The sequence below is a fragment of the Haliotis cracherodii genome, unplaced genomic scaffold, assembly GCF_022045235.1.
Source record: "Haliotis cracherodii isolate W230 unplaced genomic scaffold, xgHalCrac1.p SCAF_13, whole genome shotgun sequence".
NCBI classification, from domain to species: Eukaryota; Metazoa; Mollusca; class Gastropoda; order Lepetellida; family Haliotidae; genus Haliotis; species Haliotis cracherodii.
In genome coordinates, this window is record NW_027266268.1 from 9,916,934 (window position 1) to 10,021,964 (window position 105,031).

The following is a 105,031-nucleotide window of genomic DNA, read 5'->3' on the forward strand; positions in this document are numbered from 1 at the left end:
TCCCATACACTCTCTAGCCATATACACATCACTGTATATCCCAGACACTCTCTAGCCATTTACACATCACTGTATATCCCAGACACTCTCTAGCCATATACACATCACTGTATATCCCATACACTCTCTAGCCATATACACATCACTGTATATCCCAGACACTCTCTAGCCATATACACATCACTGTATATCCCAGACACTCTCTAGCCATATACACATCACTGTATATCCCAGACACTCTCTAGCCATATACACATCACTGTATATCCCATACACTCTCTAGCCATATACACATCACTGTATATCCCATACACTCTCTAGCCATATACACATCACTGTATATCCCATACACTCTCTAGCCATATACACATCACTGTATATCCCAGACACTCTCTAGCCATATACACATCACTGTATATACCAGACACTCTCTAGCCATTTACACCTTCCATTACGACCACAGACTTCCAGCCATAAAGACCTTCCTGTGTATGCCATACACTCTCTATCCATATACACATCACTGTATATCCCAGACACTCTCTAGCCATTTACACCTTCCATTACGACCACAGACTTCCAGCCATAAAGACCTTCCTGTGTATGCCATACACTCTCTATCCATATACACATCACTGTATATCCCAGACACTCTCTAGCCATTTACACCTTCCATTACGACCACAGACTTCCAGCCATAAAGACCTTCCTGTGTATGCCATACACTCTCTATCCATATACACATCACTGTATATCCCAGACACTCTCTAGCCATATACACCTTACCGCACAACCATAGACTTCTGGCCATAAATACCTTACCGTGTATGCCATACACTCTCTAGCCATATACCCCTCACTGCATAATCCATAGTACATACATTGTCTTTTATGCATACATCACAAAACAGTGATAAAGATTCCATAAAATAGTTTATTTGTAACAATTCTCCGTATGCTTTAAATGGATCACATGGATATATCTTGCTACTACCATCAAATGTGGAGATAAGACCTGGAAATAAATATGACATATACAAACCAATAATCCAGATATGTTGAGAATGTTCTTGGTCCATTGTGGTTCCTTATTAGTGAGACTAATTTACCAAATATCACATCATTACACACATGTACACTTCTATCAATTATGTACAAATCACATTGTCTACATACTTCCTTGCACACAGATATGAAATTGATACAGCTAACATTTCTAAGCTACAGTCCACTCAGATACACATGACATGTTGGCATGGTAACATATATTTGCACGGCAACATGACATATAAGCATGGTCGCACATTAACCCTGGGATGAGAGCCTTCTGTCTGCCACAGGCCACCCAGCTCGGGGGTGAGGAGGCAAGACTGCTGGACTCTAGGGAGACAGTGTAACGGATCAAGCTTGGAATGGAGGGGGGCAAGGGTCCAGCTATCGAGAGTGGGTAAAGGTACAGGGTCCAGCTATCGAGAGTGGGTAAAGGTACAGGGGTCCAACTAGGGGTGGGGGGTGGGGTGGAGGCAAGGGTCCAGCTAGGGAGTGTGGGTAATGGTCCAGCTAGGGAGGATGGGTAAGGGTCCAGCTAGGGTGGGTGGGTAAGGGTCCAACTAGGGAGTGTGGGTAAGGGTCCAGCTAGGGAGGGTGGGTAAGGGTCCGGGGGTAGTGTGGGTAAGGAGTACAGGAGGGCGAGCTGTGAGGTAACACAGGCTTAACTTACACAAACATACAAACTAGAGGAGAATGCTCCCCTTCATATACATGGTAACATATATTTGCACGGCAACATGACATATAAGCATGGTAACACATTAACCCTGGGATCAGAGCCTTCTGTCTGCCACAGGCCACCCAGCTCAGGGGTGAGGAGGCAAGACTGCTGGACTCGAGGGAGACAGTGTAATGGATCAAGCTTGGAATGGAGGGGGGCAAGGCTCCAGCTATCGAGAGTGGGTAAAGGTACAGGGTCCAGCTATGGAGAGTGGGTAAAGGTACAGGGGTCCAACTAGGGGTGGGGGGTGGGGTGGGTTATAGTCCAGCTAGGGAGGGTGGGTAATGGTCCAGCTAGGTAGGGTGGGTAAGGGTCCAGCTAGGGAGGGTGGGTAATGGTCCAGCTAGGGAGGGTGGTAATGGTCCAGCTAGGGCAAGGGTCCAGCTAGGGAGGGTGGGTAAGGGTCCGGGGGTAGTGTGGGTAAGGAGTTCAGGAGGGCGAGCTGTGAGGTAACACAGGCTTAACTTACACACACATACAAACTAGAGGAGAATGCTCCCCTTCATATACAAACTGGCTGATAATCAGACATCTACAAAAAAAGTGAGGGAGGATTTTACCCTGTCAAGAACTTTTGTTCACGTGAGCTAACACAAATTTAAATATCTATAAGTTAAATATTGAATTATAATTGGGACCATACTTCCATTGATGTCTGTGGACAAACAGCGAAATGTTATTCCAGACCTTGTTAGCGAGCATAACTTCCGTCCGATGCTGTTGGGCAGGTCTACATAAGAGTTACAGCAAGATCACTCTACGCCCATAATTTGTCAATCCAAATATATTTTTCTGATGATTTTCCGAGAAACGGAACATCCGAATTAGGAGATTTCCTTGCAAAAAACATACGGGTTCTAATCAGATCTCTGTAAATAACACAAAAAGTGTAAGAAAACATTTTGATTTCAGAAAGAACATATCTAGACAAGGTGGACTAGTACCCTTAGAACCCTACTGGCAGTACCCTGATAATTCCAGAATCTGACTTCCAACACAGAATCACAATAGGCTGATTAGATTAATCAAGATTAGAATGCTTCATCAACTGTATTCCTGTGATGCACCAAGACAGGTGCCTGCTTGTCATAAGGACATGTGGAGACACAGAAACTGACTGTTCGAGAGACAAAGTCCCAGTCTGCAGCAAACATGAACGATATGATTCAAGGTACCGGTACTATACATCTTCCTGATGCAAGAGACTTAACTGACTGTAAAAGTCCAGTTTCCACCCTTGCTGAACTAGGCTGGGATTAAGGAGCTATATTTGGGCTGGACTAACGAGTCTATGCATAGTCCAATTAAAATCGCATAAAGAAATCAATATCCAGTTCGTAAACAACATGGATTACAACATGCATGTTTTAGTTGACTGCAGGATTTGTAATGCATGTGTCCTATCAACTTGTCATCAAGATATATTTTCCAAATCTCTTCCTGTTTTAAATCAAGGTGCTCACGTGACTTAATGCACTTTGTGGGGTAAGACCCGTTTGATTACAATATAAATCTTAATCATCGATCAGATCTTGTTGACTAGGAGCCACCATTTTGTATGAAGCAAACGCAAGTGATTTGAGTGGTGAAAGGGACTTAATTCCTAATAGCCACCATTGGTGCTATGATCAAGCCCAGGAATTCCAGTCTTGTTCGGCGCTGTACCCCACAATTTAACCATATCAATAATGACCTGCATCCCCAAGGTAAAACTTTAATAAAATGCACAAAAGCACTGTTCCTCACCTGGAAAATTCACACTGAGCTGAAAAGATCTACATAATGTAATGTTCAACAAGCAAATGTCCTACCAAATGGCTATATACTGCACATGGTGTACTCTACATGGAGTAAGAGGACAGCATGCTTATATAAAATTCTCAAAACTTGAACAATAATATTTACAAAAGTATTTTCCGAGATCATTAACAATGGCAAAGATTGTGTTCAGATGATCAAACCCAAAAGAAACTTGAAACCTGCGTTACATTCAATGTCTACATTTTGATTACAGTGACATAACTCATGTATATACCGGGAACTGAACAAAAAGTCAGGGATCATGAATAGTTTTGGGGATATTTATTTGTATTGAAGACTGATCAAAATTATCCCCCAAAATATTCATGATCCCTTACTTTTTATATTAGTTTATATCTATCAGCCTCTCATTCAACATCCGGTTTGTTGTTGATGATCGCGAGCCTCTCACTGAACAGTGAAGGAAGCAATTCCACTTCAGATCAATGATACAAATAATAGCAATCATGTGTAAATGAGGATTTGCTTCTAGAGTGGAGTTTGTCATGAAAAACATCATATATAAGTCCAGCAGAATAAAGCTGTAGCATAAAATACAGTATAAACATGCAATGGCATGTAGTGGAAAGCACATGTATTGTACTTAATCTTCCAATCAAGAAAGTTTCAGTTAAATGAATTCTAAAATCAGTTATCCATCTGAGTTTTATGAAGTTTGACAAGTTGCTGCAGATACTACTTGATGGTAGTGGTGACTCTGGGTTGACGTGACTCTAACGATGTTTGATTGAAGGCATCCAGCATTTGCTGTCTGACATCCTCGGTCAGCCCCGCCACGTCGTCCTCCGACCTGCCCGCTGTCCTCACGGGGGGAAGACATGTGATGATGAATTTACCTGGGACACACAATAACAATGACATGTCATACGCTACAACATTTCAGCTGTAAACAAGCATGAAATACTCATATCCCCCGCAAATATGACATGTCCACCAGGCACCAGTTCACCACTAGACCAATATATGCGCCACGTTTGGTGAAGAAATGTCATACGGTTTTCAAGATCTGCTCCATTTTCAGTCTAAGTCAAAGTCGTTGCCATGGAATCTTGAAAATATTTTTTTTTTAAATCCCAAACCATCAAAAGGCATCAGTTCACCACTAGACCTATCTATGTGCCAAATTTGGTAAAGATATCTCTTACGTTTTTTGTGTTCTGATCCATATAGTGCCCCTGACAAACAAGTGATTGATATCACGATCAGCAACATTGGGGTACTATTACACGCAATCAACGAAGTCAATGAACTGGCCACCTGATCCATATAGTGCCACCAACAAGCATAGGGACTTCATTTATCAAGGTTGTTATATAAACATTCTATCATGAAGAGTACCCGAGACCCATTTGATTTGACATCTACTTACATTTGATTTGACAAAAAACAAAAAGGTAAGGCCATTTAATTTGACGGAGACTTCATTTGATTTGAAGGAGCTTAGCACAAAGGTCAGGTCATTTATGTTGATAAATACTTAAATATATAGTCATCATTTGATTTGACAGAGACTTGTAAACATAACGGTCAGGTCATTGAATTAGTGGCTAAATACATAGAGGTCGTTTCATTTGATATAACGGCTACTTACATAATGGTCAGGTCATGATTTAGTGGCTACTTACATAAAGGGAGTTTTATTTGATTTGAGAGCTACTTACATAAAGGTCAGTTTATTTTAATGTACCCCAAAAAATCCCCTGTGGTACACACGAGTTACAGCAGGTGCAAATCCTCTAGCATCTATAACAAGCATGACATTGAGAACACTCCTTGCGACGACTCAAGTCGAGGTTTGAGCAAACATTTACAGAGGTTCAAATTAGGCTCAAGATCAAGTTATATGATTAGAAACTGAAAATATCAAAGCAGATTACGTGTCAAATCTCTTGTCATGTTTGCCTCCTAGTCTCTACTTACCTGTGTCAAATCTCTTGTCACGTTTGCTGTAGAAGTCCGAGTAGGAGGAGAAGACAACAGGTACAACTGGAACCTACAACACAAGGAGAGTGTTAAACACAAACACTGATAAAACACAAGCAGAGTGTACAACACAGAGTGTACAATACAAGCAGGGTACAACACAGAGTGTACAATACAAGCAGGGTTCAACACAGAGTGTACAATACAAGCAGGGTACAACACAGAGTGTACAATACAAGCAGGGTACAACACAGAGTTAACAATACAAGCAGGGTACAACACAGAGTATACAATACAAGCAGGGTACAACACAGAGAGTACAATACAAGCAGGGTACAACACAGAGTGTACAATACAAGCAGGGTACAACACAGAGTTAACAATACAAGCAGGGTACAACACAGAGAGTACAATACAAGCAGGGTACAACACAGAGTGTACAATACAAGCAGGGTACAACACAGAGTTAACAATACAAGCTGGGTACAACACAGAGTGTACAATACAAGCAGGGTACAACACAGAGTGTACAATACAAGCAGGGTACAACACAGAGTGTACAATACAAGCAGGGTACAACACAGAGTGTACAATACAAGCAGGGTACAACACAGTGTACAATACAAGCAGGGTACAACACAGAGTGTACAATACAAGCAGGGTACAACACAGAGTGTACAATACAAGCAGGGTACAACACAGAGTGTACAATACAAGCAGGGTACAAAAGAGTGTACAATACAAGCAGGGTACAAGACAGAGTGTACAATACAAGCAGGGTACAACACAGAGTGTACAATACAAGCAGGGTACAACACAGAGTGTACAATACAAGCAGGGTACAAGACAGAGTGTACAATACAAGCTGGGTACAACACAGAGTGTACAATACAAGCAGGGTACAACACAGAGTGTACAATACAAGCAGGGTACAACACAGAGTGTACAATACAAGCAGGGTACAACACAGAGTGTACAATACAAGCAGGGTACAACACAGAGTGTACAATACAAGCAGGGTACAAGACAGAGCGAACAATACAAGCAGGGTACAACACAGAGTGTACAATACAAGCAGGGTACAACACAGAGTGTACAATACAAGCAGGGTACAACACAGAGTGTACAATACAAGCTGGGTACAACACAGAGTGTACAATACAAGCAGGGTACAACACAGAGTGTACAATACAAGCAGGGTACAACACAGAGTGTACAATACAAGCAGGGTACAACACAGAGTGTACAATACAAGCAGGGTACAACACAGAGTGTACAATACAAGCAGGGTACAATAGAGTGTACAATACAAGCAGGGTACAAAATAGTGTACAATACAAGCAGGGTACAAGACAGAGTGTACAATACAAGCAGGGTACAATAGAGTTACAATACAAGCAGAGTACAATAGAGTGTACAATACAAGCAGGGTACAACACAGAGTGTACAATACAAGCAGGGTACAACACAGTGTGTACAATACAAGCAGAGTACAAAAGAGTGTACAATACAAGCAGGGTACAACACAGAGTGTACAATACAAGCAGGGTACAACACAGTGTGTACAATACAAGCAGAGTACAAAAGAGTGTACAATACAAGCAGGGTACAACACAGAGTGTACAATACAAGCAGGGTACAACACAGAGTGTACAATACAAGCAGGGTACAACACAGAGTGTACAATACAAGCAGGGTACAAGACAGAGCGAACAATACAAGCAGGGTACAAGACAGAGTGTGCAATACAAGCAGCGTGTACATCACCGAGTGTACATTACAAGTGTGTGTACGTGTGTGAATACCCCTCTCAGACACAGTATACAAACTTCAGCAGAAGTATTATGTCTACAGAGGAGACAGATTCTCACCTGGGCCTGCACAGCGAGGTAGAAGGCGCCTTTCTTGAACGGTAAAATGGAGCCTGAATGGTTGCGGGTACCCTCAGGAAAAATGAACACTTTCACCTTTAAGAAGCAGAATAAACCTTTAGTTCATAGTTAGAAACAATGGTTAATCTCATGTACTGAGAGAAGAGATATAAGTCTATGATTATACATCATCAGGGTCTCGTTACCAGTGAGTAAGTGAGTGAGTATGGTTTTGCCCCGCTTTTAGCAATATTCCAGCGGTATCATGGTGGGGGACATCAGAAATGGGCTTCACACATTGTACCCATGTCGGGAATCGAACCCGGGTCTTCGGGGTGATAAGCGAACGCTTTAACCACTAGGCTACCTGACCGCCCCATCTTGTTACCAGAGTCTTCACCAGCGTCTTTGTTTCCAGACAGAGTCTGTGTCACCAGAGTCTATGTCATTAGAGTCTACATCACCAGCATCACCAGAGACTAGACCTACAGTCTACATTACCAGTCATTAGAGTCCTAATTAGAGATTAGCACACCAGAGTCTTAGCTCTACATAAAGAGTCTACCAGAGTCTATGTGACCAGAGACAATGTCAGCAGGGTCTATGTCACCGGTGATTATGTCAAAAGTATCTACTCCACCATAATCTATGTCACTTTTTTTTATGTGGTTTTTGTCACACATACTTTCATGCATCAGTCAGAGTGCCGGACATAGTGGTCCCATCAGTTTTCATATTTACATTGTTTTTATTGATGAAGTCTGCAGTATCTTTGATTGTGCTGACAGCCCGGTCATGGTTGAGACGATCAATGAAAACTGTTCCACACAGCCATGCTGCCAGTCCAAATGGCCCAGTGTACATCAGCTCCTTCTTAGCCAAGCTGGTACAACGCGACGGCCATATCTCCATCATACCTGCAACACAGTCAGCTTACAGCTGTGGCGCAAGTCAAAATACTTCCTCCATTCAGCATATGTTCAGTTACAGGGAGGGATTCAAGTCATCATATTTCCTCCATACATCCACCTCCATGGGTAATATAAGTAGACATAGAGTCATATACCCTTGGAATACAAGGACATATGGGGAGTTATACAATATTATACAAGGAATAACACAAAGGCTTACAATTACATGGGGTAAAGCAAGGACACACAGTGAGTAATAGTGAGTGTTTTTGTTGATTAATGCCGCACACAGCAATATTCCAGCTATACGACCAGATGACAGCAGTCTGTAAATAATCAAGTGTGGACCAGACAAGCCACCGATTGGCACCATGAGCATTTATCGACACAATTGTGAAAAAATTACATGCACCAACCAAGTAAGCATGTCTAACCACCTGAACCCATTAGTTGCTTCTTACAACAAGCATAGTCATCTTTTACGATAAGCATAGTTGCTGAAGACCTATCCTACCCCGGATCTTCACGGGTTACAGGAGTTATATATAGGGTAATACAAAATACAAGGACATACAGGGAGTTATACAGGGGTAATACAAGGACACACAGGGAGTTATACACGGGTAATACAAGGACATACAGGGAGTTATACACGAGTAATACAAGGACATACAGGGATTTATACAGGGGTGATACAAGGACATACAGGGAGTTATACACGGGTAATACAAGGACATACAGGGAGCTATACACGGGTAATACAAGGACATACAGGGAGTTATACAGGGGTAATACAAGGACATACAGGGAGTTATACACGGGTAATACAAGGACATACAGGGAGCTATACACGACTAATACAAGGACATACAGGGAGTTATACACGGGTAATACAAGGACATACAGGGAGCTATACACGGGTAATACAAGGACATACAGGGAGTTATACAGGGGTAATACAAGGACATACAGGGAGTTATACACGGGTAATACAAGGACATACAGGGAGCTATACACGACTAATACAAGGACACACAGGGAGTTATACACGGGTAATACAAGGACATACAGGGAGCTATACACGAGTAATACAAGGACATACAGGGAGTTATACACGGGTAATACAAGGACATACAGGGAGTTATACAGGGGTAATACAAGGACATACAGGGAGTTATACAGGGGTAATACAAGGACACACAGGGAGTTATACAGGGGTAATACAAGGACATACAGGGAGTTATACACGGGTAATACAAGGACATACAGGGAGCTATACACGAGTAATACAAGGACATACAGGGAGCTATACACGGGTTATACAAGAACATATCTAACAGTAATAGATGACTCACCGAAGAAGTCAAGAGAGCTCTGATGGTTGGACACCAGGATGAAAGGTTTATCTGACTCGAGGTTTTCTTTTCCTCGGAGTTCGATCTCAATTCCAAACAACTTTCGGATGTTCTTGATAGCAGACCTGACATACCTATCAAACACACAAATCACATATCTTTATCACTGTTTATAATGTACAATAAAACACATCTGTGTTTTCATCGACATGGGACAATCTCATTAATATCACCCAGATCTTTCTCTTGACATCTCCCTAGCCAGGGCAGGTGGTACGATTTATATTGCAGGGTACACACACACCCTTCACCTTCGAACCCCTTCATTGTATATTGCAGTGTATACACACAATTACACACACGCACTACCGTTATATATATTTCTAGGTACACACACAAATCATATATGTATGTAGGTCAGGGTTAGGGCAACCTAACATCCCCAAAACAGGAAAAACATTGAAGCAGGCGTTACGGGTGGAAATATTTCCTCGGTCTATTCCTGCCCGGACTAAATTCCCAGCTGAACTGATCATCGTTAATACAACCACGCCCTCAGGTGCGCTAACGGTGTCCTCGGCGATAAGCTAATGTAGGAAGACTTGTCGAGTGTTGCAAAAATTGCTATAGAGTAGGTCTCCATATCCATGAAAGGAAAACAAGGAAATTTTGAGTGAAGTCGTCGCACACAAAACACCTCATTTTGTCATCGTCTGCTGCGTTCAGATGTAAACATTCATTGGCTTACCTATAATTCGTGACATCCTTCGCTCGTGGAAGACTCAGGAAAATCACAATGAATGCCAAAACATTCACAATGACATAGTAGAAGAAGAACTTGGCATAATACTTGAACGTGCTGTTCAGCTCGTACAGAATGGGTAGTATCAACAAGAATCCGATGACAACCCACTGCAATACGTCCAGCGCCATTTCCTCCAGTTTTCACGCGTGACAAAGGTTATTGCCGTAAAGTGGTCTGATGTAACGTAAAGCAAAACGATGGTGTCGCAAACGCTTACAGGCACCTTATTGGTCAAACCAATGTGATTTTTAATGTAATCCTTATGTTAAAAGACATTAAAATAATACTTTTGTTATTTACTCTTCTGTAGGTCTGCGGACAGTCCCACAATATATATATCCGCTCTTGGGTCAAGCATATAGATCTAGTGTTGCGAAGTCAGATAATAGAAATTATGCGATTTGAGAATTTTCGGCTTCAGCCTTGGGAGGCTGATCTCTATTGAAAAAAAGGTCGCCGAATGACCAACCTCGCTCTCCAAAGCGTTTAATTGTCCGTTTGCTTCTAGCCTGGATGCACAAACTACGACAATTAAAGGGCGATCTGGCCCTGGACTTTGATTCAAAAATCCCCTATACTTTATTTGTCTGCTGGTTCCTATGTTATTATATATACCAATTTAACAGTCAGTGACGGATTACCCTGATTACACATACAGGCTCCTCCATGTACAATGTCAAGAACAGGACACACAGGAATATTGCTGACTGAAGGCCCCCGTAATATAGCAGGAATATTGCTGACCGCAGGCCTCCGCGATATAGCTGGAATATATGCTGACTGCAAGTCACCGCGATGCAGCTGGACTATGTGTATATATGTTAATGGCATATTGCTGACTGCGGCGTAAAACAACGAACTGGTCCTGCGTTTTTCAAATAAAAAGAAATAAATTTTCTTTTGGTTTATTTTTGGCAGCTGATATTATTTTTCATTTCCATCTATAAGTCTGCACTCCCTGTTTCGAGGCACGCCCCGTGGCGGGATGACATACTTCTCATGACACACTTCTCGTCAGGGGAGCTAGATACATTTGGTATTTCATAGCAGTGTAATCCTGTGCATTTTGTTCACTTTCTGCAGGGAAATAAGACACGTAATTATGTTCTTTGTATTCTATGAAAAAAATACGTATACACATGTTTACACTGAAAACGTAAACAAAGAATGATGTCGAATCCCCCTCATGGTAGCCCCTGAAATAGATATATCGAACTGATAGGTAGGTCTTGCCAACAACCCCCATGATAATTATGATATGCTCAACGCTCGTGTTGTGTGACTGCACTAACTTTGTCTGAAGAACCTCGATTATTTGGCTAAATCTAGAGATTTTACGTGCGTTTCAAAATAGTGATGTGCGGATGTTCGCTGTGCAACCACAACACAATCTCACCCTTCCCGTGTCCATCTCTCCCTTTACATTTCGTTCTTCTCCTGTCCATGTCGATATGTCCATTCGTATGTCGACCTCTCCCTTCCCATGTCGACCTCTCTATTCCTTTGTTGATCTCTCTCGTCTCTTATCTATATCCCTCCCTTGTCCATCTCTCCCTTCTCATGTCAATATCCCCCTTCATGTGTCGACCTCTCCCTTCCTATGTCGACCTCTCCCTTCCTATGTCGACCTCTACCTTCCCATGTCGACCTCTCCCTTCCCATGTCGACCTCTCCCTTCCCATGTCGACCTCTCCCTTCCCATGTCGACCTCTCCCTTCCCATGTCGACCTCTCTCTTCCTATGTCGACCTCTCCCTTTCCACGTCGACCTCTCCCTTCCTATGTCGACCTCTCCCTTCCCATGTCGACCTCTCTATTCCTTTGTTGATCTCTCTCGTCTCTTATCTATATCCCTCCCTTTTCCATCTCTCCCTTCTCATGTCAATATCCCCCTTCATGTGTCGACCTCTCCCTTCCTATGTCAAACTCTATCTTCCTATGTCGAACTCTCCCTTCCTATGTCGACCTCTCCCTTCCCATGTCGACCTCTCCCTTCCCATGTCGACCTCTCCCTTCCCATGTCGACCTCTCCCTTCCTATGTCGACCTCTCCCTTCCCATGTCGACCTCTCCCTTCCCATGTCGACCTCTCCCTTTCCACGTCGACCTCTCCCTTCCTATGTCGACCTCTCCCTTTCCATGTAGACCTCTCCCTTTCCATGTAGACCTCTCCCTTCTCATGTCGACCTCTCCCTTCCTATGTCGACCTCTCCCTTCCCATGTAGACCTCTCCCTTCCTATGTCGACCTCTCCCTTTCCACGTCGACCTCTCCCTTCCCATGTAGACCTCTCCCTTCCTATGTCGACCTCTCCCTTCCCATGTCGACCTCTCTATTCCTTTGTTGATCTCTCTCGTCTCTTATCTATATCCCTCCCTTGTCCATCTCTCCCTTCTCATGTCAATATCCCCCTTCATGTGTCGACCTCTCCCTTCCTATGTCAAACTCTATCTTCCTATGTCGACCTCTCCCTTCCTATGTCGACCTCTCCCTTCCCATGTCGACCTCTCCCTTCCCATGTAGACCTCTCCCTTCCTATGTCGACCTCTCCCTTCCCACGTCGACCTCTCCCTTCCCATGTCGACCTCTCCCTTTCCACGTCGACCTCTCCCTTCCTATGTCGACCTCTCCCTTCCCATGTAGACCTCTCCCTTCCTATGTCGACCTCTCCCTTTCCACGTCGACCTCTCCCTTCCCATGTCGACCTCTCCCTTCCCATGTCGACCTCTCTATTCCTTTGTTGATCTCTCTCTTTTCTTATCTATATCCCTTCCCTTGTCGATCTTTCTTTCAAATGTCGACTCTCTCCTCCCCTTGTCAATCTCTCCTTTCCCATGTCGACCTCTCACTTCCCATGTCGATCTCGACTCTCTCATGTCAGTCTATCCCTTCCTTTATCTGTTTCTCGATTTAGTGATGTCGGTGATTCTTTTATGATATTTTAAAATCGAATTTGTGATGTCTTAAAATAATGGTGATGTTTGTTTGCTTGTTTGTTGTTTAACGCCACACTCAGCAATATTACAGCTATATGACGGCGGTCTGTAAATAATCGAGTCTGGACCAGACAATCCGGTGATTGACATTATGGGCATCGATCCACGCAAATGGGATACGATGACATGCATCAACCAAGTCAGCAGGCCTAACCAACCGATCCCGTTAGTCGCCTCTTACGGCAAGCATGGGTTACTGAAGACCTATTCTAACCCGGATCTTCACGGGTGAAAATAATGGTGATTTTAAGATGTCAATAATCAGAATGTGTGACATCATTAATTCATATTTCACTTATCTCCCTTGATTGGAGTGTTTTATGAGATGAGGAGATTAGGAGTGTTATACATTTGCCAAATGTCATGTTAGCTTATCAGATGACAAAATGTCTATCATTACTTAAGAAGCACAAAGAAATACACCCATCAACTTATATGCGTGACTTGACAGATAATAATATTGTTGCCTAGATGCTAATATATTGTGGTTGCACCAAGATGTTAAGAAATCAAAACACGGGTTTCAAATGATCAATAATTCTTTTACAGATATCAATGAATCAAGTTATTGATGTCAGAAAATACGTGATACGCGTGCAGCACGTGCGCTGTCGTGTAGAAGTGTCAGTCACGTGGAAAAAATGCTGCAGATGCACGGTAACGGTGTCAGTACATGGACGGCGGGAGTTACCGTCTTGGTCGGGAAATGTCTGATTCTACAGGGGAATATCGTCAACACCAGGGAGGGGTGAGTTGTATGTTATTGTCTGGTTCTATAGGGGGATATCGTCAACACCAGGGAAGGGTGAGTTGTATGTTATTGCCTGGTTCTACAAGGGGATATCGTCAACACCAGGGAAGGGTGAGTTGTATGTTATTGTCTGGTTCTACAGGGGGATATCGTCAACACCAGGGAGGAGTGAGTTGTATGTTATTGTCTGGTTCTACAGGGGGATATCGTCAACACCAGGGAGGGGTGAGTTGTATTTTATTGTCTGGTTCTACAAGGGGATATCGTCAACACCAGGGAAGGGTGAGTTGTATTTTATTGTCTGCTTCTACAAGGGGATATCGTCAACACCAGGGAAGGGTGAGTTGTATTTTATTGTCTGGTTCTACAGGGGGATATCGTCAACACCAGGGAGGGGTGAGTTGTATGTTATTGTCTGGTTCTACAGGGGGCTATCGTCAACTCCAGGGAGGGGTGAGTGTTATTTTATTGTCTGCTTCTACAAGGGGATATCGTCAACACCAGGGAGGGGTGAGTTTTATGTTATTGTCTAGTTCTAAAGGGGAATACCGTCAACACCAGGGAGGGGTGAGTTGTATGTTATTGTCTGGTTCTCAAGGGGGCTATCGTCAACACCAGGGAAGGGTGAGTTGTATGTTATTGCCTGGTTCTACAAGGGGATATCGTCAACACCAGGGAAGGGTGAGTTGTATTTTATTGTCTGGTTCTACAGGGGGATATTGTCAACTCCAGGGAAGGGTGAGTTGTATGTTATTGTCTGGTTCTACAGGGGGATATCGTCAACACCAGGGAAGGGTGAGTTGTATGTTATTGCCTGGTTCTACAAGGGGATATCGTCAACACCAGGGAAGGGTGAGTTGTATTTTATTGTCTGGTTCTACAAGGGGATATCGTCAACTCCAGGGAGGGGTGAGTTGTATGTTATTGTCTGATTCTACAGGGGGGTATTGTCAACACCATGGAGGGTGAGTTGTATGTTATTGTCTGATTCAACAGGGGGATATTGTCAACACCAGGGAAAGGTTCGTTGTATGTTATTGTCTGGTCCTATCCGGGGATATTGTCAACACCCGGGAAAGGTTCGTTGTATGTTATTGTCTGGTCCTATCCGGGGATATTGTCAACACCCGGGAAAGGTTCGTTGTATGTTATTGTCTGGTCCTATCCGGGGATATTGTCAACACCCGGGAAAGGTTCGTTGTATGTTATTGTCTGGTTCTACAGGGGGATATCGTCAACTCCAGGGAGGGGTGAGTAATATGTTATTGTCTGGTTCTACAGAGGGATATTGTCAACACCGGGGAAGCGTACGTTGTATTGCATTGCCTGGTTCTACAGGGTGATATGTTACATCTGTTCACAACCTCGTGTACATTTAATCTATTGACAAGGAAATGATCTCCAGATGTCGAGAGGTTGACCAATGCCACTATTTGTTCAAAGTGTTAAACTATTGACCAGGACATAATCTCCAGGACTATTGACCAGGGCCCTGTTCCACAAAGCGATCTTAGTGCTACGTTGATCGTAAGCCTATGGTAAAGTATGGGAGTTAAGACCAACTTAGCACTAAGGTCGCTTTGTGGAACAGGGCCCAGAGCGTAATGTCCTGATATCGGGTGTTCTACCGAGGTCATCCTTTGCATCAAGACTTCATGTTGATTCCCTGACCAGTACACGTAGACGTACACTAGGACAACGAGGACAACGACCACCGTGGCGTGTTGTCAACATACGGCTGTGTCGCTGTCCCATCAGCGGGCATGATTAAGGAAAGTGTTTCCATCAACCAAGCGCATAATTAGTGGGATAATCCGTCTGCATAATTAGTGGGGGAGCAATCTGGCACACCCCGACCTACGATATAGGCGTATTGTCATATTCCAAGCAGTATGTACTTGTTTACTCACTTCTCATCGCGGGTATGTACTAGTATTCATTTTGTCCACTCCGAAATTCGCTTCTATTCAAGGGTTTGTGTTTGCCTACTCCCCTCTTCCCTTCTGAGCATCATAGTTAGCATGAGCAAAGAGTCACGATTTCTAACATGATACCAGGAAAAACATCGCTCGTCATTTTATTTGATGTTTTTTTTTGTTTTTGTTTTTTTTGTGTGTGTGAGTGTGTGTGTGTGTGTGTGTGTGTGGGGGGGGGGGGGGGGGGTGCCTATGTCGGGCAACTCGGTGTTGTAGTAAGTATTTTTACACATTTTCATATTTTACATTTATTTGAATGCCATTTATGAGTTTAACTGCTGTGAGTGAGTGTATATGGTTTTACGCCGCTTTTAGCAATATTCCTGCAATATCAAGCAAAAGGCTTCACACATGATTGTATCCATGTCGGGAATCGAACCCTTGCCTTCGGCGAGACGAGCGAACACTTTGACCATAAGGCTACCCCGCCGCCCCTTAACCGCTTTGGACCGGCGACAACTCCTGGAGATGCTTGTTGATATTCGAATTAAGGTAATGCGTAGTCCTTTATTCACACGATGTACAGAGTTGCGTCCCTTTGGCACGCCAGAAACCTATGATTGTGGTATCGAATCCCGGTTTGCCCCGATTATGTTTCTAGGTTTGTCAGCACCATACCCGTGCTGGTGGGTTTCACCGAAGTGGTAAACGTCTGCGACCTTAATCTCTTCGGGCTTTCCCCCCACATTAAGCTGACACGTTAAAAGCGGCATTAAACCTAACACACTCACTCACTCCTTTATTCACAAAGCACTCATGGTAATAAAGCAAACGGCTACGAGAGCGTTCCTGATCAAGGCCCAGGAAGGCAAGTTGTTTCATGTATGGCGAGTAGTACAAAGTAGTAGTAGGCGAGTAATGCACAGGGTGGCTAGTAATGCATTGAACAGGAGGCCGAGTAATGCACAAGAGCAGGAATAATGCACACGAGGCCGACTGATGCATACGATGGTGAGTAATGCATAAGAAGGCTATCAATGCACAAGGGACCGAGTAATGCACAAGAGGGCGATTAATGCACAAGAGGACTAGTAATGCACAAGAGGACGAGTAATGCACAAGATAACGAGTAATGCACAAGAGGGTGAGTAATGCACAAAAAGACGATTAATGCATAAGAAGGCGATTAATGCAGAAGAGGACGAGTAATGCACATTGGGACGAGCAATACACAAGCTAGTGAGTAATGCACAGGAAGTCGAGTAATGCACCAGAGGCCGTTAGATGCACAAGAGGACGAGTAATGCACAAGAGCAGGAATAATGCACTAGAGGCCGATTAATGCACAAGAGGACGAGTAATGCACAAGAGGGTGAGTAATGCACAAGAGGGTGAGTAATAATGCTCTATGAGGTGAGTAATGCTCTATATGGAGAGTAATGCTCTGGCGGTGCACGGGAAACTATGTATTACAGTCAGGGTTTAACAAGTGTCAAATGTCCAAGACTGAATCAACACTACATTTTAGACAAGGCTACTGCTATTAGCACCACCTCCTGGTTCAACACTGTAGCACGCACCTGTCGCACGTGCAGACTGTTAAGTGTCTCCTATTTGTGCAGGCTATGTCAGGTTACAGGTTATCATATACACATAATGCAGCAGGAAAGTTGAGCTTAGACGGACCCTCTGCCCGTACACGTGAGTGTAATATTAGTTGCACATGGTATAATGAGTTCATAAAACGCTTCTACAGTAGTGTACATGTTTAAATGTACTCAAACGTCACCATTTTAGTTACCCATGGTGTAATGTACTCCTATAATAGCTATGGTATTAGGACCGCCTCCGTGGCCTAGTGGTAGAGCATCTGCACGGAGGGCGGACGATCCTGTGATCGATCCCAAGCTCGATGGTCAGCTCGGAGTCAGTATGCTGTGTCTGAATGGGGTATTCATGTTTAACTGCAGCATGGTATCTCAGTGGTCTAGCACTATAAAATCGGCATTAACCCGGACTAGTACAAGCAGCCACACACACGCACGCACGCACGCACGCACGCACACGTGTATGCACATCGCTATATGAGTGCAATAATCTTGAACGCGACGTTTAACCCCATTTCACGTCACCTATGGTATTAGTTGCACATGGTGCAATGTACTCATAGAAACGCTATCACAGTAGTTGCACATGGTGTAATGTACTCATATAAACGCTATCATAGTTGTTGCACATGGTGTAATGTACTCATAGAAACGCTATCACAGTAGTTGCACATGGTTTAATGTACTCATATAAACGCTATCATAGTAGTTGCACATGGTGTAATGTACTCATATAAACGCTATCATAGTAGTTGCACATGGTGTAATGTACTCATATAAACGCTCACATAGTAGTTGCACATGGTGTATTGTACTCATATAAACGCTATCATAGTAGTTGCACATGGTGTAATGTACTCATATAAACGCTCACATAGTAGTTGCACATGGTTTAATTTACTCATATAAACGCTATCATAGTAGTTGCACATGGTTTAATGTACTCATATAAACGCCCACATAGTAGCTGCACATGGTGTAATGTATTGCTTCAAAAGCAATCATGTGTCATGTAGGTGTATATAGATAGAGATAAATAAACCTGATTGTGAACACAGATATATCACTTGGTGATTCTATATGGCAGTGTGCCTCTGTAGCTGAGAATCACTTGTTTGCTTTCAGAAATACAACATCTTCAACATGCTGTCCCGAAAGGACCGCGGCATCATTGTTGGTTCATGCGCAGTTGTGATGATGACCCTCTTCCTGCTGCGTTCACCTGTGGTAAGTGAGGACATCGTAATGGAGGATAATTGGTGACCCTCTTCCTGCTGCGTTCACCTGTGGTAAGTGAGGACATCGTAATGGAGGATAATTGGTGACCCTCTTCCTGCTGCGTTCACCTTTGGTAAGTGAGGACATCGTAATGGAGGATAATTGGTGACCCTCTTCCTGCTGCGTTCACCTTTGGTAAGTGAGGACATCGTAATGGAGGATAATTGGTGACCCTCTTCCTGCTGCGTTCACCTGTGGTAAGTGAGGACATCGTAATGGAGGATAATTGGTGACCCTCTTCCTGCTGCGTTCACCTTTGGTAAGTGAGGACATCGTAATGGAGGATAATTGGTGACCCTCTTCCTGCTGCGTTCACCTTTGGTAAGTGAGGACATCGTATTGGAGGATAATTGGTGACCCTCTTCCTGCTGCGTTCACCTGTGGTAAGTGAGGACATCGTAATGGAGGATAATTGGTGACCCTCTTCCTGCTGCGTTCACCTGTGGTAAGTGAGGACATCGTAATGGAGGATAATTGGTGACCCTCTTCCTGCTGCGTTCACCTGTGGTAAGTGATGACATCGTATTGAAGGATAATTGACAGCAACCGCATCAACATATAACTGATGTCAAGATTTTTCAACCGAACTCATGCACTCAACACAACATGCGAAAAAGAAAGTAGAAACGGTTTGCGTGTTATTTACTGTTTCCGAACCGACCACTAAAATTCTGATATTCGGATTTTCGGTGGGGTGAGGAATTGTGTATGAAGACTGAATAATTTTTGAAATAACACTATGAGCTTAAATATGTTTTTTCAATTATTTAATAAATTTTGTAGCTCATAGCACCTTTATTTTTGATAATATAAAATGTCCGGTCCCTAAAAGAACATATCATTCATACCAAGGAAGTAGCAAGTTGATACGTTACAGGAAGACAACAAGAATTCCCTCTTACAAAACGCCTTCATCCCAAATCTGGTTTGGTTTCCATGCTGAAAGGTCATTTGTTGTAAAGGCTGCGAGTGTACACCATCTCAAACTGGTATTCCAGCCTCCATCACTTTGTGTGGTGTCAACGGGTTTTTTTACCATTAAAATGCTGGGGAACTTCTATATGTTTTTTAGATAAGAAACCCGAAAGGTTTGATTGTCCAAACACCTGTCTCCAGCCCTGACCAACTCAGCGAGGATACAGAGTCACACAAACGGAGCATGCCATTGATTGATAAATCGCCACTCGCCCAGCTCCGCCATCTTGGTTCGGTAAGATTTATAGTGCCAAAACCCGTGACATGATTTTGGTGTTTATTTTCAGTGAAAGGAACTCTCTGGCAATATAGAAACTGATGTTGGACAACTCATCACTCTCGCAAACGTATTATCCTCCTCACATTTTGAAAGGGTTAATCCTTTATTTTCCAGCCGTGAAGATCCGGGTAGAGAATTTGTCTGCTTGAATCCATGCTTGCAGTAAAAGGCGACTGTGATTGTCGAAAAGGCGACTAACGGGATCGGGCGATCAGGCTTGCTGACTTGGTTGATGCATGCCATCTTATCACAATTGCGTCGAACGATGTTCATTATGTCAACTAATTATTTACAGACCGCTGCCATATAGCTTGAATATTGCCGAGTGCGGCGATACACGACAAACAAACACACAGAATACTTACATTTCAGGGATTGTTTCGTATTGTTTTCACACTTGATAAAGTAAACGGACTCCTATTGCATTCTATGTAGATATTTTTATCAGAAACATCAGAAAATAATTTAACATATATATTCTTGAAGCCACATGCAAATGTTCAAGATGGCCGCCGTGATTCACTGAAGTTCTTATGCATACATTTCCATTATAAATCATAAACAAATGTCAGCATTAATGTTTCGGTCATTTTCAAAACATTTTTTTAAAAACGTCACACTAATTGCTTCAATTATCACCTAGTATCTGGTGTATGGTTTTTTTTTTATTATGGTGGAAACACTGATAGACACAGTTAATAACAAACATTAATGAACAGATTTATTCACGAAAACACAATTCAACACCCTGAACAATATACCCTATCACTGCACTTCTTGCAGTCATGCCATATGTTAGGTTAGCGCTCCATCCAGATGTCATGTCACGTGTTAGGTAAGAAGTTCATCCAGGTGTCACATCTCGTGTAAGGCGAGGCATTTCCAGGCGTGACAAGTTGGTCGTATTGTGTGGGCTTCGTGCAGCTTCGTTGTGTTTCGGCAGGTGGATCTTCCTTCCAAGGACGTGCTTGAGAAGCTGAACAGTTCCACGTTGTTCAAGATCTACCACAGGTAACCCGCTTCATACTCTCCACACACTCCACACACTGAACAGTTCCACGTTGTTCAAGATCTACCACAGGTAACCCGCTGCTTACTCTCCACACACTCCACACACTGAACAGTTCCACGTTGTTCAAGATCTACCACAGGTAACCCGCTTCATACTCTCCACACACTCCACACACTGAACAGTTCCACGTTGTTCAAGATCTACCACAGGTAACCCGCTTCATACTCTCCACACACTCCACACACTCCACACACTCCACACACTGAACAGTTCCACGTTGTTCAAGATCTACCACAGGTAACCCGCTGCTTACTCTCCACACACTCCACACACTGAACAGTTCCACGTTGTTCAAGATCTACCACAGGTAACCCGCTTCATACTCTCCACACACTCTACACACTCCACACACTGGACAGTTCAACGTTGTTCAAGATCTACCACAGGTAACCCGCTGCTTACTCTCCACACACTCCACACACTGGACAGTTCCACGTTGTTCAAGATCTACCACAGGTAACCCGCTACTTACTCTCCACACACTCCACACACTGGACAGTTCCACGTTGTTCAAGATCTACCACAGGTAACCCGCTTCATACTCTCCACACACTCTACACACTCCACACACTGGACAGTTCAACGTTGTTCAAGATCTACCACAGGTAACCCGCTGCTTACTCTCCACACACTCCACACACTGGACAGTTCCACGTTGTTCAAGATCTACCACAGGTAACCCGCTACTTACTCTCCACACACTCCACACACTGGACAGTTCCACGTTGTTCAAGATCTACCACAGGTAACCCGCTTCATACTCTCCACACACTCCACACACTGAACAGTTCCACGTTGTTCAAGATCTACCACAGGTAACCCGCTGCTTACTCTCCACACACTCCACACACTGGACAGTTCCACGTTGTTCAAGATCTACCACAGGTAACCCGCTACTTACTCTCCACACACTCCACACACTGGACAGTTCCACGTTGTTCAAGATCTACCACAGGTAACCCGCTTCATACTCTCCACACACTCCACACACTGAACAGTTCCACGTTGTTCAAGATCTACCACAGGTAACCCGCTTCATACTCTCCACACACTCCACACACTGGACAGTTCCACGTTGTTCAAGATCTACCACAGGTAACCCGCTTCATACTCTCCACACACTCCACACACTGGACAGTTCCACGTTGTTCAAGATCTACCACAGGTAACCCGCTTCATATTCTCCACACACTCCACACACTGAACAGTTCCACGTTGTTCAAGATCTACCACAGGTAACCCGCTTCATACTCTCCACACACTCCACACACTGGACAGTTCCACGTTGTTCAAGATCTACCACAGGTAACCCGCTTCATACTCTCCACACACTCCACACACTGGACAGTTCCACGTTGTTCAAGATCTACCACAGGTAACCCGCTTCATACTCTCCACACACTCCACACACTGAACAGTTCCACGTTGTTCAAGATCTACCACAGGTAACCCGCTTCATACTCTCCACACTCTCCACACACTCCATATGTCACCGAGTCGTGCACGTGATGTTATGCTCTTCTTTTAAGTTGCCTTGTCCCTTTGCCGTGTCATACCAAAATACGTTGAAATATGGCACTTGTCACCCTGTCTTGCGTTCGGCATTAAGGGCATAAATCAAAGACACGTCGGCTCGAAGTCAGTATATATCTTGTCAAAAGATTTTTCACTGGAATATGTTCTGTGTTTCAGTTACCTTGACAACATCAACTACTTATGTCGCCGGAGATTGCGGATGGGGAAGGTCGGTGATGGAGGCTGGGAATTGTGTGACGATGAAGACTTTCGGCCAATCACACCGTGCCTTGTATATTCGTTTGGGTCAGTGAAATAGTTATTGCTTAGCTCAACTGGGGTTTAGGTCCAAATGAGTTGATGTGATCATATGTGTAATTGTGTATCTAAACCTATGTAAAGCTAGTGAACGTATTCTCCTCCGACACCTCATGAAACCTCTCTTGACATCACGGTTTAAACCTGTCCTGTTCTGACATCTGACAGAACCTCTGCTTTCTGACACCACAGAGGGGCGGTCGGGTAGCCTAGTGGTTAAAGCTTTCGCTCGTCACGCCGAAGACCCGGGTTCGATTCCAGATATGGGTACAATGTGTGAAACCCTATTCTTGTGTCCCCCGCCTTGATATTGCTGGAATATTAACATAAAACCATACTCACTCACTCACTCACTCACTCACTCACTCACTGACACCACAGATAAAACATGTCCTCTCACACGACGGATAAAACCCACCCCTCGCCGATATCACAGATGGTCGTCGTGGTTACCGTATACAATATTGATACATATTGAATGTTCCTCCAGGCACACTGAATACATACAAAACGTTCCTCCATCTTGAATGTGTAAAATATGTCTCTCCATACGCCGTAAAAGTTTATATATTGTTTATCCATACACCCTGAATGTATACACGCCATCCATCCATACACCCTGAATGTATACACCACGTCTATCCATACACCCTGAATGTATACACCACGTCCATCCATACACCCTGAATGTATAGACCACGTCCATCAATACACCCTGAATGAATACACCACGCCCATCCATACACCCTGAATGTATACACCACGTCCATCCATACAACCTGAATGTATACACAACGTCCATCCATACACCCTGAATGTATACACCACGTCCATCCATACACCCTGAATGTATACACCACGTCCATCCATACACCCTGAATGTATACACAACGTCCATCCATACAACCTGAATGTATACACCACGCCCATCCATACACCCTGAATGTATACACCACGTCCATCCATACAACCTGAATGTATATACAACGTCCATCAATACACCCTGAATGTATACACCACGTCTATCCATACACCCTGAATGAATACACCACGCCCATCCATACACCCTGAATGTATACACCACGTCCATCCATACACCCCGAATGTATACACCACGTCCATCCATACACCCTGAATGTATACACAACGTCCCTCCATACATCCTGAATGTATACACCACGTCCATCCATAAACCCTGAATGTATACACCACCTCCCTCCATACACCCTGAAAATACACAACGTTCATCCATACATCCTGAATGTATACACAACGTCCACCCATACACCCTGAATGTATACACCACGCCCCTCCATACACCCTGAATATATACACAACGTCCCTCCATACATCCTGAATGTATACACAACGTTCATCCATACACCCTGAATGTATACACAGCGTCCCTCCATACACCCTGAATGTATACACAACGATCTTGCATGTGCCCTGAACGTGCACACATCATCCCTCTATACAGTTCACTACTATGGTTTTAAGATGTATTATATTGTATCTGCAGCATCAACCACGACTTCTCATTTGATGACGACGTCGCGAAGAACTACCGGTGCCAGGTCTTGTGCTTTGACCCGAGGTAAAGTCAACAGATAGCTGTTTCAAACGTTTTGTAGACAACAATGTACATAATCTGCTTGCACTTTCGACAGTGTTCAGACGGAGATGCATATCATATATAACTACGAAGGTAAGGCGAATTGTCCGTGGCCTCACATAGAAACCCGTTCGAAGCAAATTGTTTACACGTTAATTTTCAATATAATCAACCTCTGACACCAATACACAATGCGCTGATCATCGCACCACCCGCCACCGCCACCGCCACACCCGCGACCGCCCCACCCGCCACCGCCGCCGCCCCACCCGCCACCGCACCAACCGCCGCCGCCCCACCCGCCAACGCCCCACCCGCCACCGCACCACCCGCCGCCGCACCACCCGCCGCCGCCCCATCCGCCACCGCACCATCCGCCGCCGCCGCTGCACCACCCGCCGCCGCCCCACCCGCCACCGCACCACCGCCATCGCACCACCCGCCACCCCCCCACCCGCCGCCGCACCACCCGCCACCGCACCACCCACCGCCGCACCACCCGCCGCCGCCCCATCAGCATAAAAAGAAACCACCGTCATTTGTGATCTTGTTAAAATTCTTTTACAAAACATGCCAAAAATTCAATTAACTTAAATCCCATCACCGTGTCTGTTTCGGGATTAATTCATCTGTTTAAGGACACACATGTTGAAACCTCATATTACACAAACCACTATCTAGGAGGCAACGAACTCTTCGATTTCCCCTCGTATTCAGACAGCCGTGGAAGACAATGTGAAAGAAGGGTAGGCAGATGTTTCATTTTTATTATTGCTCTTTTAAAATGATGCTATCTGACTATCACGAGGTGTAGGAGATAAAAGAGAGAGATAGGTTTTACTTTTATTTTTTAACTTTATTGAAATGATGCTATCAGACTGGCTAATCGCGTATAGTAAAGTGAGGACCCAAACTTCACACGTGGCGGTTGGAGGGCGTGAGATAGAGCTATACGCAACGAGATACCCTGGAAAACATTTATAAAAAGGGGATGTTACGCGATTCCTCTGATTTTGCAGTATGAAAGTGAAGAGCCACAAGAGGTCGCCACGGGTTCATTTCTATAAGCTGGGCATTGCTGGCAGCGACAAGGTGGTAATGAAGAAAGGCTGGGAACTACGATCACTGTCGTCATTCAAGCGGCAGTTTAAACATACGGAGGTAAGCCTCATCACTTCCATCACTACACGCAACGTGCAGAAGTAAGCCTTCTCCCTTCCATCAGTACACTCATGTATATAGAAGTCAGCCTTCTCCCTTCCATCACTGCACTCAACATACAGAAGCAAGCCTTCTCCCTTCCATCACTGCACTCAACATACAGAAGCAAGCCTTCTCCCTTCCATCAGAACACTCATGTATAGAGAAGCAATCCTTCTCCCTTCCATCACTACACTCAACATACAGAAGTAAGCCTTCTCCCTTCCATCACTACTCTCAACATACAGAAGTAAGAATTCTCCCTTCCATCACATCACTCAACATACAGAAGTAAGCCTGCTCCCTTCCATCACTACACTCAACATACAGAAGTAAGAATTCTCCCTTCCATCACATCACTCAACATACAGAAGTCATCCTTCTCCCTTCCATCACTACACTCAACATACAGAAGTAAGTCTTCTCCCTTCCATCACTACACTCAACATACAGAAGTAAGCCTTCTCCTTCCATCACTACACTCAACATACAGAAGTAAGCCTTCTCCCTTCCATCACTACACTCAACATGCAGAAGTAAGCCTTCTTCCTTCCATCACTACACTCAACATACAGAAGTAAGCCTTCTCCCTTCCAACACATCACTCAACATACAGAAGTAAGCCTTCTCCTTTCCATCACTACACTCAACATACAGAAGTAAGCCTTCTCCCTTCCAACACATCACTCAACATACAGAAGTAAGCCTTCTTCCTTCCATCACATCACTCAACATACAGAAGTAAGCCTTCTCCCTTCCATCACATCACTCAACATACAGAAGTAAGCCTTCTCCCTTCCATCACTACACTCAACATACAGAAGTAAGCCTTCTCCCTTCCATTACTACACTCAATATCACAACGAATGTGCCAGGCAATTTCTTTTTTCCAACAGTCTGAAGCATAGTGATTATTTTAAGATTTTTCTGGAACAATGTATGTTTTTCGATAAAATCACAGTCTATCAAATGGTCGGTCCCTAAGTTAACCGTGTTTCGCTGTGTTTCACTGTTTTACTTTTCAGCGTGTTTCACTGTTTAACTCTGTTTCACTGTGTTTTCACTGACGAGTGTGTTTTCACTATGTGTTTGTGTCACAGCGCATCATCGACGTGTTGAAGATGGACGTTGAGGGTGCGGAGTGGAGTGCCCTGCCGCAGATGGTGTCGTCGGGGCAGCTGAGCCGGGTGCGACAGCTGCTTGTGGAATTCCACGGGGCATTCAAGGCCCGAGCCGCGTCCGTACCTGCCCTTAAGCTGCTGGTGGACCTGCACGCAATAGGCTTCCGCAAGTTCTATGTCCACAAGAACCGCGTTTGTCGTGTCAAGTCTCCAGATTTTCCCGTCTTGAGAACCTCGTGCTATGAGGTTCACTATGTGAATATCAATCTACTGGAATAAATGTGTTTGTACTGTTTTTAAACATTAAATTGTTGGGGTGAGCGCCACTGTGCTGTTAATATTAAGGCATTGGAGTGAGTCCCACAACATCCCCACTACACCAAAACTGCAGCACGGTTACAGCACAAGAACGCATACTTTACAGCTACGTCACAGTAAGAGTGAGTGAGTGAGTGAGTTTGGTTTTACGCCACGTTTAGCAATATTCCAGCAATATCACGGCGGGGGACACCAGAAATGGGCTTCACACATTGTACCCATGTCGGGAATCGAACCCGGGTCTTCGGCGTGACGAGCGAACGCTTTAACCACTAGGCTACCCGACCGCCCCGTCACAGTAAGACAATAACTACATGACAGGTACACTATAACTGCATTGTACATGACAGGTACGTCACGTCTACATCATAACTTGTACATGACAGGTACGTCATAACTACATTGTACATCCCAGGTACGTCATAACTACGTCATAACTGCATTTTACATCCCAGGTACGTCATAACTACGTCATGACTGCATTTTACATCCCAGGTACGTCACATCTACATCATAACTTGTACATGACAGGTACGTCATAACTACATTGTACATCCCAGGTACGTCACTTTTCGTCATAACTACATTGTACATCCCAGGTACGTCACAACTACGTCATAACTGCATTGTACATCACAGCGATGACAGGGAGAATCTAGGACGCCAACCAACACGGGTGTGGCGATGACAGGGAGAATCTAGAACACCAACCAACACGGATGTGGCGATGACAGGGAGAATCTAGGAGGCCGACCAACACGGGTTCAGTGATGACAGGGAGAACCTCTGACGCCAACCAAAACGGGTGTGGCGATGACAGGGAGAATCTAGAACGCCAACCAACACGGATGTGGCGATGACAAGGAGAATCTAGAACGCCAACCAACACGGATGTGGCGATGACAGGGAGAATCTAGAACGCCAACCAACACGGGTGTGGCGATGACAGGGAGAATCTAGAACGCCAGCCAACACGGGTTCAGTGATGACGGAGAATCTAGGATGCCAACCAACACGTTGCAATGATGACAGGGAGAAACTTGGACGCCAACCAACATGGATGTGGCGCTGACAGGGGGAATCTAGGACGCCAACCAACACGGGTGTGGCGATGACAGGGAGAATCTAGGACGCCGACCAACACGGGTGTGGTGATGACAGGGAGAAACTTGGACGCCAACCAACACGGATGTGGCGATGACAGGGAGAATCTAGAACGCCAACCAACACGGGTGTGGCGATGACAGGGGGAATCTAGGACGCCAACCAACACGGGTGTGGTGATGACAGGGATAATCTAGGACGCCAACCAACACGGGTGTGTCGATGACAGGGAGAATCTAGGACTGCAGCTAACACGGGTTCAGTGGTGACATCGATACTCGAACCAACGCGTGTGCTTTGATGCCGAATCTGGAACGCCCACCAACACGGATGTTGCTATGAGAGAGAATCTAGGACTCAAGCTAACACGGGTGTGGCTATGAAAGAGAATCTAGGACTCAAGCCAACACGGGTGTGGCTATGAGAGAGAATCTAAGCTAACACGGGTGCAGCGAGAATCTCGTCTCTACCCTTGAACCCGTGCATCCTGCCAGCGTTGGGACGCGGGTCTCTTTCACAATGCACCCTTAATCGTTAAAGTATTAACATTTTTCAAAGCATTAAGTGAGTGAGTGGGGTTTAACGCCCCCTTTAACAGTATTCCAGTTATATCAAGGCGTGTCAGCTTAATGTGGGAGGAAAGCCCGAAGTGATGCAGGTCTCGAACGTTTACCACTTCGGTGAAAACCACGAGCATGGGTATGGTGCAGACAAGCCTAGAAACATAATCGGGGCGAATCGGGATTCGAACCCACAATCATAGGTTTCTGGCGTGCCCAAGGGACGCACCTCTGCAGAGCGTCCAAGCATGAAACTAGTTATTCTCAACAGGAATTTTCCGTTCATAAATTCTTGATGAACAGTTAAAAATCAATATTCGGAGAATGTTGTATCCTTTAAAAATTTAAAACAATACATGTATACTCAACAACAAAAGTTCCTGTGACACCAATATTTTAGTGTACTTTTCAAACAAAGTTTGGTTTTCAATATTGTAGTACATGTATGGAATCAAGTCACAAAAACTACAACAGAAAAGCATGCATTCCATGCAAAAGATGACTTTTATGCAAGCCCCATGTATTGAATGGGTATTAAAACGTGCGTTAACGGGATTCCATATGCATTGTTTAGTATCGTGCTGACAACAACCACTGAGAAAAACAACAAAATTACGCAATTTTTCAACATTACGAAATGCCACGCCTGTCCGAAAATGAGCGTCTGCGAGCCATTGGTATGCTTGAAGCAGGATCGAGTCAACGTGATGTTGCAAGACAATTTAACGTCCACAGAAACACCATTTGGTGTTTATAGCAACGTTGGCAACAGACGAATGCAGTCAGAGACCATCCTCGGCCACGCGTGACCAATAATGACAAGACAACTGGATTCGAACAACACACCTACGAAATCGATTCCAGCCAGCAACAGTGACTGCAAGAAGCATCCCTGGCCTTCGACGAATATCTTCACCAACTGTACGTCGTCGCCTCAGATGCGCAGGGATTGTCGCCAGAAGACCCAGACGTCTCATTTTGACAGGAAACTACCGTCAAGCACGTCTACAGTGGTGCAGACAGCGTCTACGCTGGACGGCCATGCAGTCGACGGATTCGAGTGTACCGACGTCGAGGTAAACGTTACGTCAATCATTGTCATGGAAGAAGATCAGTTCGGGGTCGGCAGCGTTATGGTATGAGGCGGAATTACAGGAAGACAGAGGACCCGTTTAATGCGGGTAGAGGGAAATCTCAATGGACAATGCTACCGCGACGAGATCATCGGCCCTGTTGTTCTACCGTTTTTACGCCGTCATGGCCCAGGCATTATCTTTCAACATAACAACGCCCGGCCTCATATTGCTCGACTTGTTCAGGCATCCCTTCAACAAAACAACGTGAATGTCATCCCCTGGTCTGCTCGCTCCCCTGATCTCTCACCAATCGAGTACATGTGGGATGAGATAGATCGGCGCCTTCGACGTCAACTACCTGTTCCACAGACACTCCAGGAACTTCGAAACATGCTCCAGCAGATATGGACAGATATCCCACAGGACTTTGTGCGACGCCTGGTCCATTCCATGAGACGAAGATGCGTTGCGTGCATCGCAACCAGAGGTGGGCACACACGCTATTGATTTGTAAATTGGCATTTTGGCATGTTCATGGTTTTTTTATGAAATCACGCATTTTCTGAAGTCAGTATGGCAAATTAAACCATTTGAACACTTACAGGAGTTTCATGGTTTAGCAGGCGTACTGGAATCAAGGTTTTTGGAGTGCAATTTTAACGCGTTTTCATTGTTTCCCACTCCTCAGCTACAAGTTTAAATGCTTCCTAATTTTTAATTAAAGGGTCTTCATATTGCATACATCCAAAACCTAACCTAACCTATCGGTAGATATTTGGTTACGGCCACATTGACGTCAAGTTCTAATCGAATATTTCTCATATATTTTACTTTAGAATTCGTACCTTCAAAGGTCCTTAATAGAACACATTGAAATAGGGCATAATGTCTCCATATTATATGTGAGATGTAGTTCCTTCTTGCTTTGAATCCAAAAGATAAATCGTGTAACGGGCATATTGTGTTTCGTCAAGTCATATCGCTCCAGCTTAAAGATTCCAAAAGAAGACTCTCAGCGGAGGATCTAAGACATAATCACGCAAAATCTCTATTATTATTAACGTAAAAAGTATATTTTTTGTTTTCGAATGAGGAAGTAAAAACGATTGTATGAAGTACATGTGTACTTATCACTTGGTAACTTGGTAAGCTAGAGCCATTGGAACCGAAGATCGATACTGGCATCTATCTATATGCTACATTATTCATGGAAGGATTACTCTGGGAGATATTGCATTTGTCATGGTGCCATGATCTTGAGGTATTAGAATTTCAAGGACGATATTGTAACTGATAGACATTCATCGAATTCATCGACATAAAATATTCATTTGGCAGGATGACGAATTTTCAGATATCTGAATTGATGGAAATCAGTGAGCCTAAGGAATATAAGCCACATGTTAACTCAGACAACGAGTTCGTCATCAGAGGATCATACACATATGGTCTCATGCTCTCGGGGATAACTGGTTCAACATCAAGGTTAGTCTTGTAAAATATGATTGTGTACGTTGTTTATTGTTTGCAGTCTTTTTAATCTTGTGTGTGTGTATATATACTCTTCAAAAAAGAAACTTGACATAGATGTAAAACCACTTTTTGCCAAATATCTAAAATAATTACATTAAATGAGAACCAAATAAGTCAAACAGAAAGATGATGTGTCTATAATTCGCGAAAACACATGCAAAGCACATAAACGTAGCGTTTGGGGATCAATTTTACAGCTTCATCCAAACGCAACCGCCTGTAAAAAACGTGCAGCAGAGGATCCTGCATTTAGGCATGCAAGCCCCCTGCTGAATGGGTATAAAAATCCACATCAACAGCTGTTCATACAGTCCTTATAACGGCAGTAGAGGCGGTGGCAGAATGTCAAGACTGAATGCAGCTCAACGGAACAACGCCACTGGGAGATTACAAGCTGGAGCAACTCAGCAAGAAGTGGCCAGGCACTTTGGCGTATCCAGACAGACAATCTCCGCACTGTGGACCCGATACAACAACACCAAAAGAGTTGACGACAAGTTGACGAGTTGACCAATGTCAGGAAGACCAAGGGTGACAACCCAAGCATAAATCGATACATCCGGCTGCGACAACTCCGAGACCGCACTACCACAGCCACGTCTACAACCACACAGATCCCTGGGGTACGCAGAATATCAGATCAAACGGTACGCAACAGACTGAGGGAGGCTGGACTTTTGCACGAAGACCTGTTCGACGTCATGTATTGACCCCATGTCATCTGGCGGACCGTCTGCTTTGGTGCCAACAGAGGGTTAGATGGGCACGTGCAAGGTGGAGAAATGTACTGTTTACTGACGAGTCCTGTTTCCTACTCAAACGTGCTGATGGGCGCGCACGTGTCTACAGACGTCGGGGTGAACGTTACGCCCCCAACTGTGTGCAGCAGGTTGTCCCATTTGGCGGCGGGAGTGTCATGGTATGGGCCAGAATTAATCACGGTGGTAGGACGCCTCTCGTGCATGTGGCAGGTGCATTGACAGGTGTGCGTTACAGAGACTTGATCCTACAGCCTTACGTTCTTCCTCAGGTCAACGTTCATGGCGGATAGTTCCAGCAGGACAACGCTCGACCGCATATTGCACGTGTTTGTCAGGACTTCTTACACCACAACAACATCCAGAAATTACCTTGGCCAGCCACCAGATTTGTTCCCGATTGAGCATCTATGGGACGAGTTGGATTGACGCGTTCGCAGAAGGAATCAACACTTCCGGCGCTTCTTGATGCATTCAGCATGAATGGCAGCACATCCAACAGCGTGTTATTGACAACTTGATTGCATCTATGGGTCGTCGGTGTCAAGCGGTGATTGATGCACGTGGTGGGCACAACCGATACTGACATTTTCTGTACCCCTGTGACATTAACTGTATCGTGCACGTGTGTTTTGAACATTGTGGACATTGTGGACTCTGTGTGTGTGTGTTTGTGTTTGTGTTTGTGTGTGTGTGTTTGTTTACCACAGTTGTGATATATTTATTTCTTAATGTATATGTTTACTGCATGTGTGATAAGTTTATGTTTAAATGTATATGTTTCTGCATGTGTAATAAGTTTATGTATATACGCGAAGGCTAACCCAAGAATCGACATTTGTGAAAACTAAAACTAAATTGTGAAACCACTTAATCACCACTCAAAAATTATACTCTGCAAAAAAAAACCGCAAAAGAGATTTTTATATATACTCACACGCAAAAGAAACGCAAGTCGAGTACGAGTATACATGTTATTAATTTTCAACAGTAAAGACAAGGAATATTAACAGGGCAATTTTGACAAAAAAATAGACTGAAGACAGTTTAATGGATTAAAAGGCAGATGACATGATTCTTTTTTTCAAATGTTTAGGGCTTACACAGTTTCGGGTCGATACCCAAAATGTCAGTCAATACCTGATGTGACCACCATTAGTATTGGTCACTGCCACACATCTCCTGTAAATTGAGTGGATCAGACGATTTGTGAAGGCCCTATGGATCCTCCTGCACACATCCAGAGCAGCTGTGCGTAGTTCATCGGCAGTTGTAGGGACTGGGCGCACATTGTGCAGACGCCTTTGAACCTCATCCCACAAGTGTTCGATTTGGTTCAGATCAGGGCTGAGGGCTGGCCACGGTAGAACACGGATGTTGTGTTGTTGCAGAAAGGCCATGGTAGCTCTGGCAACATGGGGACGAGCGTTGTCCTGCTGGAAAATGTGTAGTTGATGTTGTGCAAAAAAAAATGGAACAACGTGGGGTCTGATTACTTGGTCGATATACCGCTGAGCAGTGACACCATTCAGAAAGCACATGGGTCCAAGTCTAGCATTAAGTCCAATCCCTGCCCATATCATGACGCTAGGTCCTCCCCATGGATCCCTTTCCACAACGTTTCTGTCAGCGAAACGATCACCTCGACGCCGCTAAATTCTGAACTTCCGTCTGCATGGGAGACACAAAGGCGACTTTCATCAGAGAAGATGACACACCTGCACTCGCCAATTGCGATGACCCTGTGCCCACTGAAGTCGAGCTTGTCGATCCCGTGGTTGAAGAACAGGATCACGTGCTGGTCAGCGACATCTGAGGTTGTTGGAACGGAGAATGTCCCGGCTAATGTGTCGATTATGTGTTCCTATGGTCTGTCGAGCACTTTCACTTGCAGTTAGGAACGGATGTCGCTGGTGTTGACGGATAATCTGCCGATCTTGTCGAGGTGTGGTGACCCTAGGACGACCGCTCCGAAGAAGGTCATCTGTGATCTGTGTAGCATTGTATCGATGCCGGAGACGGTAAATTGTGGTTATGTTAACGTTGAAATGGGCAACATCTTGGACAGACTCTCCAGCTTCCAAACGTCCGATAGCATGGTTTCTCTGAATTTGAGTTAGGCGTGGCATTGTTGACCAAGGAGTGGTAGGTCGAAGAATCGACCACAGTTTTATACCCACTGCAGTTGGTGACAGTTCGTGCATTTTTGATTTCGCGAGAAATGGTTGCATGATACCCACATATTCATTGAAATGGTGCGTTTTGGCGATTTGTTTTTTATGTTGCGTTTTTATTCGGGGCTTCCAAAATACAACCAAAAATATTGATAACACCATCAGGCTTTATTACACGCTAAAACTCATCAATTTATGGTTCGGTGTTTGTTACCTATTTGCTTAAACCACTTGCGTTTCTTTTGCGTGTGAGTATATATTCCAGATGCTATCTAATACATCAGGGGCAGGGGGGGCCCAGTCGTCTAAGGCGCCGCGATTCGCTGTGCAGAGTTGCGTCCCATGGGCACACCAGAAACCTATGATTGTGGGTTCGAATTCCGGTTCGCCCCGATTATGTTTCTAGGTTTGTCAGCACCATACCCGTGCTCATGGGTTTCACCGAAGTGGTAAACGTCTGAGACCTGCATCACTTCCGGCTTTCCTTCCACATTAAGCTGACACGCCTTGATATAACTGGAATACTGTTAAAAGCGGCGTTAAACCCAACTCACTCACTAAAAACATCGGGACTTATGTGTGTCTGGAGTATATTTTTAGAAGCAAAGCATGTTTGAAATCAAAAATTATTTCTGCGGGATTCTTTGACTGAAGTACTTGAAGTCATACGCGCATTCTGATTGGTTTGTTGTATTTTCGCACATAACATTCATCGATAGGGGAACGAGTTTTCTTGCAGGGTACGGAAAGGGGCGAGTGGTGACGAATGATTCCAAGGTTTTGGTATGAAGGAGTTTATGCAGTCTATCGGGTGGTTTTTTTTTTAACCCTGTTCTTTCCTTGGTTTCGCACGCATTTCTCCGCTGGTGCGACATTATGTTGAGACTTAATGTATGACCAAGTTTAAAGCAAAACGAACCACCATGGGCCATCCTACACATACCCTGTTTACAATACAAACAGCTGAACCGAGCACCAATGTCTACGCCAACTGGAGTGAATGGGCCTTTCTTTGATGATTGCTCCGTCAGTCGAAGCGCCTTTGCTGCTGGTGTGTTCGGTGGTATTCCTGGTCATAAAAAACAATGGTCCATGTGTCTTGAGCGCAGTATCTGCGTATGTCCTGTATGCATCAGGTTATCATCCAGCTTTGATCAACTCACTCAAAACTCCAAGATTAGAATAAGCCCTTGCTTCTATTGTGACACTGTGACAGTTGTTTTGTTTTCGTCAGGGTGTATTCCAGTATAATACCATAATTTATGTCTACTTTCTGTCTTTGTTTGTCAAGTGACTCAACCCACAAGAAAACTGTGAAATCACACTGTTGACCTTTCGATCCATGGGCGCCGCCCTCTTGTTAATCTAATAAGTCTGACCTAAACCCACAATTTCACGCTGTGAACTCGAACTCGTAGCGCTCGCCAGGTCACGTGGTTCCGAATTTTACATCTCCAACCTCTCAATTTCTTACTTTAAATTCCTTCTTCGATGCTCTAATTTCAAACGTGCCAATTCATTAGTACGTTCAGTGTATTCTGCCTCAATCGTTTCGATTTCACTGATGAGTTCTTTACCCGCGCCATTCGAGATACAGAGGGGCGGTCTGGTAGCCTAGTGGTTACAGCGTTCGCTCGTCACGCCGAAGACCCGGGTTCGATTCCCGACATGGGTACAATGTGTGAAGCCCATTTCTGGTGTCCCCCGCCGTGATTTCGCTGGAATATTGCTAAAAGCGGTGTAAAACCATACTCACTCACTTACTCGAGATACAGAGTTCACTCCAGCGTCTCATGGCATTCACCCCGCTAGAACATGACGGTATCTTCAGTTTTTCTCATGCGAACGATGACTCTATTATTTCTGCCATTCTATGGTCAGCCATAGACCTCTTTGGTCGAACATCTAGGCCTAAGGCAGGTTTAGACATACTTATATAGTCCACGGGACTTTCGAGTAGACAGGATTATGTTATGTTTGGGTTATGCATTTGCGTTTCGGTGATTCAATAATTGGGTTGGTTATTAAATTGGCAGTAAATGACGTGATGGTAAAGCTTCATGTTTTGTTTGTGTCTTTCATATATGTTTACCAATATCATTTATAACCTTTCTTGAGTATATTTAAGTTTATGTGTTTTTTCTTTTCTCCGCCAGATACGCCGCCATTTTAAGGGACAAAATGGCAAATACAATGGGTATCGTCATATGGGTGTGTTCATTGATGTTTCTGTCACGGACTGATGGATCATCAGAAGATATCACCATCTCAAAGGGGTTATTCGGATCTAAGATGTGCGCATTCTTCTGTCGTCACATCTCGGGGTGCTCGCAGTTCCTGTTTTCCGATTCGACCTGCCAGATATATTCCATATGTGTTTATACAGAAAACGAAACTATGTGCAGTTCGTCAAGGGTCCGGATAAAGGTAACAAATAATACGTATAATTGAGCAACAATTTGATTTCAGGGAAGTGGACTGGGTTTTTCTAAAAACATTATCAAGACCCAGTTTTACTTATGATTTGTTATTCCTCGCAAAGTAGGAAAAGGCAATAATGTGTCAAGAATACAGTACGTTATTTTTAAAAAAACCCACAAATTGAGCAAGTGCTTTTGCTTGAAATAATATTTGGGCTCCATGAACAAAGAAATACTGATCTCAAACCAAAATCACACACACACACACACACACACACACACACACACACACACACACACACACACACACACACACCATCCCTCTTAAAACCAAATGGTCTGTGACTATTGTTTTAGTACCATATGCAGTGGCACAGCGGCATATTAACGATTTGACTATTAGTTGCCCATATATTTATGAGTTCTTCATTATTAGTGGGGGCGGTAGGGTAGCCTAGTGGTTTAAGCTTTAGCTCGTCAAGCCGAAGACCCGGGTTCGATTCCCCACATTGGTACAATGAGTGAAGCCCATTTTCCGGTGTCCCCCTCTGTGACATTGCTGCAATATTGTGAAAAGCGGCATAAAACCACTCACTCACTCATTATTAGAGACGATAGTTGCAGCGTTGCCCTCTTTTTTGGTTCTTTTCTTTTCTTTCTTTTCAGGTGATGACGATGGCCCGCGACATCCAGTGTTGTCCGATGTGTTATAAAATCATCCACTCGAGAACACTGTATACCACATGCGTCGCAGGTAAGTACGGCTACCATACGTCCCATCACGTCAGTAATACGTCGGTATTTATGCAGACAATTCAGGCACACACACGTCAGTACATAGCAGACTGTAAAGAAGAACCTTCTGACTATTGATTCCATCTACTCCAGTCATTGCAATGTCCTCGTCCACGTGAATTGTCTGGTCCAGATTAGATTGTTTACAGGCCGCCGCCGTATGGCACGATGCTTACAGTGATCCAATAACATAGGCTAATCCTATAGGTCTACCTGCAGTTATCTTCCCGAGGCAAGAAAGCTAACTGACTATAAAAGTCCAGTTTCCATCCTTGCCGAACTAGGCTGGTATTATGGAATTACATTTTGCCTGGACTACCGAGATGCATAGTTCAATCAAAATCGCGCACCGAAATCGAAATCCGGTTCGTAAACTGTCGCACAGATTTCGGTCGATTGCAGGATTTGCAAAGCATGTACACCGCCATCTCGTTGTCAACATATATTTTCCAAATCTTTTCAATTTTGTAATCAAGATGCTCACATGATTTGATGTAAGATCCGTTTTATCATAATATAGATCTTGATTGTTGATCAGATCGTCTCGTCTTGGCGCCGCCATTTTGTTTGAAACAAATGCAAGTGACACGAGAGGTGGAATCTGATTGGTCCATAGGAGAGTTTTAGAAGGGACATAACTCGTAACAGCCACTGGTGGCGTTACAATCGAGCCTAGTTAGGCAAGGGTGGAAACTGGACTTTTAAAGTCAGTTAACTCTCTTGCCTCGGGAAGATGACCTGCAATATTCACCTTTGATCTTCGTCAGTAACGCTTGGTAATACATTTATTTAAAGTCTTATCAGCTATTGCAGCTGCACCGACTATATATGACGTTTTTAAAAGTGCAATTGGGAACAATTCACCCCACACCCTTCAAAAAATATGGTTTAGATCACTAACACATGATCCTATTAACTAATATTAGCTGGCCAATATTGTGAATTCTGACTATTGTCTTAACCTTTTCGAGAACATCTGGTGTCGACCCGTGAAGATCCGAGATAGAATAGGTCTACAGCAACCCATCCTTGCCGTAAAGGGCGACTATGCTTGTCGGAAGAGGCGACTAATGGGGTCGGGTGGTCAGGCTCGCTGACTAGGTTGATGAATGTCATCGTATCCCAATTGCGTGGATCAATGCTCATCATGTCCATCACTGGATTGTCTGGTCCAGACTCGATTACAGACCGCCGTCATATACCTGTAATATTGCTGAGTGCGGCGTTAAACAACAACACAAACAAAAATGGTGTCCTCACCGATTTGCAGGATTCCATTGATATGATTTTTACCCTTTGCCACGTCTAATGGAATCTGTTTCGGCGTTGACGTTTTATATTTAATTTTGTACCCGACAGCATTATCAGAGCATCAGTAACGCGTTTGTCTGCTTAGTATTACTTCAGGGGCTGTGATCAATGTGTTTCAATAGAGATAATAAGATTATCCAAACAAACCCAAAAACCAAATTAAATCATTACCATATAAAACCTAATATTTATTACTAATTTTTGTCACTGAAATTCCACAGTATGTTTCGTAGCAACGCAAAGATAAGTTTTCCAGTTTCCAGAGATCTTTCTTTCTTCAGCATCGACTGAGGGGCCCATGGGGCATGGGAGGGAACCACTTGGTACTACAGACAATGGACAAGATGAACGAGGCACATGTAAGTGTATAAAACATAGAAAGCTGGACTGACATGTTTGTTTTTGTTTGTTTTTGTTTGTTTGTTGCTTACCGCCGCACTCAGCAATATTCCAGCTATATGACGGCGGTCTGTAAATAATCGAATCTGAAACTGACAATCCAGTGATTGATATCATGCGCATCGATCCAGGCAATTGGGATACGATGACATGCATCAACCAAGTCAGCGAGTCTGATCACCCGATCCCGTTAGTCGCCTTTTACGACAAGCATGGGTGACTGACACGTGGTCATACTTCCATTGTGATGATGAGATGTTGAAAAATGACGTTACAGTTTGTGTTTAATCATGTTTATTTTTGTATAACTATACCAAAATGTAAAACTAAAATATTATTTCCTTTTTTTAATTATATCAATCCGTTTCATTCTCATTGGTTTGCCCGACATGGGTACAATGTGTGAAGCCCATTTCTTGTGTCCCCCGCCGTGATATTGCTGGAATATTGCTAAAAGCGTCGTAAACCAAACTCACTCACTCACTCATTGGTTTGCGCCCATCATATTTCTTGGCTTGTCAGCAACATACCTGAGCTCGTGTGTTTTTCGTAATGTTTCTATCTTTTATTGACCAGGGACCCTTGCTCCTTCACAAACACATGACCCTAAAGCACACGCCAACTTCATCCGTGCCTGCAGGAAGGGGGACCTTGCCCAGGTTAAACGCATCTTGTCTGAGAGTGCAGTGAACATCAACAATTTTAAATCCTGGGAAAAGCCACCAGTGATGCTAGCGGCAAGGTGGGGACAGAGAGAAGTTGTTGAGTTCCTTGTGCATAAAGGTGCTGATTTGTCACTAGTAGACAATTTGGGTAACAACATCCTTCACTGCGCCTGTATAGGGGGAAATGTAGAGATTGTGAAGTATCTTCTCTCACAGGCCATGTTAGACATCAACGGTGTGGGATTTCACGACAAAACGCCATTGGCGATTGCAGCACGCTATAAGCATATTGATGTGGTGGAGTTACTTGTGAAAGAAGGAGCTGATGTGACACGAGTGGACGATTTCGGTAACAACGTCCTCCACTGCGCCTGTATTGGGGGAGACGTGAAAACTGTGAAATATGTTCTGTCACATGGTCTAACAGACATTAATGCCAGGAACAAAATCGGGAAGACTGCAGCCGATCTAGCAAGAGACAAAGGCTATACAGAAGTGTGTGATCTTCTGGCTTCAAGAGGCGCTTTTTAAAGTGAAATGTGACCCTGAAGGAAGAACCATGTATCGTTAAGTGTTGTGTACAACACATGGCATAGTCTTTAAGTAATTCCACATAATTTTGTATTTAGAAGAGGCATAAAAAGTTTTGAGTAGCTTGAGTTATTTTGTCATTGAATACATGATAATTTGCTTGGCTAGGACAACCGTTTGGGTATACACTTATGGGTATGATACGAAATATAAATGTAGAGAGCAATGGCCCCATGTTTATATGTTAGATACTTACGCGATAAATCGCAAAGAACAATGAAGAACGATGCATGGTTTATTTCACGATTAAACATTGTTCTATCTTGAAGTCATTTCTGGAGATTCGAACATGCGCTCGCAATTTGATGACGTCGTAAACTGGACGAACAATCAACACTGTTTGCTTTACTGCTAGTAAGAATCTGGCAATTCCATTGGTTAATCTGTACCACGTGACGAAACAATACAGTACACTGACCTAAGCTGGGCCCCGTCTCTAATATCACAATATAGCTTGGCGCAAGTTGACGACACGCATAGGAAGCCGGGAACCAGCTTATACACTGACCTCGAATATTGACTCACATGATCAAAGTTGACCTGTCACGTGATGAATGTTTACTCGTCGGCTAGAAAACAAGATGGTGTCTTGTAAGAACAGTTTACGGTGGGCAGCTGAAACTTAGGGTGGTTTAAAGACTTCATAAACTTTAAAGTGACTTCGGGATAACAAAGCGAATGATCGGGTCCTTGTTTTCGCACGTTTACCTCGTCAAGACTAATTATTTGTATAAAAAACTAGATTCAGGATGCCCCCCAAAACAGTCAAATTATCCATGGGTGAGGCTTCATTGAAGCAGTCAACACATGGATGCTACTTATCCAGGCAAAATGCCAATTTAGACCCTGTTATATCACGCTTTACTGAAACATTCTAGATTTGTCCATATTCTTTGACTTTTATCAAACAATCACCACTTTATTTCTCGCTGTAAACTCGTGAAGATCCGGGGTAGAACATGGCAGTGTATGTTTTTAAATATGACAATGATAATAAAGTTATGTTCTTCTAAATCAACTAGAAACGATAATGTAATAATATTTGATAATGTTATTAAAAGCCTTGTTCAATGAAATGAAAATTATTGATTGAACATTAAAAGATTAGATTAGCAATACACAGCTCATCAATAAATAATTCTATTTTCTCAGCAATTTCAGTATGTTAAATATGCGGCCAAGGAAACACATAATTCGGAGTAAATGATTACATACATAAGCATGATTGACTCTTCAGTTGTGGGAATAAAACATTGATTGTTTTCACTACTTTAATCATTTCAAATGTGTTCTACATCTATGTCTTAGGCGATAAAGTAATTATTTACCGACATCTATGCGTTATAACGCCTTGTTTTGTTTCTACCTGAACCTAACACAATGTCCAAAATGTAAATGCGTGAACTAATACATCAATATCGGTGAATAATTAATTTGTCACCTTGCCACTTCAAAGAGCAATAGTTATGTTCTTTCAAACACGCAATAAACAGGTGCTTGTAATTGAGTCACATGACACATCACGTGATATTTAATACTACTTCAATGTAAAAGAGCACTTCGTCTAATATTTCTTTTGTAAGGACAGGATTTTCCTTAGATTTGGTAGATGTTTCAGTTTCGCTTTGGTATTAGAGATGTTATAGCAACACTCCTAATGGTAACCCTTAGCTAACTTTTCTTAGCGAGTTCAGAGTATTCTTAAGAAAATTCTGATTTTTTTATATTAATACGGCCCCTGTATCGGATGTGCTAATGATCAGCATGTTACCGATGCCTGAGTGATTGGTTGGTTGGTTGGTTTGGTTTGTTGTTTAACGCCGCACTCAGCAATATTACAGCTATATGACGTCGGTCTGTAAATAACAGACAATCCAGTGATTAATACCAAGAGCATCGATCCACGCAATTGGGATCGATGACATGCATCAACCAAGTCAGCGAGTCTGACCACCCGATCCCGTTAGTCGACTCTTACGATAAGCATAGTCGCCTTTTACAGCAAGAAAGGGTTGCTGAAGACCTACTCTACCCCGGATTTTCACGGGTCTATGCCTGAGTGATCCAAGGCCTTACTGTTCCAAAACTTTGACGTTTTCAAGATGCTGTAAGACCTGAACTTGGTTATACGTGAAGATTGGGCTAGAACTCATATGTATCATCACTCGTCAATAGAAGAGGAGAGAGCGCGTCTATCTATCTATCTATCTATCTATCTATCTATCTATCTATCTATCTATCTATCGATCTATCTATCTGTCTGTCTGTTTGTCTATCTATCTATCTATCTATCTATCTATCTATCTGTCCCAACTACATACGGACATTTATACAATGGTGTGTCATCGTTAAATAAACAATTCTTACTCTTATTTATTTTTATATATTATTTTGTCCTATTTCGAAAAGCATTGTTTCATGTTCTAATAAAGTGCTATAAACGTCACCCTGAACATTATTCTAGCTCCATGAAGGAGATCTGTGAATAATGCCTAAAATATGGGAGTTACGATAACCTTAGCTCTGCGATAGCTTTGTGGAACGGACACCTGGATTCTAAATGGTGGCCGTCGTATGGTAGTAAATTATTACATGTCAACTTTTGACGTGTTTGAAATATTATTCCGTTAAGGCCAATTGATTGGATAATGCTTAGGATCGCGTAGATGTCTGCCTATTCACACACAGTGATTTTCAAAAAGTTATAAACGGCAAGCATATGAAACGAAAATATCCGCTCGGATTGACTCCATCAAAACAAGGAAAGTTGGCGATGGATTTAATTTAAGCTTCAGGTATATCAAGGTCACATATCATTCAATAATGGTTAAAGAACCAATTCCCATCCGCGGATTTACCCACCTGAACAAGAAATAAATGAGACCAGTGCAACCGCCTCATTTGTTTCATAACTGAGTTTCCACAAGACGGTTTGACATAGGGATGACATCAACTTTCCAATTGTCAATTTTCCCTTTATGTCGAGCTATACTCCATCTGCCCAAGCCTTTGGGTATCTACATTTCACAACTTTTTAATGTACAATCGAACATGCTCTTTCTACAAAGATTTCAAAGGGCGTCATACGACTCTTGCTTTGATAAGGTCATAGTGAGTGAGTGAATGAGTGAGTGATTGAGTGAGTGAGTTGGGTTTAACGCCGCTTTTAACAATATTCCAAGTATATATGGTCAGCTTAATGTGGGAGGAAAGCCTGAAGTGATGCAGGTTAGGACGTTTACCACTTCGGTGAAACCCACGAGCACGGGTATGGTGCTGACAAACCTAGGAACATAATCGGGGCGAACCGGGATTCGAACCCACAATCATAGGTTTCTTGCGTGCCCAAGGGACGCAACTCTGCACAGCGAGTCGCAGCGCCTTAGATGTCCGATGGGAGTCTGTATTTTCACTTGTTCCATATGTTCCCGTGTGAACGGATGCCATTGTAGGGCAGGATACGCTAACCTTTGCGCGAACACCTGGTATCATTACTATTTCATAGTGATTCGTAAACTCATGCTTACAGTATAGTCGGATCGTACAATGGAGATGAAGTATAATTAAGGATAGGCTTTTGTCTCTCATTTATTGTGTCTGACATTGATCTTGATAGACATGCATGTTGGTAGTGATGGTTATCTCTAGACTGATTGGCTGACAGTCGTGTGAGTATCGGATGATTGCTTTCACCACCACAAGGGAGGAATGATCACTGGGTACCGAACTTAGAAGGGACGACTCGATTAATGAAAATGAAGATTTCATGGCTTTTTTCTTTAGCGTTGTTACTTTGGTGTGTAGTGTTTAGTTGTTGTGTGCAATTAGAAGGACTTTCGCCACGACATGGTATCCAGGGCAGAATTTCAACAGGATCTGTATACAAGATATTTTGCAAAACCACATTTGAACACTGTTCCCGGCTGTGTGTGTTCTCGTCGAGGTGTGCGTCCATCAACTGGATATCATCAGCTGGCGAATGTCAACTGAACTCCCAAGGTATCAATACCCATGCTTGGCAGGCGTCGCCCGGATCTGTGTACCTACCTTTGATTCTAATTCCACCACAGGTAAGATATGTGTGACTGATCCTGAAGAGGCCAATACTTTGTCCACATTAAGGGTTCAAAACAGGCATTTTACTGTTATTGGTTTGGTATTCGAGTAACTAGAAGAATGACTGTCCTGTTTAGATTGCACTGAATGTTTTTTTCATGAAACAAGAAATGATGTCATTAGTGGAAGGTATGTCATTGTGAGAGTTAATGTTTATGCCAGAGTGTAAAAGGATTAAGTGTATCATGACGTTAGCTAGCGACATGTGCATTACATAAATACAGGATTTAATTGTTGTCTGCATATGCAGAAGGTCGAAACACAGGTATATGTGTTAACGTTTTGATTTGGAGTTGTCTCTGTCCAATTACTTCGGAAGACCCTGTACCAGATTGTACGACATGAGGAATGTTTTTTTTTTTAATTTTCGAGTGATGAATCGCCTCTTCACATTGAGCAGTATATCATCAGCTTTTGTCGTCTACGATCCTCAACTGTTTAGGAACTGTTTAGTGAGTTCTGTTTAACGCCGCTTTTCACAGTATGCCAGTTATATCACGGCGTGTCAGCTTAATGTGGGATGAAAGCCGGAAGTGATGCAGGTCTTAGGCGTTTACCACTTCGGTGAAACCCACGAGCACGGGTATGGTGCTGACGAACTAGAAACATAATCGGGGCAAACCTGGATTCGACCCCACAATCATAGGTTTTTGGCGTGCCCAAGGGACGCAACTCTTCACAGCGAATTGCGGCTCCTCAGACGACTGGGCCTCCCGTCCGTGCCGGTTATCACCCGGTGAAGTCTTTACAGAAACGTTATGACAGGCACGCGATGCTATACCATACTATGACCTTTCCATTTGTTATTTGGCATTGGGGAGGGCTGGTGAAGAGCTTGCGATTTTATTACAAAAAATTACATTGTCTCCGAAAACCTTAAAAAAAGAAGACATTGCCCGCCATAAAAATTACAACCGTCGGTACCATAATACCAAGTAGGGTGGTATAACTTTGGTTGCTGGTGGTCTACCGTTTGTATGCTGGTTATGTAAAGCTGCACTCATCAGCATTCCACTTGTAAGAAGGTGGTCTGTAAAAGTCGAGTCTGGACCAGACAATCCAATCAGCATCCATGCAGTTGGGATACGATGACTTACAATCAGCCAGGTCACCGAGCCCGACCACCCGATACATTTAGTCCTCCTATGACAAGCATGGGTTGCTGGGGACCTACATACTTACCCGGGATCCCCATGGGTTGCTGATTATTAACAGCCGGATTTTAGTTCATAAGATTTAATGTATGGAGCAATTCATTCCAAAGCTGTGATATTTACCTTTTTGTATGACTCACTATACGTTATATAGGTTTATTCATGTATGGGAGGCAATAGGCCCATGTACATTTCAGTCATATAAACAACAAACAATTGAGACAATTTAAATTGCAAACAATACTTAGGGTATAATATTAGGTCTTTGTACGTAACAATAGAGCTTCCATCATGGCATATAGTCGTTTTGGCTATGTAAGAGATTGCTAAAGGTATTGACACATAGATTGTTATAAAATCTTACAGGAACATACTTTTGTCTTACTGATGCGTAAAACGGACAAACACAAAATGGACTTTGTCCTCAGTAGAACCATTGTTACATAGCCGACAAAAGCGTTATGAATAAACAATATCCTTTCTTCTGCGCATATTACTTCGTATAGGCAATTCACTTAATCTCAACAGGCACAGCATACGTCTATGGTCTCTTTTTCTGAAAGCTGTAACATAATATTCCATATCCAATAATATCTTAACGTGTGAATAATACCTTAATTTACAGGGGGCACGGGTGGCCCAGTCGTCTAAGGCGCCGCGATTCGCTATGCAGAGTTGCGTCCCTTGGGCACGCAAGAAACCTATGATTGTGGGTTCGAATCCCGGTTCACCCCGATTATGTTTCTAGGTTTGTCAGCACCATACCCGTGCTCGTGGGTTTCACCGAAGTGGTAAACGTCTGAGACCTGCATCACTTCGGGCTTTCCTCCCACATTAAGCTGACACGTCGCGATATAACTGGAATACTGTTAAAAGCGGCGTTAAACCCAACTCACTCACTCACTCACCTTAATTTACAAGACTCATAAATTTTCATCTGGATACCTGTTTGTTACAATCCAAACAACGCTGTCTAAACAACTGCAACAAACAATTAACATCACCAATATTCTGCTCGTGCCACACATAACCAAATGCATAAATGTCGAGTAAATATTTAACATGGGTGGCCAAGTAATTCTACCAAATTCATCCATATTATTAACAAATAACACTGTCGGGGATATCTTTCATCATTCATTCTTATAAGTTTACACTAGTATTTAACACACTTCATATGATAATCCACTTGCAAACCATATCTTCCATATTCAGCCAATACTAGTTTTGCTGTGCTTGATACTTATTTACCAACTCCTAAAACAAATTGACAAAAATTAGTATGAAAAGTTTCGACAATTTGACAAGCTTTGCAACCCCACATCTCCGCACCATAAATAAGAATGGGCATTATCTTCATATCAAACAATTTTACAAAATGTTAACTGGCAAAGTGAAACTAACTGCAATTTTTTAAATGGCCAACAGAGCCTTTTTGGCTTTAATCTTGAGGGTATCAATGCATTTTGAAAACAGAACACCCAGATAACTATAGTAAGTACTAACATTGATACACCTTGAAGTGCCACCTCTTCTGAAAACCCCAATTTTAGACATGTTAATTTAAAGTCCCTACATATTACAAAAATTGGATCAAATACCATTTTTGCTGACCTATTACAGTGTCATCGAATATAAACAAATCGTCTGCATATACTAATATGTCTATGAACTCCTCTCCAATATAAATCCCTCGCAAATCACTACTTTCTATCATAGACTAGATAAACATCGTGACAATAATGATTATCTTCTTTTATCGTTTTATTTCTTTTTGGAGTACACAATGGTTAACTTGCTCTCATCGCTGTTGGTTGAAATACTGCCGTTGCAATATACATAGTTATCTCACTCGCCTGATCTTCTGTAGGATGCACTCGATCCATACTTAATAATATATGGCAGGAAGATCCCCATACCTTGCATGACAAAAGCCTTCCTCGGAAAGGTTAGATAAGCAAATATAGCATTACGGTCTGAACTAGAATCAGCATGCCTCTCTTGGGCATACAGGAAGAATGGACACGTCAAGGTGATTCTGTTAGTGTTGCTTTATACGTATTAAGAAAGTCGCCTGCGGTCGCCTTCATACAACCGAACCATATATCTAGACCTAATCTTCCTGAGTAGAATACTATAATAAAACCCTGTGGGATTTCAGGGTACAATAGGTACCCAGTACCATGGTTGTAAGAGGTGACTTAATAGATTGCGTGGTCAGGCTTGGTGACTTCGCTAATTGATTGCCACTGAACATGGTGGATGTTTGAAAAAAAAACTTGTGTTGGGATTACAAACAAGCACTTTGACACTTTGTTGTGTTCAGTTATGTATTATTTCGTTAAACATTATTCAAAACGGTACGTATTTTTCTATAAACTCAAATACAAAAATCAAAAATTGTTGTGATGCTTCAGAGTGTGACGTAAAACAACAAATTAAATTCAAATAATATTTTCTTGTAGGTGCATCCTTGCGCCGCGCGGCCATGTGGACCTGATGAAATGTGTGTCCCCGTAACTGCCTCTGCAACACACTTATGTGTAATTATTCATCCACTCTCGGATAGGAGCACTGCAACACAAGGGACCACAACTACCGTTCCAACAACTGCGAAAAGTGATGCTCCATCAATCATGACGCTCAGCGATGCTGCATCTACAGTAACTACTGCAACGATAGTAACAATTGCTACATTTATAGACACCGCCAATGATGCTGCCCCTACAGTAACCAACACTGATGCTACATCTACACTAACAAACACTGATGCTACATCTACAGTAACAAACACTTATGTAACATCTACAGTAACCAACACTGATGTTACATCTACAGTAATCAACACTGATTCTACATCTACAGTAACCACCAATGATGCTACATCTACAGTAACAAACACTGATGCTACATCTACAGTAACAAACACTTATGTTACATCTACAGTAACCAACACTGATGTTACATCTACAGTAATCAACACTGATGCTACATCTACAGTAACCACCAATGATGCTTTATCTACAATAACCAGCAATGCTGCTGCTCCTACAGTAACCAACACTGATGCTACATCTATAGTAACCAACACTGATGCTACATTTACAGTAACCACCAATGATGCTACATCTACAGTCACCACTAATGATGCTACATCTACAGTAACCACCAATGATGTTGCTCCTACAGTAACCAACACTGATGCTACATCCAGAGTAACCAACACTGATGCTACATCTACAGTAACAAACACTGATGCTACATCTATAGTAACCAACACTGATGCTACATCTATAGTAACCAACACTGGTGATACATCTACAATAACCAACACTGATGCTACATCTATAGTAACCAACACTGATGCTACATCTATAGTAACCAACACTGATGCTACATCTATAGTAACCAACACTGATTCTACATCTACAGTAACTAACATTGATGCTACATCTAGAGTAACCAACACTGATGCTACATCTATAGTAACCAACACTGGTGATACATCTACAGTAACCACCAATGATGCTACATCTACAATAACCAGCAATGCTGCTGCTCCTACAGTAACCAGCACTGATGCTCTATCTACAGTAACCAACACTGATGCTACATCTACAGTAACCACCAATGCGACATCTATATTAACCAACACTGATGCTACATCTACAGTAACTAACACTGATGATACATCTACAGTAACAAACACTGATGCTACATCTATAGTAACCTACACTGATGCTACATCTACAGTAACCACCAATGCTACATCTATAGTAACCAACACTGATGCTACGTCTACAGTAACCACCAATGCTACATCTACAGTAATAAACACTGATGCTACATCTATAGTAACCAACACTGATGCTACATCTATAGTAACCAACACTGATGCTACATCTACAGTAACCAACACTGATGCTACATCTATAGTAACCACTTATGATGATGCTCCTTCAGTAACCAACAATGATGCTACATCTACAGTAACCACCAATGATGCTACATCTACAGTAACCAACACTGGTGATACATCTACAGTAACCAACACTGATGCTATATCTACAGTAACCAACACTGATGCTACATCTATAGTAACCAACACTGATGCTACATCTACAGTAACCAACTCTGGTGATACATCTACAGTAACCAACACTGATGCTACATCTATAGTAACCAACACTAAAGCTACATCTATAGTAACCAACACTGGTGATACATCTACAGTAACCAACACTGATGCTACATCTACTGTAACAAACACTGATGCTACATCTACAGTAACCAACACTGGTGATACATCTACAGTAACCAACTCTGGTGATACATCTACAGTAACCAACACTGGTGATACATCTACAGTAACCAACACTGATGCTACATCTACAGTAACCAACACTGATGCTACATCTATAGTAACCAACACTGGTGATACATCTACAGTAACCAACACTGATGCTACATCTATAGTAACCAACACTGGTGATACATCTACAGTAACCAACACTGATGCTACATCTATAGTAACCAACACTGGTGATACATCTACAATAACCACCAATGATGCTGCTCCTACAGTAACCAACACTGATGCTACATCTACAGTAACCAACACTGATGCTACATCTACAGTAACCAAATCTGATGCTCCATCTACAGTAACCAACACTGATGATACATCTACAGTAACCAACACTGATGCTACATCTACAGTAACCAACACTGATGCTACATCTACAGTAACCAACACTGATGCTACATCTACAGTAACCAAATCTGATGCTCCATCTACAGTAACCAACACTGATGCTACATCTAGAGTAACCAACACTGATGATACATCTACAGTAACCAACACTGATGCTACATCTAGAGTAACCAACACTGATGATACATCTACAGTAACCAACACTGATGCTACATCTTCAGTAACCAACACTGATGCTACATCTACAGTAACCAACACTGATGCTACATCTACAGTAACCAACACTGATGCTACATCTACAGTAACCAACACTGATGCTACATCTAGAGTAACCAACACTGGTGATACATCTACAGTAACCAACACTGATGCTACATCTACAGTAACCAACACTGATGCTACATCTACAGTAACCAACACTGATGATACATCTATAGTAACCAACACTGATGCTACATCTACAGTAACCAACACTGATGATACATCTACAGTAACCAACACTGATGCTACATCTACAGTAACCAAATCTGATGCTCCATCTACAGTAACCACCAATGATGCTACATCTAGAGTAACCAACACTGATGATACATCTACAGTAACCAACACTGATGCTACATCTTCAGTAACCAACACTGATGCTACATCTACAGTAACCAACACTGATGCTACATCTACAGTAACCAACACTGATGATACATCTACAGTAACCAACACTGATGCTACATCTAGAGTAACCAACACTGGTGATACATCTACAGTAACCAACACTGATGCTACATCTACAGTAACCAACACTGATGCTACATCTACAGTAACCAACACTGATGCTACATCTACAGTAACCAACACTGATGCTACATCTACAGTAACCAACACTGATGCTACATCTACAGTAACCAACACTGATGCTACATCTAGAGTAACCAACACTGATGATACATCTATAGTAACCAACAGTGATGCTACATCTACAGTAACCAACACTGATGCTACATCTACAGTAATCAACACTGATGCTACATCTATAGTAACCAACACTGATGCTACATCTACAGTAACCAACACTGATGCTACATCTACAGTAACCAACACTGATGATACATCTACAGTAACCAACACTGATGCTACATCTACAGTAACCAACACTGATGCTACATCTACAGTAACCAACACTGAAGCTACATCTACAGTAACCAAATCTGATGCTCCATCTACAGTAACCACCAATGATGCTACATCTAGAGTAACCAACACTGATGATACATCTACAGTAACCAACACTGATGCTACATCTTCAGTAACCAACACTGATGCTACATCTACAGTAACCAACACTGATGCTACATCTACAGTAACCAACACTGATGATACATCTACAGTAACCAACACTGATGCTACATCTAGAGTAACCAACAATGGTGATACATCTACAGTAACCAACACTGATGCTACATCTACAGTAACCAACACTGATGCTACATCTACAGTAACCAACACTGATGCTACATCTACAGTAACCAACACTGATGCTACATCTACAGTAACCAACACTGATGCTACATCTACAGTAACCAACACTGATGATACATCTACAGTAACCAACACTGATGATACATCTATAGTAACCAACACTGATGCTACATCTACAGTAACCAACACTGATGCTACATCTACAGTAATCAACACTGATGCTACATCTATAGTAACCAACACTGGTGATACATCTACAGTAACCAACACTGATGCTACATCTAGAGTAACCAACACTGATGCTACATCTACAGTAACCAACACTGATGCTACATCTACAGTAACCAACACTGATGCTACATCTACAGTAACCAACACTGATGATACATCTACAGTAACCAACACTGATGCTACATCTAGAGTAACCAACACTGATGCTACATCTACAGTAACCAACACTGATGCTACATCTACAGTAACCAACACTGATGCTACATCTACAGTAACCAACACTGATGCTACATATACAGTAACCAACACTGATGCTACATCTACAGTAACCGCCACTGATGCTGCATCTACAGTAACCAACACTGATGATACATCTACAGTAACCAACACTGGTGATACATCTACAGTAACCAACACTGATGCTACATCTAGAGTAACCAACACTGGTGATACTTCTACAGTAACCAACACTGATGCTACATCTACAGTAACCAACACTGATGCTACATCTACAGTAACCAAATCTGATGCTCCATCTACAGTAACCAACACTGGTGATACATCTACAGTAACCAACACTGATGATACATCTACAGTAACCAACACTGATGCTACATCTAGAGTAACCAACACTGATGATACATCTACAGTAACAAACACTGATGCTACATCTACAGTAACCAACACTGATGCTACATCTACAGTAACTAAATCTGATGCTCCATCTACAGTAACCAACACTGGTGATACATCTAGAGTAACCAACACTGATGCTACATCTACAGTAACCAACACTGATGCTACATCTACAGTAACCAACACTGGTGATACATCTACAGTAACCAACACTGGTGATACATCTACAGTAACCAAATCTGATGCTACATCTACAGTAACCAACACTGGTGATACATCTACAGTAACCAACACTGATGATACATCTAGAGTAACCAACACTGGTGATACATCTACAGTAACCAACACTGATGCTATATCTACAGTAACCAACACTGATGATACATCTACAGTAAGCAACACTGATGATACATCTAGAGTAACCAACACTGATGCTACATCTACAGTAACCAACACTGATGCTACATCTAGAGTAACCAACACTGATGATACATCTACAGTAACCAACACTGATGCTACATCTACAGTAACCAACACTGATGATACATCTACAGTAACCAACACTGATGCTACATCTACAGTAACCAAATCTGATGCTCCATCTACAGTAACCACCAATGATGCTACATCTACAATAACCACCAATGATGCTGCTCCTACAGTAACCAACACTGGCGATACATCTACAGTAACGACCAATGATGCTACATCTACAGTAACCACCAATGATGCTGCTTCTACAGTAACCAACATAGATGCTACATCTATAGTAACCAACACTGATGCTACATCTACAGTAACCAACACTGATGCTACATCTATAGTAACCAACACTGATGCTACATCTACAGTAACCACCAATGATGCTACATCTACAGTAACCACCAATGCTACATCTATAGTAGCCAACACTGATGCTATATCTACAGTAACCAACACTGGTGATACATCTACAGTAACGAACACTGATGCTACATCCATAGTAACCACCAATGATGCTACATCTACAGTAACCACCAATGCTACATCTATAGTAACTAACACTGATGCTACATCTATAGTAACCAACACTGATGCTACATCTACAGTAACAAACACTGATGCTACATCTATAGTAACCAACACTGGTGATACATCTACAGTAACCAACACTGATGCTACATCTATAGTAACCAACACTGATGCTACATCTATAGTAACCAACACTGGTGATACATCTATAGTAACCAACACTGATGATACATCTACAGTAACCAACACTGGTGATACATCTACACTTACCAACACTGATGCTACATCTACAGTTACCAACACTGATGCTACATCTACAGTAACCAACACTGATGCTACATCTACAGTAACCAACACTAGTGATACATCTACACTTACCAACACTGATGCTACATCTACAGTATCTAACATTGATGCTACATCCAGAGTAACCAACACTGATGCTACATGTACAGTAACAAACACTGATGCTACATCTATAGTAACCAACACTGATGCTACATCTATAGTAACCAACACTGGTGATACATCTACAGTAACCAACACTGATGTTACATCTACAGTAACAAACACTGATGCTACATCTACAGTAACCAACACTGGTGATACATCTACAGTAACCAACTCTGGTGATACATCTACAGTAACCAACACTGATGCTACATCTATAGTAACCAACACTGGTGATACATCTATAGTAACCAACACTGGTGATACATCTACAGTAACCAACACTGGTGATACATCTACAGTAACAAACACTGGTGATACATCTACACTTACCAACACTGATGCTACATCTACAGTTACCAACACTGATGCTACATCTACAGTAACCAACACTGATGCTACATCTATAGTAACCAACACTGATGCTACATCTACAGTAACCAACACTGGTGATACATCTAGAGTAACCAACACTGGTGATACATCTACAGTAACCAACACTGATGCTATATCTACAGTAACCAACACTGATGATACATCTACAGTAAGCAACACTGATGCTATATCTACAGTAACCAACACTGATGTTACATCTACAGTAACAAACACTGATGATACATCTTCAGTAACCAACACTGCTCCTGCATCTACAGTAACCAACACTGATGCTACATCTACAGTAACAACCAATGCTACATCTACAGTAACTAACACTGATGCTACATCTATAGTAACCAACACTGATGCTACATCTACAGTAACAAACACTGATGCTACATCTATAGTAACCAACACTGGTGATACATCTACAGTAACCAACACTGATGCTACATCTATAGTAACCAACACTGATGCTACATCTATAGTAACCAACACTGGTGATACATCTATAGTAACCAACACTGATGATACATCTACAGTAACCAACACTGGTGATACATCTACACTTACCAACACTGATGCTACATCTACAGTTACCAACACTGATGCTACATCTACAGTAACCAACACTGATGCTACATCTACAGTAACCAACACTAGTGATACATCTACACTTACCAACACTGATGCTACATCTACAGTATCTAACATTGATGCTACATCCAGAGTAACCAACACTGATGCTACATGTACAGTAACAAACACTGATGCTACATCTATAGTAACCAACACTGATGCTACATCTATAGTAACCAACACTGGTGATACATCTACAGTAACCAACACTGATGTTACATCTACAGTAACAAACACTGATGCTACATCTATAGTAACCAACACTGATGCTACATCTACAGTAACCAACACTGATGCTACATCTACAGTAACCAACACTGATCCTGCATCTACAGTAACCAACACTGATGCTACATCTACAGTAACCACCAATGCTACATCTACAGTAACAAACACTGATGCTACATCTACAGTAACCAACACTGGTGATACATCTACAGTAACCAACTCTGGTGATACATCTACAGTAACCAACACTGATGCTACATCTATAGTAACCAACACTGGTGATACATCTATAGTAACCAACACTGGTGATACATCTACAGTAACCAACACTGGTGATACATCTACAGTAACAAACACTGGTGATACATCTACACTTACCAACACTGATGCTACATCTACAGTTACCAACACTGATGCTACATCTACAGTAACCAACACTGATGCTACATCTATAGTAACCAACACTGATGCTACATCTACAGTAACCAACACTGGTGATACATCTACAGTAACCAACACTGGTGATACATCTACACTTACCAACACTGATGCTACATCTACAGTTACCAACACTGATGCTACATCTACAGTAACCAACACTGATGATACATCTACAGTAACCAACACTGGTGATACATCAACGGTAACCAACACTGATGCTACATCTACAGTTACCAACACTGATGCTACGTCTACAGTAACCAACACTGATGCTACATCTACAGTAACCAACACTGGTGATACATCAACGGTAACCAACACTGATGCTACATCTACAGTAACCAACACTGATGCTACATCTGCAGTAACCAACACTGATGCTACATCTACAGTAACCAACACTGATGCTACATCTTCAGTAACCACTTATGATGATGCTCCTTCAGTAACCAACAATGATGCTACATCTACAGTAACCACCAATGATACTACATCTACAGTAACCAACACTGGTGATACATCTACAGTAACCAACACTGGTGATACATCTACAGTAACCAACACTGATGCTACATCTATAGTAACCAACACTGATGCTACATCTACAGTAACCAACACTGGTGATACATCTACACTTACCAACACTGATGCGACATTTACAGTAACCAACACTGGTGATACATCTACAGTAACCAACACTGATGCTACATCTATCGTAACCAACACTGATGCTACATCTATCGTAACCAACACTGATGATACATCTATCGTAACAAACACTGATGCTACATCTATCGTAACCAACACTGATGCTACATCTACAGTAACCAACACTGATGCTACATCTATAGTAACCACCAATGATGCTGCTTCTACAGTAACCAACATAGATGCTACATCTACAGTAACCAACACTGATGCTACATGTACACTTACCAACACTGGTGATACATCTATCGTAACCAACACTGATGCTACATCTACAGTAACCAACACTGATGATACATCTATAGTAACCACCAATGATGCTGCTTCTACAGTAACCAACATAGATGCTACATCTACAGTAACCAACAGTGATGCTACATCTATTAACCAACACTGGTGATACATCTACAGTAACCAACACTGATGCTACATCTACAGTAACCACCAATGATGCTACATCTAGAGTAACCAAAACTGATCCTACACCTACAGTAACCAACACTGATGCTACATCTACAGTAACCGACACTGATGCTACATCTACAGTAACCAACACTGATGCTACATCTACAGTAACCGACACTGATGCTACATCTACAGTAACCAACGCTGATGCTACATCAATAGTAACCAACACTGGTGATACATCTACAGTAACCAACACTGATGCTACATCTACAGTTACCACCAATGATGCTACATCTACAGTAACCACCAATTATGCTGCACCTACAGTAACCAACACTGATGCTACATCTGCAGTAACCAACACTGATGATACATCTGCAGTAACCACCAATGATGATGCTCCTTTAGTAGCCAACACTGATGCTACATCTATAGTAACCAGCAATGGTGCTACATCTACAGTAACCAACAATGATGCTACATCTACAGTAACCACCAATGATGCTGCTCCTATAGTAACCAACACTGATCCTACATCTACAGTAACCAACACTGGTGATACATGTGCAGTAACCACCAATGATGATGCTCCTTTAGTAGCCAACACTGATGCTACATCTATAGTAACCAGCAATGGTGATACATCTATAGTAACCAGCAATGGTGATACATCTACAGTAACCAACACTGATGCTACACCTCCAGTGACCAACACTGATGCTACACCTCCAGTGACCAACCCTGATGGTACATCTACAGTAACCAACACTGGTGTTACATCTACAGTAACCACCAATGGTGCTACATCTACAGTAACCACCAGTGATGCTACATCTACAGTAACCACCAATGATGCTGCTCATACAGTGACCAACAATGATGCTACATCTGCAGTAACCACCAATGATGCTACATCTACAGTAACCACCAATGATGATGCTCCTACAGTAACCACCTATGTCGCTACATCTACAGTAACCACCAGTGATGCTACACCTCCAGTGACCAAAATTGATGCTACATCTGCAGTAACCAATGATGCTACAACCCCAGTAACCACTAATGTCTACATCTCCAGTGACCAACAATAATGCTGCATCTATAGTAATCACAAATGATGATGCTCCTACAGTAACCAACAATCACAATGATGTGACATTTACAGTAACAACCCTTGCTGCGAAGACCAAAGGTATTCACAAGTTGAAGATTTCCCTTCTGCCATGATGAAACATTTCATGATCAACTGTTCGAAATTGCTCTTGCTTCAGTGAGATGCATGTCTTTATGGTTCAGGGTTTATATTGGCGGACAAGTAACACGATGGCACAGAGAGATAAGTTAGCATTGCCCCCAGTTCAAAAGGTGGTCCGTGATGTCAGAGATGTTACTGCTTCGTGACCTAGATACTTTTACCTGTGACATGAGCAGACACTGGTGTTGAGACAAGTAAGGGCCAAGTACTGTCAGGGTCACGTGGTTGGCCTAGACTTGATAATCATATCATATTCGACGTAATAAGCGACCAGGGCGCTCTCTAAATTAGAAATAGGGGGCTCTTATTACAATATAATTTTGGTGAGACAAAAACAGAGTTGATAGATCGTAACTTTCGGGGTTTATACTGTCAGCTCGAGATAATACAAAAGAAAAGTCTGTGCGTATTATACACAACAGATATATGTTCCTGAATTTAATTGCCCATAATTAAGGTGCATATAAAACACGAATGCGTATTATACACGAATAAATTAGTTTTGTGTACAGTGATCAGTCGGAAGGGGTGCAAATTGGGATTGTTCACAAGCCAATATCTCAACAAATATCGCCGTGGGCGCTTATTTCGTCGAATACGTCGGTTCTTTATGTCGGAACTTGGCATTATGGAAAGACGGTAACTTAGAACCTGAAGGGTTATCATTCCGCCTAAACACAGGCCCAACATAACGTCCGAATTACATCAATGTCATCCAAGAATTTCCCGATTGAAAGGGTTGGCAGGCAGCTATGCATGGTGTTCACATCTTGATAAAGTCTTGGAAGCCACTGTGTTCAAACAGAAACAGTTGCTTTATGTCAAGAACATAGACAGCCTCCTGGTATGGCCCCAATCCATCCGACCCGTGAAGATCCGGGGTAGAATAGGTCTTCAAAACCCATGCGTGCCGTAAGAGGCGACTAACGGGATCGGGTGGTCAGGCTCGCTGACTTGGTTGATGCATATCATCGATCCCAAGTGCGTGGATCGATGCTCATGATATTAATCACTGGATTGTCTGGTCCAGGCTCGATTATTTACAGACCGCCGTGATATAGCCGGAATATTGCTGAGTGCGGCGTTAAACAACCAACCAACCAACCAACCAACCAACCAATCCATCCATGTGAGTTTCCTAAAAACCTTGCTACCGGTAGGACAAGGTATGCTCAACCTTTTCGAGAACACCTGGTGTCATCACTGATTTTCCATTCATATCATTTTCACAACTATTTAGCGCCCAATGGCATCTATTTCGGTGGAGGGGGCACGGGTGGCCCAGTCGTCTAAGGCGCCGCAATTCGCTGTGCAGAGTTGCGTCCCTTGGGCAAGCCAGAAACCTATGATTGTGGGTTCGAATCCCGGTTCGCCCCGATTATGTTTCTAGGTTTGTCAGCACCATACCCGTGCTCGTGGGTTTCACCGAAATGACTTCGGGCTTTCCTCCCACATTAAGCTGACACGCTGGGATATGACTTGAATAGTGTTAAAAGCGGCGTTAAACCCAACTCATTCACTCACTCACTATTTCGGTGGATTCTCGTGACTGTTTATTCTCGTGTTTCACAATGGAAAGAGAATTAAAATTTTTATCCTCAGCTCAGATGAGTGCATTCTCCATCTTCCCATATCTCACATTCATGTTGTTATAATGAAAAGGGAGTGACAGTTTGTCCCAAGTGTTTATCCATGTTCTCGTGTGTCTGAAAGACAAATGGTATTCCCAGTGGAAAACAACATCGATAAAGTTCCCATGTACACTTTGATGTGAGTTGTTGGTTCCTTGATGCTGAATTCTTCACTTTTTCTGATTGTTCTCATTATTCGAGACAAACAGAGTATCGATCGTAACGCCGATTTTGTCGGATGAGAAACTAACAGTCCTATAAGCTGTTTCATTCGTATTGTGTTTAGCACAAAGATCCCGCATTGTGTGGAGGGAGGGTTACCAAGCTTGAAACATATGGCTGCTGAATGTTGGTTTGTTGTTTAACGCCGTTCTCAGCAGTATTCCAGCTATATGACGGCGGTCTGTAAATAATAGTGTCTTGACCAGACAATCCAGTGATTGACATCATGAGAATCGATCCACGCAATTGGGATCGATGACATGCATGAACCAAGTCAGCGAGCCTGACCACCCGATCCCGTTAATCACCTTTTACGACAAGCATGGGTTGCTGAAGACCTATTCTATCCCGGATCTTCACGGGTCGGCTGCTGTTTTGGCTTCAATTAGCTCAACACGGAAACGTGGTGTCTCTTTGGGAAATATGTCTCTTCTGAAATTTGTTCAGAGAATAGACTTGCATCAAAGGACAAAGTGTATATATACCCCCAGTGAGCATGAAACCAAGGGTGATAATATTAGCATCTTCTTGAGGCAAGGGAGTTAACTGTCTGTAAAAGTCCAGTTTCTATACTAGGCTGGAATTTCTTGGCTCGATCGTAGCTCTACCAGCGGCTTTTACAAGTTATGTCCCTTCTATGTCCTTCCTATTGACCTATCAGATTCCACCTCTCATATCACTTGCATTTGCTTAAATAAAAATCACTGCGCCCTTGATAATCAAAATATATATCGTGATAAAACGAGTCTTACTACGCGAAATGCATTAAATCACGTGAGCACTTTGATTAAAAACATGAAAGGTTTGGAAAATATCTGTATACGCCGAGTTGGCGGTACACATGCTCTGCAAATCCACCAGTCGACCGAAATCTGCACGGCAGTTCACGAACCAGATGTCGATTTCGTCACGCGACGATTGGACTATGCATACTCTAGTTAGTCCAGCCAATATATAACTCCTTAATTCCAGCCTAGTTCAGCAAGGGTGAAAATGGGTGGTGGTGGTGGTGTTACATTTTACGGGCGGCGACGGCCAACTAAAGGCCTATTTGCACCCAGCGCATTGGCTTAAGAACAATCACAAGGTATAATATCTCAAAATAAAAAATAACGAGATCGTTCAGATAACATAAAGGAGACGCAAGCATAAGTAATATTCATTTGGATCTATTCTACCCCTGGATCTTCAGGGGTACGCCCCAGAACTGCGGGGCGGTCGGGTAGCCTAGTGATTAAAGCGTTCGCTCGTCACACCGAAAACCAGGGTTCGATTCCCGACATGGCTACAATGTGTGAAGCCCATTTCTGGTGTCCCCCGCCGTGATATTCCTGGAATATTGCTAAAAAGGGGCGTAAAACCATACTCACTCACCCAGTACTGCAATCATTGGATGACTCTTTTCATCAGTGTAAATGTGTGTGAAATTAGAATAAAATTCAGACAGAAAGTCTTGAGTTATTACTTTTATTATGTTTAGGTATGTGACAAGTTTTGCTACCACCCAAATGACTAGCCATAAAAGTATCGGGTGCCAAACTCATCACTGAAGTCGTGTTTCCAAAATCTCTGCAGAACCCAAAGCTGGTGAAAATCCTATTCATAGCTTTAGATTGAATTTGTTGAACAGTGCCACTGAATATAATTTTTGCACTTGACCGAGAATAACTACATGAATAAACACTGCAAAGTAGTCGGAGTATTGTGTTTTCGCATGTTCAGCCTTTGAAAACAGTTTAATTTAACATGTACGAAATTGCAGAGAATGGTTGGTTTGTTGTTTAACTCCGCACTCAGCAATATTCCAGCTATATGACGGCGGTCTGTAAATAATCAAGTCTGACCCAATTATGTTTCCAGGTTTGTCAGCACCATACCCGTGCTCGTAGGTTTCACCGAAGTGGTAAACATCTTAGTGAGTGAGTGAGTGAGTATTGTTTTACGCCGCTTTTAGCAATATTCCAGCAATATCACGGCGGGGGACACCAGAAATGGGCTTCACACATTGTACCCATGTCGGGAATCGAACCCGGGTCATCGGCGTGACGAGCGAACGCTTTAGGCTACCCGACCGCCCCGTAAACATCTTAGACCTGCATCACTTCGGGCTTTCCTCCCACATAAAGCTGACAAGCCGTGATATAACTGGAACAATGCTAAAAGCGGTGTTAAACCCAACTCACTCACACTCACTATAACTCTTTCTCGAATGTCCTTAATGTGATAGTTAAAATGTAAAACGTAATTGTTCCCTTGCTCCTACATTCTGTCGTGAATGTCCTTTAAATCTCAAAGTTAAAGCTGTAACTCGTTCTGTCTTCAACAGTATACAAGAACACAGGACTTCACCAAATGTTCCCGTGTTTTTCCTAGTGAACATATGGCTTGCCTTTGCATATGTTTGTGACGGCAGTGGGGCAGGATACGCTCACCTTTTCGCGAACAATTGGTATCATCACTATTCGATAGTGATCCATAAACACAGGCTTATGATATTGACGGTATCGTACAGTCGACTCTGCTTTATGCAGAGATTACTTTTGGATATGGAAAGGGTTTTGCAGCCTGGTCCCTTAATTGGGTATGCTGCGCTGGCGCAACACTGATTAATTTCACTATGTAATAAGAAAACAAACAAATGCCAAATAAATGGCTTTTCAGGTGAATAAAATCCAGAATCCAAATATCAGAACCAATGACAAACCCTATCATTAAATACCATAATTACGGTTCATAAGTGTTAGATTTTTTAAAGGTAATTTATAGGCCTAGTGGGCGTTCAATAATTCCGCTAATGGGAGAAAGCGGGGCTTAATCGGCGACATTTGCGTCAACAAATTTGCTCAAATAAAGATGCTAACGGTATTCCATTAACGTGGTTGTTTAATTCGATGTATTATATGTAAGATTTCGGGACAACAGTGAGCTGTCACGAAATATTAACGCATATATCACTGTTGAAAATGGGGTGTGTCGTGAAATGTAAACAATGACACACACTCACGACCACTTTCGAGTCTCGAAACAGCTTAAATAATGTTTTCCTTCACTAACAGTAACAATGGACGTTATTCTCGCGACGTATATATAGCAAGAGCATTCATGAAAATATTAAGAAAAAAACATAACCACCCGTTCTAGCGTTTTTCGTGTCCGCCATGTTTGTTTGTCTTATGGAGGCCGCCATTGCCTGGGTCAAGCTCCTCACAGCGATAGCCCGTTCGCGGAGAGTGTGTAACGAAGGTGTCACGCGCTGGGAAGGAGCTTGTGCCTGGGTCAGTGTAGCTCCAGCATACCCAGGAAACCAGTCTGCGGCATTGATTGCATGTACCCGCATATGCACAACTACCTGGCAGGCAGCCAAGCGTCATGTCGTATACAAAGCGCCACGTCACTGTCTATAGTTTCTCTTCATTATGCGTTGTACAGAAAGAGTGGGGCGGCCATAGCAGCACAGCAAACATTGGGTAGCATGGCTAGCGTAGACAGAGAGGTGACAGCTCCGTACTTCACGGGGAGGAATAAGGCACTGAAGCTCACTGAAGTGTTGGAGATACTGGACAACCCTGATGACACACGGGCAATAGTAACACCCCCAGCTCAACCCCATGGGGGAGACGGGTACTTGTACAGGGTGGGGGCAGACTCGGTGGAAGGTAGGTTAAATACTGCATGTCTTGAAGTTTAGACTTAAATGAAAATGCATATTTCTGACAATATTAATGTTCACCCACATATGTGTTAAACGTTATATTTTTTTAGAGTGTAAACCCCCAGGATGCCACATCGACATATAGATGGAGAAACCGGCACTGTTTGTTTGTTGTGTAATGGCGCCCACTAAATGATGGCCGTCTGTAAATAATCGAGTCTGGACCAGACAATCCAGTGATTGATATTGTTACCCAGGTCATATTCACTCAGAATGGCTGAAAACTGAAAACAACAAGAATTTGGGTCACGTTTGTTTTATATTTGATAAAACATGGCTGACAAAGATACGTCATGTTAATACATGTTTATACTTCAAGTTTTCAACTTGGTGTGGCGCAACGGATAAAATATCAACACTCATTAAATATACTAGGCATACAATAAGTATTATAATACCCAACTAGTTCTTGGTTACTTATATTTTCGATGTCAACATTAGATGACAAGACCCATCAACACAACTTGCAATGGAACTAATTGATAACATTAATATCAACTTTCAAGAAACCATAAAAGATAAATCCATGCATTCATGGTAACCATAACACCAGTGAGATGCTAAATTTCCATACTGTATTACAACATTGCATAAATATCAAATACTCTATAAAAGTGAACTAATTATATACTTGGCATATGTTATGTGTGAAAATAATACCTTAATGAATTATACTTCCAATAGTTTGTTATTACAAATGAAAACTAAGAAATTACAGATTATCTTATAAATGAGTATTGAGTCAAACTGCATTACATTGTGAAGTGTCGTAAAATCAGTGTGTAAACAAGACAACAAGAATTACCTCCCTTTAACTAAGACATGCTATGCTATGAAATGGGATGTGTTGTAACTTATTTTGGTTCAGCTCAATTATAATGTTTTAATGCAGAAAAATTATATTTACAATGATTATGCTATATGCTTGAAGTGTGTTCTTACAATATATACAACGAAGGTATGCCAAATGATGTACATGAAAATGTGGGAGGTCACGTGACCTCAAATATGAACGATCAGCGAGGTGTGGACAAATATAGCTTTTTATCCTAACTTTTGCTTGAAAACATTGCCTGAGGAGTGTGTGTACATGTTTGACAGCGATACACATCATATATATTTGTGTGAGTACTCAAACGACAAATGACCTTGACTGTCCTTCGCTACCATGTCTTCCGCGAACACTGACTGGGCGCAGCGTTATCATTAAGCAAGTAATTATCTAATTACAACATTATCTATACAGCCAAATATGGTTATTTCAAATCTACATGTTCTTATCTACATAAATACCTATGTTGTGGTCTTATCTTTACCGTTAATTATCATACATACCTGAAAACAACAAGAATTTGGGTCACGTTTGTTTTATATTTGATAAAACATGGCTGACAAAGATACGTCAGCCAATGACGTCAGCAAATGACGTAAGCGCTTTCAATTTGACAGTGCGCTAAGCGGCACAACTTCCAGAGGACTGACAGAGTGATTTCCCTTAGACCGTGGACGAGCCACTCAACATGTATCTACTTACACCCTTGAAAATATGGAATATATTACACAGGGGATGCAAAATTTAACTGAATGCACTTACAATGGGTGAAAGGTACTATAATACAACACCCTCCCCCCATAAAAAAATGACCCAAAATTCTTGAACAACAGACCAAACTGGGTACATAATATAGCTAATGAGAATACAACATCAAGTATTTACATCTGCTGTGAACTACTAATGTGATACATTAGTTATGAACATATGTGTTCACCTTCCAAGGTACTGCAGTACCTGACATCATTAAAGACTTAATCTGATGGATAACTGACATTGCCATGTGGCCAATAGGCAATACAAAACCCTCAGTATAGTATATAACTACAACATTGGTAGATGTGCCATACACACACACATAATGTTCATTGACTCATTCACAACATATTACGCAAACTTGCATTGCTAACTATATCTCTAAATTATGCACAAATATTACTAGCTAGCATCTGACTAATCATGATAATCTGCATGTGCCGACAACTCATTACTGTTTCTCGAGTTATTCACATGGAACACTGGATAGCTGATCTGTACCATATAGGGTACATCGCTGGTCTGTGAGAATTCTGTAGAAGAGAACTGAAGTTCTGATATGGGTTTGCTGGACAGAACCACATAAATCTTGTTGCCGGTGACATTGTTACGCGCACAGGTTGCAATCGGACATTTCTTGGTGCATATCTTGGATTGCCCATAGTGTCATATGTCAGAATATTTGGTGTTCTTCTGATGCGTCTACGTTGTCCAAGTCTTTCAACTTCCTCTTCATCATCTGCCAGTTCAGAGTCACTTACTGTTTCACTCGGCCTATCTAGTTGTACAGTCCCTTCAGACGCATTAACGTCTGACTGTGTTCCATGTTCAGTTTCTGATGTTGACAAGTTGTTTTCTTCTTCAGTTTCCCTTCCAGATGTAACTTGTTTGAATGCTCCTCCTTCTGTTCATCTGACTCACTGCCAACATGTGATGATTTATCATCATTATCTGATACAGAGGGTGTGCTGCAAACTGCTATGTTGTCTGGGCTAGAACTGTCACTGCTACCTTTTGACTGGTTGTCCAACATGGTTCTTTTCTGTAATAGTTTCCTAGGTTTAGGCGTTGGAGCTGTGACAGCTTCTTCAACCGGCAAACTGTCACACGGCAATAGTAGGTTCCTATGTAACACCCTATTTCGACCGATTCCATCTTCAGCTTCCAGTTCATATACAGGACTATCGTCCGATATTCTTCTGACTACAACATGGATCCTTGATTCCCAATATCCTCGTAATTTGCCTGGACCTCCACGTTCAGATAAGTTTCTGACAAGTACTCGGTCACCTGGTAGTAGAACAGAACTTCTCACTTTTCGATCATAGTTCCTTTTCCCTTTGATAGCAGATTTCTCTGCACTCTTGCTTGCCATCTCGTAAGCTTCCTTCATGCAGTATTTCCATTTTTCCACATACTTCCTTGGATCCCTACTTTCTTCATCTGGGTTCAGACCGAACATAAGGTCTATAGGCAATCTGGGTGATCTACCAAATAGAAGGTAGAACGGAGAGAAACCGGTGGACTGATGGCGTGTGCAGTTGTAAGCATGAACTACTTTGTTCACATGATCCTTCCAGTTGCTCTTCATTTCCTGTGGTAGTGTTCGAAGCATTCCCAACAGCGTTCTGTTTAGTCTCTCAACTTGACCATTTCCTTGTGGATGGTATGGAGATGTGCGTGAGCGAGCCATACTACAATACTTCTGAAGATGGTGGAATAGTTCATTCTCAAACTCCTTACCCTGGTCATGATGAAGTTTCTCCGGGAAGCCAAAGTGAAGTACGAAATCATTGAATATTTTCTCAGCTGCAGTTTTCCCAGACTTATTTCGTGTAGGAAATGCTTGCACAAACCTTGTGAAATGGTCAGATATCACCAATATGTACTCAAATCCACCAGAACTTCTTTCAAGATGTACAAAGTCAATCGATACCATTTGGAATGGTGCTGTTGTTCTGATAGGAGTAAGCGGAGCTCTTTGAGTGAAAGTCGGTGGTTTGTCCTTTATACAACTGCACTCTTTAGTCACATATCTTTCTATGTCACGCTGCATGAAGGGCCAGTAAAATCTCTCCCTGATTAGGTCAGTCACTCTATCGATACCCTGATGACCCATGTCATTGTGGAGTTCTTTCAACACCAATGACCTGTACACTTTTGGCAACACCATTTGAATTCTCTCTTGAAGACCAAACATTGAAGTTTTGCGACACAATATACCATTCTTGTCAAAGATGAGCTTATTGAGTTCTCTGAGTAAACAGTTCAATTCAGGGTTGGCCTTGTCATAGACAACATCCCGTCCTTCTCTCCTACTCCGTTTGCGGCGCAGTAGCTGTAAAGTTGGACTAATAGCATCATCATTCTTCTGGGCTTGTCGAATGTCTCTTGTTGTAAAGCACTGGAAGGGTTTTGAATCATCAGCTGATGAGTCAAGATCTGTTAAGTTGCTGTAACTGTCTGTGATTGCAGATATCCATGCTACCTCATTTGTTTCCCTAGCATTCACTACCTGAATAGACGTACCTATAACATCTGGGTTTACTTCTTCTGTGCATTGGGACATGTATTCATTGAAGTCTAATGGCATTCTACTTAGTCCATCAGCATCATTGTTCTGTTTCCCTGGCTTGTACTTTATAGAGAAGTTATAGTCTGCTAGCTCAGCTACCCATCGATGTCTGGTTCCATCCAGCTTGGCTGTTGTTAATACATACGTCAGAGGGTTGTTGTCGCTATAGACAACAAAGTTGGGTGAATAGTATAGGTAGTCCCTGAACTTTTCAGTTATTGCCCATTTTAAAGCTAAAAACTCCAACTTTCCAGAATGAGAATGATAATTTTTTTCTGCTGGGGATAGCGATCTTGAACCATAAGCAATAACACCCAACTGCCCATCTGCTCTTTGTTGATACAGGATAACACCCAAACCTTCTTGTGAAGCGTCAACATGGAGTATGTATTCTTTATCCCATTCAGGATAGCACATGATTCTGTCACTCAAGAGTTCATCAATGAGATCATTTATTGCATCTTGATGTCTCTTAGTCCATTCAATCTTGTAGTTGGATGACACTTGACCAGATCCTTTCTTAGATTTGTACTTGTTCTTTGCAGATTTTGCTGGTTTTGTTTCGGGTTTCCGTAACAGTTCAAATAAACACTGGGCTCGTCTGGCAAAGTTAGGAATGTACTTTCGGTAGTAGCCTATGAATCCAAGCAATTTACGGACATCACCAACAGTTGATGGGTTGTTCGTTTTCAGCTTCAGAACTGCTGCTTTATCCTCTGGGTCCATTCCTATTCCTTGTTCAGATACCATGTGACCTAAATATCGTATCTGCTTCCGAAAGAGGTTACATTTCCTAGCTTTGAGTTTCACACCATGCTCATGTAGGCGATGTAATACTGCCCTAACATCTTCTATGTGTTGAGAGAGATCCTTGCTGAAGCAGATTATGTCATCTAGATAAGGTATGCATATTTTATCTCTGAGTCCATGAAGGCACTGGTCCATGAATCGCTGAAATGCACCTGGCGCCCCACTGAGTCCAAACGGTATGCGTGTCCATTCATATAAACCCCAGGGACTGGTGAATGCTGTGTATGGTCGACACTCCTCTCGGATGAATCCTTGGTGATATGCTTTTCCTTGATCCAGGAGAGTAAACCATCTGTTTCCACCTAATCTGTTCAATGCATCTTGAACACGAATTATCGGGTATCTATCCGGGATACTTTTACGATTCAGAGCCCTGAAGTCCACACATAGTCTCAGCGACGAGTCCCTTTTCCGTACACACACAAGTGGGCTTGAATATGGTGATGACGATGGGGTCACCCACCCTTTGAGCAAAAGATCCTCCAGGTAAGTCTTAACTTCCTGATAAAGTTGCTGAGGAATAGACATGTAACTCTTCTGTACTGGTGTGTTATCAGTTAGGCGAATGTCCATTCGCAGTTCAGTAATAGTGCCAATGTCATCATCACTTCGACTAAATACATTTGATTCCTCATACAGCATTTGACGTACCTGCCCCTTCTCTTCTGCAGATAGATCTGTGTTGTCAAGATCCACTGGTGGATGCCAGAGAGTTCTCCATCTGTAACTGGTATCTGTGATGATGGAGGATCATCCGATGCACGTTCAGTTGCTTCCTGCAGTGGGGTCTCAAGGTTGTCTGGTGGTTTCAGTGGTGTCACTGACTGTATTTGTTGGATAGTTCCAAGAAGTGTTTTACTCTTAACTTGTATGTCCCGACTAGAATGGTTCATCAGAGTGACTGGAATGCTGGCCTTAGTGCCTCTCTTGATGTGGAGTAGTGATCCTGAAACTGTTAAATCTTCATGCAAAGAGTTATCATTACTTGGTTCAAACACAGCTGTAATCGGTTCTTTGAGGTTGGACTTGACTTGACATTTCACACGCATACAATGTCCTGCGCTAACTGTGATACCCTGCTTGCTGCTGAAAACTTCAAACAATATATCAGATTTCTCCTCTTTCAATAGATTTACAATGGCATTTAGTTTAGATTTAGCTACTGTCGGCAGACCAGACTGTATCACATGAACACTATCTGCATCAGTATCACTAAGATACTGTTCTATCACATTAGAACCAATGATTGGACAATCAAAATCTGTAAGATTTGTGACTAAAACTGGAACGTTCAGGGATTTGTTAGGGTCTCCCCTCAACAACTGAAATTGCACTTTTGTCCATCCCAGAAATGGTATATTTTCCCCATTGGCGGCTTTGACTGTCAGGTCTTCACCCAGAAGTTCATGAATGTCCCTGATTTCACTGTCTCTGAAGTTTTGGTCGAGAAATGACTGTGATACTATCGATACCTGCGCACCAGTGTCCCATAAGACCTCTGTTTTTATACCATTGAATAGGCAGAGTACCTTGCACTGTTTACCAACTAGCCTGACCAGTTCCTGCTTCTGAGTTGGTGTTAGTGAAGCTGTGTCACCCATATCTATCTTGTTAGCTTTGCTCTCAAGTCCACTTATGGCACTGCATACCCTCTTGTGGTGGTCCCAGTGGACAGCTTGACAGCTGTAGGAGCAGTAGGGAGTAGTATGGCATTTAGAACATCTCTGATATCTAGATCCTTCAAGGTTCTTTTCACACTGACAACAGCTAACATTCAGGGTCTTTTCCACACGAGTCAGAGGGCCCCTGACATCACTGACTCGCTCCCGTTTTCCGACCGACGATTTTGCCTTCGCTTCTTGCACCCAATCTGCAGATGTTCACTTGAACCACAGGCAAAACAATGATCACAATAGCTCCTGCCGGTACTTGTGCAACTGTCGCATAATCTCTTGGGTCTCCTTTGTGCCATTCTTGATTGAGCAGTATTGTTCATCTTTAATGCAGCCACTTCAGCTTGTAGTTCCTTAATCAGGCTTTGAGTTGCATCATCTTTCACCGGTGTACTTGGGTTTCCAGTTCTGTTTTCTGCTTGAATTCCTCTCACACTTGCTGATTTGGTTTTGCGATTTCGCTCGTTGAGGGAAGAAACTGCACTACTAACCAGAGTAACAATCTCTTCATCACTTGGGTCCCTACCAAATGAATTCTTCAGTTCCTGAGCCAATATAGGATCTCTGAGACCAGTCAGTATACTTCTTTGTGTGACCTGACGAACCAAGATCGGATCATATGTCACATCAGCGCCTTCTTCAAGTGAAGAGAAAAGAATCTTCTGGCCGAGATCAAGCATCCTCAGAACAAAGTCTAGGGCTTCTTCTTTCTGTGACTGTACCCCATTGCTTAGGTCTTGGTATAGCTCTGTAGCTCCTCGTTCTTGAAAGTATGATCGTAACAGTTTACGAAGTACAGGTATGGATAACTTGTCGTTTCCTTCCAGGTACCCACGGAACGGATCTGTAGTGCTAATTGCTCTGATAACTCCATCAATAATCTCTGTGTCAGAATAGCCCCGTTGTTTCCCAGAATCTATTTGCCTAACCAGATTAACAAAGCTGATTCCCAGTTTTCCGTTGATTTGTCCATGTACCTTGAATTCTTTCCTCCAAGAAGCTTGAGTTTGGGAACGATGAACTCCAGAATCAGTGTCTACAGGCATGCTGTCTTCCTTACAGAATGTCAGAAGTAGGCCTAACTTGGTAGCCCCTTTGTTCTCATCTGTCTTGCAATCAGTAATGTAGGACTCTATTGTTGTCAACAACTGTCCTTTATCTTCGGTAGACTTGACTGTTACTCCTAGTCGATCGAGGATCTCACCCAGTCGGGTTGGACTCAACCCATATATAATGGACTTGATTTCCCATTCCGCCATGTTGTTCAGTGCTGGGTAACGTAGAATCTTCTGATCCTGGCACGCTCGCCAAATGTTACCCAGGTCACATTCACTCAGAATGGCTGAAAACTGAAAACAACAAGAATTTGGGTCACGTTTGTTTTATATTTGATAAAACATGGCTGACAAAGATACGTCATGTTAATACATGTTTATACTTCAAGTTTTCAACTTGGTGTGGCGCAACGGATAAAATATCAACACTCATTAAATATACTAGGCATACAATAAAGTATTATAATACCCAACTAGTTCTTGGTTACTTATATTTTCGATGTCAACATTAGATGACAAGACCCATCAACACAACTTGCAATGGAACTAATTGATAACATTAATATCAACTTTCAAGAAACCATAAAAGATAAATCCATGCATTCATGGTAACCATAACACCAGTGAGATGCTAAATTTCCATACTGTATTACAACATTGCATAAATATCAAATACTCTATAAAAGTGAACTAATTATATACTTGGCATATGTTATGTGTGAAAATAATACCTTAATGAATTATACTTCCAATAGTTTGTTATTACAAATGAAAACTAAGAAATTACAGATTATCTTATAAATGAGTATTGAGTCAAACTGCATTACATTGTGAAGTGTCGTAAAATCAGTGTGTAAACAAGACAACAAGAATTACCTCCCTTTAACTAAGACATGCTATGCTATGAAATGGGATGTGTTGTAACTTATTTTGGTTCAGCTCAATTATAATGTTTTAATGCAGAAAAATTATATTTACAATGATTATGCTATATGCTTGAAGTGTGTTCTTACAAAATATACAACGAAGGTATGCCAAATGATGTACATGAAAATGTGGGAGGTCACGTGACCTAAAATATGAACGATCAGCGAGGTGTGGACAAATATAGCTTTTTATCCTAACTTTTGCTTGAAAACATTGCCTGAGGAGTGTGTGTACATGTTTGACAGCGATACACATCATATATATTTGTGTGAGTACTCAAACGACAAATGACCTTGACTGTCCTTCGCTACCATGTCTTCCGCGAACACTGACTGGGCGAAGCGTTATCGTTAAGCAAGTAATTATCTAATTACAACATTATCTATACAGCCAAATATGGTTATTTCAAATCTACATGTTCTTATCTACATAAATACCTATGTTGTGGTCTTATCTTTACCGTTAATTATCATACATAGCTGAAAACAACAAGAATTTGGGTCACGTTTGTTTTATATTTGATAAAACATGGCTGACAAAGATACGTCAGCCAATGATGTCAGCAAATGACGTAAGCGCTTTCAATTTGACAGTGCGCTAAGCGGCACAACTTCCAGAGGACTGACAGAGTGATTTCCCTTAGACCGTGGACGAGCCACTCAATATGTATCTACTTACACCCTTGAAAATACGGAATATATTACACAGGGGATGCAAAATTTAACTGAATGCACTTACAATGGGTGAAAGGTACTATAATACAACAATATCATGAGCATCGATCCATGCAATTGACATGCATTAACCAAGTCAGCGAGCCTGCCCACCCGATCCCGTTAATCACCTCTTACGACAAGGATAGTTGCTTATTACAGCAAGTATGGGTTGTTGAAGACCTATTCTACCCCGGATCTTCACGGGTTTTGATATATATGTCCTTCCTCTTCAACCCTCACTTTGAAATTAAATCAAATTCAAAATACATCACGCACACTAGATCTAGTAAACTTCAAAGCATTTTTACTGAAAGTGACCTCTGAAATTTAGGCACATTGCAAATCTCGCCATTTTTGACACATTACTAAATCACCATTCACAATGTGTTTAGAAATCTAAATATAAGATATTTACTCGAAGAATTGAATTTCAACAGTAGCATATTAGTGATCATGGTTATCTGTTTTTTATCAAATGACTAATCATAATTCTGAATCGTCACCGATGAGTCTAGAATTGTTTAGAATGTTTTGGAAAATATGCAAACACGAACACTGAAGTGTACGTTCTGCCATATTGGATAATGTTTACAAAATCATGTTTCTGCATGCCGGTTATCCCAGAGACGCCTATCACATGTATTTCAAAATTAACTGTGATACATACATCCCTGAATTCGAAAATGATAATTGTTGTACATACTTTGTAATTACTTTGAACAGTATTAACTTGGCATCCAGCCAGTTCTTTGATCTTATCTAGTTTGCATAATCAGCCTCGCCTTGATAATCCACAGATATGGCAGCAACCTTTTTGTGTAGGGTCATCATATTATTTATGAGAAGTAAGCAGTATGTCAGATACGCTCGTCAGATAGGTTTTGAAACAACTCGTAAGATAAATGGTATCTGTCAGACACTCGTGTAGTAATCTCTATTTATCATCTCCCACTGGAGATCAAGCGATATCTACATTGTAGATACAGAGGATATTCGATGTGTCGAGTGAAATATCATGTTTCTTTCATCGAGTGATGGGGGGAAAGGTGAGTGAAAATATCACCTTTTCACCCTGTCACGAGATGAGAGAAATATGACATTTCACGAGACACATGGAATATCCTATTTGTTATATATATACGGTATACTTATTGTGCAGTTGTCTACCCGAAAATTAAACTAGTTCATTACAAATGCAAAACCTTGAAATGAAAATTCTCCCTAACTGACACACAGGGGCAGTTCACCACCACTTAAAAAATGTAAACAAAAGTATCAAAAAATATTTAGGATGACGGTTGTTCTTTATGATACATTTCGATAGGATTATATACCAAAAACAAAAAAAACTTCAACAAAAAAAATTCTTGAATACTAGGAGAGATCGCTGCGAGAAGTGAAAGAATACACACTGGTCAAGTAACAAAAATGGCGCTTTGCGAAACGAAAAACCTCGATTGACGAGTTAAATGAGAGATTTACAGTTTATAATGAAGGATTTTCAAGTGAAGAATAAATGGCTAGATGCGTTATCAACTCCATAAATGAACCGCAAAAGAAACTTCACCATGGATAGATATATGAGAAACCTTATTTGTCCAAACACTGTAAACATACTTTGAGACATATCAAAAAGATGAAATTTGACAAAACTGATCATCAAGGTTGAAATTAAAGTGTCAAATGTACTTAAAGTGAAACACAACACTAGTCTCTGAGAAAATAGCATCACAAGTCAGTATCTCGTGTATCCGCCATGTGCATTGATTACTGCCATGTAACGTCGATACATGGAATGGATGAGGTGGTTGATGAAGGCCAAAGGCACTTGAGATCACACTCTGAGGAACGCCTGACGCAGTTCAGCTGCAGTTGTCAGCCTTTGAATCTCGTCTCGAGTGTAAACTTACTCACTAATAACTTTAAACGATCACTTACCTTAAACTATTGAATTTGGATTTAGATTTAGACGTGAACAGCGTGACATCCTGATAGTTGTTGGGAGACACTGAGATCCTTGTTGATCATTCTATTTTGATGGATGGACCTGTGTATATAATAATGTATTATGTTCATTGCAGCAGATCCGAGTAAACACTACTTTAACTAACGCGAACCGTAGGAACAAAAAAAATCACAAAAAATGTACATCTTGTGAGCATTGCGCTATGACATAGTTGTAACTGGTTGGTTTTTGCTCTACAGACTCATGGAAGAATGACAGCTACCACTTCAAGCATATCGGTTCCCAGGAACAACCCAACCCTGCACCCAAAGTTGTCAAGCAGTACTTCGTGGCTTATAAAAGTGATGGCAGCACCACCAAGTCTTTTAAACGACAGGCATACAACTTGCTCGGGGCAGACGTGAAATATATGTTAGTACACTACATAGGAAAACACACAGAAGCGTTATCGGATCCAAAATATGAGAAACGTTTGAATGCGGCCCTCCCCCATGGATCTGAGGTGGTGAACCCTGGCGTAAGAATAGCTGGTTCTGGAGATGAAGATGGTGGAGAAAGGGAGACAAGTGATATGGAATGTGGTCATGATCCTCCAAATAGCAACTCTCCTACTTCCCAGCCTTCCTCAGGTGAAGTTAGCTCGAAGAAAAGGAAACATGACCCTGATATTGCGAATATGTGTGTGAAAACTCCTAAATGTTCAGAAAGCGAACAAATAACAGAAAACAATTCCATGGACAACATAACCACCGAATGTGTTAGACATCAACATGATGAAAGACCGACCAATCTCAGATCATTCACCGAAAGTGTGCTGAACAAACGTACACATATCGTTATCGCAAGGTATGTGTTGAACCTGACACAATACTGGGAGAAAAACACCACGTATACTTCCGTTGACAGTCCCTGTTTATCATTAATCGCTGACATAAACAGTCAATGGAGAAATGACCTCGCAGAAGTCAGTGACAGGTTGAAGTGGTCACGACTTAGCCCGGACGTTCTCGGTGATGACCAGTGCCCGGAGACCTATCTCAGTCTGATATCAGCTGTCATAGTAGGTGCATATCACATGAAGACGGACATCACAGAGTTTGTTGACACCCTCTATGTCTATCCACCACATGTGATGAGTGACAACGCCGTGACAGATGATGACGATGGGACGGATCTTCAGATGTGCAAGGTGGGGCCCCACAACATCCAGAGGAATCATCTCCTCGATCAGACAGCATGGCTTGGCGATGAGGTAATTTTTTGGGTTTTTCTAGCTTTCTCATCTTTTGCTCTTCATGAATTATGTCATTCAATTCTGCCAAGTTTTATTCTAATATTTTACCAAAACTTGGACAAATCAAAAGTCTAAAATCGATCAGGACTATCTTCTTCTCGCTCGTGATTGGTAGGCCATTTCAAAAAATGATATTAGCAATAACATTATTAAAGATGAAAATCATATAATATTATGAGGTAATGAAAAAATGTTTGTTCCAATACATGTAGTTGAAATTGCTCTCAGGCCAAGTAACATATTAAATCGCTCAGTCGTTGTTACCTGAGGATTTCAGACAGGATACATGTTGCAATGATGTTTTTTTGTAAGTTGCTAGTTAAAACATGGGACGTAGGGGTTTTGCAATATGAATTTGTTTTGTAAATACCTTTGTCCCTCCATTGTAGGTCATGCAAGCATACATGCATGTCCTGCAGACCACTTGGAATAGGTGCAGCAGCCATCACTGCATTGTACTTGATTCCTTCCTGGTCAGCGATTGGGAGAAAGACGGGTATGACGGGCCTCCTTGCAAGGTATGGACGGGCATAGTCATGTTCATTCATGTGTAAAGGAATGAGAAAAGTACTCGCATTAGGTTTTTAGACACATGGTAAGATCTTTGATTCGGTTATGAATCTTTGTTAAGCATCTAATTTCAGCTCTGAGAGATATGAAGTCGGTTTTGTAACAGTTCCTTGAAGGTTTAGATCAGCATTTTTTTAACAAGAATATCCTCACTGTACATATGTCAACACGCCATGTATAACTTAATTGGTCATGTGTGTGAAGTCAATGCTGATGGTAAAAGTAACATGGACAGTCACATGCAGTTTGTATGTCCCTTGTTGGTCCATGTTATCATTGACTTCACAACCATTGAAGTCGACGATCACAGCAGTGAACACACTACGTGTCTTGGCAAAACCGATTCGTCAAACCTCAGCACGGAAGGGTCTGGTTTACCTTGGTGGTTCACTTAAGAATACTTTCATTTTAATGTAGATGCATGTATTTTCTGAAGCATTATCCTTTCGAATAATGGTGGAGGCACGGGTGGCCCAGGTGTCAATGGCACCGTAATTCGCTGTGCAGAGTTGCGTCCCTTGGGCATGTAAGAAACCTATGATTGTGGGTTTGAATCCCGGTTCGCCCCAATTATGTTTCTAGGTTTGTCAGCACCATACCCGTGCTCGTGGGTTTCAACGAAGTGAAGTGAACATCTGAGACTGCATCACTTCGGGCTTTCCTCCCACATTAAGCTGACATGCCGTGATATAACTGGAATACTGTTAAAAGCTGCATAAACCCAATTCACTCACTCACTAGAATATCGATATTTTTATCAGCTCGGCAACGACATTTTGATTACCAAAAGCATTCTCAGTACATCGGCGCACCAGTTGAGTTTAGTTAGTGACTGAGTTAGGTTTAATGGCCGCTTTGAACAGTATTCCAATTATATCACAGACTGTCAGATTAATGTGGGAGGAAAACCTGAAGTGATGCACGCCTCAGACCTTTACCACTTTGGTCATTGAGTTTAAAATGTTCAATTACTTAGCCATTTCCAAAAAAATGTCATACACATGTATTGAAAACAGGGGAAAAGTAATTGTATGGATATGATTTTGAAAGAACACACGCGATCATGGAAATGTATTTCAAGTACAGTTGATATTTAAGCATATAATGTTAAACTGTAACCATAAGATAATATTAGCTAATATCTGTAAAATTGATCAAATGAAATTATAATTCATTAATGTAGATTACAATACAGCAGTCTGTAGATATCCATATGACTCTGTGGTTAAAGAGCATCTTGCTTGATCAGGGTAAAACACTCAAGACCATATTATTTTCCTTTTCAACCAACCCTTACTGTAAATAGTGGTTAAAGCGTTCGCTCGTCACGCCAAAGACCCGGGTTCGATTCCCGACATGGGTACAATGTGTGAAGCCCATTTCTGGTGTCCCCCGCCGTGATATTGCTGGAATATTGCTAAAAGTGGCGTAAAACCATACTCACTCTCTCACTTACTGTAAATAAAAGTGACAAAGCCCTTTCCACATTCTAGATTGTCCCCATCTCACTGGAGGTCCTTTGTCAATATAAATGTGGGTGCTTCTTTCTATGTTTGGGGACTAGGCGTAAGTGTGGAGAGCATTGAGAAAGTTCTAATGTATGCTTGTGAAGGGCATTGAGAAAGTTCTAATGTATGCATGTGAAGGGCATTGAGAAAGTTCTAATGTATGCATGTGAAGGGCATTGAGAAAGTTCTAATGTATGCATGTGAAGGGCATTGAGAAAGTTCTAATGTATGCATGTGAAGGGCATTGAGAAAGTTCTAATGTATGCTTGTGAAGGGCATTTCCAAATCATGATTTAACACATCAGTGACAAAAAAGATGTCCGATGCAATTCCACATTTTGACTTGTACCATAATTATTTTCCTGTGTTTCTCGAGCAAGCAGTTGACTTGCCTTCGCATGTGTTTGTGACGGGTGCAATTGGTGGGCAGAATATGCGTATTCTTTTCGCGAACAACTAGTATCATGACTACTTGCTCGTGACATGGTCGGTATCATTCCTATTTGTGAGAGATTTATTAACACTTGCTCGTGATATGGTCGGTATCATTCCTATTTGTGAGAGATTTATTAACACTTGCTCGTGATATGGTCGGTATCATTCCTATTTGTGAGAGATTTATTAACACTTGCTCGTTATATGGTCAGTATCATTCCTATTTGTGAGAGATTTATTAACACTTGCTCGTGATATGGTCAGTGTCATTCCTATTTGTAAGAGATTCATAAACACTTGCTCGTGATACGGTCGGTATCATCAAGGTATTTCATTGATTCTGGCAATGATTTTGTGGATTTTATTTTATATTAGGAGGAACTTGGAACTTACACGTGGATCCTGATGCCAGTGAACATGCCACTGATTAAACACTGGGTGCTTCTGGTCGCCAATGCCCAGGATGGAACCGTGGGCGTGGTCAACTCTAAGTCTGCTCTTAATGTAGAGGACAAACTTATTCAACATTGGAGGTAATTTGAGGGCGTGGTCAGCTATAAACGTGCGATAGATGTAGAGATTAAATGTGTACAGCACTGTAATAAGTGGGCTTACAGGTGATGTCAGCTCTAAGCCTATGATTGATGAAGACTCAAGTGTGGAGCACAGCTAAAGGACACACTGATGAATGCGATAGTCTTCAAGTCTCAAACCGATTTTGAAACAAGAGCTGCAGTCTGCCTCATCTACAAACATATGTAGTTAACTTGTCCTAAATGTATATCGCTAGGTTGAAGTTTGGTTTGAGGCAGCAGAAACAAATAGAGGTAGTAAACTCTAGATCTAATATCTATTTTTCAGAAAATATACACACAGTTTGAGGAGAGCTGATGGATCAGTGGTCACATGGATGACGACAGAATATCCAGTACTCAGTCAAACAGATGAGCATAGCTGTGGCATCTTTGTGAATATGGTACGGCAACTGAATGGGAACTTGTTTGTTTGTTTTTTAACACCGCACTCACCAATATTCCAGCTATATAACGGCGGTCTGTAAATAATCGAGTCTGGACCAGACAATCCAGTGATTAATATCATGATCATCAATCCATGCAATTGGTATATGATGACATGCATCAACCAAGTCAGCGAGCCTGACCAGCCGATCCCGTTAGTCGCTCTTACGACAAGCATAGTCGCCTTTTATGGCAAGCATGGGTTGCGGAAGACCTATTCTACCCCGGATCTTCACGAGTCGAATGGGGACTAGATTTATGAATCTCATTCATCATTGTATAATAACAATTATAATATGAGCAATATACAGAAAATTATTATGAATCGCTAAAATATAATATGCAGCATGTATTTCTCATCATTTAGACTTTTTTCACTGCATCTTCTAAAATCCCACCCAGCACGGAAACTTTATTTCAAATGTAAATCGCATAAGCATGCTCTTGGTTACTGACCAATCAAATGTGTCAATATCAAAACAGAATATTCCAATTTCTGTTAGTATCTTAACATGCATATCTATATTAATAAACTGATCTGTTTGTACGACATATGTATGTTTATTTAAATTTCCATAGTACTAACAAGGTTTTTTGGTGGGGAACAATATGCTTGTATTAAACACTAAAGAGAGGCATCTCTGAAAGAAAACTAATAACAATGTGGGTTTTTAGATTTTCTATAATATCATTCTATATGTACAATGTACTCTATCACTCTTAATCAAGATTGAACATTTATGTGTTCATTATCCCATGCCACGATTGGTTGGTTTGGTTTGTTCTTTAACGCCGCACTCAGCAATATTCCAGCTATATGAAGCGGCCTGTAAATAATTGAGTCTGGACCAGACAATCCAGTGATTAATATCATGAGCATCGATCCACGCAATTGGGATCGATGACATGCATCAACCAAGTCAGCGAGCCTGACCACCCCATCCCGTTAGTCGCCTTTTACAACAAGCAAAGTCGCCTTTTACGGCAAGCATGGGTTGCTGAAGACCTATTCTACCCCGGAATCTTCACGGGTACCGATACAAAGTGGAAGGGGATATAGGAATGGATGCTGTCCGCCAGCCCTTCCGTCTGTCCGCAACAGATGGGTCTAGTGGGAAAATAGTGCCTTTTGATAGTTTAGGATTTCTGATAAATGTTTTTTTCGAGTTTCCAACGACTTTGACTTAGAGTGAAAATGGCGTCAGGGCTCATTTCCGGAGCAGATCTTGAAATCGTACAATATTTCTTGCCTTGCACACAACCGGTCATGTCATATTGGTGGGGGATATGAGTATTTCATGCTTGTTTTCAACAGGATCAGAGTGAGTGAGTTCATTTGATTTCACGCCGCCCATTAGCAATGTTCCAGCAATATCACAACACAGGGCCCAAGAAATGGGCTTTAGACATTGTACCCATGCATGAATTTGAACCCAGGTCTTCGGCGTGATAAGCGAAAGCTTTAACCACTGGGCTACCCTAATGCCCCAGGGTATAGCTCTAGTTGACGTATTATGGTACACCTCAATATGGGTCAAACACTTAGGAACAATGCGTCGTTTTTGTTGTCAATAATTCGTCACCAGTGGCTCTATATTGTTACAGGCACTAGAGGCTGTACTAGCAGAGGTGCCTCCCAGTGTCATGAGGAGCTGCCACACTGTCTGGTACAGGAGGTACATCTGGCGCAGACTGCGGGAATATGCAGATGAACATACACAGCCTGATATTGACACAGACAGTTAGTATAAATATTGTTTTCCAAATATACCTCAAAACCCCAAAACATGCAAAGGACAAAACCCTTTCCATATTCTTAAAAATAATCACTGGTAAAATCAGACGACTATATCATGCGCATGTGTTTATGAATCACTATCAAATAGTGCGTTCGCGACAAGGTGAGCAGATCCTGCCAATAGCAATATATATATTCCACAACAAAACTAGAATCCACAAACCCAAGAATCACAGGGCGTTGTTCTAATGTCAATTTTATTATTATTATACGTTTCCCGGCATTCTTGCTAAGTCTAGCATTGTCATACTACTTTTCTGTCCTGTAAGATGCAAGCTGTAAGGGATAATTCATAAAGCAGTGTTCTTGAAGAATGTTCGTAGTTTGTTTGTTTGTTGTTTAACACCACACTCAGCAACATTCCAACTATATGACATGTATCTACAAGTCAGTGAGCCTCATCACCCGATCCCGTTAGTCGCCTCTTTGGTTTGGGCCTCGCATGGAATGACTTGACCCAAATCCCTTTCCACATTGATACACTTCGACTGGGATGTTGAGGGATTTTATCCCAGTTTCGTAGATATCCGTTTTTGTTTCCATTAAGTTCTCAACAGCTTCTTTGATCACATCGTTTGAGTCGATTTGGGGTCAAGCTGGAACTTTTGTTATGTTTGGAAATGGATGGAAGTCTGATCATGCTGATAGAGTGAGTGAATTAAAATTTTCCGTCAGATCGGCAATATTTCAGCCATTGACAAAAGTATTTATTAAAAACAAATATATTCAGAGTGTATAAAATCCTGTCATCGAAGGACAGAATGATAACTAGATTATCACAGATTGTATTTAAAACTAGTTTGAGAGCATGTAAAAGAATAAACTACCAATTAACAGTTCAATATAAAAAAGGGGCTAAAGATCATGTAGATCGGCAGCAACAAAAATTAGCCACCATACCAGGGGGCACGGGTGGCCCGGTCGTCTAAGGCGCTGTGATTCGCTGTGCAGAGTTGCGTCCCTTGTGCACGCCAGAAACCTATGATTGTGGGTTCGAATCCAGGTTCGCCCCGATTATGTTTCTAGGTTTGTCAGCACCATACCCGTGCTCGTGGGTTTCACTGAGGTGGTAAACATCTGAGACCTGCATCGCTTCGGGCTTTCCTCCTACATGAAGCTGACACGCCGCGATATAAATGGAATACTGTTAAAAGCGGCGTTAAACCCAACTCACTCACTCATTCACTTAGTTTAGATATATTGCCAAAATGAAAAATTAACTTGTTTGGTTCTGTATTTGAAAGATTTTTGTCCTTCTTGCAGTGGTTGAGTCCCCATGTGAAAAGCTGACAAATAATCCAGCATCAACAAAGGCCAGAACGTTTGTGTATACAATAGTCAATATGTCGACCAGCATAGATGATACGAGATACAGTTTACATAAAGCAGCCAACCTCGGAGATATTAGACGCATGCATTTGTTGATAGACCAGGGCGAGTTTGTAGCGAGTACCGATGACCCAGGATGGACCCCTTTGCACTGTGCCTGTGAAAACGGTCATGTCGAAGCTGTTGCTGTTCTTGTTTCCAGGAGGAAGGGCGACGTACAAAATAGAGCTAAACTTACATTGTACAGTCCTATCATGGGTACAAAGTATGCATATCTAGCGGGAATATATCCACTGCACATTGCTTGTTTAAATGGACATGAGAATGTAGCACACATTTTGATCAAAAGCGGTGCAAATGTTGACGACAAAAGCAAAACTGGAACAACGGCTCTTTTTTTTGCTTCTGGTAACGGACATAAATCTGCAGTCGAATTTCTGATCAAGAGTGGTGCAAGTGTTACGGCTGTTAATAAGGACGGATGGACGGCACTACATCAAGCTTGTCAGAATGGACATGAATCTGTAGCCGCTCTTCTGATCAAGAATGGTGCAAGTGTTACGGCTGAAGACAAGGAAGGATGTACGGTTCTACATATAGCTTGTCAGAATGGACATGGTTCGTTAGCCGCACTTCTGGTCAAGTATGGTGCAAGTGTTACAGCTGTTAATAATGACGGATGGACGGCACTACATCTAGCTTGTCAGAATGGACATGAATCTGTAGCCACACTTCTGATCAAGAATGGTGCAAGTGTTACAGCTGTTAATAAGGATGGATGGACGGCACTACATCCAGTTTGTGAGAATGGAAATGAATCTGTAGCCGCACTTCTGATCAAGAGTGGTGCAAGTGTTACAGCTGTTGATAAGGACGGATCGACGGCACTACATCTAGCTTGTCAGAATGGACATGAATCTGTAGCCACACTTCTGATCAAGAGTGGTGCAAATGTTACAGCTGTTGATAAGAAAGGATCGGCACTACATCCAGTTTGTGAGAATGGAAATGAATCTGTAGCCGCACTTCTGATCAAGAGTGGTGCAAGTGTTACAGCTGTTGATAAGGACGGATCGACGGCACTACATCTAGCTTGTCAGAATGGACATGAATCTGTAGCCGCAGTTCTGATCAAGAGTGGTGCAAGTGTTACAGCTGTTGATAAGGACGGATGGACGGCACTACATCCAGTTTGTCAGAATGGACATGAATCTGTAGCCGCTCTTCTGATCAAGAGTGGTGCAAGTGTTACAGCTGTTAATAAAGACGGATGGACGGCACTACATCTAGCTTGTCAGAATGGAAATGAATCTGTAGCCGCACTTCTGATCAAGAGTGGTGCAAATGTTACAGCTGTTAATAAGAAAGGATCGGCTCTACATCTAGCTTGTCAGAATGGACATGAATCTGTAGCCGCACTTCTGATCAAGAGTGGTTCAAGTGTTACAGCTGTTGATAAGGACGGATGGACGGCACTTCATTCAGCTTCTCTGAATGGAAATAAATCTGTGGCTGCACTTCTGATTAAGAGTGGTGCAAATGTTACAGCTGAAGACAAGAAAGAATCGACGCCTCTACATCTAGCTTGTCGGAAAGGACATGCATCTGTAGCCGCACTTCTGATAAAAAGTGGTGCAAATGTTTATAGTCGGAATAAGGACAGACTCACGGCACTACATGAAGCGTGTATAAATGGACATGAGTCTGCGATCTCACTTATGATTAAGAGCGGTGGAAGTGTTAAGATCCGTTAATAAGGACAGATGATCGGCACTACATAAAGCTTGTGAGAATGGAAATGAATCTGTAGCCGGACTTCTGATCAAGAGTGGTTCAAGTGTTACAGCTGTTGATAAGGACAGATGATCGGCTCTACATAAAGCTTGTCAGAAAGGACATGAATCTGTAGCCGCACTTCTGATCAAGAGTGGTGCAAATGTTTATGCTCGTAATAAGGACAGATTCACGGCACCACATAAAGCTTGTCGGAATGGACATGAATCTGTAGCTGCAATGATTCAAGAGTGGTGCAAATGTTACAGGTGTTAATTAGGACGGATGGACGGCACATCTAGTTGGTAGTTCAGGCTAATTTTGTACATACATTATTTTGTACAGGTTTAGGGATCTACTTTTGGTTTATGTGAAAATGAATAAAAAACACTTTTCATTTTAAATTTATGTCAAAAACTTTTTGGTCGGTCTGACGTGAACCCTAATGGGATGTCCTCAGATCTTTGTTTAGCGGTAGCGAGAACTAATGACAGCATAGCTTTCTATTAAACACACAGTTTATGAGTTTTAGGTCTTCCTTTCATCATTTAGACCCGTGAAGATTCCGGAGTAGAATAGGTCTTCAGCAACCCAAGCTTGCCGTAAAAGGCGACTATGCTTGTCGTAAAAGGCGACTATGCTTGTCGTAAAAGGCGACTAACGGGATCGGGTGGTCAGGCTCGCTGACTTGGTTGATACATGCCATCGATCCCAATTGCGTGGATCGATGCTCATGATGTCAATCACTGGATTGTCTGGTCAAGACTCGATTATTTTACAGACCGCCGTCATATAGCTGGAATATAGGTGAGGGCAGCATTAAACAACAAACAAACAAATCCTATCATCATTCATTCAAAAAGCATTCAAAATGCGCAAAACTGTTTTCAGTCGACTATAAATAACATAGACTTTCTGTTACTCTGTACACAATATTATACTATGTAAAGCTACATGGTATATGAAAGCAGTCTGTATATAATCAAGTATGGACCAGACAAATCATTGACTGATGTCGGTTAATGATGACACACAATCAACTAAGTTACTGAGCCTGACATAAAGACATCGTGTTCACAATTCACATATAGTCTATGTGAGCTAATGCCTTTTATATATGCTAACCAACATTAGCTCTCATTGAGAGGTGGGAACAGTAGAACGTGTTCTAATGTCCACTTTCGGGCGTGATTTTCATTTGTTACGAGAAGGTCATAGGAGTTGCCTACCATGTCAGTTATCGCAACTGTCCTTGAGAAGTTTGATGCACAGAGTTTCATATATACCACGAAATGTTTACTGAAATACTTGTCTGAATTTTATTACTGACTATGATATTTAAAATGTTTTGAATAATAAAAAGAAACATATATATAATTGTATTGGTGCCCTTCAGCTAAATTTTAAAATATTGATATTGAGTTACTTGTGTTTAATACCTGAACATGACCTACATTCAGTTATATGTTACTGATGTCAAAATGAAATATTGAGTTATAGATTTTTGATTGACATAACGCTTGTGGCACACTTTTCTTGTTTTTATCCCATTAGTCATAACCGTTTTGTTACACCTGCAAAATAAATGTATACTTTGAGAAATGATTACACCATGTTGAACATTTATTCTTCTTTGTCAGGAAAAAAATTAATGAAACTTTAAATGTTCATACAATTCTGTTAAATCATTTCAACTCTGGGGGAGAAGAGGTGGCCTAGTGTTTAAAGCGTCCGTTCATTCTGGGAGTTTGATTACCCCATGGGTACACTGTGCGAAGCTCATAGCCGGAATACTAAGAATAAGAGTGTGTGCTTTGTTTGAACTGATTAGTTGATAAAACATGATTTATTTCAGTTTGTCTGACTGGTCAATTCGATTTGTAAATTTCAGTAAATTCAGTTTCCAAGAATAAAACATGTCAGTAGAGACAATATCCTATGTCACAAGTCACAATATATTCATGATGTGTATCTAAACTATGTGTTCAGACTTTGAGTATCTGAACTTCAGAGCGGGGTTACTATCCATGATTGTCATGAACAATTTCAAGCAGTAATCATCGCTGTGCAAAAAAATGAAATAGGATATAGATTGACAGGCAAAATTGACCTGGAGTTTGTCGCGTTCAAAACATTCCAAGGGGATTTCAAGAGGACATGGATGAGCGAGTCGTCCAACGCGCTGCAAATCGCTGTGCAGAGTTGTGGCCCTTGGGCACCCCAGATGATTGTGGCTTCAAATCTCGGTTCGCCCCGGTTCTAGGTTTGTCAGTACCATGCCCATGCTAGTTTGTTTCACCAAGTGGTAAGCCGGGATAGAATAGGTCTTCAGCAACTCATGCTTGCCGTAAAAGGCGACTATGCTTGTCGTAAGAGGTGACTATGCTTGTCGTAAGAGACGACTATGCTTATCGTAAGAGGCGACTAACGGGATCGGGTGGTCAGGCCCGCTGACTTGGTTGATGCATGTCATCGATCTCATTGATGTCAATCACTGGATTGTCTGGTCCAGACTCGATTTTTTTACAGACCGCCGTCATATAGCTGGAATATTGCTGCGTGCGGTGTTAAACAACAAACCAACCCACCAACCAACCGTCTATAATTGTACTGTCTAAGTGTAGTTACATCTTTTTCACGCCCTTTTTTCACGCAACTTTTGTAATGTCCATCGTCGACAGTTTTATATATGTCACTACTTTATAACATGTTCTAGGTACGATATGGTCGAACTACCTGGAGAAAATCAGGTGTTCGCACTGTGCGTCTTATGTGAGCTAATGTCTGTATACGTAAATGTATGTTTTGATCAGAGTATGCGTGGGCAAATTTATGTTTGTAAGGGCATATGCCTGTGTGGTAAATAGTATGTGGATAAATGTCTGTGTTGACAAATTTATGTTTGTGAGGGCATATGCCTGTGAGGGTAAATAGTGTATGGATAAATGTCTGTGTTGACAAATTTATGTTTGTGCGGGCATATGCCTGTGTGGGTATATAGTCTGTGGATAAGTGTCTGTGTTGACAAATTTATGTTTGTGCGGGCATATCCCTGTGTTGGTAATAGTGATTGAATAATTGTCTGTGTTCACAAATATATGTTTGTGCGGGCATATGCTTGTTTGGGTAAATAGTGTGTGGATAAATGTTGACAAATTTCTGTTTGTGCGGGTATATGCTTGTTTGGGTAAATAGTGTGTGGATAAATGTCTGTGTTGACAAATTTATGCCTGTGAGGGCATATGCTTGTATATGTAATAGTGATTGAATAATTGTCAGTGTTGACAAATTTATGTTTGTGCGGGCATATGCTTGTTTGGGTAAATAGTGATTGGATAATTGTCTGTGTTGACAAATTTCTGTTTGTGCGGGTATATGCTTGTATGGGTAAATAGTGTGTGGATAAATGTCTGTATGTTTGGTTTAATGTTCGTGTGTATAAATGTATTTATGGGCAATGGTATGTTTGGACAAATATCGAACGGCGTTAAGGTAACCCTATGGTCAATACGCTCGCCCGTCACGCTGCAAGTCTTGATTCCACAAACGGGCACATGTGTGAAGCCCATTCGTGTTGTTTTCCCGCCGTGAAATGACCGAGTTCGTGCTTTCAGAGAAGTAAATTCAAAACATCTCAATTTTCGGCCGAAACAGATTCCATTCAGGGTCAAAGACGAGATCACTGAAAACACAGGTGATGACGCCAGGTATATGGTGAAGCAGTTCCTAGGAAACTATGCTTCTCACCAAAGGGCGATTTAATGCATCGGGTTTTCAGGTTCTGTGACTTTTCAATTTCAGTGTCAACGCAACCCGACCACGTAGATCGTTATTCATTATATCAATCACTGGTCTGTCTGATTCATACCCGACCATTTACAAGCCTCCGTCCAATAATTGTAATATTGCTGACAATCAGCTTCTGCACATCCCAAATCAAAGAAGATGTATATACTCCCGATTGTCCTGCTGATACGTAGCCTGACCTGGAGGAACAGATGGAGCTTTGTTTTACATCACTCCAATACAATACTCTTACAATACAGGTAAATTATCTTATATCAACTCATCATCAATATTTGTATACACAAGTTCTTCCACCACACGTTGACACATTTGCAAAGCGATGTAGTTGTGAATTCTTGTTAAAATACAACCAGTGATATGCATTTAGCAAAACCAAACGTTATAATTATCAATAAATTATGTATTAGGTGTTCAATGAAGTATTACAGGTATTACAATATCAATGTATATATGAATAACATTATGCAACATTATGAGTGCCATCAAAAAGTTAATTGTAAGTAATATAATGTTACCATTCTCGTGTACATGTGAGCCGCCATTTTTCACAAAGTGGTAAGTGCAAGAAGTTCAAATAATGGACTTTTACCCCTTATATACATGTACCTGCAAAGTAGCACATTGTGTAAGCTGTTTAATAGTCAGGGGATCGAACCACTGACCTTCCGCTCTCCGGGCAGATGCAATAACTTCCACACTCCCCCAGTGCACCACGAAGGCGGTCTTAGAAAACCAGTGAGAATGTGTAAGTAATTATGAAAAGTGTCCTTGAGATTTTTTAACTTTGCTGGAGGTCTTCTCAAACCACGACACACCATAGTGAGATATTCTGTTTTCTGGCAATAATATCAGATCATGTAATTCGTCGATATGCTGTAGATCTTGTACAGTTAGCTAATATATATATTTATGCGATTCACAGTTGAAACAGTGGTCCCAGTTGAAATTGGAAGGTGTTCTTGTAAAAGGCTTTTGAAATATGAAGCAGTAGGTTGCAAGCACATGGCACTGTGGACCCTGTTGCAGATCCAGAAGTAGATACAATCCCCATCAGATCAGCAGTGTTAAGTGTTAAGACTATTATAGAAAACCAAGAATTAATGGTATTTAATATGAAATCTGCTTTGCTTCAGAGAAAGAAGCATGAGTCCAGATACCATAATGCCATTGCCAATTACATGGTGGGTCAACACAGCAAACTTTGGACAGGCACATCACTATGACTATGATTGCCATCATTATGGGCACGCTACAACAACATCGGAGCCGTTTGTGACTGACCTAGGTTAGGCCAACTTGGATTTACCACCCCTGCACAAGATCTCTGTATTGTGATTCACGATTCATTTGCTAAGCTATGAAGAATATTGAATTAGACCACCAGTTAACGTTTGCGGGTAGTCCTTTCCCATAAACCTGTGCGACGTCCTGACATTACGCATAATCTTGCTGAGCATCTTCCGTGACGTTTTGACATTAGGAAGTCATTCATCTTTTTATGCCCATACTTTGTGAGTTATTGTTTACCAAATCCTGAAACTTTGTCAGCTTTAGTATGTTACTTTCTTTATTTGAGTATATGTAGTCTTGATTACATTTGGAAGCAACAATTGACAGTTGTCACAGCTGTCAAGCAAATAGCAATTCAAATCCATCCATGGGAGTTCCCTTTCAAATCTTTGGACTACACATTGATTATACATTTCTGATCGAAGCATACTTCAAGTGATCATTCACTCCTACGTTTTTATGATAAACCAGTTTCATAAGTAGTCAGAGACAGTCGTGTCAGACACAGTTACATCACATTCTATCACATGATCTGCCAAGAAAATCCTCCTGTTTGATACGTGATGTATCAATGTACCATGAATATATACCTATTACAAAACTGGTCCTTTATCTGTCATATTTGACACAACTGAATTAACTGCTATAATAATCATACATGTATATAGTACACCTTATAATACGTAAGTATAATAGGCTCGACAAAATACATTTCTTGTTTCACGTGATCCCTTACGTCTCTAATTGCAAATTAAAATGAAGAATGTTAGTGGTCACCCAAGATTACAAAAGAAAAGGCATAAAATAAACAGTGTCGGCAAACCCTATTGTCACCCAAATATTTAACAAGCACTTTTTAGTTTGTTTTAATTGTGCTGCTTTTATCATATAACTACTGACATCTTAACTGGAATGTTTAAATAAGTCTATGATTCCTAACAGGACCCACGTCCAAGAAAGAAGATGAGAAGTGGGAGACCTAGAACTAAGTCCAATAGTGAAGGTAATGCAACAACATTAACTAGGCTTAATTGCGGCTGGTGAACTGCAATATTCTCAGCTGTTTTATCTGAACTCTCTTTCGGATTGTTGATGTTTTGAAGCAAAAACATTAGTATCAAATCTTAGGGAAAACAGTGTACTGTTGCTGTTGTTATTTCTAATTGTTTGCTTCAAAGTGTTACCAGAATTGCAAAAATAGGTGAACAGATACATTTGCAGTTTATACACTACTATACTCAAAGGCAAAAGACATTGTGATGCGGTTGTTTTTCACTTACAAACCTACATGTAAAATTTGTTGTTTTTTTTAACAAGGGAAGTTGTATATTAAAAAGTTCTAAGAAACGCAACCAACCTATATTGGATTTTATTTTCAAGAAATAACGAATATTCTTCGTAACAGGACAGGTATCAAATCCATATTATTGCCGCTCAAAACAATCTTCGGAAGAGTTCAGAAAAAACGCTATTTTTTATTATTTTGACAAGAGTTCATGATGCGTTACCAAAGTGAAAATAGCCATGGCCACAGGAAAGATTGTATCCAGTATGTCGCAGCTTGACGTCCCATGCCAATTCAAGGTGTACAGGAACACTGTACAGCACTTACCACGACGTCATCAACGGAACTAGGTGGGCGCCAAGCCATGACGAACCCTCGCCAGGACATATGGATTCCAACCATGTATCTTTTAAACAGGTTCCACACAACAACTCTCACAGCCTTCAATAGAAACACAGCATGATCTGCGAGGACAGTCTGGCGACGTTAGCTCATCTATTCCATCCATGCGATGCGCCCAGCCAGACGACCAATCGCGGCGGCAGAGCATCACCATGGACGTCTCCAGTGATGCAGACAACACCTTTCAGTGGACAGCACGTCAGTAGAGAAGTGTCCACTTAAATGGTCAATTACGTTTCCTTCTGCCTGCAACATCCCTGAGCTCTTAACAATCAAACAAGTTGGCAAGATTCGGCTTATTCTCCCTCAGACGCATAATGGTATTCCCGGGGCCTTTCTTCAACGTTTGGCGCCTCAATGCACCCTTTCCTGCATCAATGTACAAGATGGACACGCTCGCTGCTGTGTGAACTTGCCTCTGGAGCCCCTCATGTGACAGGACTTATGACAGGAACTGTTGCTCGTGACCTTCAGACAGTGTTATTTCCATGCCATGCCCATACTTCCCCGGCAGTAATTTTTCAAATTCAAATTCAATGTTTTTTTGTATGTCACAATAACATGCCTTTGACTGTACATGTACATACATAATTTCGTTATTTGTATCATGTTTTATTCCCTGAAGTCATTTTTAGTCGCATCCAAGAGATAATGAACATGCATGTTTCAAGCAAACGCGGTACATGGGGTGGCATGTGCAACACGTTTCAAGTAATTAATTGCATAACTGCCTCCAATGAGTTAACTTTACAGACCTGTGACAACATCTGTGTCTATTAGCATATGATTGGTTGGTTGGTTGGTTTGTTGTTTAACACCGCACTCAGCAATATTCCAGCTATATGACGGCGGTCTGTAAATAATTGAGTCTGGACCAGACAATCCAGTGATTGATGTTATGAGCAATTGGGATCGATGACATGCATCCACCAAGTCAGCGAGCCTGACCACCCGATCCCGTTAGTCGCGTTTTACGACAAGCATTGTCGCCTTTAACGGCAAGCATGGGTTGCTGAAGACCTATTCTACCCCGGAGTCTGTTAGCATATGAACATCATCCTGTATGCCAAGTATGCACTGCATATGTATTACAACGTACTTCATAGCATGGAGACACTTTTGCATTATTCATGAATTATTTATGGGGACAATTATGTCGCCCACAGTGGAAAGTTACAAGAAGTCCCTGTTTAACTGGCAAGCTATTAATAGCAACACACTCGGGACACAGGGACGGTTATCACAGGAGGGCTGACACGGTTAGTATCTAATTTTAAGTCTAAAAATGAAATGTGTTGACATGTGAAAATGTTCACTAGAATCTCATGTCCAAGAGAAATTCGGTGACGTGGCACTATTCTGTATGTGGTATTTTGGTACATGATTAGTACATAGCGCAGATCATTATTAGTGTTTCATTTTCTTTATCAATCTGACCAGTTGTGACAGTGATGAATCAAGATATTGGCGGGTATGCCCCTCCTAATGACGACTGTAATTTTCTTTTAGAAATTCTGATTCAATTTTCAATGTGGTAGTGATGTTAATAATTGACATATTATTTACATTTTAGTTAAACGATAATATTAATGTTATTTTACATTGATAAACAAGATACATGTTTTAAGACAGCTTTCATCCGATTTTCACCCCGCCTCACATTCTTTTTTAAAGGAAGCATTAACTCTATACTGATTATGATGCAAAAGTGAATGTTTAAAATAATCAAGTCATTTATCCCTTTAACAAATTCAAGTCGTGTCTCAACATTTGCATCATTGATAAGGGGAAGAGTTTGTGTGCTGCAAAGTTTATTGTAATGTAATATTTGGCACATTCGAGGTTCAAATAGTTTATCCTGACATTTAATTAATGTATATACAGAAGCATAACACGCTTCCTGGAAATAACTCCTACCAATAGTAAAACGGAAGACCACAAGAACTGGACGTACGAACTGAAGTGTTCATAAAATATGGTCAATAGTTTGGTATTAATAACACTATGCACCATCTCCCGTCTTCAAAAACCATATTTCACAGACACAATTAGGGTAGGGCTATTTGATTTCTAAGGGGGGTGGGGGTGTTCATGTGTCAAGGTCATTCTACAGAAGTGCAAACAGGGTTGAATACCTGCAACATAGAAATACAGCTCATATCTGCTTCAAAAAAATAACTCGGCCTCAATAAAACGTTTCGACCACAATATGGCCAATACAGAATATTCCGTGAGCAAAGCCATAATCTTGTAACCTTGTATCACTATTGTGTGATAAGGCAAGTGAGTGTGTCCTAATTCAGACCAGTCTGACGCAAAAACTGATCATTGTGATTGGAAAAATGCATTTTACTGTGTACTTTGACTTTCAATATTTTAAAAATGCTTTTGAGGTCAAAAGCGCCATGAAGTTCATGGGTATTGTTATGGTGCATGGCTAGTTGTGGTGTCGGCCAAGTCCACCACCTCACCAAAGACGTTGCCAATGAAGTATCGCCTGTCTCCCTTCCACCCAGTGTGCCTATAACAGACCAATGATCTGGCTCTTGAGGTTTCCACAGATGATAACAAATCCCGTGCGTTGGTTGACACAAATTCTTTTCCAAATCATCACCCTACCGCCATGATGCGGATATGTGTTTACTGAATCCACCCGGGCATATATCCTTCTGCTCTGCCACAATAAACTCAAACACAATTGGCCGGGCATGGATCTGCAAGAATTGTATTGTCCTTGCCTTGGTGTCTTCTATATTGATGTTCATGTGTCAAGGTCATTCTACAGAAGTGCAAACAGGGTTGAATACCTGCAACATAGACATACAGCTCATATCTGCTTCAAAAAAATAACTCAGCCTCAATAAAACGTCTGGACCCCAATATGGCCAATACAGAATATTTCGTGAGCAAAGCCATAATCTTGAAACCCTTATTTATCTTATCAAATCTTCTATTTCAAGAGGCCATAACAGTTGCTGACTTGATGGGAAATGACCATAAAGCATGGAAACTGACGAGCAAACGAAACGTTACCAATCAGCAACGTTTGTTTCTAAAAACAGAACAGGAGGATACTTGTTTGGCCAAAGACATGAATTAAGAACATCATTCTAAGTTACACCATGGAATCAAATTGGCCTAAAATGTACCCTATTGCAGTTTGAGATGCATCAGTTGTGAGGATGAAGGGTTTGTTGTGGTTGGGATATGCAAGGAAGGGGGCTTATCGAATGCCTGTTGGCAATTGTTGGACCATTTAAAAGACACTTCTTTTTTCAGATGGTTGTATAGGCGGGAGGCGATGCCAGAAAGATTGCTAAAAGTTTGTGCTACTAGGAGACCAAATCTAAGAGAAGACACACGTCATGGACATTTTTAGAGGGTGGGATCTGTGTAACTGAATCAATTTTTAAAATAGATCAACATGGATGTCATCTTAACTGAAGATATACCCTAAGTAGGTGACTTGTTTTGTCGCATATTTATGTTTGCTTTGTGTTTTGTTTTTGCCTGTTGAGTGAGTGAGTGAGTGAGTGAGTGAATGAGTGTGGTTTTACACCGCTTTTAGCAATATTCCAGCAATATCAGGACGGGGGAAAACCAGAAATGGGCTTCACACATTGTACCCATGTTGGGAATTGAATCCGCGTCTTCGGCGTAACAAGCGAACGCTTTTACCACTAGGTTACCCGACCGCCCCTTTTTGAAATACTGCCTTGAGGTGACTCAAATATTCAAAAAACGTTTTAGAGTGAGTGAGTGAGTGAGTGAGTTAATGTTTAAAGTCACATCGGCAATATTTCAACCATATCGTGACTAAATCAAGTTGGACATTAATCATTTATAAATAAATACATTTTAATCTGTCGACGAAGGACAGTAAAAACACTAGACTATCACAGATGTAGATTTAAAACTAGCAGATCATCATAAAAAGTGTAACAATTCAAAACAGTACACAATAAAAAAGGGCTATAGATCACCAATAACCAAAGGTAGGTCACCATACTAGGTACCATGGGGACTTACGATACTTCTGCTACCTACATGGTAACCCAGCAGGATTTACACCATCGCTCTGGCTACTGGTGATTGTCAGTGAGTTTTAGCCACATCAGTAAAAAACAACAAGAATTCTACGATTAAGAGCATGGAAAATGAAAAAATACTTTGAATGAAATGGGACTGACATACCTTCTCAGGGGGACAATTTTTTACGTTACTTCAACCCCCTTTAAAGGTACAGCCACTAACAATCACAGTTATATAATCATTTTACCAAATTAAAAGCACATACTTTATACAATACATATCAAAATTTATCAATCAATTCTATGTCTTTCAAAAAACCAAGAATTAAATGAGAATTAATATGATTAAAAAGATCCTTGATGGATGAAACTTTGAAATACTTATCCCTTGTGATGGAAAAATCAATACAGTCAAGCAGGACATGCTTGACCGTGATTCTTTCATCACAAGGGATACAGAACGGAGGATCTTAACCTTTTAATAAATATTCATTTGTATACCTTGAATGGCCAATTCGACATCGTCGTAAAATGACCTCTTCAAACCTGGACTGACAACCCAAGTAGGTGTAACCGATATTTGGCTTAATTTGATGTAATTTATTGATACCTACTTGGGTGTCCCACTTCTTTTGCATAAGATCTCTGATGTAACATCTGATCACAGGTTTGTAATCACTGTATGGAATTAGAAGTGGTGTCACAGATTTGTTGAGCGCTGCTTTAGCTGCAGCATCAGCCATTGTGTTGCCTTTTATGCCCACATGACTAGGCAACAAACAAAAGACGATGTCGTATTGGCCAGTTGAAAGATCATTATAAAGTTCTAAAATGTTTAAAATAATTGGATGATTAGAAGAGACGTTTTTCAGTGCCTGAAGGCAAGATAGAGAATCAGAAAAGATTATAAATTGTTTACATGCAGACTGTTTCTGAATGTATAACAAGGCTGTAAGGATGGCATTGGCCTCAGCAGTGAAAATAGAGCTATTGTCTGGTATTCGAGATGATAAATGTTTTGATCCAACGGCAACGGCACTTGCTACTTTGCCACCGTCCTTGGATCCATCAGTAGAGATTGAACGGTGTGTATCGTATTTAGATCTTAATTGTAAATATTCCGTGAGGAAGAAGGACTCCTACTATTGCTCTGGGACGATGGGGTTACATCCATGTCCAGAGCACCAAAGGAGTTTTGGAGAAGAACCTCTGAAGACGAGGATTTTATGGTAGTCTGTTTTCTGTTTATTTTTTTCTTTCTTTTCTTGTTAGAGTAGTAACGGCAGATTTGGTAGTAGCTGGTTCTGCAGCCTCTGGCTCTTTAGGACCAGACTCAACATCAGATTCATCAGTCAACGGTTCAGATGAGCTTATTGTTTGAGTCGAAGAACTATTGGAGGTTATGACAGAAGATATCCTAACAGGTTGATCTGACGTAATCCATGTCAAATCAGTCTGGATAGAAATTGATACTGTGGGAGGAGTTGAAGTAGAGATAGCTGTAGCAGCAGAATAGGTTCTGGTCAGTGGAGTTGGAGGAGATTGATTTTCAATAAGTTTCTTAGCTTCGTAAAACGAGATATTGTTCTCATGTTTGAGTTTCAGGATTTTTGATTGCTTTTGCCATTCAGGACATAATCTTGATGAAGCCCGATGTTGACCTTTGCAGTTTACGCATTTTATGTCAGCTGTACAGTCGGTGTTGTCGTGGCCGTCACCACAGCGTTGACAGACGACAGAGTGAACACAAGATTTTGATCCGTGTCCAAACTTTTGGCACTTGAAACCTCGGAGTGGATTGGGGACATACACCTCCACTCCGATGTTAAGATAACCAGCTTTAATAGATGTAGGTAGGGTGGACAGTGCAAAAGTTAGCATATAGGTGTTAGACGGGATGGTGCCACCGTATCTAGATTTCATTGTAAAGCGCTTAACTGCAGTTACCCCTTGACTTGTCAATTCATCTGTAATGTCTTGCTCCGACATGTCCGACAGGCAACGAGCTCTGTCTCGAACAATGCCTCGGCAAGAATTCAAGGTTTTGTGCACGGAGACAGCAACCTCAATATTAGCAAACGTAGTTAAAGATATCAGATTCAGAGATTGCTGTCTACGTGAACACTCAACAAGTAGAGCGCCACTATGAAGCCGTGTCACATTTTTAACCTCTCCACATATTCCTGAAACAGCTTTTGAAATAGCGAAAGGATTAAGCTTCAAGGGTTCTTTATCAGCTGCCTCGATCACAATAAATCGTGCCCAGGAGTCCAGTCCACGAGATAATTTATCATTTTGATCAGTGTCATCTAGAACCACATGTCTACGTTCCAAAAACGTTTTAGAAAATATTATGTTATCTACATATATTAGTATCTAAAGCCAATTCATTTCTTGATTACCTATGAATGATTTGAAATGCCATCCGCATGTCTACCTTTAACTTTTTGAAAGGTTCGCTTTGTTTTGCTGTAACTATTGAGCAACAGTTGTATAGCATTTTAGAAAACTTTGTAGAAAGGGGGCATTCTCTTGTCATACGGCGTTTTGGATAGTTATCACTCTGAAACTTTATGGATAGATCTTTATATGAAACAGGTGATGTGGTTTCCACCGAGCTCTTTTATTTCTAGTCCAGGTTGGTAAATCAGTGGAAGAAAATTGACTACAATAAACTACAGTTATAACGAACTCCAAGAGACCACTAATTTTAGTTTGTTATAAGCATATATACAGCATAACTACAGCAAATTTTAGGGACAAAAAAGACAATTCGTTTTATCCGCCAGTTCGTTATAAGCGTGTTCGTTATAAACGTAGTTGACTGTATTTGACCGTTATTGGACCGAATTCCCATGTTTTGATTTTGCCAACCCGAGCAGAATTTCTAAATTCCATTAGGTTCAGGAAATAGATCAGCAAGGAGTAGACAACAATGAGTGCCAATGGGGATGGCTACTTTGCCTTAATGTCATCTCCCTATTCTTCACATAGATGGTATCTATGCGAAACTCCAGCATTTCACATATTGTTTCGTCATTTAACTTCATATAAGTAAAGATTGGCTTGAATTTTTTACCATTTTTCCTGCACCTTTGAAAATGGACAGAAACGCAGAATTGCGGAAAATTCATGTAATTTGCTCTTTTTTTAAATCCATCAATTAACTAATTTTCATTATTTTAAGCTTACCTATGTAATTCTGCACTCGAATGATGCCAAACGTTTAACATGTGATTCAAACATACAAAATACGAATCATATAATAATAAAACAAAATTGGATTTTAATTATGTAATTAATTAAGTAATTTTGACTACATACAGTTGAAAAGTCTAAATATTTAGCAAGATATTTAATACAAATAGAGAAGAAATTGAGTTTGTGTTAATTCTTGCGAGAAAATATGGTAACGTTTTAACCGCAAAATGTGCAGCAGATGTTTGTAATTTTAGCTGAATAATTTTGAGAAATTTACCTCTGAATTCGTCTGGGACTGGATTAAGATGTAAGTATGACAAATTAACCACAGATCAAGGAAAGAAATTGTTCCTTAAGTTTGTTGTGTAGAAAAGAGGTGTACTGCAGAGTGGAAAAACAAATGTTTGATAGAACTGAATATGGTTCTTTACCTAAATATTCAAGCATATCAATGTTGACGAAAAGTTGATGTCTCTGTTGACATTGGGGGTACGGATGGGCCAGTCGTCCAAGGCGCCGCGATTCGCTGTGCATAGTTGCGTCCATTGGCTACGCCAGAAACCTATGATTGTAGGTTCGAATCCCGGTTCGCCCCGATTATGTTTCTAGGTTTGTCTGCACCATACCCGTGGGTTTCACCGAAGTGGTAAACGTCTGAGACCTGCATCACTTCGGGTTTTCCTCCCACATTAAGCTGACACGCCGTAATATAGCTGGAATACTGTTAAAAGCGGCGTTAAACCAAACTCACTCACTCACTGTTGACATTGTACACTTTTTTCTACATATGCACGTGAGCTACAGTGCCGTAGCACTATTTTTACATGCTTCTTTCATCACAATGAAATCATTTCGTTCTTCACCGCATAAAATGTCTGAATAAGTCAACATTACAATTTCAACATGAAACAAGATCCCAAAGTATGTTTTAAAATATTATAAGGATTCTTTTCTTCTTAATTCAGGAATGCGATTCTTTTCACATGTTTGTGTGAAGGAACAAGCCTGTTTGGTGGCCTTGTTATCTTCTCCATCCTCGGGTTCATGGCCCACGAGGCCCACGTGCCAATAACGGATGTTGTTTCATCAGGTTTTTATGTCTCACACATGCCTAGAACAATTTAAATCGTATACTAGTATTTGTAACGTTTCAATCAAGCCTAAAACAAATCTAAATACTTATTTATCAATTTCACAACCCCGTTTTACCTACGGTATCCATATTGTGTCATACTGCAGACAAGATTTTAACCTGACAATCCTATATTTCGACAATACCCTGTTTCAGATAACAAGTATCTACCCTTTACATTCCGGGGTAGAAAAGGTCTTCAGCAGCCCATGCTTGCCGTAAAAGGCGACTATGCTTGTCGTAAAAGGCGACTGACGGGATGGGGTAGTCAGACTCGCTGACTTGGTTGATGCATGTCATCGATCCCAAATGATCCAGTCTGGTCCAGACTCGATTATTTAGACCGCCGTCATATAGCTTGAATATTGCTGAGTGCGGCGTTAAACAACAAACCAACCAACTACCCTTTACAGATGACAGGATACAATACCAGCAAAACACTAGTGAATGACGTTTACTGTCTGGAATCCTCCTTCATTGGGCTTGTGATGACCACTGAGGTCAGTATAGGTATTTTTTCAGCATAACATTATACATGTATTCAAAATGTCATAAACCTTTGTTTAACATAACCTCATACATGTGGTCAGAATATCACCAGTCCTTTTTTCAACATATAATCAACAGATAAATGTTCAACATATCACCAGCCATATGTTTAACATGTCTCCGGATATTTTTCAACATACAGTCAGACTTTTGATCATCATATCATCTGATTTTTGTTGAACAAATACCTATTAGTAAGTATAGGTTCAATATATTCCTAGACATATGTTTAATTCGGGTCTTTCTTGTAACGACGAAATGCTTCTTTGTCCAAAATAGATCAAATCATCATCAGAAAAGGAGCCAGCCCCATCACAACCATTCTCTGAATCCCTCAAATCTTGCCCACCAGACGCTTGTATCATGAACCATTTTGACTTCACCATTTCAGATTACAGTTGACCTCACCAGTACCTCTCCTTTTACGTCTTTGACTACACATCTTCTCTAATGCCAAACAAAATAGCAAGCGTGTGACATAAGTTATAAGCACTCTGTTTTAATGACACCAATTTGGGAAACACGTATCTAATGCAATACTTTAGATAAGGTGGTTAGGTCAGTACAAAAACCGGTAGAACTACATTACCGACGATCCTTCCTGTGACCTTGTCCTTGAAAGCCGTTCAACACGTTACAATACAATACCACTGTCTAAGGGTGATGTACACCAAATTTCATCCTATTACAGCGTATACTTCTTCCGTTTACGTACGCGAACAAAGTATGCTGTTTTAACTTCATGTTATTGATAATTATTTTGACTTTTGATAAATGATCATTCCAAGATTGCTGTCACTTGTTATACATATGTATTCAAATGATATAACGAAAACATACATAAGACTTAAAAAAGAAAAACGCATTTACTGAAAACTCAAAAATACATTTACTTTACGAATGATCTTCACTGTGACCTTGTGGTTCAACACCAAAGATGATATAGAATAAAATAGAATATGCTACTCATTGAAATAAGGTCACCTACATCTGATTTCATAAGATAGAATGCCATCACTTGTCCTTCAGGATGCGTCCTTCACCCTTGACATGACCAGTCAATGTGTCACCTTCCCATGACTAGGATTTGGCTGTCTGTAAATAATCGAGTCGGGACCAGACAATCCAGTTATTAATATCATGAGCATCCATCCACGCAATTGGGATCAATGACATGCATCAACCAAGTCAGCGAGCCCGACCACCCGATCCCGTTAGTCGCCTTTTACGATAAGCATAGTCACCTTTTACGGCAAGCATGGGTTGATGAAGACCTATTCTACCCCGGAATCTTCAGGGGTCCCATGACTAGGAAGGGGAAATGCATGATGCCGTATCCCCGAAATGCCCACGCTCTTTGTAAACTGTTGGTCACATTTGTACTAAACCTTAATGTATCACCATTTACATGGGCAACATAACAGCCTTTCGTAACAATTTCCCCCTATGCTTTTTCAGGGTGGAGTGTACGTGTTCCAGTTGCTGGACTGGTACCTTGTCGCCATTTTTCTCATTTTCACAGGTTTGGTGGAGTGTGTCACAGTTGCATGGATCTATGGTATGAATTGAATAATGCTTTCAAATAGTTCAATGTAGCAGTGATTGAATCTTTTCCTCATTAAGCTCATGTTTTTATTGTAAACAATACATCCAACAAAACACCTTGACACTTGAAAAGATCACAAATGGTAATCTAATCTCGTGTATGTAATTTGATAATGTTAATAATATCGAATTGGATAACAATTGGACTGGACGTGAAGGGCGGAAGGGCACGGGAATACTGTAGGCATAATCGTGCCAGCTGAGGGTTGGGTCCAGACATGATAAGGTGCAGAAGAGAGTCCAAACCCGCCTACAGTATTCCAAACATGATCGAATGGTCAAACAATCTCATTGAAATCAGACCTCAGTTCTCGCTACCGCTTAACAATTATCTGAGGACATCCCATTAGGGGTCACGTCAGAACGACCTTTCACCCGACCAATCAGAGCATCGCCTACCAGATTATGAAAGTGACAGTCGGAATGTGATTTCTAGTCATGCAACCACGAAAACTTTAACACAGGGTATTCCGAACGATAGTTACGGGTTTAACGACTGAATCCATACAATCTATTAGCCATTCCAGAATATGCTTTTGTTCAGGTTTCAAATTTGTAATGGAGAATTTGTCAAAATATGTTTCGAAGCGAAGTCACCAATTTGAAATTAGTGCCGTAAAGCTGGAGAAAGCTGCCTTCTGATTGGTCATTCCATTGGTCGGTCAAAGTTAGCGCAATGTCGATCTGACGTGACCCGTAATTGGATGTCCTCAGATCTTTGTTCAGCGGTAGCCAGAACTAAGATCTGATTCTAATGAGATTGCTATGAGGTAAGATTCTGTTGTGTAAAGCTGCTTGTTGTATTTCAGAGAGTCAAGAAGTCTCTTGCATCAGATGCATTTTGGTGTCCAGCTGAGATATCCTACTATGCACTAGGACCAGGTCCGTGACCCAAGGTGATATCATTTTCAATATGTTTGTACCTTTTTTATATCTGTATCTAAAAATCAGCTTGCTCATGTTCAAATATTAGAAATATGCCACTTAACACTTCAAAAGTTGACATTTTGGACCCATAAGCTTTACATCTACATGTACATGTAGTTGTGTCATTATTCCCAAACATGCACATGCTGACGTCGACATGATCAGAAAATGTCAAATTCATATTAATATCAATATATCAACATATCTGATAACTCTAAAGCTGAAAAATGTGATTTACACTTAAGGTTACACACAACCAAATGTTTTCCCATAGACTTCTATAGTAACGTTATATATTTATTTTTTAAATAACTAAGCATTCAACAGCTATTACCTGTACGTGTGTGCACAGTTTGGCCTTAGAACAGCAATAAAAACATAAAAAATGACAAGCTTAGCCAGCTCCTTTTCCGAGTACAGGAAGCTAAACACACCACCCCCAGTTTCGCACCAAATATCACCTCCTTGAAAATAGCTGTGGTCACATTCAGCATAAGTCATCATGTTGAAAAAGACAGTACTAAATATAGAAAAACTGGATGGATGTACATTTGAAAGACATAAAACTCTTGCACAATATCCTCCAATCACAGCCTGAAGAAAACCGCACTGTCCCAACTGGTTCTGATTTGGTGTAGTAGAACCTTAAGGGCCCAGCCTAGCATAGTAATAGTCCAAACTTCGTGCTCTGCATGCTTAGTGATTACGATGTATATCTATCCAGCAGCTCACATTTGACTTCAGTCCTCAGAGACAATTTAGATTTAGACTTATAATGTGACTGAGACATGTTCACACTCCTTAAATGATCTCTACATCATTCGTATGCATAGCTATATGTGTATTGTAACTGTTATATTCATATGCCCTTTATTGTATATAGAGATTACAACATTAATTTGTATCGTAATGATAGAGCGTCTCTCTCGCTGGGGAAATACAAAATTGTGACACAAGTTTGTAAAATCTGCTGGACAAACTAGATAATATATTTTCTCAATCACAATCTCTAAAACAATCCCATTTTATGGTGCACCCTACCGTGATACTGCTTGAATATAGCAAAGAGAGGCGTAAAATCATACTCACTTTTTAGCAGCAGCGAATAATGAAACTGATTTGACTAAAGTAGTGTTTTTCATGTTTATGTGTTAAAACACAGCCGCGTTGATTAGGCGCAGCAATTAGCTCTTCGGAGTTGAGTCTCTTAAGCGTGCCAGAAACCTATTACCGTAGGTTCAAACCCCATTCTGAGTAAAAAACAACATCGCTATATTACCGTTGACGACTGTTTATTGATAATCTAAAGCTGACAAAGCTTACGTTAACAATGCTGTAGTTGTGAATTAAATAATGCGCTTCGTTCATGTGTAAAATACATACATGTATGAACAATGTTGAGTCTTGAATCAAGTTTTAGACTTCTACGCAGTCTTTTTAGATAACACATTCCTATTGTCATCTGTTTCTTAGATAATGTTGCAGATTAATTCATTTATATTTTTCGTTGCTTTTGAATAACATTACACACTTCCATCAATTAGTATTATGTATCAC

General features: G+C 41.5%; 4 protein-coding genes across 4 annotated transcripts; 3 read left to right on the top strand and 1 right to left on the bottom strand.

The window, feature by feature from the left end:
• Window positions 1-956: 956 nt before the first annotated feature.
• LOC139459599 (1-acyl-sn-glycerol-3-phosphate acyltransferase alpha-like) lies at window positions 957-10,588 on the bottom strand. The gene is made up of 6 exons (XM_071241162.1): window positions 10,401-10,588; window positions 9,653-9,786; window positions 8,128-8,303; window positions 7,387-7,482; window positions 5,513-5,585; window positions 957-4,428 (listed from the first exon to the last, which is right to left on the bottom strand). Exons 1-6 carry the CDS (start codon window positions 10,583-10,585, stop codon window positions 4,268-4,270), a joined length of 825 nt encoding a protein of 274 aa, XP_071097263.1. The 5' UTR covers window positions 10,586-10,588; the 3' UTR covers window positions 957-4,267.
• Window positions 10,589-14,091: 3,503 nt separating this feature from the next.
• LOC139459451 (probable methyltransferase-like protein 24) lies at window positions 14,092-27,377 on the top strand. The gene is made up of 9 exons (XM_071240897.1): window positions 14,092-14,198; window positions 14,516-14,597; window positions 18,850-18,951; window positions 20,075-20,212; window positions 21,201-21,268; window positions 23,022-23,150; window positions 24,685-24,759; window positions 25,797-25,938; window positions 27,078-27,377. Exons 1-9 carry the CDS (start codon window positions 14,092-14,094, stop codon window positions 27,375-27,377), a joined length of 1,143 nt encoding a protein of 380 aa, XP_071096998.1.
• Window positions 27,378-34,351: 6,974 nt separating this feature from the next.
• LOC139459452 (uncharacterized) lies at window positions 34,352-58,480 on the top strand. Its single transcript, XM_071240898.1, has 10 exons — window positions 34,352-34,468; window positions 37,708-37,795; window positions 39,429-39,506; window positions 40,123-40,706; window positions 51,082-51,153; window positions 52,480-52,536; window positions 52,819-53,044; window positions 53,735-54,334; window positions 55,400-55,717; window positions 57,474-58,480. The coding sequence occupies exons 1-10, from the start codon at window positions 34,352-34,354 to the stop codon at window positions 58,478-58,480; spliced, it is 3,147 nt and encodes a 1,048-aa protein (XP_071096999.1).
• A 5,297-nt stretch (window positions 58,481-63,777) lies between these two features.
• LOC139459594 (uncharacterized) lies at window positions 63,778-86,805 on the top strand. The gene is made up of 7 exons (XM_071241155.1): window positions 63,778-64,153; window positions 75,759-76,771; window positions 77,203-77,331; window positions 79,702-79,859; window positions 80,188-80,302; window positions 81,951-82,086; window positions 83,407-86,805. Exons 1-7 carry the CDS (start codon window positions 63,823-63,825, stop codon window positions 85,224-85,226), a joined length of 3,702 nt encoding a protein of 1,233 aa, XP_071097256.1. The 5' UTR covers window positions 63,778-63,822; the 3' UTR covers window positions 85,227-86,805.
• The last annotated feature ends 18,226 nt before the right edge of the window (window positions 86,806-105,031 follow it).

Bases quoted from the DNA above. Each gene is read 5' to 3' on its own strand.
- LOC139459599 (XM_071241162.1), bottom strand. From the start codon at position 10,585: ATGGCGCTGGACGTATTGCAGTGGGTTGTCATCGGATTCTTGTTGATA. The intron at 9,787-10,400 runs GTAAGCCAATGA...TGTGTTTGATAG, and splicing joins AAGGATGTCACGAATTATAG to GTATGTCAGGTCTGCTATCA. The intron at 7,483-8,127 runs GTAAATATGAAA...TGCTTCTTAAAG, and splicing joins ACTTCATCAATAAAAACAAT to GTGAAAGTGTTCATTTTTCC.
- LOC139459594 (XM_071241155.1), top strand. From the start codon at position 63,823: ATGTACCCGCATATGCACAACTACCTGGCAGGCAGCCAAGCGTCATGT. The intron at 80,303-81,950 runs GTACGGCAACTG...ATATTGTTACAG, and splicing joins GTGGCATCTTTGTGAATATG to GCACTAGAGGCTGTACTAGC. The intron at 82,087-83,406 runs GTTAGTATAAAT...TCCTTCTTGCAG, and splicing joins GCCTGATATTGACACAGACA to TGGTTGAGTCCCCATGTGAA.
- LOC139459451 (XM_071240897.1), top strand. From the start codon at position 14,092: ATGCTGCAGATGCACGGTAACGGTGTCAGTACATGGACGGCGGGAGTT. The intron at 20,213-21,200 runs GTAAGATTTATA...GTGTTTCGGCAG, and splicing joins AGCTCCGCCATCTTGGTTCG to GTGGATCTTCCTTCCAAGGA. The intron at 21,269-23,021 runs GTAACCCGCTTC...TCTGTGTTTCAG, and splicing joins TTGTTCAAGATCTACCACAG to TTACCTTGACAACATCAACT.
- LOC139459452 (XM_071240898.1), top strand. From the start codon at position 34,352: ATGTCGCTGGTGTTGACGGATAATCTGCCGATCTTGTCGAGGTGTGGT. The intron at 40,707-51,081 runs GTGTGTGATCTT...ACTGATGCTACA, and splicing joins GAGACAAAGGCTATACAGAA to TCTACAGTAACCAACACTGA. The intron at 52,537-52,818 runs ACATCTAGAGTA...ACATCTACAGTA, and splicing joins CAGTAACCAACACTGATGCT to ACCGCCACTGATGCTGCATC.